This window comes from Dromaius novaehollandiae, chromosome 3 (assembly GCF_036370855.1).
Source record: "Dromaius novaehollandiae isolate bDroNov1 chromosome 3, bDroNov1.hap1, whole genome shotgun sequence".
Lineage (NCBI taxonomy): Eukaryota > Metazoa > Chordata > Aves > Casuariiformes > Dromaiidae > Dromaius > Dromaius novaehollandiae.
In genome coordinates this window covers 19368701-19512879 of record NC_088100.1, presented here as the reverse complement: position 1 = coordinate 19512879, position 144179 = coordinate 19368701, and positions in this window count along the sequence as shown.

The window sequence follows — 144179 nt, the reverse complement described above, 5'->3', positions numbered from 1 at the left end:
CAGTAACTGAGACATTACAATATCTCACTTATAGATAGTTAAAAAGTAATACATCCAGTAACTTCAGATTTGTTCAGAACTGGCACACAGACTCTTTTTGTGAGGTTATTAGTGCTCTGTAAACTTAACTATGCACAAACGAATATTTCATTTTGCAGGCTCCTATGCTTTCTGCAACCTTATGGTAACATTACGAATTTGCAATGGAAAAAATAATCATTTCCAGATTGGTTCTTTGAGTTCATTTTCATCATCTCACTGGTAGAAATAAAGGCTGAAGAAAGAAAGAAAGGTTGAAACATGATTCTCCCTTGAGATTGTTTGGAAAACCAGTGCTCTCTAAAATCTACAGGTGTGGGTGCATTTTAGTCAGGCACTCAGAAGAAATTGTAGTGTGTTTGTTTACTGTCTTTTTCTTTCTGAGTTCCATAGCCATTTTACTAATTCATGGCAAAATGAAGACGATAAACTTTTTTTTCCTGAAAATCATTCACTTTATATTGCCTCTTCCCCCCCCCCCCCCCGAGCAGTGGTTTAACGTTGCCTGAAGTGCTGCAAATGTATGTTTATTATCTTAAGTTCAATTACCTTCTTTGTAAAAGTTAATGCAGACAGAATCATAAAGTCATGGAACGATATTGTGCCATCGTCTTCCCAATGCAATGCCCCACTGTACTAATTTGGGAATTCTTTTTATGACTTTATGATAGGATTCAGAGACTCTAAAAGATTCATCTGTTCATTTAGCAAAATAACTGCCTGTGATGAATTCACTTCTAAACTCTATTTTCCAACTTTCTGTCCACTCTAATTGTAAAAATTTAAAGGCTTTAGAAGTCATAAAAACTAGGAATTTTGCTACTTCCTTGAAAAGATATTTGCTGCCTTACAGCTTTTCTTCATGATAGTCATGCAGGTTTTAGACCTTTTTCGTTTTCCCCATTCATTCAAGAGGAAATACATTCATAGTGTTCTCTGATGGTGTAGTAAGATGTATTAAAAAGCCTTCAAGCACAAGGCTAAGTCAGGAAACAGATGAGGACAGGCCTTTAAAACATAATGCAGGGCTTCTGCATATCTTCAGTAGCTGTGATGTATATCCTTGAACCATTTGAGAAGGTACATGAAAAACAAGAATTCAGCAAACACTTATGAAAGGATATTACCAATTGTTCATTTTTTGTTCAAAATCATTTTTAATTCATCATTTGATCCAAAACTTAAGGTGAATTTTGATATCCTCCATCACTGACACCTAAACACCATCCGTACTACATGTGGTTATCTTCATAAAGATTTTTGTAAGTAAATATCTTCTCCATTTTTAACTTTATGTTAGTAATGAGCATGACAGTTATTTCCTCTAACAGCAAGTAGTTTGTAGTAGAGAATAATTGTTATGTAAATAAACTAAAAATGGAGTACTTTCTCTTGGCTCTGGTTGAGGTGAACTTCCATATAAGCTGGAATTGGGTTGTCCTCATTCAGGTCAAGCAGAAACACTCTATTAATGATATAAAAGGCTAAAATTGCAGCAGTCAGATGATAGATGTGGGGGTCAACTCAAGCTCAGTGTTACACTGCAACTGAATTTTGCATGAGAGACCAGGCATTTAGGAATAAGAGTGTTTTGTGCATACTGCAGCCTGCAGTAGATTATAAATAGTAAGATACCCTTCATCCATTAAGAGTTCTCCAAATAGATCAGGATTTTAGTGCACAAAGATAAATACAGTGCATTTCATTTGCCATAATCAGATATAGACATTCAAATTCACTGTAAAAAAAATGGCATAAGTCATTAAATTACTTACTGCTATTAATAAACCCATCACTTCCTTAAGGGATGATTCCTGGTACAATTTAGTAATACAGAACCATTAAAAGTCTTATCTCCCTAAAGAACCAGTATCCTTCTGTATGTGTTGAACATTCGTGACGTTGATGATATTATATGTATGATCATCTTTGATACAAGAGGAAAAAGCTTTGTCTTTCACTAGACCAGCTGATACAGCTGCGAGAAAAAACATACTGTCCGGGGTAAGGTTTCTGTTGATGGACTTGTGTCTCTGATGAAGAGAAACTGATACAAGATTGTGATAGCATCAAACCTAAGGATATGTAAAATGTAGGACCTGTGACTTTCCAACTTTTCTTTTAACACTTGCAAAGTCCAAAAAGTGGGGGAAACATCTTTACTGAGTCCACCTTGAAAGCTAATATTCTCACACCACATCTAAATGGACTGCAAATATACACAGGTGTGTAACACATGAATAGGGTTGACTGAGTTAGTGAAGGGTGTGATGGGCGTATTGTATGCATGTTACTGTTAGCCTAAGCTAAGGAATGTCAACAATATACAAGATATTGCAGAGGCTGCAAGTTAATAAAGAGCTACAAGGTGGCCTTGTAAAAGAGCTGCCTTATCTTTTTTCCCTGCTGCAGACTGTGGTTATTCATTTGCATATCATCTGTATCACTTAACTACTAAATTATCGTTATCTGTTGATAGTGGAAACAATAACTTTAGTGTCAGAGAGAAGGGCTACTTCTCAAAGGTTTTTTTTGTTTTTTTTTTTGTTTTTTTTTGTTTTTGTTTTTGAGAATATTTTTAAATGAAAGAGCTGTTTTGCATCCCAGCCAGAAACATACACTGAACTGGATGGACAGTCTTTTAAAAACTGGCAATGTGACCCAGCCCAAAATAAGGATTAGCAGAATTAAACTCCAGTGTGATGCTATGCCACTATACACATGAAGAGTGCCAAATGGAATGGTTCTTACGCGTGGAGTTACTCACCTGCTTAAGTGCTGAAAGTATCTTTTCATTTTAAATCTGACTTTAACCTTTACATAGATCTCAACTTCTGTTCTTTCTGAAATTGCAGACATGATATAATTAGTGAAAGGAGAACTTCTTTGATATGCTTATAATTATTCAGAAGCACTGTTTCCAAAGTCTGGTGTTTTCCAGAGTAGTTTAAATAATATTTATCAAAATATGTGTTGCTGAATTTAACAATACTTTTCAAATAATTTATTCAAGTGTATTTCAGTATTTCACTAAACTACAGAGCAATGGTTATTATTTGGAGGTAAAGAAGGAGTCTCTTTGCATTTTAAAATAACTTATTTTCATCAGTAAGTCATTTTTGTTCAGATCATTTTGTTTTGAGTTGCATTATTGATAAGATGTGGGTCAAAGTCCATATAAAAAATGCAAATACTCTATCACTGCCCTTTAAAGGACTTGCATCTCTTCTACTGTATTTTGACCCGCTTGCCCTTCAAAATATAAGAGCTGATTATATGATTAGGATGCTTGACTGGAACCAAGAAGATTGCATTTCTCCTCCTTCTTTTCCCAGATTGCTTGTGTGACTATGGACATTTCCTTTATTCTCTGTGTATATCTGTTCTCCATCTGCAAAATCAGAATAGGATATTCTCTCCTACCTCCTTTTCTCTATCTTTTCTGCCTACCTGGGCTGTAAACACTTTTGGGAGTTTTGGAGGAAAAAAAAACAGTGGCTGGTCATAGTTCACACAGTTGAGTAGAGCAGTCCGTAGGAGGACAGAAAAACAGAAGTATAAAACAAAAAAAGTATAAGGCATGGTATACTCTGCATACCTCACTTACCAGCTGTAGTTATGGTTTTGACAGAGCAATCCAAATTCTAAAAATATTTTGAGGAGAATGCTCTCTTGTCCTATCATCCTCCAAAAACCAACATATGCACCAAAGGGAAAGTTTTGTTTATTTTTTCCCTGTATACAAGCAACAAAATCTTTAATATAAACAGGAAAGCCACCTGTTTTTGTTTAATTTACTTACTGAATGAATAAGAAGAAAGTTGAATAAGTCAATCAAACCTTTTCAACATAAACACTAAGCAACGTAACTGTTGATCAAGCCCTATTTCCAGTGTTGAATTCAGCTCGAAGAAATGTAGGGTTTTTTTAATTATCACAAAGCTCAAATAAATAGTAACAAGAAAAACATTTTGCCTTTGTGTTGTCCTAAGACTATACTCAATTGCAAGCACTATTAACAACGAGATATTAAGTTTTCTTTCTATTCTCCCACCCCCTTGGGAGCATTAACCAACCAGATACACAGCAGATCATATCTCAAGCTTAAATTTTAACTCTAGATCAGGACCTCAAGACACCATTATAATATAAATTATTGTAATTAACAATGCTTCTGGGTCTTCTTCTGCTTCATTTTTCCCCCTTCTTTCTCTTTTTTTGTGTTTAGTGAAAGTCCGGAAAGAGCTGTTTTGTAGTCTTTCATTTGTTACAGATTGTTCTAATTTCTTATGCCTTGATCCTGTTAGCTTTTGTTTACACTTAGCCTACCCAAACTTCCCCCTTCTATGAAAAGAAATGTCCTTTGTGCTGGATAGTTGAAAATGTTTTGTCTTTTGACTGTAAATCTCTGCTGGGCTGCTAGGATCTTGATAGAAGATGCCTCTTGTCCTGGCTTTTACAGAAAGACTAGTTTAAAGTCAGTATGAAAGTAATCCACTCCTTTCTTTGCTTTCTTCTTGCTTCTTCTTTTCCAAAGAATCCACTGATCTAGCTGACAAGGAGTCTATACGTTTCCTTCTTAGATTTATACCCACTACCAATCAACACGTTGTATTCATCATCAGACAGTCTCAGTTCACTTAATTTCCATGCTGTTCTGCAGTTGTGTTGTCAAATTGACTGCTGATGAAATAGGAGGACTTCCTCTGATGGGATCCCGTCATTCCTATTTGTGTATTCCCTACCATCTTCTTACAGAACATTAATATTACACCCTAGAGAACCACACTTTTGCTATTGACACTGATATAGCCAGCATGGTATGAACAAGACTCAAAAACACATTCGACCAGATTAACAATGTTGTACACCATGGTCAAAGGCTTAAATTGCTCGGGAAGTTTAATTTGGTGCAGAATGCTGTGAAGACGTGACCTGTGTTGAGTGGAATTGTGTTGTTTGGGCAGTTATTGTTCTTAGATAGAGTTTGAAGTGTTTCCTGAGGACCTGCAAGGGCAGGTTTAGGCTGATAGGGGCTGAACCTTGAGAAGAATGAAGAGCTGTTTGGCACACCAAGCCAGAAATGTAAGAAATGAAAGCTCTTTAGAGACCCTCTTGGGGACTTGCCTACATGAAACTGGTATGGGTGCTATGACTCGAGTCTTTAACTCTGAGTAAATATAATCTAGAGGTAATAGATGTGTTCAGATTCACCAGAGACAATAGATTCAGCCTTGGATTTATTTTAATGTGCTTTGTCCTCAACCAAAGCCTTTACATTTCTGCACAAAAGATTTCTGCAATTAAAAAGCTAACAACTGGGTTAAATTGGTTCAGTTATGAGTAAAGCATCTTCTAAGTTCCCTCAGAACAAAGATTTAATGTAAACTGTCTTCTCGGCTGAGCATCCTGCTAAAACATGTTTGAAGTAAGTAATAAATAAACAAAATCTTGACTTCAAAAAGCTGAAACTAAGGGTTAATAGAGAACAGATAAATGATGCCTTTGTAGATATGATACTTCCCCCTTATACATTGTGACTAATTGACAACTATGTGTTGATTTGGGGGGGCTTTTTTTTTTTTTTTTTTTTTTTTAAAGAGGGAAGAAAAAATTGGAGTTGGCTCTGATCCCATTACCACAACGTGGCTGGAGCTCAGCCATCTGTCACAGCTGCTGCTCGCTTTAACTGCCACTCTAATTGACAATGAACCCAGAGCCCTGTAATAATTGTGGCTGCTCTGCGACTTCAGCAGGTAATGCCTCCCTTTTAGCATCCATCAGGCCCCATCTGTGCTCCAGTGCTGCTTTTCTCTCAGGATGCGGGAGCCCCACGCGGCGCTGTGGCGGGCTTTCTAGGTGGGTAGGGATCACCTCATTAGGGAAGCGTTAGGAAGGCCTAAGGGAAGCTATGCCCACACTGAAATTGAAAACCTCCCCAAACTTGCTGGAAGATTTTAATCCTATTGCCAAGGCACACACACAACATCTGCCATTCAGACCTCGTTTTATATTAAAAGAAAGAAAGAAAATAAAAAGAACCTTCCAATGCTGAATAGTTCAGGGACTATTTTAATCAGGGTTTCTTTGTTAAATTACTTCTCAGCAATATTTTAAACTGAGTGCTCTGTCTTTTTCCCCCATCAGAGGCATTAGAGACACTAAAAGCGTCAGAGCACAGGGCACGTAATTCACTCCATTATGAGAAATCTTTGCAGTAAGAATTTTTATCAAGGTTTAGACATTTTGGGAGGCAAAGCCAGGCCTTCACTTTTCTTTTGTTTGCAAGGTGTAAGAGTGCTCAGCCCTTCCATCATGCCATATGTATAAACTCGGTCCTGGCATATTTCATGTAGGCATTTCCCTGTTCCCTACAGGCACTAGTTTGCACAGTATGAATGGCTGATTTTCAAGTTTTGTGTTATTTGATAGTGCTCTGGGAACTGCTGCCTTCTTGAGTGGAAGCAACTCAGGTTTCCACAGCAGGTGCATGCATGCTGTAAAATAAATGCCTACTCATATATTCAAATTTTTACAGTTCTTTGGGCCTCATGTAGGACATAACAAAGTAAATAGAAAGACTCCAGTTTACTCCAGAGAGATTCAATCTAAGATCTTGAGGTGGCTTAAGTTTTAAGGTAACATTTGGGGGCCACAACAAGATTATATTAAAATAAGTATGAATGTTAAGACTTGGCCCAGTGATTCTAATCTGCCTAGAAGGACTGGTGAGGTCCTTTATTTGATAGGAAGCAACTTTTTCTTCTAAGTTATGTTCTAAAATGTTCTATTAAAAATAAGAGTGAATTTTAATTCCAGCTAGGTGCTTTTAGACCAAGTCAGGCTAACTGACCAGCCTAGCATTCTGTCTCTGGTGGTAGCACAGCCATGTGCTTCATGGCAGCACTGATTATCCACACAGTTTCCTATTTTGTCATACCTTGCTTTAGCATGATTTGGATCCTAAAAAATTATTTACATTTTCTTTTTAATTCTTGCTATTTAAAAAACAGCATTCCAGTTTTATCTCACTTTTTACCCTTTTCTCCTAGAAACAGAAGCTCAGTGTGCTTTCAGTCCCCTGTGCAAAAATAACCTTTCTAGAGAATTTAACCCAGCTAATTCTTAATAATAGTGATAAGTTATTACCGGGGAAACTGTCTGAGCTAGTGCAAAGCTGATCTAAGAGCTCTTGCCTTCAGAAGTGCAATATCTTTCTCTAATTTTTGACATAGTGGTGTGGAGCAGTGTTGTACTAGCACTAAGTAAATTACTCCAAGGGAAACTCAGAGCATAGAAGTACAGTTTAATGGATTTCAACGTTTTCAATCCCTTAGCCACATATCAACAAAACTTCACCTGAAAAATTAATGAAAGTGTGAGATGAGTGGTGGGAATTGTTGAAATGAGAAACACATTACGCATGAGTTGTTAAGTAGCTGGAGATGCAGTTACTATATATTTGTCTCTTAAATACAAGAAAAGACATTTAAGACTTGGTATACAAGTAAAGGCAGCCAGTATTCTTAACAAAATAAGAAATTAGTCAAAATTCACATTGACAGAAAATGTTATTGACATGTGAATTTTTCCTATGAAAAAATAAACAGTCATGGAAAAAAAATGAATTGCACACACACACATGCACACACACTTGCACAAACAAAACTGGAAGGATGTCTCTGACCTTGACAAGAAGAACTTAAATCATTTCATTGAGTCTCCGTCAAGACAATTTTCTATGGCATTATTTTTAGACTTAGAGATAGCAGTGAATTTCTAAAACATAGATGTTTCTCAGAAAAATTTTTTGGAAAGCAGCAGATTCTGTAATAATTTAATTAAATTTACTGTAAGATATAAAATAATTTTGCAGGAAATTAAAACTCCAGAATGGTAATTTCTGATGGGTTGGTTTGCTTCATTTTAATCAAGGTTATTTTATTTACCTGGTTTATTTACCTGGTTCACCTGGTTTACAAATAATGTGACTGATGAAAAACTATGTCAGTGTCCTTTCTTTACAGAATGAATCAATGTGATGTAATGTAATGTGCAACTGCCTGCAGTGGCTTGCAAGGCAATCTAAAGCTCTAAATGCTTGTGAAAATAGGGTTGGGATACATTTTCTCAATTTTACCTAAGGAAGTATTTTAAAATGAGATAAACAGAGGACATATGAAAAGGGAAGAACAGAGGGATTCTCCAAGCAGTCTCACATACCAGATAGTCTGCAAGCTGCAGATCTTGTGTGGGCATGTTTGTTCTTCAGCTGTATGCATAGGATGCGCAGATAGATACATTTCCTGAAACTTAAGGGTTAGAGTTCAGATTTACATGGCACAGACTTTAATTGCCTAGCATTTCCCTAGGTTTAGTACTGTATTTTCTAATGCACCTCCTATCGGTTACTTATGAATAGAATCCTAACATTAGTGGCAGTTATTCAAAGTAAAAAGCTTGGCCACAATCCAGCATCTAAATAGAGAGAGATTGAGGTGGACACTCATCTCAGATTCCAAAGGTGTTACTCTGGATTTATATGGGTGTAACTGAAAGCAGAAGGAAGTTCATTGTCTATTATGTCAAAGGCACAAGATCTTAGAGACAATGGGCTATAGATACAGGGCAAAATGCACTCGGATGTTTCTTATCCTATTCATTGAATTTCTTCACGTGGAAAACTTCATAACTTTAACTGCAATGCTCACATATTGTGAAGGGAGCTTGGAATACCTAAAAAAGAAAGCTTTATATCAATTCTCACACAAAAGTCCATCCAGAGACTGAGATAAGCAATGGGTAGATACATACAGACCTTCAGCACTATTTGTAGATCAACTTTATGCATCTGGCCTCCTCATATGTATTTTCTATACACAAAATGAAATATATCTGTTTCTTCTAATTGGAATAACAGGTCCATGCACCTTAACAAGTCATCCCGTAACAAAAGATGAACACCTTTGTATTCATGGTAAGCAACTTTCCTGTTAGATTTGAGATAGATGACATTTTATAACTGACAATAAGCAATTTATGAGTGTAAAGCACAGCCTCTGCAAACCCTTTATCTTTTGATATGTTGTATCTCTTGAATATCAGCTTTTTCAGGATAGACTGTTGTGGTTTCATGTGCCTTCCATATTCTTTGCCTTTAGCATGCTTTTTCTTCTAGGAATTGAAGCTTCGGCTTTTAAAAAGTGTAAGAAAGGAAGGAAGCCCTAAGATGCTTGTGTTACTTTATCTTTCTATATTTGCTTACTGTTAAAGAAGCAACTTTTCAGCTCAGCTGAATTACAGTGGGACATCTTTACACATGGTCCATCTGAAGTTTCATTAACATAGTGTTGATTATTAAAGATATAAAATGTCACTATGTCTAACACAGAGCCTTGCCATATCCTCATAGTAAACCCCTCCTGGCTGATTACCAGACACCATTAGTTTTCTCTTTTATGTCATCTCAAGCTACTTGCTTCATTCTTGTGTAAATTATACAGGTTCACCTGGAACTGTCAGGAAAAACAAAAAGGAATCAAGTGACCAAAATGGATCAGATATTTGCCTTGCACAGACAGTCCTTAAGCCATGCCTGCCAAGGGTTTACACAGCTTTCAAGTTGTGCAGTGACTGAAGAAAGCCGTTACAAGCAGGAATGGACGACAACGTTGGGTTGGCCATAAGTGCCAGTCTCCAGAAGCAAGTTCCCTCAAGGATCACTAGGGTGAAATTTCCAAGAGCTACCCAGGGATTTAGCAATGCAAGTCCAGTTAAAAGTCTACAGAACCTATGTTCTTGAAAACTAAGGAACTCTGATGAAATTTTTGTCATTTGAATGCCAAATGGATTGGACTCTGTGACAATATTTTCCTCTGTGAGACACACTTTTTACTACTAATAATCCTCAAAATGTAAATTATGGCAATATTTTTCTTTATAAAGCAATTGTAAAGTTGACTTCCTCAGGAAGACTCATTCTGCTGTGGCCACTGAGCTTTAAAGCACTGTCTGCAAAGCATCTTTAAGGTAATCAGCTGCTCCGGCTGGCAAATCTGTTCCGCCTGAAGTAAAATATCATCTTGGTCTGGAAAATACAGGTGCTAAAAAGTGTAAAAGTTGCCCTCAAAACTAACCAAAGGCTTCTTACAGTTTTTCTGTCCAACAATAAAAGGGGCTAGGCTGCTCCTGATGTGAAAAGGGAAGGGGAATAAAGGGAAAGTATGGTACTAAGCCAGGCCCAAGGTAGATGTGATAAATCCTTCAGTCAGGTTTATTGTTCTGGTTGCCACTGAAGTGGTGATGGCAGTGTGTGGGGGAGACTTTCAAGTCTAGAATCTAACATTCTGGCTAACTACCTACTGCACTTTGATTTTTCCCTCAGAGAGAGTAGCAGAAGCCAGCCTAACCAAGAAAAATGAGGGGAAGCCCAATTCTGTGCTAGCTAAAAGGTAACTAAAAGGCATACCTGTTTTAAAGAGAAAAAGATGTCATTTTTAGCATGAAGCCCTAGATTTCTGGCTGGCACAAGATCCTTCTCTGGGGCTCCTGCTGCACACTGGGAGTGTGTTTTACAGGTCGCAGTGCTTTAAAGCACTGTACTTTAAAGGTCACAGTTTGACTCCTAATACTTAATAGTTTGGATGCTCATCCAAATGAACAAGAAAGCTGTTTGGGTAATGTCCACTTAGGGATTTTGCAAGGAGAGTTAGCTGCTACTTAGTAGGCACCTGTACCTAAGCTCTCTGTACAATTCATGAGACATATTAGGTTTCTAAAAGCAGAGCTAAACTAGCTCACCGAAAAAATATTGAGGAAAAAGTTGATGCCTGTGCCCCACTGCACTCCAAGTGATGACTAAGGGAAGTTAAGACAGTTAATTTAGGTTCTGAATTTCTAAAATTTGGACTCAGGGAGGTGTGAAAGTAATGGGTAGGTAGTTAAATCTCTTTGTTCTTCTAGCTCTTTTTTGTAGTCTTCAGACAGACCCCTGAAGTCTGTCTGCATTTTGTCATGTAAGTATTTGCACTGTAAAATAAATGGGGACTGTTTAACATTCCCTTCTAAAAATGTGTGTGTGCATGTTCTGCTCCATTAACAATAGGGGTGTATGCTGGGCAGGAGAGACCATGACCCCAGGAAATTATTGCCTAGCTGCTGTAATGGCAATTGCTTATCTCTTATTTAAATAATCAAGTTAAACACCAAACAAATCTTCCAAACTTTGTTTTTTGTTAAGCTCAAAGAAATCATAGGGAGACTGAAAGACAAATCCTACACAGGAATGATTACCAAAAAAAAAAAAAAAAAAAAAAAAAGGAAACAACTACCCAAACCTTCCTTCAATATCCTGCCTGAAATCTATACATTCCCTTCAGAAAGGTTAATATTTTAAAAACAGCAAACCAATTATAAACATGAGATGTCCCTGTCATCCAAAAGCCAACTGAAAGGCTAGATTCCTATCTATGTAAGATTAGCAGAAAATTTAAATTATTATTTATTGTGGGTTAGAAATTAGGTTAGGAAAAAAGCACTTCTTTTCTGAAACAGTAGGGTGAAATCTGAATTTGTCTCTTACGTAAGCCACCAGAGTTTCATAGCAAAGATTTTACTATTTTCTTTGTTTTGACCTTCTACTAACTAAACTGGTTTTATTTGCATTTGGGTGACAGCATTGTGTATCACAGTACTAATGTAACGCCAGATATACCTACCACTGTAATACTAATGTAACCAATGTAATACCAAGTACCAGTGTAACACCAGTGAATATAACACTTTCCATATTCTATAATATCTTAAGACCCTGCAAATGATATAATAAAAATATATCATATTATTGGCCTTATAGGACCAATAAAAATACTTAAGCAGCACTAAGTATCAATAAAGTCAGTTTTTAGTACAAGTTTCATTTTTATTAAAATAGTCATAGGATAAAATCAATATGTACAGTAAGCATTCAGTATCTCAAATGGCTATAAAGTTCTCACAGCAGGGTAATTAAGGCTTTAAATGTGATTTGAATAGTGCAAGTTGACACTAACTTACATTCTGATGGTCAAACAGATGTGATGGTATCTCCTTTACAAAGAATTAAGTAACACTCTGTGTTTATATGCTCCTATGAAAGAAACCTCATAAAGGGGAATAAACACTTCTAAATTCTTAACATTTTTGAGATTGTTTTTTTCACTCAATTAAATAAAGCTTTATTTCCCCCTCAGTATTGTTATTTTACAATAATATTGCTGGTATGATTTGAAAATGCAAAATCAATTTTGCAATCAAAACTCGATAAACAAAATTCATAAATGGAGGGCTTTTTAGTGGTTACCATACTATCCTTGGCCACAAAAATTCTAGGATTGTTTCCTGATCTGCTATAGGTTCCTTGTGGTGTAGAAGCAAAATGAGAAAGTTATTAGCTGCCTGACTGCTATTTGGCTGATGCTCAAGGGAATTGGCTGTAAGCAGAGGCCTCTGCCTTTGTGGATGCTGGTTTTAGTGTAACTGTGGCTAAGACACCCACCCACAAAACAGGAATGCCAATGTGATTTCTCCTAATGGTCAGGACCTAAGTCATACCATTACTGCAGAAGGCAGCTATTTAAGAAGAGGAAAAGCAAATAGAGACAAAGAAAGGTAAGGTGAATATTTAAACATAACAGTAGAAGTTTGGATAAAATGCACACATAGCTCGACCTCCTACGCCTAAATCTCCTTTATATTGGGACTGAAACACCTCAGCTAAGTCCCAGACAATAATCCGTGCAGTCTGGTGTCCACAACTACATAATACTGTGAAATCCTAAACTCGCTGTACACCTCATAGTGCTGCCTAAATTTTCCTAAGTGCCTATCTTTATGTATTCATGCACATGTGGCTACCCTGCAGAGACAGGCATCTGTCACTTGCTCAGAGTTTTGCTGTGGCCCAGATTTCACATTCTGGGATTTTGACTATGGCTAACATCACTGACTGCCTGGAGAAAAATTTTTTGCATCATAACCTATAGCACTGGTACAGAAAGTGGGCAACCTTGATTCTAAGGTCTCTCCAGCCTAGAAATGTTGAACTTGAGTTGAGACTTACATGAAAACAACCCTAACCATTAGGTTAAGTGATATTCCAAGTAGTAGTGCTTTCTATCTGTCCAGGATTGCAAGAGTCAAGGTGTCAAAATGAGAATAGATAGGTCAGAGGCTGAAACCATATCCTCCTGAAAGGAGGAGGAAGATTTGGAGTTCTCAGCATGACTTTGCATATATTGCAAGCAGGAAGACCTGGAATCCCTTCCATACAAATTAAACTCCTTGTCTCCTCTTCGTCTGGCTCCATGATTTATATTTCTGGTTGCATAGTGTCCCAGTTTCCAGAGGAAAAGACTGGCTATGTGTGATGCTCTAGAGCAGGTGTGGTCACCTAACTTTCCTCTAATGTGAATTGAAGGGTAAAGGAGGTGTGAACGCATACCTTCTACTTTGAAGGTAAGTGGTCTAATCATAGGATATTTTGCTAGAGGATGATACTTCTAACTCTACTTTTTTTTTCCCCTAGCCTACTTCATACTGCATATTTCATGCATATCCTCAGAATAGTTGAGGGTATTATCAAATATTTCCTTTTCTTTCTTAAACACTGAATGGACAGAATCAGATACCTAAACTCAGATTACCTCTGGATATCTAAGGGGGTATCACTGCATCTGATCTAAAGCTAATAAAGAATTATGGGAGGAAAGAACTGAGGAGAGGGGAAGAGACTATCACCGTTGTTGGAGAGGAAGAACTATTGCAGAAATGAAAAAGTGTGTTAAATGGGAAAGAAAGAAGTGATTTTTCGTACATTGTATTAATAGCAAGTATATGAATTTTGGGACAATCTGTGTGAATGGGACAGAGGGAAAGGGAGAAGTGAGAGGTATTCTAAATTTATAAACTCAATAGCAGAGAAAAATTTCCTGCCAAGAAAGCAGGAAAAGAGTCGGATGAATATGAAAATAAGATGTCCAGTTTTTCCGTGCATACTTTAAGCAGGATGTGAGACAGCTGTGAGAAAGTGCTAGGGAGATGGGAAGAATTAGTGGTTGCTAAACAAGATACAAAAATTGTTAGCATAAATGTGATGAGCAAGTCCTTGTTGTCTGGCAGGAAGCAATATAAACGAAAGGTAAGCCAGCAAATCCTGAGGAACACTGTGGAAGAAGAGAAGAGAGGGAAGAAGATTCAATAAATGTAACATAAAAGGGACAGACGTTAAGTAAGTAGGAAAAAAAAAAAAACAGAAAAGGTATTCAGTAGAAATCCATAAAGCGCTAGCCAAGAGGAGCTGAAGAGTGAACTTAGAAAAGAGACTGAAGATAATCATAACAGCAAAGACTTATTATCACAGGTGGATAATAAGAGCCTTTTTACTTTTATAAAGGCAATTTCAATAGGGTTCATAGATTATAATCAGAGCTAGAGAGGAATGAGGAAGGAATCAGAGAAGTTTATGTGGTATCCTTGAGCAGAGAGAGTCTGTTCACAAAGATGGCAGAGAAGGAGGGAGAGAAGACAACAAGGAGAGATGGGTGAAACTCAGCAATGGCAAAGGGCACAACAAGATGCAGATAGGCAAGAAAGAATGATCTAATAAAGTCACTGACAATGAATCATGGCTGAGGGGAAAACAAGAAGTTTGAACTGAGAAACAAGGAGATAGGCTTCAGATGACACCTTTGAGAATGGCACTGGAATAGAAATAGGTAAATGGGAAAGAAAATTGTTGGAATAAGTAAACGCAGAAATCGGCTGCACATGATACTGTCAGTTTTACTTTTTGAAATGTCAGCAAGATCTTAGGCTAAGGAAAGTAGAACTGAAAGTTGTAAAGAGCTTTTGAAAACAAGAGTTGGGAGGGAACATAATGAACCTACCCTAGAAAACAGAAAAGATGAAGTGATGAAAGTAGTATTCATAAAGAATGTTAGATTTAGAGAATCTTCTCCAGAGCATTCAGCAGATCAAGAGTGGGAGCACACAATGCCAGCAGGATGGGAGTTAAGAATAGGAACAGGACAACGAATAGCATGGTGGATAGAAAGACCCAAATAGTCAGGTCGAGACTAGAGAAGAGCTCTGGACAGTACCAGCACAGAAGCTGGAGTACTGGGTAGGCAGGAGTTAAGTTTAGAATACGTTAAAGTCAGAATGATTGACAGACTGAAAAACAAGTTTGGCGAGTGAATAGAAAGGCAGAGCCTTGAGAGCCCAGAGATTAGGACTTGGCAAGAAAATTCTATGACGGAAAAAACAAAGAAGAATGCATCAGAGACAAGGTTGTAATATGAGAACGATGTGGCATGGGAGAGCCAAGCTAGAAACACATGGCTTGCAAGGAGACAAATTTTGTAAAATATGGTTTAATTTTGAGAATTCTCTTTAAATCGAATAGTTCTGCAGGACACAAATTTACTCACCTGCCTTCATGCTTCTCAGACTTCGCAGAAATCTTGTCTTCTTTTCAGAAAGCTATGATGACTGCTTCCCTAGGTACCATTACTGGACATAATTCACAGTGTCTTTCATCTACCTTGACATAATGTACATTTGGAAACCTGTCACAAATAGGCCAGTTTGAAATGATGGTGTGGTGCACAAAAATTAGTTCCTCTGCCCTTTGGCTGCTGAACAAGAAGATTGATTTTTGTGCATTATAGAATGAATTTAAAGGTATATTTGAGACAGCTTTGTAAACATAGGACTTTGTATACAAAGAGACTGGAGGGACTCAAACATAACCAAAGGTGATAGAAACAATTCTGCCAACCCACATTTTTTACTGACTGTTGCCCATAATGCCGTTGAACCACTACGTAGACTTCTCCAATTTAGTTTTATTTGTTCATCAGAAACTCTGGTTCAGAATGTATCTGGCCACTGCTAGAACTCGCCATTCCTCATTATGGCTGTTAAAGGTGCTTCTGGTTACACTACTTAGGTCACATATATATATACTAAGTGCTTTTGAAAAGGAGAATTCCTGTGCTGTCATCCAAGCAATCAAAACAGTCTTTGTTTGCAGAGCGATGCTGGAGGATGGCGGAGAGGGGGAGAGCAGAGGGGGAGATATTTGAAGAACCAGCTGCTGCCGCTGCCTGGTGCTTCCACCGCCTTCCAGCCCCTTCCCTGCTGCCCCTGACGCTCAGTGTAAAAATCTAGTGTTCAAGGTAAGGCAACAAACTCAAAGAATGTGGACCCAGCCCCAGCTCTTAATCCGCTTCCTGCTAGGCACATCTCTGCCTCGCTCCGCTGCCCGCACAAAGCCTCCAAAGAGAGCTCGGAGGGTGTGGTGGGAGAGCAAGCACTAGTGCCACACCATCCAGGATGACAAATTAAACACTAATGTGTTTGCTAGAGGCTTAGTTGCTGGGCTAGGGTGGCAGATAGGGTAACCCCTCTGCTCTGTGACCTTTGCTTCTTTTACTGGGGACAGGGGCAGAAAGGTTAAAAACCAAAAACTCTGCTTTTGATCAGCAGTGTGACACTGTGCTCCAGCCCAGCCACCTGAGGGTGAAAGAAAACTGTTAGAGCTTTCTACACTCTCCATGGCAATATGCTGAATGCTTTCTGCAGCATAGGCATTATTTTTAAATGGGATTAAGATCCTCTGCCACCAGGAGCAGCTTCTTTACACTTCATGGTTTTAAGTCTCACACAGATCTGGTGATCTGAAGTCAGAGTAGATTTTCTTTTTTCTCTGACAATAAGTGAAAAATTATGTATTTATTAGAGAATTTTTCTGATTAAGATATTCTCCTACAACCACCAGCTTCTTTCTTAGTAACAAAATCAAATAAGCTATTAATCCTCTCTTTTTTTTTCCCCCTCAGGGTATGTGTATGAACAGCAGTTGTAAAAGCTCATCAAGCTGCTGTTTGCTCCAGACAAAACCAGAATCTGATGAATGTTTTATCATTATTTTCATCCAACTGGAAAAAAATGTCATTCCATGAGAGTTTACACTCCTTTAAATAATGCTCTCAGAACTCTCCTGTTGCACATATGTCTAGGTCAAAGCTCCTCTCTTCTGTAGTATAACCTCCCTGAGGTCCAGAATATGGCAGAGAAGGAAACCAAGGGATTGGCTCTGAGTCTAACGTCCCCACTTTAGACACTGTATTCGAGCACCACAGTGAAATATGCCAAAGGCTGCAGCTAGAACAACAAATAGTTTCCCACATAAAGACAGGTCTCCGTTACCCAGAACAGATCAATTGCTCTCAGTGTGACTGACGAAGCTGAGGTGAAAGTACAAAAACCAGAATGATACCAGCTCAATATTTTATTTTTGGTAATGAAAGTGATCTATTGCTGTTTAACTAGTAATTCCAAGAACATCAACACAGAAGACAGGGTAAAAAATGTTGGTTACAGCGTTGTTTTTGTAGCCAGATTTCCATATGAAACTAACTGCGTGTAGTGCGCAAAACATTGGCGTTTCATCATCTTTTATTTATGGAATTCATTAAAATGTGAGACGCTAATATACCATGCACTAAAAAGAAATCCTATAAACTATTCTCCTCCATATCATCAAACCAATCAACCATACGGTAGTAGATGGCCTAGAGGAACACCTCATATTCCAGTGATGAGCCCCCTCATCACTTACGGACGGTACATGTGCCTTGGCAATTGTTTGTCAGAGAACACCCATTTGTTTCAGTGGCACATCAGGACAAGCCAAGTAGAGCTGCAAGCAAGTGGTGGAGAGAGAATTCACCACCTGCATTTTGGCTGTTACATTTTAGATGTAGTATTTATTTTTATAAGCCTCTGGGGGAACAACTCTCCCAGATGCACACTATCTGCATAATCATCCAATTTTAGAGAGATTAAATATTCATATCAGGCTTCTTGAGTTGTGGTAATGTCCCTCTGGGGTTCTGAGGATCCAGGAACAGCTTTGCCATAGCGTACTGATTGGTGACTGTTGTTCAGACTGTCAGGGCTAGGCTTTCCCCCATCACAGGCTATTTAAAGGCTAGTTCTCTTTGCGAACTCTTGAGTACTCTTTTTTTTAATCACATATAATATGAGACAAGAAATTATGGATTCCATAACAGAAGATAGTTAGAGGATGACCAGACCTGAACAGAGACATGGGATACCTGTACAATGAGATTTCTTATCTGTTTGTTTAGTTAAGACCCATCTTTGTAGCAACATAGATAGCTCAGATGAGGCAGAGGTAAAGAACAGGTCAAGAGCATGGATATAATGAAATTAAACGGAAACATTTGCACGAAGAGTTGAAAGAATTTACTAAGAGGTATGGGCAAACTTAGTAAAATTCCAAATTCCTTCCAAAATTTCGTATAGGATTTTTTTAAATCTTCCTTTTTGTTATAATATCAGGATAATGAACATAATTTCTCTTTGGTAATTAAATTGGGGGTGAATATCTTCAGTTAAAAGAAGACAAATCACAGTCTATCCTAATATTAAGTCCTAAAAGTTCAATAGGTTATTAACTTCTTTATGTAATATATAGATATTAATATATTTAGGTATTTTAATTAGTTAAGGTATGTGTGTTTATATAGAATCCAGTTAATTTATTTGCATGCAATTTTCTCCTGACATCTACAGTTTTGTGTCAATGTCATTTAGATAAAATGCATCTTCACATTCTAGTATTCAATGTTCTTACATGGGTGCTCCACAATGTGAAATATAAAGTTAGATATTAAGCTGAAGGAGACAGATGGCTAAATGGCCATTTTTACATCTTGCTGGTTTTGATTTGCTCTGCTGCATACATTTAGCTTCTATAAAGCACTATAATGCAGCCAGCTTAGAGACGTTTCTTACCTGAGAATGGTAAACGCCTCTTTGGGTTAACAACTTGACATAATGAACTTTTTTAGGAATAACGTAAACACCTAAATTTCTTTAATGGTACTATCTTGTCCACAGAAAGAGAAGCATGGGTCCATCCATCGCCAATGGGTCACGGCAGAGATGTTGTGTTGCCAGTAGTGCAGTACTACTACATTGCCATGGAATTGCAGGAAATAAGCGTGAAAGGGATGTCTGACATTCTGCAGATGCTATCCAAAATGTCCTTAAGCCTTTAAGGACAGAGTGTCTAACCTCTCTTGACAGTATATTCCAAGGGCTGACTGTCCATACTGATAGAAAGTCTTGAATTGTTTTCTTTTCCTCATAAGTAAGCAAACTCTCCTTTGATTTAGCTTCATTCCTGTTTTCGCTGTTCTCAGTGAACTTTGAGAAGAGTTTATTTCGGTCTTCTTTCTGGCTACTTTCATTTTTGCCATTCTCCCTTCCCTTTTCTGTAGACTAAACAGCAGTTCCTTCAGTCTCTCTTGCAGGTATACCTTTAAAATATCTGAATATTGTACTTGCTCTGCTGTGGTTGACAGCTTTCTTTAAATAAAGTGCCCAGTATTACTTTGTGATTCTTATGTATGGTATTCTATTTACACATCCCATCATCCCATATGAGGTTTGGATGTTTCAGCTCAGGCACAGCTTGTGATCCACCATAACACTCAGGTGCTCTTCTCAGGTACTGCTAACTAGCCACTTATTTTCATCCTGTATTTATATGATTATTTATCTCTATTTGTAAGTATTCATTTGTCTGTATTAGAATTCATCCTACGTTTTTCAAAACATTTCCTTATTTCTGTCAAGATCATTTTGAATTCCAATTCCAGTTTGCCTATAGATCTGTCTCCTGACATGTCTTATGCAAATTGTAAACACTTTTTGCTACCTTTAAGTCATCGCCAAAAAATTAACTGATTTATTAGTGCCAAAACAGATACCTCTGGAAGCATCACTGTGATATGGATCTGTCAATTTTTCTCATTATAGTTTTCCAAACAATTGTGCACTCACCCAATGGGGATTTTATCTAAACCTATGTCTCTAAATTGTTATGAGAATGTTCTGTAGGGCAATTTCAAAACTCTTAAAGAACTCAAGATACACAGTATCTGTTGTTTCTCCTTAGTCCTATCCACTTACAGGAAATTAGATTGACTTGATATAATTTTAGTCTTGGCAAATTTGCGTTAGCTATTATTTGTCTCCTTGCTATCTCCTGGGTACTTAGAAATAATTTTATGTCATTTGAGGTTTTTTTCCAGGAACAGAAGTTAAACTGATTGTCTATAATTTTCCAGGTCCTGACACCCTCTTTGTAAAGGCAGATATAGTAAACTCTTTTCTAGCCATATGGACATCATTTCTCCTCCATGAATTTTCATAGGTAACTTTCCTTTGTAAGTCATTTCACTGGGCTCAGACAATTTGAGGACTCAGAGAATATAACTCGGAGAAATACTTGTGGTTTTTTTCTTTCTTTCTTTCTTATAGTTGGAGTTCTTTCCTTCATAAGACGGAGTTAGTTGTGATAACACCTGAAAAAGGTGTAAACAGTTTGACTGTTCAATATAAGCTTTCAATAGCTTCCCCTCTCCAGTGAATACTGGATCTTTTCTGTTATTTCATCGATATTGTTTAGAATCAAATTGAGGATAAAACAGACAGCTCCTCCTCTTCCCTCAAATAGTTTTCTTCATAAAAAAAAAAAAAAAAAAAAAAGCCAAAGACATTCAAGGAGCTTAGTAGGAAATCTATATGCTGCTAGATTCTTCTCTGAGCATAATTAAAATTTCTCTTTAGTACTAACTTCGGTGTTCTGGATCATTTCCATAGTTTCAATAAAATCTTATCCTCAGAATATTTCTGGTCTGATGCTCCAGCCATGATAACACCCTTATCCTTCTCACTGGAGATGCCACCAGTTAACGTGCTCCCCATTGAGTATCTAGTTTCTCATGAGTTGCTACATATCCATTTTCTGGCAAATAAGCTTGGTGTTCATCATAATGAAAGTTCTCCATAAATGTAAAATGTATTTTACATTTTACACTCAAAATGGATCATGAATAACTGCAGATAAAAAGTTAACATTTTTCCAACTCTCATTTGCTTTTTAACTCTTTTATATCAGATTGAAGAAACAGATTTTGTTTTTCTTTAGTTCATGCCATCAGGTGTCAGAGAACAGCAAGGACAGACTGCTCTGCAAGGGAAGGTGAGCCAAGAGCTCAGGGTGACAGCAAAGCTGGCAGAACAGTGACCTTGCCAACGGAGGTGCAGTCCCATGGTACCCGAACAAGGAGAGCAGGCAGGTCGGCTGACAGTAACCAGATTCAGACAGTCCAGTGGTGGCCAGGCAGGACCATGGTGATGAAGCAGGTCCAAAGTTAAGCTAGGAAGCCAAGACAGCAGGTCAAGTTGGGTGCAGACCAGTGAGGCACAGGGCCAGACATCGACATGGCTGCAGTGTAGCTCAGCAAGGACTAAGGGCAGGAGCCTGAGCTTAAATTTAACTTCTGAGTTCCCATCAAGGCTTCTCAAAAAACATCAAAGCTGGTGACTGCTCCAGGAAGGCTGGTCCTGAGCTCAAGTAGCCAAAGCCCTGGGCGGGGACTTCCTCCCGCTGAAGGGGGGGAAGTACTTAGGGCCCAGACATCAGGACGCTTTCATGAAACTGTGAAAGCAAAGCAGAAAAAGCTCCCCATGTTTCTTTGCAATTGTGACCATGACCCAGCCTCCTCAATTGTTTCCATTTACTGTGCTGGCGTCTCAAAATCAAAGCATTGTACAAGACATCCATGGTTGAGTTTTTTCATTTGCCATCATTATTAGTAACCTCAAAAGTTTTAACAAGCATCACCTTGATTGGATCCAAAGGATGGGATGTATCTCTCCAAATGTTTAAAAGGTAGATGTTTACATCAGAGCCAGGTGTCTAGAATCTCTCTACAATCAACAGAGAGGAGGTGGCATTATTCAGAAAAAATCATTTTACCTTTAAACAAGTATCTAAAACAGATTAGATAAATTCTTCTCTAAAAGAATTCCCCTATTACATGTGAAGGGAATGTAAGGTGACTATCACACATGTAGCCATCTGCATAATAAACACTCACAGTTAGGTCAAATGATTTGCACCTTAGATATTATAGTCTATTTCTCAAAAAATGTGCATGATTTGGAATCTGTTTTTATTCTTTTTGAAATAAATACAGAAAGGGAGGGGGAAGAGGCATTCCAAAGTGGCCAATTTACAGGGCAACTAATCTTGCTGTATATGAATAGGCATCATGCCCAATTGATATTCAGACATTCAAGTTTTATCTTGAAAGTCTCATCTAAAAGAGAACACCTCTATCACTCAAACGTCTACTTGCTGAGAATATTGCATAGTCTCAAAGAGGCGGATTCTTTTATCACTAAAGAATAAGTTTACAAACTTCAAAAAATAACATTGAAAATTGGCTGATCATACACATTGCAATGCAAAAGGAAATGATTCACATGGAATTGATTTAGGATAGTCAGCAAATTAAATAAATGAAATGGTATCTTTGCACATTTAGTAAAATACTTTTGGTAACAGACTAGAAAATGCTGCAGCGTCTCAGACCTGGATGCCTAATGGTAGTCAACTCTGTCATTCATACCTCAAATAAAAATAGGTTTTTTTTTAAACAAGCTGACTATACTCAAGTACTACAAAAGTTTTTAGGTGCATTTTTGAAAACAAAGTAGTTACTTAGATTCCTGTGTAGGGGCTTTTTCTATCAAAAATGGAGAAATTGTGAAAGACATCATGTTAACCTTTATGCAAACTTACATTCTGGGCATGAGATAGCATTTTAAAGTGTAATTTAATTGTCTTTGCATTTTGCTATATATATTAACTTCACAGTGTGGTGAAATACAGCAGGTTATAATTCGACATAGGAAATTGCTGTTTTCCTGTTAGTCTTTCGCCAGTTGTACATCATCAGATGCTGCCTGTCTTGCCAGTTCAACACAAAATGAAACCAGCAGATGGAAGCAATGAAAAGCAGAATCTTTTCTGCACTCTTTGGCAGCCCGTGCAATTCACTGACTTTCCAAATGTGTAATATACATTACCACATCTTCCACTCCTCCTGTGCTGATGGGTGTTGGATGGAGTGTCTTCCATTTCAGGACTTGGAGGAAAGAAGTAAAAAAATTGAGGTGGACAACAGAAAATAGGACACACTGATTCTATTTCTACCAATCAAAAGCAGATGTTTCAGCTCACATACTTTTACATGCAATTAAACTCAGTATAATTACAGACTACCAGGGTAGCTACTTTGCTTTGACTATTCAGAGGCTAAACCTCGTTTGGAAGGAACTAGCTTAATTCCAGTGAAGTGAAAGAAGTTGAGTTGAGAAATTGAGCTATCATGGCAGGCTCTTGTTGGCTGAACAGTTCTTACTGTTTGATCCTCATGTATTTATTAACAATGTTTATTAACATGAGCCAATAAGAGAGTCAAATGCAGTGTATAAGTCAATGAAAACAAGGATTTTGGTGAAATCCATTTTTCAAAAAAATCTACTTAAGAATTTCAGATCATCAGCTGATATATGTTAACATAGTTTCAATGATCACTGTGAAACTGTAGATTTTAATACATAGCAAATGAAGTAAAAAAGAGAGAAAAAAGAGAATCAGAAAGTTCACACTCAGATTTTTAAGGGCAGCAGGCTAGTGGAACAGAAGACACTCCATTTAAATATGATACTTTATTTCCAGTCTAAGTGTAATTAAAATCTTAAGTGACAGTGTTCAGTTGTGGCATCTATATTTTACTGGTAGCAAATAAAACTGTTCAGGAGGAGTTTAACAAATGTTTAAAATTTATTTGAAATTCATTACCACATTTCCACCAGCTGGGACAAAGCCATGTCTGCTTTCAGTCTCACACCAAAAACATGTTACATTGCTCTGGCTTTTATATGAGAAGCTGAACTTATAATAATTTGGAACATATCAGCGACTGGAAAGTATTCAAGCCACAGTGGCAGCTAGAGATTTGATGCACTGGTTGAATTTTAGAGGGGAATGGGAGTAATGGAGCAATGGGTTTATTATGCTCCGAATCTTTTCATTCTAACATGCTCTGGCGCATTTCCACAGAAGGCTTGTGATCACCCTCTCTAACCACTATGCTATCTTCCTTCACCCCTCCGACTAAAACAAGTTGCATATTACAGTTCTGTTTATTTTTAGAGAGAAAGACTCTGAGTCCTGTCTAATCTGGTTTTGGTTTTTGTTTTGTCTTTACTTTCATGCTCCACTAAACCTAACCCTCTTTCAACACACTAAGAAAATGTAACCTGTCCACACAAGAACCTAGTGCATTTTAATAATGTCTTCCTTTTCCTAGCTGTACTCATTTTTTCAAATGACTCATCTGTAGTTGGCTCTTGAGAACCATACACCAACTTCATCTTCTTAGTCTATACCAAATCCCACACATACAACAGAACCCAGAACAACATCAATGCCTCAAAAAAGGTGTAATTTCTGAAAATATATGTTAACATACAATATACTTTTTTAATATACAGAATATGTGAAGAGTTTTTCAAGAGTATTCTCAAGAGAAACACGTTTTGAAAGTCTTTTGAAGAAGTTTTTATCTTGAGAATTCCCTTAAGAGGTATGGGAAACCTATAAGAACCTTCTTGGGGAAAGAAAACAAAATAAAACTAAATTAAACTTTTCTTAAGTAGAGCACTTGTGTCTTCTCACTACCTCTCCGTGATCTCAGTTTATGCTACTCCTAGATATCTCTCACCAAGGTTGTTTGAATCCCCTGTATGCCTCTCTTTCCCAGTCCTATTTTCATCTTACTGCTTTTGTCGTGTTGGCCAAATGCTACAAGCTCTGTAAAACCCTCAGAGCTGCTTCCTCAGTACTTCCCAGTTTTGGAAATGAGGAAAAAGATTTTCTATCTATATTTTTACAATAACTTTCCCTCTTTCTCCCTCCTCCTCCAACAGCTCTCTAGGGAATGTTTTTACTGTCAAGTTGTACACTAAAGACCATTTCTCAGCAAGTTAATCAAACCATTGAGAATTTGGAGTTGCAAAGGGTGTTTTAAAAAAAAAAGTTCCCCAGAGTTTAATATCAAGGAATTTGCGAACCTTTCAATTTTGGACAAAATTTTCCCAGAAATTTGATTTGCAGTGATGCGTAATGAGAAAACATATAGAATTTATGGAGAATCTGTTTTATTCTAGGGTAGCTGGCATGTATGACAGGCATGAATAGAGGAAAATTAAGCTTCTAAGAGTTATTTCCAAATGCTTTCCCAGATATCCTCTATCACAACATCTTAGAAGGATGTTTTAACTTTCAAATGTGCATTTTGGGGGGCACATATAAAAGAAAATGGAAGAAAAAAGAACATACGGAAAAGCATCTTAAGCACAGACAAGAACATGGCGGCATGAGCACATGGTGTTTCCCAGAGGTAGCTGTCAGGAGAACCAAGACTGGCTTTACAGTCGTTGAGCCTATAACAAAACAATGCTAGTGGTTTGCTTTAATTATGGCTATGAATGCATTTCATTTATTCTTTCAGTGGCTTATGTACAGTATCTCGCATTGGTCACTGGTGCTGTAAGATGTGTGACATTTCAGGATGCTGGCTTACAGTATACACACTTCCTTCTCGCTTTTGAAGTTACTTGTACTGTATCTTATGTAAATTAGGATGGTTTTCCTATGGTTACATTACCAATAATTGTGGTGAGTGTATTTCAAAATATATCATGTTTTGTACTACTGTGCTTTTATTATTCCTTATGCACACAAGATAAAATTCTAAACCAAATGCTTTAATAGGAGCAATACATAATGAGTGTTCATCTATGTCATATAAGCTGATATGCTGCTTTACCTCTTGGCATCAATATGAACAAAAACATCCAGACCATTAGGGACCTAAGTCAGATGCTGCAACACGTGAAGAATAGCTCCTTAACCTCAGCAGGGTCGTTAAAATTGTCTAAATTTTATGACTAGATTCCAAACCCTCCAAACTTTATAGTGGTAATTGTAAAAGAAATCTGATCTGTTCTGAAGCAGTTACTAAAAGCCAGCTCCAGGGAAGTGTATTGTTATTCTTCTCTTGGGATCAAGTAATTCCCCACTGAAAAAGTGTTCCTCTAGAACCACTTGTCGCTGGTTTTACGGTATATCCCTGACATGGATTACACAGTATGATATTCTGCGATATGTTTCTGGTTAATAGTCTGTCGAATGTTTATACATTTTCCTTAAAGAAAAAACAGAAGCACTTAAATGAAACCAAGGCCTGACTTGTCCTTACTGAAGCCCTAACCACCAGGCTATAGTCCTGTGGTCCTCCTCGCTTGTGGGCACTTTGCTTCTGCTTCTAGCTGCGTGCTGTGGAGGTTGTGAGATGGTTCACAAGGGGCTATGAAGTGCTAGAGAGCAGCACTCAGTGGCAGCTTCATTCCTCCAGGTTAAGAAAGTGAAGTAACTGAACTTTTGTGAACTTAAACGGTAACATAAATGACCAGGGGAATGTTGCCTTCTCAAAAAGTTTAAGAAACACTGTATTAGACCATCATCCAAAAAGAGAACTGTTGTTAATGCTGATATCCTAAAACAATGAGTGGATAGTGGTGCTTAATGTCTAGACTCAAGCCTGCTTAAGAATATCTCTCTTCCTCACGCTTCTTGTTGGCTGGCTTGTGGGAGTGCTGCATCATCCCACAGAATTTCTCATAATTCCTAAATGGCCAAGGAAAAGTAGTAGATCCTTCATAATAGTGCTTCAGAAATACTTGGTTCCAGTTTTCATGTAAGCAACTTAAGCACTTTCTATAGCTGTTCTGAATCATTGCTGTTTCCTTGTTATGGCATTGTGGGCCTGTCCTGAAGCCCAAAAAGTGGATGGTCTAAATACTGGAAAAAGTATTTGTTGACACATGTAAGGATTTTGCTAAATATCTTTTTCTTTAGTTTTATGGAATAATTATTTTTGGATATATTGAATCTTTTTTTGTTGAAGGACTCCAGAGTCGTAAAAGGGTGATAAAGTCATGCATCAGAATGGCAGATCCATGAAAAAGCTAATAAATCTTAGTAGTCTGCTCAGTGCATCATGCTACAAACTCTGTACTGATTCAGATTCTGTGTGTCTGCTTCTGTATATTATCATTTTAATTGCTGTACATGAGACTATGTAATATATTCAGTAAGGCATGATGCAGGATAATGAAACTAAGTGTAATAAAGCCTTTCATTACAGAAGCATAAGCCTCTTCATTATATTGTCATAGGAATAGATTTGTTCTATTATAATTGTTTTATATTTACAAAAAAATCTCAAATATATTAAGCTTTAGTACACTAATTAGATTGTACTTTACAGTACCTGTATGTGTGATTTTATTTCTGTTAACAGCTGGCAGATGGCATGGAGCATATAGCTCTGCTATTAAGAGCTGAGGAATTTTAAAGAGGTGAGTACAACAGTATGTATCGCTCTTTGTTGCCTTTACATTGTCTGCAACATTGGCCTATTTTTCCTTTCTTTTTTTTCCTTTCTTTCTTTGCCTTCTTTTCTCTCTTTCCTCTCTGTCTTTTTCTTCTTGCCTTCTTTCACTTAGCTTGGCTTTACTTTTTTATTTAGCTTCCTTAGCCCTTTAGGTCCACCATACTGCTTCGAATAAGTCAGCATTAGCTTCCATGACTGTTGTGTTAAGTTTTACATGCTTGAATACACTGATTTTCCATCTGTATTTAATTTCATTAACTTCACTAGATTTTAAGCACAGATAGAGTTAACCATGCTTTTAAATGCTCTTTTGCATAAGTCTTTGGACATATAAACAAGTCACAGAGTAGACTAGATTATGAATTTATAGGTTGTCAGTTAGTTACTCAGTAGTAACTGCCCATGTACATATTTTCATCATATAATAAGCTCAACTCACAGTCTCTGTATTCAACTACTTAATACAGAGCAACTTATCCGCTGGTAATTTGTATTCTAGAATATCAAAAACTACATGTGAAAGATAATTCTTACACAAAAAGAGATGTTTTTGATGAGCCTTAGACTTTAATATAGTAAAGGGTATATGTAGAAAGATATGATCTTTTGTGTGAAAGAGATAATTGGCAGATAATTAGAGTATTCTGCTTTTCCAGAAAGGAAGATAAGTGAAATAATAATACAATAGAAAATATAAAATTAATTTTAGTAGTTTGAAGTTTAATAGTTACTCATTGCAAAGTGTGTATATTTTCTGGGAGTTAATTTTAACTTGAGAAATAAGTTAATCAAAATTATGATCTATCATTAATTATTACTGGTGAACATAGTACAAAATAAATACATTACCACTATTAACAGAAGTACATACATATGCAGTGTCTCATACTTTGACAAGCAGGGATAATAAAATGCAGATTTTCCATTTTTAGCTTGAAGAGTTTTGAATATGTCTTTATTATTTTACTACCATGAAAGATAACTCACTGAAGCCTATAGCTCTGCCTACTCATAGTCTTAATGAAGACAAGAATGAAGAACAACAACATGTATTTGTAGTCCTCTAATAAGTTCCTAAATTCTTTAGGAATAATCTAACTTCAAGATAAAGTACATAAGACTAGGGGATTTGAGGTCATATTTTTAAAGGTAAGAGCTTAACTTATACATCCCAATGAATAAGTAGTCTCAGCAAAGGAAGCTCAGGGCACTTATCTTGGGCATTCAGGTATGGAGTCAAAGTAGAGAAGATGATGCCTCCAAAAATGAGACAAAAGACCTTTATCTCATCTTTCTCAGTCAACTATATAGAGTCTAAGAGCCTCTGTGGCATGAGAACTGCAGCTGTAGTGGGTGAGCACTTTTGCTTTAGGTGCTCTAGAAATATTGAAGTTTAAAATGGAGACACCAACCTGATTCGGGCACCTTCCATTTTGGTTTATCATGGTCCTGGTTAGTAAGAATGAGTGACTCATCCACACAAGCATTCACTATAATGGGCACATTTGCTTCACATGAGATACTAAGTGATCTGATGCACAAGGACTACATGTGTAAAAGTTAGATCCAGCTAGCCACCTTCTCAGGAGTACAGGCAGAAGATCCCCTCTTATAGCCTACAGATTCCCTGAGATTTGCAAAAGACTGATCATTTGTGGGAAAATCCTTTGTCTTCAGCAGGTGCTGGAAATTTCATCAAGTTCCAGGAAAAATGATGCTATCAGCCATTTTAAGGGAGACTACTGAGAGGAGGAAGGATACACAGGAAAATATGTCTGTATTTTTTTCTGGAAAGGTTGGGTAGATGATGAATGTCCAGCCCCCTCTTCCCCATTTCCTTTTTCTCTTAATCAGCCATAAATTCCTACACTCAGAAGGAACTGTCAGCATAACCTATTACTGCAGTCCTTGCAATGCACTTAAAGGATCTCCAGCACTTGAAAGGACAGAAAAGAAATTAGTTCAGAGCCCTGTCCACTTAATTTCTCAGAATATTTTCTCAATAATTAACAAGAAGATAAAATGTGCAGTGTTGTCTGCCCTGCTGCTCTGTATCTTCCTCAGCTGCAATTTCTTAAGACCCTGTAATAAGCTTACTACTTTCCTAGGAAGAAGATGAAACCATTTTTTCCAGAAGTCCCCCAAAAGGATGCAGCATTTCCAGATAGCAGGAAATATAACAGAAATATAACAGAAAGAAAAAACAAAAGAAGATATAGAACAATTTTCACATAATACCAAAATCTCTTACCCTACGAGGTATGCTTTGCAATATGATATCAATGCATATAGAAGGCTTTTAAAGTTAATATAAACAGTCATATCCTAAATCATATAAAACATTGAAACATTCGGATTTTTTTTTATTCAAGAAGCATGATTTCCCTTCATATATTTAAAGAATCATGGTTCTGACTGAGACATGGTTTAGGAGAATCCTTGCAAAATTACTTTCAGGACTTTTGATTGAATTACAGGAAAGACATGTCAGAGCTCAAACTGTAGACCTCGACTTTGCCACAGAACAGCCTTTCCCCTCAAAGAGAGGAGATTAATCTAATCCTATTGCCAATATTTATCTACTCCAAACGGCTGTATAGGCAAGAATGAGGAAAGGAGGAAATTGCAATAATAAAAGTAATAGTAATGAAAAGTATCTTGCCGATCTGTTTTGAAACTTTTAGTTTTACACCTGTTTGATGTCCTAAAGTCATTTACTTGGGAAAGGGGTAAGGACTTTAAAAGTACGAGGATTTTTTACAATGAACAATGGCTTTTTAAAACCTATTGGCTATTATTACTACTATTATCTAGATAGTGCCTTTGTTCAAGCTGATGTATACTTGGTTAACTCAAAAGAGTGCAATTTTGTCAGGTTAGGGTCTAACTTTGCAGAATATTACAAAAATCTAGTTTCTAAATATACTGCTACTCAAAGTAGACATACATTTCCTGTAGCCTCACCCAGATTGCAAAGCAGTGTGCAAGTATACATTTAGCTAAATGAATTGAAAAGTTAAAGGCTGGGAGAGAGGGATTATATACACAAATAATTGCAATGTGAGAAGGGTATGGAAGTTTAATGCCTCAAGAAAACTGGAATTTGCCATTATTGAAGTCTGGAGGTGAATTGGTAACTGCAATCTGAAACCCTCTGCAGTATATGTGTAAATAGAGCTGATTCTATGGTATATTTAGAACTCCTGGGTGATTCAGTGCCAGTGGACACAGATAACTCAGTGTCTACTTTGCCTCAGTCTTCTCCAACAAGGTCTTCTGGGCCTCTGTGCTTAGTGGCAGGGTTTCAAGGAGGAGGAGAACGACTAGCAGTGGGTGAGGATTAAGACAGGGATGACTGGAGATAGCTCAACACACATAAGCTCATGGACCCAACAGGCTGCATCTGAGCATGCCAAAGAGCTGATTGATGTCCTTGTGAGGCTGCTGTCTATCATCTTAGAAAGGCAGTGGAGATCACGGAAAGTCCCGGATGACTGAAGAAAGGTAGATGTTGCACCTCTCTTCAAAAGAGGCCTAAAACATGACCAGGGGAACTACAGGCCCACCAGCCTCACTTAGGTTGAGAAAATCATGGAGTAAGTCCTCTTGTCAAATATTTCTGTCACATGAAGGAGAGGAAGGTGACTGGGAACAGTCAACATGGATTTACCAAGGATAAATCATGCCTGACCAGCCTGATGTTAGGGCCCTCAGGGTACTAACAGCCTTTATTGGCAACTGCAGCAAGCCCTGAGCAACCTGGTCTGATCTAATAGCTGACACTGCTTTGAGCAGGAGCTTGTGGACCTCCCGAGGTCCCTTCCAGCCTGAATTATTCTGAGATTTGGTGATTCTATCTAGATATGGAGATATAAATCCTCAAACCTGTGTGCAAGCAAATGCAACTTCAGAGGAATTTAGATGACAATATTGTCTAGAATTATTAAAATGAGACTGTTATATTACCTTTTAAGTGACTGGCTGGAAAAAGTGGTCTTATGTCAGGATTTTTCTACAATGCAGTAGAGTTCTCATAAAAGTGAAACAGTTCAGGAAGCATCTTCTGGGCTAAGCTTTTCGGGATCCACACAGCTCCCTGGTGCCTGTTCTGTTTTCTTTACCCACAGTTCAATACTGAATATTCCTCTTGAAAGCAAATGATGACCGCAGGAACTTAAATAAGTTAGTATTCAAGTCTCATTCCAGTAGCCACTCTGGAAAGTGAGTGAGAAAATGTGTAGGGACAACAACTGGAGGCTTTTTATTTGAAAAAAGACTACAAAAATCATGAAAGAAGTAAAAAGAACAGAATTAATCTTCTCCCTTCCTCACCATTTCCCAAAAGAATAAAGGAGAAAAACTAGAGACAGAAAAGCAGCAGAGAGTAAGTGGGAGAGAATAGACAAAAAAGGAAGCATCTGACAATGAGCTGGTATAAAGCCTAGTATGAAAGGAGACAACTGTAGTACGCAGGCTACTGTAAAATAGGACTTGATTAAAGTGTTCCACGTACATGGGAACACAGAACATATCTGTCTTTTCATAAATAAAATTAATGTTTGGAATTTCTTGTGAAGACACGAAGCAGCTTCCCAAAGTGGTAAACCCCTAAAATATTGCCCTTCCCTTACATACTGCGGTACAATACTTTTATTCCAAATTCCTGTCTGAATAGTTATTTACCACTATGATCTACACACAGTTAAGAGCTGCTTTGCAGAGTTAATAAGGAGACTTGGGTTATCTGCCAGTTTCTCTTCTCTGAAATAGGAAACCAGTGAATTCATTCTCATATTCTTTATGGGTAAAAATTATTCATTTCTGAAGCTGTCAGTCTTCAACCAAGAATGACAGAACAGGCCATGTGCACATCCGTGGTTGGTTTTGGCAGTGCCTCATCCCAGGAACGGTGGGGAATTCCGGTGAGATAACCACAGGGCTCATGAAAGTCGATGAGGAAGCACTTTCCCAGTGGATGGACTTTTCATTAACATGTCTTTTTGAAGGGCAAAATGACATCCTGGCTACAGTGTGCTGAGGTCTTGACCCTCCTCAAGAAACCATCTAATTACTATCCTCTGTCAAACCTCCCTTTTTGGAGAAGGTGATTAAGGAGGCAGTTGCTAAGCAACTTAAGGAGCACCTGGACAAAGTGGGATTTTTAGACATCTTCCAATCTTCAAGTAATAGTTTCCAGACAAGTTTTTATAACAGTGTTAGCTTCATATTTCATAATACTGCTCATGGGACGCTAATGAAATATTGCTTTAGATCAACTCTGTTAATGTCTTCCTCATAGATTTCAGTTATTGATGAGTCAAGTCATCTTATGCTGAGTAACAGAAGGATGATATTATTACCAGAGTTTTATAAAGAATGTATGAATATAATATCAAACATATTTTACTTGCATGTGAGAAGGAAAGTTCACCTTGAAGAACCAATAAGACTTAATCATTTTGTTCCTATTCTTTTCCATGTTCATCCCTAAATCCCCCATATCAAATATGCAAATCCCCTAGTTTCTGTGAAGAAAAAGAGAAACTGAAATTGCATCACCATTAGGACTTCAAATAATGAAAGCATGAATATAAAAAAGAACTGTGATAAATGTATTTCTAATAGCAACAGCAGGAATCAGATTATGAGGACATAAAGTAGAAGTTTCATGTACGAATGATTTGAAAAACTGTAATGTAAGTTTTCTTTATTACTTAAAATGAGGAATGATGTGGACCATGGCTATCAGAAGTTCATCTGTGGATTTGACAAACATCTTCATCTCATAGATCACGGGGTTCTAAATGTAACAGTGGCTAAGAAATCGTGGCTAAGAAACGAACTAATTGCCACACACAAAAGAAAACAAAAAAGAAAAAAAAACAGACAAACAAGCTTTCCCTCAATAATCCTGTCCAAGATGGAATACTTTGATGATAAAAAATATCCTGGTTTGTTTACATAAATAAATATAGTATTGATATACTGCCTGATCTGAGTGAGTTAGTTATTATTTATGGTAACATGCATCGAAGCAAAGATATTAGGGTTTTTTTGCTGTGAAGGAATGGCATTTATAGAAAATGAGTCTTGTTGACTCCAGCAAGACTGAAGGAAGAATGTTTAATCCTGATGTTCCAAAAGCAGCAAGAAAATCCTTTCCCTAAGATCAGCCACCTTACTTGTCCATGAGAAGCAACCGAGGTGAGCTACTAAAGGGTTAAAAAAAGGCAGTGCCAGTGTGTAATTTCAGCTCTATCACCCTGCAGTATTGACTTTCTCTGTTATCAAGTTACTATTACATAACCAGATTTATGCTGCAGTTTCAAGCATCAGAAGCATAAATCAATGAGTGGGAGCAGCCTACAGAGGCAGCTGGAGAAATTGTTTGTTAGTCCCATGGATGTTCAGTTCTGATTCTGAAACTCTAGGAATACTTGTGAACTTGTGACCGTGTAAAGTGGTGTCAGTGGGGGAGCTCAGCCCTTTTCCTGAAGCATGCCAAGCTTTTTACCATTTGAGCTGATGAGGAAGTCACAGCAAACACACAGGAGGATGAAGCAGAGCAGAGGGGAATCAGGAGGCAGCCAAGGCACAAAAAAAATGGGGAACAACTCTTACCTCTGTTTCAAGTATTACAGCTCGCAGTGTAGAAGTATTTGAATGTTTATGACTCCTTGAAGACCCTGGCAAATGAATTCTTTAACCTGTTTTCTGCCCTCTTTATCAATGACAAGGAAACTTCAGCTGCAGAAAAGCAAAATTTATTTTCTTCTGATCAGATGAAGAAAATAAGACTATTGAGATGGTTTCTTCAATACTAAGACTGAGATTTGTAGAACAGCTTATACTTTGAGTTCTTTCTGCTGGCCTGTCTATTTTTCTTCAGGTGAACTCTCTTCAGGGCAAGACATCTAAAAAACACTCAGTTTTTATGGGGAAAAAATAATACTGAGGAAGAGATGTTTTTGTGTGTTAGATGTGCATTTCCTATATGCCTGTTTGATTATTCCTGATACAGCATTACCCATCCCTGATTCTTGTTCCTTCAGGAACTTTCAGAATAACTCATAGCAAGACCAGTAAGGTGTTAGGCAGATTGATGATTCTTTCATGGTGAATAGCTGAAGGCCATGGTCTATTGCAGGGTGGAGCATTCGTGTCCACCCAGCAGGAGAAGGCCTCTCTCCAGCACATCCCACTTCCTTCCCCATCATGGAGTGAATGAGAAAGAGGGTCATACTAGCAGAAAGATATTTTCAGACTTTATTGAAGATAAAAGGCTTTGCTTGAATCTTTTCAGCTCTCTGACTTCTTAGGTGTTTTGAACTCTTCCTGGTGTTGTGCCTGACCCATTTCCTAACATGTTACATCTCTTAATCACACTTACTCATTATCATAAGGAAGCTTTCCACTCTCTCTAAGTTAATTCCCTTTTGACAAAACAAATTCCCACTCGGGAAGGAAACACTGCTTTGGGGATATTGTCACTTGCTATTTCTTTATGCAATTAGATCAATCAAATAAATAGAATTGAACCCACATTTCCTTCCTGGGCTGACATGCCTTCTGATAGCCCCCAGCTGCAATGTGGGTTGTTGTTTTTTTGTTTTTGTTATTTTCCAGTGAGGACCTGTGGTGTTTACTGCCATGCTACTGTAAGCAATTGCCTACTCTGTCTTTGTCTACAGCTAGCCCTAATGGTAGCTGATTAAACTAAGGCAAAGAGGAGAGGATACCTTCAGTTCCCCACTGCTGGTATTGTTAGAAAAAACAATTATCTCTAAAGAGAATTGCTCTGTTCAATACCTGTGTCAGCTGCCTTTTTGCCATGGAAATCTGGGCAGGAAGTATCTTTCAAGTTCAACCTCTTGCTATGTTCCTTTCCCATATCCCAGGTAGATATTCTAGCGGTTGCTATTGTATTGTATTCCAAGTGATAGGGCTGTCAAACTTGTCAAATTCCCAGAGAAAGCTTTCTTCAAATAATTGACATTTTTTCATTTGAGGAATATCTGCAAATAACACTTATTTCTTATGCCACTTTGATTTATTTAGGTAAGCAGTTTGGAGTCATTGTCTATGCTTCAGTTTTCTTCAACTAAAAAGCAGAAGTACAACTTGTTTTCTGGGACTACTGCAGGGTTTATTTGCCCTCAGAAGATAAAAAACTCTCTAAGTATTAAAAATATGGCCTTACATTTGTAATACCTGTTCCGGAATTGACATTTTCTTCTTATTGCCATCCAACATGAAGTTGAAAACAGTTCTTAAAAATTAATGGCCTATGTTAAATAGATACTGAAGGATCAGCATCTAATTTTAGCTAGATTATATTATAATAAGTAATTACTTTCTCTCATATCATGTTTATATAGCATGACCAAATTTAAATACCTGATTTAGTAAGGCCCTGAAATGAATAATGTTGCTTCTTTGTAGGATGAGTTTAAAAACCTTGTTTTACTCATTGGAAACATGCACAGAAGTTTCTTTCAATTTATTCATGCTCCATGGTGATAAACTGAAATCTGCTCTAATACACTAGGGAAGTATATAAAGAAAACTGTGTTTTTTTAACAACTTTTGGCATTAAAAAACAACAACAACAACAACAACAACAACAACAAAGCAGCCCTTTCCCTAGGATGTTTCTCTGGGTTTTCCATATGCCTATCAATGAGACAAGCAGGTTATAGTGTTTCCTAGTTTCCTGGTGGGGAAAGGGTGTATCTGATGATACTGAGAGTCCATCTGACCTGGGGCTGGATTCTGTTCCTCCTGTTAATGTTCAATAGAAGTGTACACTGCCAGCAGTGAGATCTCATTTCTAGCAGAAGAAATGAGACCAGCTGTAAAATCCAGTACTGTGTAATGGGAGCAAAGGTTCCAGTATCTGTCCCTCAGACTTTTTTAAAGGTCTCTTGGCATCAGATTCTCCTTTCTTCTGAAGACCTGATTCTTGAAGGCTGGTCTTGCTGTGGTTACTCTTAGATAAAACGCTAAAAAGCTGATGCATTGCTGTCAGAAACTGTATCAATAACCATTTGTTGTGAAGAAGTTTAGAGTATTCATAATGCCATATTTGATTTTGTTAGCTTCAAAATGCCTTGTAATGATAGTACTTTTATTTGTCTGTGTATAGGGATCTCACTACAGACCATAGCTCCAATATAAAATGCTCTGTCTAAATACACCCCAAGGAGATCACATCTCAGTATGAAAGGTAAGTGACATATAGACATAAATAGAGGTGAAAAGAAAATGTTGGTCAGCCTAGAAGGTTGTGCTCTCATAGCATTAGCAGCTAGACCAGCGTTTTTTTGTCATTTTTTTGTTTTGTTTTTTTTCTTTGTTTTAATGAATAAAGTACAGTGTTTACATGTGCTTTCTGCATATTTCCATGTGCAAATGACTCCATTTATAACAAATGCACAACTTGTATTATGTGTTTACACACTGACACGATTACATTTTTATATTTCACTTTGAGTCTTTAGTGGAAAAAAACAAATCATAAATGGTATCAGAACTGATGCAAAACTCAGTAAAGATAAACATATATGTGAGTACACATGTGTGTATGTGTGTGTGTATGTATATATATATATTCAAGACATGAAGTATTTTATACAAACTGACAGTGCATTCTTCTCTTCCTGCACAACTCCCACAAGCAGTTTCATTGGATTTCCACAATAGTACTAGCCAATCCCAGGTAAGTGACATTATCAGTCTTACAGTAATGTGAATGAGATTACATGTGATAATGTCAAACAGCAAATGTTGAGGTACCCAGTTCAATCTGGAATAACTTGCTTTTGAGAAAAATTAAACTTGAATTGAAATCCATCTCTAGACTTTTTACCCCAAAGTCTTTTGGGGGGTGGGGGGAGAAGTATTTTTTAGTTGTTTCAGAATAGATTAAATGTACAATAATGATAGTGTCTATCTGAAAACTAGATTTGATATTGTACAACATCAAGGACTACACTTAGATTTTAAAATTTTTGCCGATACAAGTGCATTGATTGCATAACCCTAGCATATGAATTCTGGTAAAATATTGCTATATTAGGTTCTTTTGATCAACTGGAAATTTGGGGATATAGCAAAAAATTGTTTGCACATAAATTGTGAAGCTCTAATGCTTTCAATAGCCAAAAATCTAAGATGTGGACAAAAATACAATTAGAGTGAAAGAATATGAAGAAAAAATTTGATTAAAAAGAAATGAAATTTCATTGCAACGTTTCAAGGGGAAAATTAGTTCCTGTTATCCTGATCAATATGAGAGAATGATTTGGAGCTATTCAGACAATTCTGATTGGCAAGAGCTTTTAGGGCTCACATAAAGAATAAGGTGCATTTTTCTCAGGCTCAACCACAGTGACCACTAATGTTGAATTCAAATATAGGCACATGATTTGTTTCAACCAATGATTCACAGAGAAAGACTTTCTATATTTGATACAACGTTCATCCCGAAAGAGGCCCCACAATTTTTTTTCCATTATGTTGGATTCTGGTGCAAGTGGAAAAAAACAATAAAGGCTGTGATTACTTGAAATGAGACCTACAACACTGAAGGGTTTCCACTGCTTTTTTTCCAGAAAAGAACAATAAGGACTTAAAATTATATCTAGACAGATATTGTAAAATGTAATCTGTAGAGGAAACTACATTACAGTCATTTACTGTTACCCTAAATCAAATACTATAAGACAAAAAAATGGGGTTAAACTTAACAAAAAGTTTAATTTCTGTTTTAGTACAAACTCCAACATAGATTTACCTGAAATTATTAATGGCACTTACATAAAGTAGTAGATAAATATGGAAGTGGTACTTCTATAAAATACTATTCTGCTGCTGTCATGCTTTGGTTGTTTGTAAGCTTTTATCCACAATCCTCTTTTGTTAATGTGAAGACATCCAACTTAGGTTGATCAATCTAAGCAGTTCTGGTAAGAAAGCACCAGAACTAAAAAAAAAAAAAAGAAAAAAAGACAAAACGCAAAACAAGAAAAGGAATATTCACTCCAGATTCTCCTCTGGATCTAGAATTTTGAAGTTCTTACAAAAAAAAAGAAGTGTCCATCAAAAATCTCTGTTCATTGCCAGCACTCCTTGAAGCTGTTAAATACCCCAAGTGAAAGGAAAAGTAGAACAAGGGCAGAACAGTCATAAGCCTTGAATAAAATGAGAATTGCTATTAGCAGTGTTTTCCCCTAGTTCCCAGAACAGTGCATATTTTTTAGTCATTTTGGAGGATGAACTCACGCAGTTCTAATGATGCTGATTCACAGACACTCTGAGGTAATGAGGTAAAGAAGGACATTGCATCATTTCAACAGGTCTCACAATGTAAATATTAAAGAGAATTTCACCATGGCATCAGCTTTTACTGTAATCAAAGACTTCAAGGTATGATTACAGTTAAACAGGTCACACAGTGAGATAGACTCACTGCAATAGTAAGATGTTCCTGATCTAAAGAACATAAGGCAGGAGACACAAGCCAATTCTTTTACTGTATAATAGCTCATAATGTTATATTATGCCTTAAAACAAATCAATTTATGTTATGCCGTAGCCAAATGTTTCTGGTTAAGGAAAAAAACCTAACACAAGGACTGCACATATTTATATCAAAGTTAAATACTGTGGAAGGAGACTGTAAAATGAGATTTTTTTCCTCACAGGACAGGATAAGTAGCAATTAATTGAAGTGTGCAAACAAAGTGTATTGTTTAAAGACCTGTTTTTTTCTGGGCAGCATTTCATATTTGGAAGGAAACAAGAAATCCCATGGTTCTGATGCTTATTTTTAAAAAATGAAATCAGGAAGAGAATATGGCATGTAAACAAGTGCCTCTTTCCTTGGGAGAGCAAAGATACCTCTTGGAGGTATTGTCTGCTTATGTTTTTTATAGATTCCTGAGCTGAACCTACCATAAGCTGCTTCCACAAGTGCATGTGGTTCCTTCCCTCTCCCAGAGGACAGCTGGGTGTGCAGTGAAGAGTTTTATTTAGGTAGGGTACAGAGCTGTTTTAAAATATAACTACGACTCCATTTAGAAGTTAGGAAAAGCAGCTTAAAGCTAAACTATCTTACCTAGAGAAAAAAGGTACTTCAGGATCCCTGCTGAAAGCCCACGAGCATGGAAGACTCATTCCAGGACCTCCCCTCTGCTAAGACACTTGTTCTAGACCCCAGACTTTGAGCTTGGCCTTCAGAGAGGCTAATGCTGCCAGCAGTGCAAGTGTCAGAAAGTTTTAGCATGTGAGGGAGGAAGTAGGAGACAATCTGAACCAGACTTTGCTCTTTCCTTGGGCTAGTTAAACTCTAGCTGCAGCTGTGCCTCTGTTCCTGTTGAGGAAGGAGATATGTACCCAGCATCTAGGCACAGGCCCCACTGGTAGGCCAGGTCAGAGGCCACTTGCTTGAAAAGGGTTAGCATGAAGTTTCTTAAAATTCTTTCTTTCTTTTTATGGGTTCCATATGTTAGCATGTATACTATTTTTAAAAATTGTAATGTTTAAACATTCACCTGATGCTTTTTCCCATAAATAAAACCGCATAAAAACAGACTGACTTACTGACTAGCGAAGCAAGATTATCGTTTGCTTGCCTTTCTTTTTTTTTTCCCCCGGGTGAGTCCCTGTTTTCTGCTCAAAGGTGTAGACTCAGTGAATTCTGAGGAATTACTCCATTCATCCAGGATTTCTTTGCAAGTCCCATTTATGCTGTGAAGTCCTAAAATTTCCAATGAATGCTCTATATGTGATGACTTACCATAGGCTCATTAAGCTCTGCTTTACAGACTGTAAGCCCACACATTCACAGTACTCATGCACTGTGGTTCTACAGCAGATCCAAGGGTTTTTCAGCAGTGTTAGACTTGCTTTCTAGGTTTACTTGATGCTAAGTTGCATTTCATAGCCCTGTTGAGGGGACTATATATTCTTGATGGCTGAGTACATTCCAAAAATAAGATATCCAAAAGGTTTAAAGAAGACATTCATCTAGATTCTAACTACTTCAAATACTTCTTAGATGCAGAGATATTCTGGAGAAACTTTAAGCACCTTATGCATCTGAAGGAGGGTCAAATCTGAGTCCAGATTCCTTGCTTGCTTCTTTGCCATTAATCCTATGTATGACACTATCGTTCTGCTGGGCCAGAAGCAGCCCATTTACTAGCTTGCAAATCAGGGATGAAGTATGCTCTCTCCTTTCTCTCTTCTGTTTTGTGAAGGGTTGAATCTTGTCCCTCCATTTCAAAGTATTGCAGGTACTCCATCCCAATACTACCAAGCATATTGGGTAAGAGTTTTGGCTACACCCTATTTAAGGAATCAGAAGCCCTTTCCCAGATTATCTAGAGCTCTGTTATGTAATGTAAGTAGCTGGAATATGAGAACAATTGACTCTTATTCTCTTATTCTCCCATCATCTGAAGGTAGAGGATTATTTACTGTGCAGCCTTGCATGGGCAGATCCTGCCTCTGTAAAGAGCTCAGCCACTTTCTGGACACTCTAACACAAGGAATTGTACACGCAGCTACAAAGGTTTGTCTCAAATAATTTTCTTAAAGGTTGAACTATGTACACGGGTCAAAGTTTGGTTTATTTCTTTTTGCCTGCTCCTAGAGGAAATCTATATCTAAGGAAAGAAAAAACACTTAAAAACATATTCTATCTGAAAGACATTTTGATTTACTTTACTCAGAAGGTGAAAAATCATCTTACAGAACTTCCAAGGAAAACGTCCATATTTTATTTCCCCAAGAAGAGCTGAGTGTATCTGTTTCCAAAATGTATCTTGATATCTGTCAATAAGAAAATATCTGTCCATAAGAAAAAACTGTGCTGCTTATTTAAGCTCAGTCATTGTATACGAAATGAAAGCTTTTATTGTATCGCATTACATATATGGTGAGGTAGGAGTGAGATTGTATAAAAGAAGTCCAGTATCTATGTTTATTCATTCATTGCATCATCATATTTAGTTGCCTATTCACATGAAACAATAATGCTCTTGTATAAATCTTATGTTTAAAATCTAGTCTACCATGTAATTCTTACTGTACAGGCTGCATTTTCATTTCCTTAATGCTTGCTATATACTTTGCAGAGATATGAAAGTATCTTACCATTTGACTCAACATCTGTTTGGGAGAGGCTTTGCCATGGAAGAGGGAATAATAATGTAGTGTGAAAAGAAATGTGTACGGGTGTCAACTCTGAGCTCCAGTAGAAGTGACTTGTTTAATGCCACTCGGCGTTATTTGTTATTAGTGTGCCAGGGGTGTCTTTTGTGCACACTGATTCTGAGTAATGTCATCGTATTTATCTAAGTGCACTTGTATGCCAGTGAATTATACAGCGGTATGTACTGGTACTAAGACTGACTAGACTTTATATCCGTGTCCAACTGACCTAACTCTTTGCAGGATTAAAACTATGGAAAAATTATAGCTATTAGTATTCATAAATGGTTTGTTGGGGCCATTTTCAAATCTGTGGGGTTACTGTTAGGCATCTGAACAAGTGGCTTGACTCTTGGTGGCACTGAGTGCAGCCACTCCAGGGTTTGTCTTCAGAAGCAATTTTGAAGGATTTTTCCTTATTTCATTGGAAAAAAGTTTATCTGAGAACAAAAGTTCTTACAACAGTTGAAATAGGCTTTTCCTATCAAATTACTCCAAAAATCAGTAGGGTTGCTAAATAAAAGAACAAGGTCTAATAAGTAAGTGTCTAATTTTCCTGATGTTAAATGAAGAAGTTAAAGGAAAAAGTAGTATCATTTAATCTGTTCTCCTGCCTTCACTATATATTTCTTTGTAAAGCATTTGACTCAAATTGTCCCCAGGCTTATTCTGCCTGGCTTCCTGTTACAGTTTTAAAGTAAAAGAATAACGCTTCCTCAGAGAGGGCTGCAGAGCCCGTGCAGCTAATCTCACAGCGACCATTCTCAGGGGAGACGTCTGCTCCAGTTTTTAAAGCTATTTCCAGATTAAATGACCATCTCAAGCTGCCCTTTTTCTGCAGCACCATTGAGGACTTCAGCCACCCCAATTAATGTTGCTAAATGTGTGGCAGCGTGTCTGGATATACTGGGTGTTCAGTGCATAGTCTGATACCCTATTGTGCTGTTTTAGCTGGCATGTATAACCTCTAGTATAAGCAAGTGTGTGTACCAGAGATTTACTCCAAAAGCATTACTTTATGTTACTCCAACTATCTCTACAGCCACAAGATTGTTTGTTTGTCTGTTTGTTTTCCAAAGAACAGCCTCTTGTCTGCTGCAGAACACCTAAGAAGTGTGTTGAACGCTCTAGCTCATGCCTGACACTCTTTTCCCTAACAGTCAGCTCTTGCCATGCTGGAGCAGAAGCTGAGCTGGTGTAAATCAGTGCAGGTCCCTGCAGCAGCGCGGAGGCAGCGGCCGGGTGAGGCTCCGGCGGCGTTAGCGAGGCACCCCCTCGTGGAGGCACAGGCGCTAACCCGCCACACAAACCCAGCGTGCAAGCAGGTACAGTTCAAAACAGGGTATTTCTCCTTTTATTTTTTTTCCCCTGTCCAATACATTTATTGGAGCATCTTATTGCACATGTAATTTGTGCCTTAAGTATATGTCTACCTTAAGAGAAGAAAACAACCCCAAATGTTTATATTTGTTTGAGCACTCACAGAGCAAGGGAGGTGTCCCAAAGAATGTGTGTATGTTAGTGAGATGTACACACATTGCATCCACGTGCGGGATGCTCTTATTGGAAAAATTATGTTTATGCATAGTTTCATGTGTCTAAATTCGCCATACGTCCAGCTAAGTGAAAAGTGAGTAAATATGTAATATTCAACTCTATGTGGGTATTCAGGGACTCGGTTAAGCTAAAAAAAACAAAAAGAGTTTTACTTTTCTGTTGCCACAGTGAATGTGGCACTGTGGAACAGAGGTCCCAAGGGTGACCCGGTGAGGGCACAGCCCTGGAGCCGTCCCGGGGAAGAGCCGGGGCTGCTAACGGGTCCATGGACAGCCCTGACATGGCCAGTGAGGAACCAGGTCTGGGGGCCAGGCAGGGGCTCCAGCTAGGAGCAAAAGGAGATGCTCCTGGGGCATCTGGACGCATCCTGATGCATCACGGGGCTGGAGCTGGGGCTGCAGCCAGGCACAGCTACAGCGTCGCGGGGCAGGGACTGACGGCCCAGGCTGGGCTGAAATGGGGGCCTGGGGCTGGGGCCCAGGGGAGGTGGGCAGGGACAGCGAGGCCTGGTGGTGCCACCAGGACCCTGACTCATATGTGTCTTTGAGCAAAATCCAAGCAAAATGCGGTAGGAGAAATTCTTAACTGCAGTTTGAATAGCACTAGTAAATACTTAGCTCTTAAATTGCCCTTCAAAAGAAGTGGTGTGTGGGGGGAGACCTTCAGGTGACCACCCTAAATGCCTTGCACATGTGCATGCAGAAAGGAACACAATTTTAATTATATTTCTGTGGTAGTCCTACTCTCAGAGTGAGCATAAATGCTGATGTTTCTGATCAGCTGAGCTCCAGGTAGGAATGAAACATCTCAGCGTGACAGCAAAAAGATTATCAGAGTACACCAGTCAGAGCCTGGAAGCGAACAAGCTGGTACAGTGGATTATAAAGATGTTCTCACTACACAGGCATTTGATTATTGTGATTAAATGCATTTTATAGTGAAGGAAAACATATCAGCTGACTCCACCAGTTGTAACAAAATGGGTGAATTTAAGAAAAATAGGAGGATGGGCTTACATCTTGAGACTGGGGGAGTGTAAGCAGACCCTTTGCCTTTCAGGCAGACCAGCTGCAATTACTAGAATATTGTCACAGCCAGAAAATGGTATTTTGTTCAAACCTTGAACTTGCAAAACCACCTGTACCCTGTATTATCATGCAAACACAACTCTGCAGCTCTAATCCTTTTGTTCCAAAATGGCCAGAATGCAGCTTTTCTGCCGTGCATCTTTGAACAGCCTAGACATTTTTAGAATATAATACCTTATATTTTGAGTTCCTAAAATGCTAATGAAGTGACTGTCACCACATTAAAAGGTACATATTTCTCTGGAGCTAAACAAATGCTGAGTGTGTGCTTTCGTCCACATCCTTATACTGAGTGAAGATCTGCAGTTAGACAGGGATTTAGGCAGTGCAGAGGTGAGCTGTGACCAACACGCTCCATGCACCAGCAAGATTTCCCAGCCTGTGGCCATGGGACTACTGGTGGTCCATAAAACAATGGGAAGTAGACTGTGAAATGATTGCAAAATTCCCCCAAATATATGTTTATATGGTCTATTTCACACCTTCAAGCATACTCATGCATCAAATGGGAAAAATAAAGCTAATAAGCTGAAATTCAGAGTTTGGTCTCATTTTAGCAAGTCGCAAGAGAAAAATCTCCCAATCTGCAATCCACAAAGCAGTCTTTTTTCCCAAGAAAATAGTCAATCTTTGGATTTTTGTATTTATTTATTTATTTTAGGTTGGGTGATCCTATGATTGAAAAAGGTTGAGAGACAGTACTTTAAATCTGATCAGGTTAATTTCCAAGGAAATTCTTACAAGCTTATCTCTAGCTATAGCTTTTGTCAGTAATGCCTGCAACAAGTTAACATAAAGTAACAGTAACCCAGAAGTCAAATTTCTCCTCTCCTCCTCCATTTTTTTTCTGGTAATGACAATGTTACCATGTTTCAGAAAACTTTAAATACTATTTGATATTCAGACTTTCTTCTAGGAGTATGAGTTATGCTAAGTAGTAACTTTTGATAATAATTTTACCAAGACCACTAGGAATACTTTGTTGAGAAGCCTCTATTTAGCCTAACGAAAGGTTGTAAAATTAGGCCCTAAAATTTGTTCCTCACCTTTAGTATTAGGAACAGTATGAAGCACATTTCTCCTTTAGTCCTTGAGAGATATATAATTTGATCATAAATCATTTACTGGGCCAAATATTTCTTCTTAGTCTAAAGTCATTTTCCTCAGGATCCTGTTTCACCGTTTTTGAAGTTAGCTTACTTATTAAAAAGTTGTTTCTAAAAATTCCTAATGAAAAATAATTCTACAATTTCTCCCTCCTTTCTTGTGGGAAATTTTTAATGAGAAAAAGACACTTACTTCTCTGTGTCTGTGTTAGTGCTTATTTTATTTTTTTGTTTTTCTCTATAGGTTTTAATGTGAAGCGCACACTATTATTTGTGTTGGCATCTGACTGTAACATCCTTCTCCAAAATGTCCACACAATAAATGCTACTCAACCATAAAAAAAAAAAAAAAAAAAAAAAAAAAAAAAAAAGAATTTACATAATGTAAAGTTGACATTAACATCATATTTAAGGGTTTGGCTTAAAATCTATAAACACAAGGAAACTTCAAGTACTGTAAATTAAAGCTGAAAAAGGTTCATTCATTCTTTCATTCAGAGAGATTTCGATGATATCAGTCTATTTGTTTAGCCCATGAGTCCCTAGCTCTGAATTATCTTTTGTATACTAAATCAGAAAATTAATGTTACCAAGGACATTTTTGTGTGAATGAATCTTTTTGGGGAAATAACATTTTTTTAAAAACTGTATTTAAACTCTAGGAATTCTATAAGTCTCCTAATGTACTTTAACAACCAAATAGTCAGTAACTGAAATCTGCTGCATGGTCAAGATTGAGGTGTGTTTAAAACACAGAATTATTGACATGAGAGGACCTTTACTTGGGAGGATGATCCCCCCAGTGAGTGCCTGAACTACTTCACTGGCTCAAACAGAACTTGCAGAATCAGGCCCAAAGCTGGCCTCAGCCTCCCAACTGGTGCAGTCGCTCATGTCCAGGCTTTCCTGGGATATTTTAGTTCACAAATCATTAGTGAATAGACTGCGAAGCTTTCTATGGAGCTATTGCAATCTAATGGGTCAATGCCTGGCAGCAGTGGCTCTTTTGGAAATGAAAAGCTGCACAGAAGGTGAGGGACTCTGTTTTTACTTACAAAGATAGATGGATAGATAGATGGATGGATAGATAGATAAATAAACAGAGAGATAAGAAGTGGCTACTCAAGGTTCCTGGATAACCTATATATCGATTTGTTTTAAAAGCCTACTGAAATATTCACTTCCTGCACATGCATTTAAAATTAAATCCTTTATAGTATATGCATACTATACACTTTACACATCAAAACACAAAAACAGACAGCTTGGCTGAAAGAAAAAATGGTGTTAATGAAGCAGTTAGACCTGAAATCAAGTATTTTCTTTGAAACATTATTTTCATATCAGGTTTTATTCTGAGAGAATATTGCAGGCTTTGAAATCACAGGTCTAGTGAATCTATAATGGTAAGGTTGACAGGCACGTAACACTCCCTATGCAGAAACCCTGATGATGGTCACATTGTAAACATGAGTAAGTAAATAAAATATATTCTAGTAATAACAAGTGGACTTCCAAAATCTAATGGTGACTTAGAATAATTGGATAATCAGGATTTTGGAAAAGTAGGATTTTTTAATAGATGTGTGATTCTGGGGAATCAGAACCTGTTTACATTTTTGAAAAAAATAGAGAGCTAGCTGGAACAAAAATAATGCTGTTAATAATAAAAAAATGGCCATAAAAACAAATCAGAAATACTATGTACATGAACTTCCTTCTGATGTAGGACAAAATCCTCAGATACTTACACTAAATAGATTTACGCTTTATATGTATTTATTGTGGCCCCATTCTTCTAGAAACTGCTACAGTTCTACTATTATTTTATTTAAAAAAAGAAGTTAATGAGCTCCCAGCTGTTTCTGTAGCTTCCTACAATATCTCAGACTAGAAAGAGAAATTTCAGTGATAAGGCAGAAAAGCAGCCTAACAGGATAGGAGTACATAATGGTTGCTGGGTTTTCATATCCATTTGATTTGGTTCATGTTCTGGCACTGACTCAGCTTCAGCTCTGACCTTAGCGAAGCTGGTGTTTTGTCTTAGAAAGCAAAGGACATACATAAACAAAATCCTGTGCGGAAACCTGAAACCTAGGTGTCTTTATTGATGTCTGAGCAGCGTAAGAAGAGAGTGCCATAGTGTGGCTCTGACTTCAAGACAGTGAAGGAGATGCAAACAAGATTAAATCCCCAGGAATGATTTACCGCAACAATTTTATCTGTCGCTCTCTGCCCTAGCAGAGTGGAGATGGGCATGGAAGCTGCTCCAGCGCTCCGCGCCAGCCCGCAGCGGCTCTCCCCCACTCGGCCCTGCCGTCCTTCTAGCCTTGCAGCCTCCTGATAAAAGAAGGATGCCACGCCGTGTAAATCCAGCCCGGTTGTCAGCAGATCCGGCCACATTCCCCGTCTCTGCTCAATGTTCCATGACAACAAGGTGAGACGGCAGAGGTTATCCGAACAGCTGCTTCCTAAGCTCGAAATTCCAGGCATTGAAAACCATCTGTCTATACATTCACAAATGTATATAAGGGCAATCTATCAGGCTGCAGCAGTGCAGCTGCCACTCCATCAGGCCTGCTTCCTTTCTCGGCGCTGAACAATGAGCGCTAGTTCTTCACTTTGTGTCACACAGAATGGCTGATTTGATTAAGTCCCCAACTCTCATTATGCTAGGTAGGGGTGTAGAATTTCAATGATAATCCATAATGCATGACCAGTTTGTCGCCATGGCAACATAAATTCAAGGTTACTAGCTCAGACGCATAATTGGGTGTGCATTGAGTGCTGAAGAAGGGCTGTTAAAATTCTTGTCATAGAAGAGTAGCATCCATCATACTGTCTGAAATTGCAAAGTACTCATAAGCAGAAAGAAAAATCCTTGGAGAAAAATGTTAATAAAATAACGATTACATCTAATATAATTGTTTAAGTTTAAAAAACCAAAGTGGTTAAAGTATTTTAGTTAATAAGAATGGAAAAGGCAACTCATTAAACACAGAAGACTTTGGCTGAATGCTCCCCACCCCCCATATTTGCATTGTAAGATGGACCCAAAGCATTTCAGCTCTGAATCTGCCTGATTAGCTCAGGATCTAATGCATATGATGCAGTAAAAGATGACGCTTCACACGCGGACAGCACAGTCTCATAGGCATCGTTTGTCCAGTTTGATGGGTAAACATATCTTCAAAATTAGCTGCACTAAGGCTAAAAAGGACTTTTTTTATGCTGATTTTTAATTTTTTAGATGTTGCCCTGAATTACTGCACTATTCAGCAGCCATTTTAACTACCCAAGATGAAATAGGTAAGGTCAAATTGAACAGATGGAAACAAGACATTTAAAATCAGACTGAGAAAAGCTCTAAAATGCATATTGTAGAGAGTGATCTTACTCCAGCAGATGGATGGAATAGGTGACCTAGAAAGGCTTTATTTTCCCTCTCATTTCTATGCATTTGTGACTGAATACCTGAATACCTGAAGCCAGGCGTTCAGTTTATTATTTTAGAGTGGGGAGGGGATTGCTTTTCGCTTTTTAAAAATATTCCAATGTACCTCTCCTCTGTCTTCCTCTAATATTAGCAAGATAGATGTTACATTTGCATTACTTATTCCCAAACAAGTCTTGTTTTGATGACCATCTTTGTAGCAAGGAAGAATAGGCAAACAAGATTATACATGAGCACTTCCAAGATGTCAGGGGCTTAAACCTAGCATGTCATTACATGAAGAAAGATCATTACTAAATGAATATTTTCTTCAGCTCCAACCCCATTTTCCTTGATACTGTCTGACTTGAATGTATCTGTTTTACAGCCTTGGAGAATTCTAGCTGAGATGCTCCAGCATATGGTTTTATTTATTATGATTTCTTGGAGAATTTGACATTATTTCAATTTATGTTTCTGTAACCATATTGGGGGGGTGGGGGTTCTTCAAAGGAATGAAACCTCAGTTTATGCCTTTTGAGTCAAATCTGCCCCTTCCTTCTGGGACTGAGCTTTTATCTAATTCTGTTGGAGATTCTTATGATTTGTTGACTGAATAGCTTAAAAATAACAATAAAGAATTTCCCATTATCTGGAAGTGAAAAGGCTCAGTAAAGAAAACATTATTCCAGCATGAATTTTCTGCAAAGATGAAACTAATCTGTTTGGGCTTTCCAGATTTGGGATTGTGCTTTCTTCTAATGTACCCTGCCTTCATATTTTGTGAAGCAGAAATTGTAGAAAAGCTAGTGTAAACAGAATCAAAACTGGAAGATTATAATGAATTTAAAACAATATTGCAAAGGGCATTTGATGTTGGCTATTTTTTATATTTTTTGTAAAGGTATTTCTTAGATCATTGTATTTCCAGAAATTACAATTTTTATTAACAGAATTGCACTATTTTCATCTGTTTAGAAAATACAGGTACTAACTTGTGATTTTTAAAACTTAATTTTTTCAGCAAACCATCCATCTCCTTTTCTGAACAAGGGAGTCTAAGTCATCTTATCTTGCCACCATTTTTCAAATAATTCAGGTCAGCAACTAATTTCCATTACAGAAAAATGTGCTGGATCATAAGGCTATATGTACCTTGTAGGCATTAGGATTTTTAACATGAGGGAGAACTGTCAAGATCAAGTTCTACAGTAATGGAGGCTGCAGATGTATTATGCTGAATTCATTTTTGTCTGTATGTAAAACCTGGTTTTGTACATAAAAACATATATTGCTGTTCAATATCAGGTCAGGTCTGTATGTTCAATGATGTGTTTTATTTCAACACAGTCTGGCTTAATATGAAGCTTGCAAATATTGCATCTGGAGGTGTATTTGCCTCTTGATGTGCACATGTAATTCCAATTAACATTAAGAATGTTAATGAGAATATGCCCCTCTAGGGGCTGGAGAGGGGGAGGTGAGGGAGCAGGTTTGTAGTTCTGATTTAAATAACAAGTGACTTTTGTGGAGAATACCAGCATGTGGTCTCATGCACTTATATTGTGGAAGTGCAGTGGCTCTGAATGAGAGTGTACGATTTATACATTGATGCTCAGTGATGCTTAGCCAAGTGAACCCGTTGTTGGGGGCAAATATTAAATCCCAACGTGCCTTCTCCAGGAAGGAGTGTTTTTAAAAATGTTTAGTTCTATGTATGTGCACAGGCATAAAAGACTCTACTGAGAGTGGGTTGTGGTTTTGTGATTTTCTTTTTTTTAAGACTAGTTTAGTTTGAAGGAGCAAACTGGTTACTTGTTTGTTTCTAAGTATGCAGAATGTACAGAATAGCTTTCAAGGCCTTAAGTGGTAATGTGGTCCTACGCTTTGATTAATTTATTTGGTGTTCTTTTGGTGTTCCAATGAGGAAGGACATTTAATATCAGATTTCAAAACAACAACAACAACATCCAGCTAAAAATGGCTATGAAATCATTGTCTTCTCTTTGATGGTGTGATGTCACTGGTGATATTTTGAGGAATCCTGTGTAAGCAGTGAATAAGAATAACTATAGCGCTTCCATTTCTCAAAAAAGAAGGTAACAGATTGTGAAGTGGTTTTAAAGCAAGAGAGTATGCAATATATATCTTATAAATGCAAGCAAACTTGCTTAATACATTAAATGAAACTACCATTTCATTTTAACGGATGAAAACAAAGCCAGTTTTACATGTGGATTATAATATATTTTTTTAACCAGAGAATAAAGCCATTATGCAGCAAAGAAGGATAACACACAAAATGGCTATGAATAAATAAGCCCTTGGGAAAAAAAATGTGTAGAAAAAAGAAAGACAAAATCCTTTATTGTCCTAAGAAATGATGTATCTTTTCTATTTTTTTTTTTTTTCTGATAATGGTTATTGCAAGATGTAAAAATGACCTGGCAATAAAAAGACTTATTACTGGTTGATGCCCCATCCAATTCTTTTGTTATCAATGACAGAAAAAGATACCAAAACCAATATAATTTATTATCTGCTTTGTCAATTATTTTCTGCATAAACTTTCTGCATGCCTTTTCAATTTACACATGGAGAAGTGCTGTTCATTTTGTTGATCTGACACGTCACATTTCATTGTGCTGATTTCAATGCAAGTGCTATCGCAGGATGTGCAGCACGCATTCAGCAGGATACATTAAAAATGTAAAGTGAAAATGTGTGTTTTCTACATGTCTTTTAGTGTGACACGTTTTAGGTCAAATAGCAGAAAAGCTGTTATTTGAACAGCTATCTTGTACATTTTATCTATTGGGTTTGGTATTTGTAAAATGTGCATCTTGTGCTCAGTGGTATATTTGAAATGATAAAATACTGTGTAGCCTAATGTTTTAGCTTATTCAGGGCCTGATCATGTAGCCTTGGTTACTTGGGTAACTTGTGGTTTTTAGTGATATTCCTATAGGCAATATGAAATGTCCATGTGTTTAGGAAATATAATCCAAGACTTAGATTTGTCTCTCTCCTACCTCCTAAAGTAGTTCTGTATGGAATTTGGGTTTTATTATGGAGAAAATGTACTTTGTACAGACTGTTGTCAATGTTCGCTCAGTCCTGCCTTTTAGCATGAAAAGCCTGTATGTGTACAAGATAAGAGGAGGTGGGGAATAGTAAGAAGGCATGATGGGAAAACCAGAACTCTTGTTAGCAGATGCAGATGAGTGAATCTGTCTAGCAAAAGCAAGGAAAGAGCAATTATTTAATCAGAGTTTTTCACCCCATACATCTATTTCTTCAAGTTTGGAGAGGAAAGTGTTCAGCTGCAATACCTCTGCGCATTTATTTCATAGCAGTTGTGGGCAAAGCTTTGAAGAAAAGACCAGTCATTAAATCAGATGAACAAAATAAGGAAAATAAAAGCAATTTACACAGATTATTGAGGAGAACAAAAAAAAAAAAAAAAACCTGTAAGTATAATAGTTGGTTAAATGTTAAAGCTTTGTCCACACCATATCGAGGGGGCACACACATGAGAAACAAGAACCAGGAAACAAGCAGGGAGGCTGCTCCCAATTCTCATAGTGCAAATTCAAGGAAATTTCATTAAATGTTACGGAGTCATTACAGAAAAGATCAGAATTTGTCTGTCTGGTTTTATCAGCCGTGTTAACTTGATTTCATATGCACAAAAATTATTAATTACATATCTCTAAAGAAAAACAGGAACAGAAGCCTCCTCAAAAAAGCAAAACTTGTGAAAAAGTATTTTTAGAAATTAAAATAAATGGGAAGCCTTTCAATTCCAGTGCCAATTGGTGATAACACACACACACACACACACACACACACGCGCACACACACACAAGCTAGTTTTCCACATTTCAGAGATTCAAAGAAAAGATGTAGTAAAATATGAGGGAAAAAATATGCAAACATACAGACAAAAAGATGATAGTATTTCCTCTTAATCAAGACAATGACCTTAAAGACATTTGAAAACCCAATTTTTGATCAAATCATCAGCAATTAGAACCTGCCAAAATAACAGGAGTAAGTTGTGGTGGTACCTTTGCAAACTACGTGGCCTTTTGGACTTAATGTAGGAAAACAAACCTGTAGATCTGGTGAGATTGTCACTTCTGCTGGCTTGTCTCAGATTGCCTGTTCATATATCACTTTTCAGAAACTATTTTATTGTTTCAGAACACTCTAATGAAGAAGAAACTGCTGAATGAGAAAAAGGCCTGACAAGGATGAAATTCTCTGACCTGTCGTCTGCAGAAGGTCATGTTGGCTGGTCATAATCTATTAAATCAGTAAATGTAATACACATTCTTTAGGTGTTTCAAGGATCAGTGGCAATGTGATTTCCAAAAATTTACAGCAGTACCTTGGGTGCTGAGAAATGATCACAGCTCTTCATAATATTGAACTTGTCTTGAGGTGACTGAAATGGGTCAGTAAATTAAATAGTATGTCCGCTGAAGCTCTGAAAAAATCAGAATATTTGTTTCAGTTCCTAAATGTAGGAGTAGTAGCCTATTTTCATTGTTTGGAGCATCAAGAAGGGAAGAATGTATCTTCTTCTCTATTTAAACATTTTTTTCATTGACTTCTAAGTTTAAAATCTGTGGTGTATTTACCAGCAGCACCAATAATATTACAATAGTCCCTTATTTGATCCCTTTCATGTTGCTTTGCTGGTGGTGGTGGTGGCATTCAGGGAACAAAAGCCTAGCCTAAAACAGATTTCCCATCACAACTGCTTTCCTATCAGTTCAGCGATTTCAGTTAAGCATGTGATTTATTTTTAAACATTATGCAGCCTGTTTGAACCTTTGGTATAGATAGAATCATGCTATTACATGTATGATTATACTAGTATAGCTTGTTCATTTCCCTTTCTGCACTGAAATCAACTATCCTGATATAATCACTTTATATCATTATGACTGGGTTTGCAGAGGGGAAGATGGGAGGTGACTTGCAGTTTTACTACTTTAAATGAACCTGCATATTTAAAGCAATACAAACTATGTTTAGACACGGCTTCAGGCATTGGAGAGTTATGAATATGAGTCATTTACTGTACTTTTTGCACAAATTGTTCCAAGAACAAACCCCAGCCCTTGCCCAGACCCTTAATTAATGAAAACCAGCTAACCCTGATTACCATGTAGGGCACTGCAAGTGTATAGAGAGATGGGTTTTGTTATCTTCTGCTCACATTTTAACGGATGCTGCTGAGAACCTATAACCTTGTTTTCCCCTTGCCAAGATCAAGCAAAGGTGTTTCATCATAATGGGAATTATTCCCAAGTCAATTTTCACAAGTTTTTGCTGTGTCCCCTTTCAATAAATATGATCACAGTGAGTTTTAACAATGAGGAAAAGAGAGACTTTGCTTTACTATGAGTATGTTTTATTATCTTCTGTTGTGGAAGTGACTGAAAATATTTTGCTCTGCCCTTATAAAAATCAAGTACTGATCTACAGAGAACAAACAGGGAGATGTTACACTGAAGAGATAGATGTTTTAAAAGTTTTGCATATGAGAGAATGCAATTAAAATGAAATAAAAATAATAACAACACAGCATTTGAATAATAATACATATCCCAAAGCACTTCACAAGTAGGTCAATATCATTAAGAGCATTTGATTGCTGCTTACTTTAGTGGGAATGGTTAAAGAATGAAAAATAGTTTAGCACAGTTTCCTTCTCTTTGGGGTGATTCCACAAAATTGACCGTTTCTATAGAGCTTCCTGGCTTCTGAATACCTAGACATTCAGAAAGCAACCAATGCTTAATCGCATCTCCAGCTGCACAGAAATATCAGTGTTATTTTCAGTGATTTTTTTTTTTTTTGTGATGTAAACATTGGAAACCAGAATAGAATGCAGATTTGTTAGCAGCATTCAACTTATTTTTATCATTAAATCCCTTCAAGATCTAAATGCAGTATTCAAGTCTACCTGAAGCTATGACGTGGGGGTGGGATGGGGGGGGGGGCTATACTGTGCAAGACTAAAGCAACAATGAACGTAATATAGGAAATCGTATAGGAAAAGGAAGCCAGTTTTTCATATCAGCATAAGTATTTCTACCCTACCAAGTGCTTTCATTATATGATATTTAGCTCAGATAATTACCTTTCTAGCTGACATTATCCATAGGAAATCACAATTTCATTATGCCAAAAAGAGAAGCTAAATGGCTAACTCTATTTCATTCCATATCCTTCAACTGATTTTTTAAATGATAATTAAAGGCAGAATATTCTTTCCTGGTTTTCATCTCAAGTTAGAATTTCAGTATGGATGGAGCCATTCCTTTGTTTTTACCTGAGCCTCCTGGAAGCAGATTAAAATTATATCCTTGAAAAAGCTATTTAACAGATACATGTTCCTCCTTTATGCATTCCCAGTGTCTCGGATTCATTAAATCCAGAGATCTCACATTTCCTTTTGGAATTACCCACCATGCTAGTTTCACTCATTCCTCTGAACAGAGAGGACCCCCTGGACCAAAGCTGCTGGCTCCCTGCTCCGGTGAAGGACCTTGGGGTGCAAGCGCAGGTGCAGGCGCGTGCCCTGGCACGTGGGTCTGGCGCAGTGCTGCCCACGGTCAGTCGGCAGGGTCAGGGTTCCCTCCCCACCACCTGCCGCCTTCCCCGCAACACCAGGTAACTCACTGTCCCTTCTTTCTCCACCCCTGGTTTGTTCCCCATTTGGCTACTGCTGTCTTCTCCTCCAGCCTCCCCAGTTCTGAGGTTCCCAAGCGAGAAAACTTCTCGGTTTTCCCAGGGAATGAATGTAAAGATGCTTTATCTATACAAAGATTTGGCTTCAGCACAACATGTGGCTGCTTTGTCACTTGTAAGCTCTTTGGGGCAGGAATGTGTGTTTTTGCCTTGCAGTTACCCAACAGGTAACCATTATCCATTTCACAACCTTAAACTGTTACCAAAACCAAGAAAATATTTGTGACATCATTTATTCTTTTGTGCTCCTGTGATCAAACTTAGAACACTTTGCCACTGGATTTGCAAATAATTATCCTACCACCTCTGGCATTTGCTATGCCAGAAAGATCATCACAAGAATTTAATGATTGTAATCAGGCTGATCCCATATACGGACCAAATTAAATGACTCTTTCTGCTTTTTTTTGGCTGCCACTATGGGGTTAGGACATGTTCAGGTTTTAGCATCTAAGAACTCTGTTTATATTTGAGTAGAAAATCTCCAAGGAAAAAGCTGGTCTGATACGTAATGAACATACATGGGTTAGTTTGATGTGTGTCTGATGTGCTTGTTACTAGAACAGGATTTACATTCACAGCAACTGGAATAATGTGGGGGTAGGAGCTTGAGGCATAAGCCTTCCTCAGTTTGTCTTTTTCCCTCTACATCATGAGTTGCCTATTTCAATTTTAAAAGGATTGTGTTCAACAGACTTAATACAGTATAAAACATAAAACCTGATTTTTATTCTGCATTTACTCATCAAAACACACAGGGTATTTTTGAAACAATAAAAGCAATGAAAATGTGTTCCAACAAAATTGAGACTGGACAATCACATATATTTGATTAAATGGTACTTTTAATTGTAAGTAAATTTTATTCTTTTTCTGTCTACTACTATGGAATATTTCTCACATGCAGCCCTTTCCTGTACATTTGCACGACTAAAAGTATTATACAATACTGGGCATTTTTAACCTTCCCTTTTCATCGTGGCACTCCTCTTTTTGAATTTCTTCAGTGAATACTCCTTGTTCATGGCATCAGACATACAGGATCCTGAATTCATTGTGCATTTTCTGCTGCATCCCTAACAAATCTTGAAGCTCGTTCATATCGAGGGTTCACTCTGCTGGGCCCCTGATATCAGCTTTACCTCTTGTTATACTTTGAAGGGAACCTGCCTTGTGCTTTTCCAGTTGTTCCCCTTCATGTTTGAGGTTCGTAACTGTAAACTTCATTTCTTGTTCTCCTTTCTCCTCATGTCCTAAAAAAAATAAAACAATCTTGGACAATTGCCAGATTTCTGGTATGCTGAGACTCCTGCTATTTTTTTTTTTTCATTTTTCCTTATAATTCCTCCATGCACTTGTATCATTTATTGTGAACGTACTAGGACAGGAATCTTCACTAAGTTTGTATCAGTACAGTGACTAGGACAGTGAGGTACTGATTCAAGTCTGTGGCTTTGCAGATCTGTAATACTAATAGTGGTGGGAAAAAAGCAGCACTGCAGCTGTATGCTACTCAAAAAAAAAAAAAAAAAAAAAAAGTGGTGGGAAAAGTCCAAGTTTTGCTAGACTGTGCACAGGTTTCTGACTGAAAGTATATGTGCTCCCTGCACGTTCATGAGTCCTCTAGGACCTCTGCAAACTGGAACTGCACCATCTCCCTTTCTCTTTGCCTTAAAAAATGAATTGTTTCTCTCTATCATTTCTATTCCAGGCCAGTTTTTTTCTACCAGTAGTAACGGTCAGACTGGAATCCAGCCACTTCTTCTACACATAAGTAGCTTTGTGCCTTCTTCCTAGCTCTCCCTTTCCTATCCCTTCATTCCTAGATTTACAAATTGTTCTTAGCAACTGGCTTCCTTAAAAACAGACCTGTACCCTGACAGTCTGAACAGAATTAACCAACACATCGGTGGGAAAGGGAAGGGACAGGGAAGGTTCACTAGTCCTGCTGGTAACTATGTCCCCTTAGTGCCCATCTTCGGCACTTTTTGGCAAAACCTGTGGGGAGTTCAGTGCAGTATTAGAAGATCAGTTTGTCAGCTCCTCATGTCTCAGTGCTGAGCACGAAAATAACCTCTGCTCTTTTGTTGAATTTAGAGTCTAGATCTGTTCAGAGGTATCATTTCACAAGCACTTCTGTGCTCAGGAACATCTCATACCGCTTAGGCTTCCAATCATTTTTCTGCTACGTAGCATTCATATAGGCAGTTAAATTGGGCCACTTAGATGGTTAAGGGACTGTAACATATGATATATGAGGAGAGGTTGAGGGAACCAGGCTTACTTTGCCTGGAAGAGGGCAGGAGAAGAGGGGATTTAATTGCTGTCTTTAAGTAAAAGGGTATAGAGAATATAGAACCAGATTGCTCAGAGCAATCCACAACAAAAGGACAAGAAGCAACAGTCACAAGCAAAAGACAGTCAAACTGGACATAAGGATGAAAATGTTCATGATGAAGGTGGCTAAGCACAGGAGCAGGATGTCCAGAGAAGTTATAGAATCTCCATCCCTGAAGATTCACAAAATTTGAGAAGACAAGGCCTGAGCGACCTCTTCTAACTTTGACTTTGGCCCTGCTGTGAACAGGGGGTTGGACCAGATGACCTCCACAGGCCCCTTCTTTCACCTGCTCAACAGCTCTTACAGTTCGTCCTTGGGAAAAATTTCAGGATTTTTTAATGGAGAGTGATTTCCTAATAGAATTACCTGTCTTGCAAAAATGAACACCCCTTGATGAGTTATATTTTCCCAATGATAGCTTTTTATCTTCAAGTCGACTGCATCTTCCCCCAAAATTTGAATGAAACAACTGTAAAATCAGACATTGGTATTGAGATGTAAAAGATACATTATACCAAAGCATAAAACCTAACATCAAAAATGACAACCCATACTGTTTTGTGATAATCTCTTTCAGTGACAAAACTGGAGGAATAAGAAAAAAGAAACTTGTTAGTAACAAGATCCAAATCCTTTCTATATATATTAAAAAAAATAGAAACAATATTTTGAATTACAAGTCAACTCTTCATTGCTGACAGAACTCTCCCTGCCAAGCACTTACTTGCATTTATTTTATGCTTTTACAAATGCCAAACAAATCATTCAAGATCATATTGGGATGTAGTGCAAAAAGTTATAATTAATAACAGGGAATTAACAATGTGATAAAATGTCACAAAACTGCTGAAACCAACCTGTGACCTGGTTGTGCTCTGGGTTCAATGGGAAACATTCAGTTCTTTGCATGGTGAGGCTCTTAATAGCCACGTGCCATTAACAGCAAGAAACCTGTTTGTGAAGAGACTGGTTGATAGGGAGGCTTATTCAACAGTAAAATGTAGGGAAATAATCACTGAAGCCTTCTATGTACCCTGGATAACTTTGACTCAGGTAATAACTATTTGTTCTATATTTGGAATATAAAATTTTATAAAATCTGGTCTGCTATCTACTCTCTTCTCCAAGTAATTGTCCTATCCAAAATGCACTCAGGACCTTTGGTTTCATTAATGTAAGGCATTTTAATTTCATTTTTTCCCCTCTCAAGCAGCACCTGAAAAGTCTTTAAACAAATAAAAAGATAAAATGCTTAGCTGTATTTCTTTCAAAGAGAAGTGCATAAATCTCAGCTAGGGTTTTGGTTTGAATTAAGGAATATAACAGGCAGCTAGCATGTCTTCCCCAAAGCTGAAGTTCACTATAAAACTCTTTTACCCATACTAATCAGTCAATAGTTTTGCAGAAACGGTATGTTGATTTTCCCCCTTTTTAATTTAGTCATTTCTGTTAGCTGCCAAAATTAATTAAATAAAGCACAGCTCTGAGAGCTGACATATTAATCAAAAATAGCAGGTGCTTTCTCTCAAACTGCTGTCAGGAGCCCAGCCTCGGGGCCCCCCAGGGTCTGGGAAAGCAAAAGTGCGACTCTCTCTTTCCAGAGAAGTTGCATCTTGCTCAGGAAATACCTGTGTTGCCTGGAAAGCTGGACAACCTCAGGAGAATTGAGTGAAGAAGTCCTCACTAGATCTAGGGGGTTGCACCAGGCCTTTTCACCCTGCTGGGCACCCACAGATCAAGGGGCCCCACGGAGGAGCCAGTGGATATTTAACTCCCCACCACGAAGCGACGTTTTTCAAGATGAAGCTCATTAATATTTGCATTCTTCTTTTTTTCTAAGACTTTTGTTGAAACTCTCAATATTTGCGGGAAAAAAATGGGGGGGGCCATTCTTAATACTGAGAAATTAACTTAAAATGAAAAGTTGTCTGCTCTAGTACTGACTTTTGGTCTCCTCATAATACTCAAATTATCTCAAAACTTGCTGTTCTTTGGTTTTATTCTGTTTTTGTCAGAATCTACAGATCTATCTGTGATGCATATAATTTCATAATGATCAGTGAAGACGTTTTAGAGCTGTAATTTAAAGGTTGACATGTTAAACTGGCAAGTTCATTTAATTCTCCCTTAATGATGCCAATATAAAGAGGAAGAAAGTGAAATTAACTTGTACAACTCTTTGTGGTATTTATATATATTTTTAAGGTAGAGTAAACACCTTTCTTGCTGTAGAAAATTCTTTATAAATAAAAGTAAAGGGTCACTTAACAGATTGAAAAAAAAAGAAACAGGTCAAATAATATGAAAGAAATAGCTATCAGGTCCAGCAATATTGTGTATTTTACATGAGAGAAAGCTTCAAGATAGTACACATAGCATTTTTCACCTCACCAGCAAAAAGAAAAAAAACATTTTTTTAAAGGTGCCTGATGTACAAATGCCAATGGTATAAGCTGACTTCTATGAAAGTTGCCTTCAGTAGTAATCCTGCCTCACAGCAGATGTGCCTGGGAGGGAAAAAACAAAAACTGGAATTCCAAAAGTGCCCACTAACCCTGAAGGCTGCTAATCCCGTTAAGCTCTTCACACGCCTTGCACAGAGGAGCACCAATTATTGGCCAGATTTGGTTCTCATCCTTTGCCAGAAATATCTTTAACCATCACAGTAACAAAAGAGGTAAAATTTTAGCCCCATAAAATCAATGACAAAGTTCCTGCTGTTTCAGTAAAATGAGGGTTTTACCACTTACTTTTTTCTTCTTGTTCAAGTATAAATTTACATTTCTGGATTGGAAAACAATTCAGAGCAGTAACTAAATTTCACAATACTTTTGTGATACAGGTAGATACTGTTTTGGTCTCATTATTTAGGTCTCTCAGAGCTTGTGATCACCGTAGAACCAGAAACAGACACCTCTGGACTCCAAGATTTGTTCAATAAAATGGAATACAAATGTACACGCAATGGAATACATACATGTTAACACTATTGTCCTTTGACTTCTTAAGGCCTAGCTGTCTTTTTTTGTTGTTTGTTTGTTTGTTTGTTTGTTTTTAACATGGAAACTGTGAAGCCAGTTTTGCAGAGCTTTTCCCTACCAGGTATCACTTTGTGGTAAGCTGGAGTTGATTAGAGTAACAATCATCTCTGATTTCAGTTATTTCTGAGAAGGAAAAGTAATCTTCAAGCCAAAAATACAAGTGTGCATCGTTACCTGAATTAGAGGCATATGTGAATATGCTTAGAAATGTGACCTATTTGGAAAGGCAGTTTCACTGAGTACAGTCGAGTAGTATTTATGTGTTAGAGTGAAAAACACAGTAAAGATATGAGAAAGGAAGATTCAGGCACAACCTGGACCAAGCTTAGATTATGGCTGAAAGAAAACAGGAGGGGAAGAGGAGAGAGTTTCTTTATCAGATAGTAAAGGAATACTCTGCGCTGTGCAGTAAACTCTTGTTTTCCCAGGGAGACAAGACTCTGCAATCTTAGTGAGCAGAAAATACTAGGCTCTGACTCTATCATCAATTTTTCTTCTTAATTGGAGCAGCATAAAGGGCCCTGGATTTTGGCTAGCAGCACAACGTGACTCTGGTAGATTTAAAGCATATGACAGCCCTCAGAATCCAGACTGAAGTTCCCACACACAGAAATAAATAAAAAATCACATTTAACATCAGCCTTTTCAATGGGAATGTTTGAAGCTAGCTACTAGCATTCAAGTATGCTATATTTACAATCAGTCTGTGCAAGCTCCAGTGAAAAACTTTCTAGAAAGTCAATAAATTTTTGTTTTGTTTTGTTTTTTCTTAAGATGACATCACTGATGTATTCAAAATATCTTTAAAATATTCATTTTAACCATGAGACCATTTAATAAAAAGAGCTTTACTAAAGATGAAGAACAGCCTCCTAAGTCTAAACTGGTATCTAAAGATGAAGAACAGCCTCCTAAGTCTAAACTGGTATTTATATAGTTCCTGCAGTTGAGTTTCAAAATTGCATTTTTTCACATTTATCCACTGGAGCCTCCGATTGTGCTTCAAATCAGCAATAATTGCCACAGCACTTGCAGTAGCTAGTGGAGACAAGAGGATTCTTTGTATGTCACTTTTATTACATTGTCAATATATTAATACAAGTTATATGAACAAACCTAAAGAGACAAACAGCTATTTGTTATATTATTATCCAGGGGTGAAAGCACAAATCTTAGGAAAAAACAAATCCAGTAGGGACTGTAGCTGAACAAAAGGTCTAAGCAAGGCAGGCTTCGACACCTGATTAAATGCGAACCCAGCAGTGTAACCATGCAGGATCCCCTTCTTCTGTTTGCAGACAAGGATGAGAAGTGAATGAGAAGTGGTGAGATAGCAAGAGAGTGTGTAAGCTTAATGATATGCCTATTTTTTCTATCAGTTGCTAATCTGTAGCTCTGGTGATGATTACTATTTCATCTCCAGAGAGATGCTATTCAGAGACATCAAAATGACACACAACTGAATGCCTTGTGTTTCTTTAAGTATAGGGCCAGACTGTCAATGCTGTCAGCCATGTAAGGGAGCAAGTCTTCCCATTTTATTCTGCTCTATGCCCCTCCCCGGGTGACGCCAGCCAGCAAGTGGTGAGAGGATGCAGATCCAGCCTGCTCACCCAGTGCTCTGTAAGAGGAGAGCGTTGGTAGGAGCCAGGGCTCTCACACTCTGCTTCAGCAGCTGCATGCATGAAAAGTAAATTGGTGCATGAAAAGAGTAAAGGTGATTCAGTTCTAAAGGGCAGAAAGAGGATAGAAAAAACTGCAAGTCAGGCCTTGCCTCATTTTCTGGTTTGCTCTCAGTTGAAAGTAATACAGAGATGCCATCCACCATCCAATTGCAGAAATCGCATTTCAGTCTACAAGTCTGTGGTGCCACTTCCTACCCACACTTACTGCAAGCTGGACTCTCTCAGTACTGAAATCAATTCACCTGCTACTGTGCTAAGATGCTACTGCCTATATGAACTGCAGAATACACTTATAAACACAGATTTATTGACATAACTGCAACAATTTTAAATTAGCAACTTCAAGAACTGGTTGCAGTTTAGACTAGTCTCCAGCCTACTAAATATTTAATCAGTGTCCTAGATGGGCATGAAGCTTTTTCTCCCATCACTACTCTATGACTGGTCCTGGCTAGTTTAAATCCAGCTTGGAATATTTTCATGAGCAGCAATCCCACGTCTGGCCTGCAAGGCAAACCCGCAGAGTCCCTTCCAGTTGTCACCGCAGGCACTCCAGCTACAGAAGCTCAAATCTCTGACTCTAGTGTCAATTACAAGAATTGCCCGAACTTCCACAGAGAAAGTTCCCTAAATGTTTAAACACCAGCTTTGAGGAAACACTACAACCACTTAACTCTGGAGTGGAACAATTTATAGATATGGTCCAATAAGACCTACAAACGAGATTTTTGGCTAAAGCAGTGAGCTCTGCAAGTGTAAAATCCCCTTCCTCAGGCAGGAGAGAGAACTGAACCCTGTTCTGCATATTGTGAGAGGTCCCCGACTGGAAGCCATGGATTATTCCGTCCGATAAACAAAGGCCTATGCCTGAGACCCTTTGGAAATCAAGGCTGCAGCCTCTCAGTCAATCAGTTCCTCCTTTGTGAAAGACTTAATACTTTGGGCAAGTTAATGCTTCATTTCTTTTGTCTAGACGACACTTCTTTGGGGCAGGAATTCTCTCTCACTAGTTCTGAAGAGCAACTATCACATTCCCTATATAGGTGTAACTTCATGTAAAGTATCCTAAGTGCTTTCCAGTACTCATTCATTGCCTGCCTCAGAGTAAACAGTCACAGACAGGGTCAGTCCAAAAGGTTCGCACCCTCACAAGGACATTTTGCACAATTACCACACGTGTAGGCAGCATGTGCTAACAGCAGTGAAGCTGAAACAGCCTATGCCTCTTAATATAGAAAAAAAGTCATCGTGAGGTTCAGAAATCACAACTAATCTTTCTGGGCTGAAGCTTGGTAACCTGCATGAAGGCCTTATGCCTCAGTCCGGGGCTGGACATTTGTTGAGGGTGCAGTGGTCTGTATCACTCCTGCTGAGCAAACCAGAAGTCCTTCAGAGCTGAGCAGGGAATTGAATTGTGCTTTGGTCACCTGCCAATCCAAAATCAGAACTGAGTGTGATTTCTGTGTGAACTGCACATGATACATTGATCCCATTTGTATGTAAATAACTGTGCGGCCTTTTTTCTTACTTATTCACGGTGCTTTGTCCAGACGTAAGCAGGTGAAATGACCCACGTTCACCTCTCTAACTTATCACACATTGCATTGCCCAGGCGCAGCACAAAGTGCGCAATCATATTTTTGTTTCCCACTGCGTACAAACACAAACACACACACAACCTTAATCACAGAGACTGGTGAAGGAGCACCCTCCCCTCCTCCTGGACCGTCAAACAGATGGCAGAACAGCAGCACAGTTTCACAGCTCCAGGACCAAGGTAACTTCAGAACAGATGCTGGATTACTGCACACTTTCTAGAGCTTTAATCTTAGAAGAAATTCAGGATCTTACCTGGCTTCCCTTTTACTCATGTCATTCACAGAGAAGGCAGAAGCCTCAGAAAACAAGACTATGCAGGCCCTTAGCACAGCCTGGAGCCACCTTGTCAGCAGGAATAAAGAAGGTGAGAAGAAGGCATGACTAATGGGTGAAATCTGTGTAAGGGTGCAGTCCTTCAGAATGAGGATTCTGAGGCTAATTGAAGGGGGTGGAAAATTGAGTTGAGAGAGATTTTACCAGGGAAAAGATTTTAGCTCCTTAAAAAGTTACCTTGAAAAATGTGCCAGCATGAGTTGGTGATATCTTATGTGCAAACTGAAAACAGTAATGGAGAGTTGTTTGAAGGATTATTAAATAACTGTAGAAAAGGAAGCATGCTAAAACCAAATGATTTGCTCTTCACCTTCTACCTCCTTATAGAGGATTGCCATTTTTTGAGCTATTTTACCATTAGACTAAATGATTGTGGACAAGGAATATCTTTTAACAAGCATCAGATCCTGAAAATATTTCCGGTAGGCAGACATGCAGCTCAGCATCTACATTCAAATCCACATCTGAGCCATGCTCCATTTTGGTTGTAACTCAAAAGGGCTAGGTTGTCATGAGTGGTGTAACCACAGCATTACATTATCATTGGAATTTACATTATCAATGGACTTTAATAATCATCAGGGGCCTTGATATCATTTGTTGTGGAGCAAATTTGTTGTACCTCCATGGAATTTGAATGCGATATTCCAGCATTGCATATTTGCAAATACATTCAAGGTCATGACCCAGTTTTAAGCTGGAATGTTTTAACCCAGGACAGATTAAATAGATAGGAAGGAAATCATTCCTTTGGAAGTGGATAGTGTTTTCCTCAGTGAAGTCCACACTGGACCTGGTTGCATAAATATTTCTAATATTAATTATCCAAGCTCTGCAAAAAGATAGTACTCTACTCTATTTGATTTATATGTCTATTCCATTCTTCTCCTACATACATTTTATTTTAAATGACAATGTGAAACTTTCCATTTTGTTACAAATGACACATTATCATTGAGTTATAGTTTAATTGAGCTATTCAAAGTATATTACCTAAGATTTCATCCTAGTATTGAGAGACTGTTTGTTTCTGAAATGTACAAGAATACTCAAAACCCATTGCTTTTGATGATTTTAGTCCTACAGATTATTTCTGCAGTGCCTGAACTTCTGAAAACACATCCTTTTCTTGTCTCTTTACAACTAGCAATAGAGACATGAACACCAAGAACTTGCAAAAGCAGCCAAAACACATACACTATGGGTCCATTTACTTAAATGAGCTTAAATGATGGTTTCACCCTTGCACTAAGAGACACATTTAACCACTCTCTCTAAGAAAACACTTTTACCGTTTTAGAAGCTCTAAGAGTGCTGCAGATAGATTCTGTGTCTGTCCCTGTTTCCCTGAATAGGAGTAGGCTGCTAACAGGAAAATTTCATTTCCTTTTTGTTACACAGCTGCCAGCTGTCTGAGATTGCTGATACAGTAGAGATCCGGACAGGGATGTCTTAGTGAGTCCTGGGGAAAGTGCTAACAGGATTTATAAATCATGAGAAGACCACTAAAGTTCAAGAACAAGTTAAAGGAGAGACATTTACAAGTTTTCCAATATTGGTGTTACCATTAGCAGTAAATACAGTTAATCAGGTCTGTGGTTAGTTTTATTGTTATTTCATCTAGCTTTCTTTCTTTTCTTCTTCTTTTTTTTTTTTTTTTCACAAAAAGGAACACATAAGCATGATTAGACCTAGCTGAAAAAATGGAGATTCCTTGATGAAAATAACAATCTTCAACTTCTTTTAGGATGTTCTAATTCTGATGTGTATTTGCCCTCTTCCGGAAGGTTAAACATCTTATTGTCATCTTCATTAAAAATGTTCTGTAGCTCAACTTTGTTTTTAATCTGTAGAAGGTGGCTATGAACTATATTTAAAGAGTCGCCTATATTTGGCACTCGTTGAAAGGTTAACTGGAGATATTTCGCATTAAGATGCCTCACTCCCAAAACAATGTCTGTTGTGATTCGTCTGGCATCTGAATCGTCTTTGGAATGAGGTTTCTGAGGTGCCGAATGTGTTTACTCGCAGCGTAACCGATACATACAGATATGAATCCCCACCCCGAAGGAGCGAGTATGCATCTGTCAAGTCCTCCGGCTGACACCTTACGCTCCTTTGCTAGATAACTGGGTTGTCTGTCCGTCTGCCTGTGTTCCTCCTACTGTTTCAGGGTCATCCTGACCGGATGTAGCAGCCTCATTTAAATGCTGGCACAGAGCCATGCGCTGTCCTTTGTGGCTCCAGCTCACATGAAGTTCGTGCATCCCATCATACTCCCGCTTGTTGATTGATCACTCATGCATTGTGCATCAGCATGGTCTCATGCTGAGGTCCTTGACATCACGGCCTGCTGGGAAGAGAAGCGTTTACAGGCGCAGCTGAATTCTAGCCAGCAGACAGCATATGCATGTCTATCAGGCTAAATGAAGGAGTGGAGGGAAAAACGGAGAGAAGGAAGTCCCTTTCTAAAGGAGAGGACCAGTGGCTGAACAATAAGGGGATATTTTTGAGATCTACTGCATGCTTCTGAGAGATCCCACTATGGTGCTTAATGCATACCATGGCGCAGCCTCCACCAGCGATATTCAGGACAACGGCAATATCGAGCTATGTGATCTCTTTGTCCTAGGAGACTCAGCGGAAGACAAGCCTCAGGCTGAATCAAAGGCAGATGACCCAACTTTATGCTAATCTGCATTTATTAAAAATAAATAAAACAAAAGATAGGATTCTCATTTTGTGCAAAGTTTACAGAACAATGCGCTTTTTTCACATGATTGATATTGCCCATGGTTCCTTTTCTCTGTTAGAAGGACACTGGCCCTGCACATTAGCATTTTAGTTTTCCTAATGCATCTTTTTAGCAGAATTCTTCCACATTTATTTTTCCAAAGGAAAAATAAAGCAGTCTATAGAAACATAAATCTGGAGGGGATAACTTAAATCATTGATCCAGCTTCTTGCAGACACAGACAGCAATACAATAAATGTTTAATATAAAAAGCACAGTTTACTCACAACATCCACAGAACACTTCCCGACACTCTAGAAACAGATTAAGGACTATATAAGTTTCAAAATTAGAGGCAGTGTTCAAATATCAGCCCGCAACTTCTGCCCCTCACTTTATCCCATATAGTAAATGTCAGTTCTATCACAAGCCTGCTGAAGCAAACATTAGGTGAGTATCTGCTATTTCACCTTTCATTTACAAGGTCTTTCACAAAATTAAATCATTGCCTTTCGCTGGCATCTTTGGAACAAGGATATATATAGAGAGGAGTAATATAAAATTGTCTTAGTTCCAAACTCGCCGAGAGGTCACTTGGAACTACAGACGTTCGCCTGACACTAACACTTTTTGAAATACTGGTTGCCATTCCTTTGCAGCGTCCAAGTGGATGGGTGCTTTCATTAAGGGAATGTATAACGGATCGCCACAGGAATAAGAAGAGCTAAGAAGTTTTTATTTTCAAATGACTTATCCAGAGAGAAAAAAGGAAATATAAACATGAGGAAGGATGAGATTTAGACAGAAAGAAGTCAGAAAGGGACAAATATGCTAAGTCCAATAGCCTGACAGCCAGCATATTGGCGACAGCTACGTGTCATAGTAATTACATTAATATGTGTACAACTAGTTTGACACAAGTGTCTCTAGTTGACTACGAACCCAGAATTCTGGCTAGAGCAGCAGAGGAGCACGACACTATGGGATATCTGACCTGAACACACAGAACTTTTTTCCAAACATGTGGAAATACTTTGTGAGCTGCCAAGCTGTGAGGCAAAAATATTTTGATCACGGAAGGACAATGCAGCGAGCATGTACTCCTCATGCAACAGCTGTAAATCATTTACTGTGACACCCAAAGCCCATACAATATAGAGCAGCACTACAAGTCTTCCAGCTATAGTTACCTGTGAGCTACGTTTAGGTCCTTACCTTCAGTATATTGTAAAATAGCATTGTGAGTATTCCTTGGAGTACAAAGCTGTTTCTCAAAACAAGTTTCAGCCTCAAAACTACCTACCACCTTGCTGAAGAATTACAACTGTTCCAATTTAATTGACTCTGTAAATAACACACTTCCTTTTCCTGAAAATATGACATTGTTGACCGAGAAGGGGAGAACCCAAGAGAGTTGATTTACTTTTTATGCTTTTTTTCCCCCTTAAACGTGCTGAGAACTACAATGCTTGAGTCCTCAGCAATAAGTTACCAATCTGCAGTTATTTAATAATGGCTGGATTCAGAGGGTGTGTGCACAGAGAGAAATTAGCACTCAGTAGTGTGGAGAGTGATCTGCATTAACTTCTGGATAAACATTCCTCGTGTGCAGCAGGAAGGAGGTAGTGTGCTCCACTTTGAAAGCAGCTTGCATGGCTTAAAAAATGGAATTAGTCATCCTGCCTCTGCTGTGTAACACAAGCTCACCTAGAAGTCAGCATCCAGTTGCTTGGGTGCTGTAAACTCACACATGTGTTTAGGCTGCTCTTTTGGGACACTGTGGCTTTTTCTAGTCCCAGCCACTGGCCACTTATTGCTGACTCCAAACTGCAGTTTACCACAGTCCCCCCTTCCCCCTCTGCTGACATAACTTATGAACTGTCACTCATATGTAAACCAAATAAATAAAGTGATCCAATTCAAAAATGACTCTTTGAAAAGAAAGGAACAATGCTTTCCTGAGTGGGCTTTGCTGAAAAAGCTAATTTTTCTGGAACAGCGGAGTAATCCCTAGTAGGTCTGTTTATAAGAGAAAAGTTACAATTTAGCATAAGACATGGTAACACTGTGACCTTAATATGTCATATTTATTAATAAATAAACCCACTGAAAGTATCATGAAAATCAGTTCTAATCCTAAGTAAATAAAATGCTTGGCCACTCTGAACTGTCTTCAGTATATCCTGACTTTCTTACTTTGTTCTTTGCTTTCAGTTACCTGGAACCCCACTACAATTTCCTAGAAACCGTAGGTGCTGTGAGGAGACTGGCCAGATATCCATAGTAAAGATCAGGTTAGTCAAACATCTTTCAAGAATGATTTAGAAATATTGATTCTCCTTTGGGACCAGGGAATGAAAGAGAAGCCCTTTCAAGCTCTCTTTCTCTTATTGTCTTGATTACTCTGTTATCTTGTAGTCAGTTCAGATGTAGCCCAGAAGAAAACACTTTTACTTTTTACTCTTTTTTACATTTTACTTCTCCTTTTTTAGTCTCTTGACTTACTCTCATATAAAAGCAACCTGGACCAGAATACTGGGATGTTACTCTGCAAGAGATATTCTTTCAGGGCAAGCAGTGATCAGATGATTCTTATGGTGGAGTACTCATTTTTTGGGTTCACACCCCGCAACTCACGGTTTTAGCCTACTGACTGGCCAAAATACTGGATGCCTCACTACGAGAGACTGGTGTCTTCTGTCTGCAGCTGGGCTCATGCAGGCATAGCTGAGTGCGAGCCTTGGTAGGGGAATTTCTCTTCTTCCTGCCCAATGACTTGTTCCAGCTCTGTTAAGAGAGGAAGGTGCTGTGTTATGTTGTGTCCGATGATGAGTCCAGCAGATGTCCTCGAGGAGAAGAAGAGATTGTCAGAGATATAAAGAGGATATCAGATGTTTTGAAGGAGAGAGTGATCTCACTCAGAGGGCTGCTGGGTGAGAGAAACAGCTAAATGATGTGGATGAATTAGAGATAGGGGTGAATGCTGATGAATATGATTTATTTTCTTGCTCTAAAAATGGCTAAGGAGAAGAACAGCATGAGGAGGGAAGACAGTGCCAAGAGAGACAGGTTGGAAATCATTCCATTGTTGAAGAAATCTGGAGGGCTCAAGTGGGAGGGTTGTGCTGGATGCTCTGGAAGAAAAGATAAAAGTAGTAGCAATGTCCTTTCTGGGAGGCTTTACACTGCTTTACACCGTTTTTCACTGGTGTTGTGCTCATTACTAACATATTGCTCATGGAAGTGAACATGAACGAGTTTTCAGCCTGCCCTCCTGGGGGCAGATATGGCAGTGGAAAAAAGAGAAAAGTTCAAAAGAAGTCTGTCAGTTTGCCGAGAAGCTGAAACCCCCAAACTGCTTGCTGCTGCCATGGTAACCACATTTATAGCAGAATGAAAATATGAGGTACAGATAACGTTTCCTCTGCTTTCGACATATTTGCTTTTCCTATAGCACTTCTCATCTCATCAAGGTCAGACTTTCCTATGAGCACCTCAGCGCAGGTGCCTTGCACTCTCTGCAGAGTGTCTGCACTTTCTGCAGGGCCTGCCCTCCACCCCAGATATCTCCTGAGGGTATTTTGTCAGCCATCCTGAAGCATTTCCACTTATGTACCTTTAATTCTGCTGCAATGAAATCAGCATGCTGTGACGTGCCCCTTCTTGGCACAGCTGTTTCCTGGTTATGCTTCTGTCAACACTGTCCTTTCCTTTAGAACAGCCTGGGTCTGGGGTTTTCAAAGAGCTGGAAGGAGGAAGGGAGGGGATTTTGACGAGACACCAAGAAAATTTCACTTTTGCTTAAGGACATTGACTTGAGGTACCTCTGTATCATCAGGCCTGAAATGCTTCTGCCTATGTTAAGTTCAGAAAAAGGAGGTTTTAACTGAGGGCCAGCTAGGCAGAGAGAAACTACAACACTGTGCAGAGGTGAAGATAAGCATATGTTAGTGTAGCCTCCTCTTTCCACCTGAAAAATCGAGACCACTCTGCCACATGATCTGCTCTTGATGGGAAACGGGGAGCTGTTGTATGACCCAGCGTGGGGATGTAATCCAAAGTGAGGGAAGGAGTGGGGGAGGAAACAGCATCACTCTTAACGCTAGGGCTGCATTGACTCTATGCCAACCACAGCAGCCCCCAGCATCCTGAGAGCATGAATGTATCCCAGGGCCTGCAAAGACGGCTAGCGGTGAAGAACTGCGGTCTGAACCCTCCTGTCTCCGAGCTCTGCCAGCCTCGGTGCCTCGAGGAACTCCCAGGTTATTCTCAAGTGCCCCTGCCCTGTGTGCGCTGTTCACCAAGCTGCTAGGCCAGGTATAACTAATCTTCCTTTACGCACTATTGTGATGTTGCCGTTGATCTTGCAGGCTACAGAAGGCTCAGACAAGTGTTCTGCAATGAAAAGACCGTAGAAAATCAGCTTGATTACTGACTATGGGTTGGCCTCCTGTCTCATTCACACTTCACCTTTTAAGTCATTGTCTTGCAAGGTGTTTTCTTCTTCAGCCTTTTTTTTTGCATTTTTTATAATCTATATGTGGATCTCCGCTTCCATTTTCCAGTTGCTGAATGGGCTTGTTTGGACATAACTGGCAAATTAGCCCCATTTACTAAATCCAAGTCTTTTCCAAGTCAGTCTTATAATTGTACCAGATCAAATAAAGGTAGCTAGTTAATTTGCATATGATCTTTTTTTCCCCAGAATATGAAGGTCTCAGAACACATTGGCTCACAATTTACCTACCATACATTCTTCATGTTATTCTTCATGTCATAACAAGAGATGAACTATACAGACACCTTTAGTAAATCAAGCGTTTGTTGAAACTGGAGTAAAATAAATTTAAAGTATTATTTTAAATGAAAGAAATTAAGAGTCACTCTTGAAAAGTTGAAAATTAATTTTTTATATACATTTTTTTTTAATGTTTCACTTTTTTAGCCTGCCTGATTTTTTCTTTTTTTGGAAGAGAAATTAATACAAGCATGAATAATTTCCAATCAAGCTGACATGTTTTCTCTTGTTTTTGCTTTAGCCTTCGAGAGTAAAAATTAATTTTTCATCTAGATGCAAGTAAAAGCTGAAAGAAAGGACGAAGTTCTCAGACAAAGGCTTAAACTGTCAGTATTGTCAGAGAAGTCAAATACTTGCAGATGCAAAATATCAAGCTGAAAATTTAAAGTGCGTGCACGTGTGCATGCGTTCATACTCTCAACAGTAATGTACTATTTTACTGCTATTTTACAAAGATAGTATAAACATGTGGGGTTGTGAATTCTGGGGCACAGTGGGGCACAGATAAGTATGGAAAAATATGTAGCATGAGTGCAACAGCAGGAACTTACCTCCTAATTCTGCTTGGAGATGTGCTACTGTGTTAGCATCTGTTCCTGCAGTGCTATTAAAGAGGTTGTTTGGAAGCTCTTGGAGTGATATCAGGTGCTACGTTGCTATATATCTGCAAATACAAACTGTTTCTTTGGTTTTTAGGAAGCAGAACACTCTTTGACCTGGAACGGCCTGATGCCAGTCCATTCAGGTGTCTGTGCTCTCCTCCTCCCGCGCCGGGTGGCGGGTGGCTGCTTTTGCAGGGGCTGGCTGGGGCACCCACGTGCCGGGCCGGTACCTGCCTGCATCACTGCAGGACCTGAGCAAGGCTCCGTTGTTCCTGACTTGGGCTTGGATTGCTTCTCCTATGAGCACCACATTTGTGGTGTCTCTGACTCCTTCAAATGCCGAGACTCTTTTACTGACTGATTTTTTGCCCAAGAGAAGTGGCTTTCTTAAAAACGTTATTGGCATCTCTCGGGAACACACAAATGTTTCCCTGAAATCCCATGCCTTATCAAGCCTTGTTGTTCGGTGTGCACGACCCAAATGTCTTTCCTCTATCTCACGGCTCACCTGTGTTTTTTCCACTGCCACTTCTGCTTCTCACTGATTTTGTACTCTGTTGCCAGGTTTCTTAACTTTGTGTTATTAGCAGCAAAGTTTAGCCTTTTTCCATTCTGTGGGAATAAGCTATTCCCATACAACTATTTTTATATGAGGATATTTTCCTCCACACTAGGGCAGCAGGTGCAAGACTGAGTTAAAGGGGCTTTGCTGCCTATGAAACACACTGCAGTGACTTTGTATGTGCTCTTAGCCTGGCCAAATGAGCATTAATGCAATTTTGCCTCTTTCTCTGCAATTTAGATTGTCACATTACATCACTATAAAACTGTCCAAAACTGATATAGACATTTATGAGCAGTTATGGTTATCAACCAATGGCTGACAACTTGTTTTACCTCCTTAACTCAATTCTGTGCCCAAACTCTAGAGGAGAAAGGAGTGTAACATTTTACTTGTAGCATTACAGATAGTTGAATACAATTTCTGTCAGTGGATTAGCTCTGACAGTCTATTTAGTTCACTTCAGTTAAGAATATACAAATTGTCAGGGGGTCCAGAACCTTCTGATATAAGTCACTTGCAGTTAAACATACTTTTTCCTGTTGAAGTGACTCTCTGGCTTCGCTGCTATTTGTGTAGCTCTCTGGTTTTGGAAGATGTTCCATTCATTTTGTTGACTTTGGCAAATGTTAATCTAATTGCTTGTCCATACTCTGAAGCATTTCCATGAAGTAGTCTTTCTTTTTTTAACTTCGAACTGGCCCCTCTCGTTAAGAGATACGGGATTTTAAAATGTTTCCTAAATATTGATTATGGATTCATATAACTCATTCTATTCAATTTTGTCATTGAGGTCTTTTTTATTGTTGAAAAGAAGGCAGTCTAACAGTAAAAATGTAGAACTACCTTACCACCAGTAGAATAATTCATTAATTATTCTTGCTTTCATTCCATAAGATGTTTAGGTTAATATTTAAATGTTTTCCAGTCATTAAACTCTATGCTCCCGCCCAATTATACCAATATAAGATGGAACAGGAGGATCAGGCATTAGGTAACTTGGCAACCTGTTTCTTTTTGCCTTGTTTTTAAAGTCTCTTTTACAGACACATGCTGCTGAATACAGGTCTTAAACCTCATCACTTCAGCCACTTTACCTCTCCTTCACTTCAGGAGTGCCTTTTTGAAGAAAACCACTTGCACTTACTGTGCTGTGGCTCATGTCTCGGGGCACAAAACCTGCTCCTCTTTCAGAAAAAATAAATATGGAAGATATGGTACAGGAGCACACCTCATGTGCTCCAACAGCCTGGGAGTATTCATTCACTGCAACCAGATTAGAGCTAGTCCAAAGCAAACCCCCCAAAATTTGCACATGACAGATGCTGGACCCTTAGCACCAGCTGTTTTGCTCTGCAAATACTCTCCTGCTGCACTTTGATAGTTGGTAGTAACTGCAGAAGCCAACAGTTGATGTGCTTAGGTGTCCGACTTTCAACATCAAAATTGGATATTCAAATAAAATATCAGCCTGGCACTGCAAATGTGACTGATAGAGGCATGAAAAAGACAAAGTATGGAAAACATGCTTTGCCCACACACGAGTGACTAAGTTTAATAAAGGGAATTTTATGGGAAAAAATATTATAGCCTCTAATGTATAGGAAATCAGACTATATAATCTTGCAATCCCTCTGGTCTTAAAAGCTAGGAATTTATTTAAGATATTGCTTCTCATTATATTATTCTTGATAATACACACACCTGGGGTTCCACATGTTGGCTGAAAATATTCTAGGGTGAATAATAACCTTTTCCAGAGAACAGTCACAACTGCCCTGTCATCAACAGAAATGTATTGGCGGGAGGTACTTGCAGCATTGCTTCCTGCTGGGTGTTTAGAAAGAATTATCATCTGCCTTATTGCTGGGCATGATGTTACTTATAGGGAGACACAAATACCATAGTCAAGGCCTTGTTATGGCATACGTCCACAAATGCATGGTCCCTGCTCCAAAGAACTTCCAATTCAAGAATGAGAATGTGGTAAGTATGGCCAAGGTAGATCTTCAAGCAGCTGTCCAAAATGCCACATGTCTTTGAAGAAAGAGCTTCCAGGATTGCTTGAAGTCTTTGCTTCATGCCTTCTTTGTAACCTGCTAATCCTTCATTTTTGAAGGATTTGAGAGGGGTTGTGAGTTTTAAGAAGGAAATCAAAATTCATTGCATTTATTTGCATGTTGGTATCTTTAATTATGTAGCATTTGATATTCATCCTTCCTTACTATCTTGCTAAAACACATCTAGTTATCCAGTCAAAACCCAGAAGCAAGGTCATGAAGTTTAGGGACTTAAGGACACAAGAAGATTAACAAATACAAACAAATTCTGATATACTGCTCACTAAAGTAGTAGTATTTTAGCCCAAAAGTAATCTCTTTGATAAATAATGCTTTTTGTCATGAATAATGAGCCAATATGAAGTGAATAGTCTCAGAACTAAGGACCCCAGTCTTTACCAGTGAGGCTATTAATAGAATAGATATTACTCATCAAGACTAACGGCAACAGAATGAATCTTAGAGTGAATACTTGAAATCGTGACTCTATTACCAGAAAATTACTCCCCAAAGACTAGAGAGAACAAAACATACTGTTTATTTTTATTTTATGTTTTTATAATGTGTATTTTAGCCATTTCTTCTCTGCCAGGTGAATCTTAGAGTCTTTCCTCTGTCTTCTTCCTGTGAAAGCTACGATATCGTATACATAGTAGTTGCTACTTTTCACAAGATCCCAGCTGTTTCATTGTGAGAACAAAAGAGTATGGGGTACCTGGCAATAAAATAAATGGAATTACCATTTTCATTTATTGCTATAGCCAGTTTGACTTTTATTCATAATGCAATTTGTTAATGCGGATAAAATTACAGTGCTGGCAAGCAGGAGTAGCTGTTTTTATGACCAGAATATGTGTGTTAAAATATTCAGTCTTTCCAGCAGGTTCGCAGCTGTTCTCGTTTTGAAATGCAAGTTTTGAATGATCAGCAATGTGCTGGTGGCTCCTACCTGTCCAAAGACACAAAATCTCCTACCTTTCTGCTCATCTTCTGGCCCTTGGTACATAATGCTCAATAAGAGGGAAGACTCCATGGACATACTTTTCAATCTACTACTTCCTATTCCTGCTTTCCCATTAACAAAATTATAAACCCACTAAGCAGTGTGAAAATGCACTACTACTGGAGTGCTCTTTCTCAACACCAGAGTACTTTACAGCTGAGCCACATCTTCCTTTAGTGTACATGAGGAAGGCTTACAGAAAGCTGGTATAATCTACTACAGCATTTTTTTAAATTAATACTTTCAGTAGAGAATAAAATACATTGTAATCTCTGTTATCTACTGAAATTCTACCATAAGAAGAAAGAAATATTAAAAATAGTGTTTACTTCATTGCATTTAGTATCAAAATGTGACTGTTTCACAGGTACCATACGTATCTTATTACCAAGCTGGGCAACTCCGCTCATGGAGACTGCAGCTGGGACGTGGGTTTGCAGCAGAGCATGGCTTTGGAGTGGAAGGCAAGGAAATCTGAGAAGGGGCCAGGTGGCTCACATCACCCCTGCACGGGGAAGTGCCTCCGGAGCAGGCGGCCATGCAGAGAGGCATGTGGGCTCTTGGGAGGTGTTTCAGTGGTGATCCGGGCCGGGCAGACCAGCCAGGCTGCTGCGAGGGCTGAGGAGCAGCAACAGGCTCACCTGACCCAGCCTCGGGCTTTGCGCGGGGCAGCACGAAACAGGGCTCAGTCCATGTTTCATGTCCAGTGCATGAACCTTGACAGATATTTTTAATGCTGGGGACAGCTATAAAGAATGATTTGGGCATTGTTGTTCCTTTAGACAGCAGAAGATTAAAACATATATTCTGGATTTTCCGCAGGAAAGAGGGAGAGTGCAGAACCTTCCGAAAACAGAAACCCTTTTAACAGAGCATCCGCAAACCAAGTCACCCAATATCACCTAATACTTTTGAACATATATTTGCCATAGAGATAGGCAAATGTGACGAGAAACAGAGAGTGAGAGAGAGAGAGAGGATACTGCTGTCTGAACATCCTCCTGCACGCGCTGACGCCTGCATGGCGAGTGAGTGCTCATGTCGCCGCTGTTTCAGCTACAGTCCGGAGTGCAGTACTTGATACACCAAGCCGTTCTCATGAAGAAGTGACCAAAATGAGTTAAGCTAAAATGAACTCTACTTGAACTGACTATTTAAAGTTGGAATTAGACTTTCCCCAAGGGGCTGCAGTGTGCGTCTGAACAATAGTAAGAGCAACAGCAAAGGCTTAAAATGCTGAGCCACAACCAGAAAACACAGTTTCTCATTAATTAGAAACATATCCCTTCAGCAAAATTACAGATAGCGGAGGGAAGCAAATAAAAAAAAGTAAAATAAACTATAAAGCAAAGAAGAAAGCATTAATTTAATATACTTTAATTCATATTGTTCTATCTGCAATGCCCTGAAATGTTTACACAGCTTCATTGCCCTAATATCCAAGTATTCCTGCAAGCATGTTTCCTCAGAACACTTCATGTCAGATAGAGAAAAGATGGTTATCCCTGTTTCACAGGTAGAAAGCTGAGACAAGAGAAGCCCAAGAGCACAGAGGACTGAATCCCCTGGTAAGGACTGAAAAAAAAGTCCCTAAGAAGTGCCCTAGCTGCTGATGGGCTTTCGTGTCCTTCATGACTGACACTGACAGAGATTAAATCAATCCTACATAATTACTGAATTAGCTTAAGGATTCAGAATTTGAGTGATCTTTTTAAATAATAAATAATGGATCTTCACCTGCCCTCTCACTTTTTTAAGATGCATTCACTTTCCATTTCCAATGTTTCCTATGCAATTATGAGAACTAGAAGGATATATATATTAGACATATCAGATATATATGTATTTAATGCAAGATTTTCTTAAGCAGTACCATGATTCAGTCAGCTGGAGAGTAAAAAAAGTGAATTGTATGCTTATATATAGATAGTGTAAACAGAAAATTTTTTTTATATGTCTATTATATGTGTGTATGTTTGTGTATGTGTATATGCATATTCTGGACTTGTGAAACAGGTCATTTATGAAAGTTGGCAACAGTATTTTGGATAAAGTTGAATTAAGTGATATTTGAAGTGATTACAGAAATAAGTGCCAACTAATCAGCTGCTCATTGCAAAAATAAGTTCAAGTTAATGTAAAAAAAAAAAAAAATACAGGTTTCAGCTTGATCGTATTTCCCCTTCTCTTTCTATCTCTCCTCCTCTCACTGCGAATGTCCCATCCCTACCCCTCCTGCCAGGCCTGTAGGGAAAGGTCCCCTGGCCGGAGGCACCGTGCTGGCTCTCCTGCCTTGCTCGCCACCCAAGGCAGCTCCTTCTCCGCCCCATGTCAGCCCCTTTCCCAGGGCCTTTAGGTGCTGTGGAAGTTGCCTTTTGCTGACTGAGGGAGGCAGGAGGCACCAGGAGGAGCAGAAGAGGTTTCGGCTCTGCTTCTCTTTGCTGCTGCCAGACCCTCTGGCCAATCCTTCTACGAGAGACCCTTACTTCAAACAGATTTACATCGCTGCATTCCAGGCGTCTCCCAGCTGGCTAGTAACCCAATATCCTAAGGGTTCATGTACCTATTTTTCTTAAATTTCCTCAACTTCCCTTTCCTTTGCATCAACATCTGGCATTTACTGAACCACAAGTTTGAATACCTCTTCAACTGTGTTCAGGCTTATTTTTCATTAGCAGTCAGATTGTTTTTTGAAATCATGGTCATTGTAAGCATATTTTCATAGCACTCAAATCTCGTAGCCCTTGCTGAAGGCAGGATTTTATTACTCTTTCTGCATGATTAAGATTGCTTATGTCACTCACTCATCACAAAAACCCAAACTGTGCTTCTCCACAGACTTCAATGGACTTAAACTGGGATAAACACAGTCTGTTATTCCACAACATTTCAGAGAAATGTACTAATTACAGAGAACTGCAAGCAGAGAATGGATTAGGAACAAATTACATCAGGAAGCAGTAATCCAGCTGCAGTTTCTTTTGTTCCTTTTCAGCATAACTTCGACACCACACTCTTCTTTAGCTAATGCAATTATTTCTGATAGTAGATTATAGCAAAATATGCTAGTAAATACTTAATTTAATTTTTTAAGAAGAACTTTGACAAATTGCAGACTATGGACAGTTGTTTCAACAACAATAGATAGAAGGCTGGGGGAATGCACACAGCTTCTTTGGGAGGAGAACACAAAGAGGAAAATGACTGTAGTAGGTCTTGGCAACAATTCTGAATTCAATTTTGAAGTTGCAAGCCTTATAGTAGGAGCTAGGGCAAAGCCCTATTTATTTCTTCCTCAGTTTACTGAGAGGTTGTACATATTTGTGCTTCTGAGGGAAGTTAAAACATATTCACTTATGGGTAGAAGTGCACAGAGACTTTGCTGATGACTGTCATACAATTACATATAAATACATTAACATAGACACAGCATGATATCATTAGTGTAACTTTGTAAAACAAACGCTTTCAACAAGATTTTTAGAAGTGATTAATAGTTCTGGATGATTCCACTTCTGAGTGCTTTGCTTTAAATCTCTTCAAAGGGACAGATTTTCTAAAAGCGAGAGCTCCGTGTAAAAGTAATTGTCCTTTAACATATCTGAACTTGAGCGCTATGGTTGAGCTGTTACCCAAAACCACTACTTTTGAAAATGTTGATTTATTCTTAGTTGTTCCTGAAAAGTATTACATGAATATTTGCTATTATTACTTTAGTTACACAGTTACAAGAAGTAACTCAAGTTTTCCAATTTTGTTTGAAGATGTTAGAAGCAATTAATAGGAGGTTATAATCAATAAAATCCAGTCGTGCTTTCAAGCTATATTTTAGGGCTGCTGATCTTACTTTTCAAAGTCAGGTGTATATTTCTTTCCTATAAATTGAAGAGCCTGTTTCTGCTCTTCTTTGAAGTCAATGAGGGGTTTTATCACTGTTTTCAAGGGCAGATGAATTAGAGCCCAAATTTGCATCCAGAACTATGTACAGTAGGGTGTTGAAGTGGCATACAGCTTGTCACCACAATTATAGTAATTTTAATCAACCTCATTTGCTATTTGCCTCTCTGAGATTTCCAGGAGAATTTTCTCAACTGCACTTCAGTGTTAATATCTTTCTACCCTTTCTGTTTCACAAGTCATGCTTTTATTCTGTCATTCCTGCTGCAGCTGAACTGGAGCATTTTAATAAACCTCTTGTTACCCACATCTTCTATCCATATGTCAATGACTTAAGCAGAGCAGTTTGTCAGGTTAATATTTTATACATTTTCAATTTAGACTATTACTTAGCTGATCCATAATAGGGGATTATAGTCAGAGTTAGGAATATTGAGTGGCTTTTTTTTCCCACGTGCCTGTCTCCAAGACAACTAGATGACTGTATTTACAAGAGTACAAAGACCAGAAGGAGTAGCTCATCCAAGTCTTTTAGCAAGTGAATGCTCTGTGGTTTTGCATTTTCAGGCAGGCCTTTCACTCTATCCCCCCCCCCTCCCCCGACATCTTTTACCTCAGGCTCCGATGGGTGGGAACTCCAACTGGTAGGCCAGCTGATAATTGCAGCTATTAAGCTGCTGCTAAAGTAACTCAAGTTTCCTTTTGTTTCTGGTTTTATCTAGTCTAGCTGGAGAATTTCACTATTGATAGTCATATTTAAAAGCCACAATTATATTCTTCCTTATTTTCCCTTTCAGTCAGGCCTGGTGATTAATAGGTACATCCTGTCTTCAGTAAATTCATTTGGGCCTGCTTGCAGTGAATTTGAAAAGCACACCCCAGCTTGCACTTTCCTCGTGGATTTTACAAAAAAATAAAATAAGAATAAATAAATAACATATGGTAATAGCAAAAGATCCCTGGCAACCATAAATTAGCAATAGAAAATGCCCCGCAGCCCCTGCAGGCATTCCTCATGCTGTAGCGTTAGACAGACCACAGCCAGCTAAGCAGGAGTTGTAGCTCGTTTTTAACTAACCACGATCCAGCATTAATCTGAATCAGCTTCTTAAATTCAGTTCAGTGCTCACTGCATTTCCTCTCCCTCCTTGGCTCCGTCAGGAATAACACTATGCAATGGAAATGCAACGTTTCAGTGGTCAAGCTTCATTTCTCCCACACATTTTTTTTTGGCCTGATGATTACATTAGGGATGTAAAATACGTATGTACGGTTCCTGTGAGAATTTGGCTCTCAGCAGAATGCTATCACATGTCGTAGGGGTTTCTAAGTGTGTCCAATATAAAACCCCAAATCTGTCCAAACAACATATTTACATAGGCAATTGTAAGAAAGATTGTGCTGTTCGTCTTTAGGTGAAGGGTGCTGCAGCTCTTCTGCAGATAACTGGTTGTGATGAGTGTGCAGTGCCAATTTTTATTAAGACTGTCTCATTCCTTTGAACATGAGAGGCACAAACTTTTATGATTCAGATAACCTTTCAGGGGTTTCATATTCCAGAAGGATAATATCTTTGCATGAATTCAAAAAACCCAGCAAGCCATTTCCATCCTCTTCCTAAAATGATTTATCTTGTTTCATTTCAAACAACTCTTTCTATACTTAACCTTGTTTGTGAGCTCTGTATTACAGAATTCCTCAAAGGGAAGAGCAGAGTACTCCAGTCAAAATTCAAACAAGATTTCATGTGCTGGCACTTCTGAAATTTCATAACCACTTCATATCAGTTAATCTAGCTGTGAAAGTAAACAGCTTTTGGATCCACATAGCAGACATCTTCTCAGTATGAATCTTGACTGTAAATATTCCCGTTAAAGGAATTATTGTGTCTTACATGTGATTTGTAGGGAAAGTTAAGTACTGGCAATCCTTAATCCAGAATTTTGGTGCTGCTAAGCGAGAGCCTTAGTCTTTTATAAGACACACTTACTGCATACAACTGATACCCTTAAGAAAATTTTAGAAAGCTAAAATGCATTAATTAAATAGCAAATATGATGAATTAATAAATTAATAAACACATGAAAAATGTCATGAAAAAAATCGGTGGAGTGAGTAAAATAAAGGAGATGAATTGAAATAATAGGGAACTCTTCAGTCAAGCTGTCTCCATGCCCTCCTGTGGAAGCGAAGCACAGGGCTGACCAAAGCAATTCAGTATTAGGCTGGGGGCAGGACATGAGCTTCTCCTCAGAGGGTCACGAGTCCTTCGTGATGGCCTTGGACACAGGCAGAAATCAATAACCTCAAGGTGCAGCCTGCTGCCCAAATTGACCAGCCTACAGGAACGAGTGAAGTGAATGAGGAGACCAGCTATGGAGACTCTTCTAAGCACCAGTAGAGTTCATATTTGTCCCTAATGATCCCCCTAAGGAGCTGCCTGAAATTTCCATGGATCATAGGGATTGCAGGCATGACAGATTTCCAAATGGGTCTTGCAATAAAGGAGGTCTTCTGTGAACTGCTCATTATTCCTCCAAATTTTAAGGGTCTGTTGTGATGTGGCCTTCATTATCTACTAGTGAGTGCACTCTTGAAGCCCTTTACTTCTTTCAGATATGAACGTGGAGTTCTGAACATTTATCTTGTGAAATCTTGGCCCAGTGTAAGTCATTGACCAAAAATCCGTTGATTTCGGAACAATTAGGATTATAATATAAAATGATATATACGTATGCATACATTATTTTTCTTCCAGGTTAGCATTAATGAAATATTTGTGATGTCTAGCACCAACATTTTTATAACCTCTTCCTCCTTTTCTTCTATTTACAAAGAAGTGGAAGGATTATTTTGTTTGTTACAAAGATTTACAGCAGGAATCAATCTGCAGAAGAAAAAAATCAGACTGAATTCTAAGTAAAACTTCCTGAAAGTAGAAGCTACTAGGCTAGGCAATAATATCCCAAGAGAAATGGTACAGCTCCATCAGTTATGACATTTAAAGGAGACTGGACAATGCACTAACAAACATTCTGCGCAAAGAATTCTGCATTATCATAGGAATGGATGAGGTGATCTTACAAGATCTCCACATCTAATTTCTGTGATTCTGTGAAGCAGAAAAATGTCATGCGGTTGGAGAAAGTGAGAACTAGAGCAGCACTAAAAAAACCCACATCAGTTTAGGCTAGGATGAGTCTTCACTGATGTAAACTGCTTTGTAATTCTCAGGCCCTGATCTCCTAATTCACTGTGGACAAAAATAAATATTTTACTTTCACAAACTTTCACCACTCATGCAGTCAATTCAGGCCAAAAAGGTCTTTATTGACATTTATGCTGCTCCCTTTATTATTGTTATTGTTGCTATCTGCTCACACTGCTCAATGGAACTTAACTTTTACTATTAGTACACAGTTGTTATATTTTAAATTAATTCATGTTCTTGTGCTTAGATTTTTCCTATTGTGATATTAATTAATTAATCATTGTGGGGAGGGGCACATTAAAAAGCATGTGTTAAAATATATTCAGATTCCCTTAAATAAGGTCATCCTCATTGTCTGCTCTTGAGATATTATGTTTAATTGCTTTTGTTTAACTTAGCTTGAAGAAACTGTTGTGCTCTGGGACCGCTTTATGCAGAAGCCCCTACAACTGCAATAGTTGTAAGTCTGCGTAGGATGTGACCAATACATTGCCTTCCTTTGAGCTACTACTCCTATTTGTCAGCAGATTTGTTCTACCGTAGTGACCTGCTAGTCAAAATGGTACTGAAGTGAATCACTCTGAATGGCAAATGAGGAGAAACAGCAAAGCTAAAGATGTAGTCCCTGGGTACATGCAAAGAAAAGCCATTCAGTTGTCCTTACATCTGCTAGTCAACTTTTCTGGAGAGTATTTGAAGAAATGTGATTGTGAGTTTGTTTCAATGATCAAAACTAAGTAGCATCTTGAAATGGGGATGAAGTTTCCTCTAGCATGATAAATTATTCAAAATTAACTGCAATTTTTGCGTTCTGTGTGTTCACATATACTAAAAACATGAATGGAAAGAAATGCCTGTATTTCTAAAGAAAATGAATATCTATATTGTTGTTAAAAGATCCATGGAAATGGAAAAGACCCCAGAAGTTTCTCTGTAAATGAGTTGCTGTCTTAAACCCCCAATTTTAAGATTCTCAAGCAGGCTTGTGTTAGTAATTCATTAATACAGACAAGTATTTTATGTCAATTCATTTTTAGGTGTAATAGATCTAAACTTTAAGGAAGAGAGACTGAGAAAGTAATTGATTCGGCTGTATTTATCAAAACAGTCATCTGGTACTACAAGCACTTAAAGAAACATAACCAACATAGCCATATTGGATCTGCATAGGCCAAAGCCTAGGGACATCACTATTCCCATTCCTTCCAAAGTTATGAATGTTACTCTGGAGAACTGGGTTCTTGCTAAGCCTATGGGTAGGGATGTGTTTCTTCTGTACCTTGGAACCGAACACTCATCAGTTTTAAGAAGTGCCCCAAAATATAGGATGGCATTAAGAGCTTGACAGAAGAACATCTTTCATTTTTGAGACATTTTGCAGGTGCTTATGAGAGACTCACCTGAACTTTTAATGTGCTAAATTGCGTGTTAACTGAAACCTGGGCAGTTCAGAACAAACTCAGACTTCTGGAAAGTCAAGTTCTACAACAGCAGGCTCAAATATCTATAAAGCACATGACCCCATCATTACGAAAGCTTCGCTTCTTCCTTTCTTCACTAAGACTATCCAACATTCTTCGTTTTCCCAGAATAAAATATTTGAAAGCCTTATCACCCCAAAAGTGCTCTTTTGGAATGCAGGAAAAGTGCATCTCAGACTTTAGGACCTTGATTGAAGAATACTTCTCATTTAAACTGGGGGAGGTAAACTTAGATATATCAGTTGACTACAGTAGCACTTCAAGTATCACATGGAAATAAATTAGTCTTTCAGACAGTCAGGACTACACACATCAGACTAAAACCGTCATCTCAAATTCTGTTCAAAAAATCATCTTGATGGCAGTGTGTATCATGGACCAGAGATAAAAGATATTGTCTCTATCCAATATCATATTATAGGAAAGGAGTTCTATTCAACAAGAAATGCCATTTGCAAATGTTCCTGCAGTAAGTGCCAGGACAGTATATTATATTGAGGCAACAAAATCATGTCAGTGATTCCATATCTTATTGAAAAAGCTCCAGTTTTCCTGAAATAACACATAATTGAAAGAAACAAACTTGTCAACATTTACCACCTGAATATCTACCAAGCTGACAAAGGAGTTGGAAAGACTGTAGTTTTCCTTCAAGGACACTTAACTGTTGATGCACTTTTACATATGTGGAAAAATATGTCACTACATAGTTCGGTTCAGCTATTCAGTGTAACTGGTGGAAGTAACAGTAAGGTAGTAACTGAATAATAATAATGCACAGGAAAAAAGAAAGAAATCTTAACCAGAAGCAGGGGGAGAGACAGTTGGAAAGCTTTTTCAAAAGAGTATGCAAGTAATTATCCAATAATTTTTCTCACTATTTTACAGTACAAGTAGCTTTAAAGGTTTATATAACTGTACCATCAATGCTAATAGGCCTGTAAACTTGAGAACTGTAAAACATGGGTTTGAATTCATTAAATTCTACTTACATGTTTCACAGGATGCTAAAATCTAGCTGTACCACATCCTGACATGAATTCACACATTACTGTTGGTCAGAAAACCCTGAAACTAACCTTCACTGCTAATTGTAATGGGTACAGGTTATTTTAATAATAAAATGTTCACACATGTTATATTTCAGGAAACAGTCTACGGAAAACAATTCAAAATCTAAAAATATGGTAACAAATGGATACATTTGCATTAGGAAAATGTAACATTGCTGAAGATTCAAGGAAACCATTTCAGTAGCATTTGAAGGAAATTATGTATGTAACTCTCACAATTGTAAATGTGAACTGAATTATAAATGATCAAAGATTTCAGTGCTGTATGCTATGCACAGCTACACTGAACTATTCACCCAATAGCTGATTGACAGCAAACATTTTTTGGAGTCAGATGGGCTTCCCAAAGCTTTCAAGCCAAAAGCTGCATAGAGCCAAAGGCTTGCCTGAAAGCTACAGTATCCAGTTCATCTTTCAAGGTTCCTTTCCCAAAGAGGGAAGTGAAGAAGAGAATGCTGTTTTAGCCCTCTTTGCAACATCCAAAAGTTAGGAGATCAGCACTTAAAAATAAAACCACAGTCTTCAGTTCTTATGATAAAATCATCCTGCAAAATGTTATCTACTAATGCACGTGTGAAGGAGGATTTTCATTCTATAGGACTTTTAAATGTAAATGCTGCTGCACTGATGCTGTCACTTACTTTTCTGGTGATTATACTTTGGACCATTGCTAGTGCAAAAGATATCAGCACTAGATAAAGAAAATAGAAAAATTATTGACTTCAGTGGGCTTATGGCAAGGAGTCAAAGAAAGATACAATCACAGTAAGTGGTTCTGCAGGGATTCCTGAGAAATCACCTAGCCACTTTGCCTGTCCCAAGGCAGGATGTCTTTCTTGTGTCATTCCTAACATATGCTTGTCTAACGTGGTTTTAGAAACCTTTTGCTGGGTGGGTATTCTTGATTCTCTCCAGCCTATCTCTTTTAATGCTCTGTTGCTTTTCAAAAGTTTTTGCAAATGTTTAACCTTATAACTGCTCTACTGTGTTTAAAGTCTTTCTCATCTTTGAGCCATGGAGACAGAAGAGACAGATTTTTCTCTTTCCTTCTACAGTAGTCTATGGCATATATGAAAATTGTTATCAGGTCTTCTCTTCCTGAGGTTGAACCATCCCAGTTCTTTCAAGGCATGCTGGTATATCATGCAGTGCAGTCGTAATGCTTATCATTCCTGCTGCTCCCACTTGAGTGCTCTGTGATGGGTGCATCACTTTTTTGTGGACCTGAGGCCAAAACTGAATAGCTGCATGGTTGATGTCTTAGCAGTTCTGCAGAGAGTACCAAGGAGATTTCATCTTATAGACCAGGTTTCTGTTTCCACATCCTAGGATAAGATTTGTTTTGTTTACAGCATCATGATCCTAAAAGCTTCCTGGCTAATCCTTCTCTTCTCTCCCTGGGATATAATAGATTTGTTTCTCAGTGTTTTAATTCAGATAAGAAAGATGTATTGTATTTTCCATGGCCTTTTGCTGGAGAGCTCTTCAAGTCACCACAGAGTGAATCAAGTTACTAACATGTTAGCTGATCCCATCCATGTTATATTTCTTTGTACTTTTCCCTCCATTGCAATACCATGGCAATTGTATCTGCTTACTGACTGCTTTTATGATAAATTGAGCTGGCTACAGTAGTTATTACAATAATATTATTTACTAGCACAGATCATTTCTCAGTTATGTGAATAACTCATTCCTGAGTTCTGAATCTTTTCCAAAATATTTGCTATTCAGAAATACTTAGTGATGACTTTGAGCAAATGAATTTCAAATTATCAGTTACCTTCAGTTTCTTTTTTCACTCATTCGCAGCTCAAATAAGGGGCTCATTTGCTTACCAGTTGTCTCAAGGAAGCACTTAAAATTGTTATTCTCAGATCCCTGTAGTCTGAGAATCACTCGCTTGGCCTGACCCACTGCACAGGCTTTGGGGAACAGCTGTCTGGGGAAGTCCCACTCTGCCCCTATTCCCACCACCTCCCTCAGATACTGGAGAGCCCTTTGGTGGCCTTGGAATCATCTGGGAGATGTGGACACACAGAACATCTCACCACACCAGGCCCCACAGTGGAGAAAAGGGCTACAGCTGTGCCATGAAGACTTGCTGAGGGCAGCGGCAGGCACCTCCTGCCATGAGCATGGGACCTGGGGGCGGCACTACATTTCCTGGCAGGCAGTCCCAGGATGTGCAGGGCTCAGCTGTTGCTACCCCTGGTACTGACACTTCTTTGCCTCTTCTTCATATATTTAATTTAATCCTTTGAAGGTGTACAGCCTTGAGTTTGAGTCATGTGGGTTTTTTAGACCTCTTAAATGGATGATGAAGCATTTAAAATAGGGCAATCATAAATAGAGAGTAACAAACACAGTGCACAAACAATATGCTTCCCAAGAAGCTAACTAACAAAAACCCTTTTCATCAATATAGTTCCTTATATTATTGCAAATCAGTCATTTCACAAAGGGATTTTCACACTGAACATTTTCTACTAAGACATGTGTCCCTTTACCCAAGATGATAGGTGAGCAGTTTAATATAAATTGAAATTAAAAACTGAAGCCAAAAGTTTTCTAACTGCAGTTACATAGAACCTGGATCTGATTTATCTCAGTGGATAACACTATCACTAGGCGAATGACCCTTTTTATTCATCTGACATGCAGAAAAAAATAAATGACAGTATGGGTTATAAAAATCGCATTAATATTTTTTCCAAGATGTGAAGTCTCTGCTATACTTTATGAAGGAGCTTTGAAAGACTGATGGATTATGACTGATCAGATTTGCCAAACTGGAGATTTTCAGTGCAGGGTAAATTTTGATACTCTAGGGTTTTATCTATATTTATATGTAATTCAACACAATAAGAGCAGATCAGTGGATCAAAGCCCTCACTGCTGAGGCCCCTACCCCTGCACCACATGTGGTCCAGAGGCTTTACTTTGGACTAAATTTGGTCTGGTCCTCTAGACTGAATATTGCCACTACATGTATGGTTTGGAGCTGCCCGAAGGCCCAGTCACTGGTTTGGACCCTTGTGACCCCATCAGGGGTAGGAGTGCCTTTGGGGCATACCTGCAGCAGGGTAGCTGTGTAGTTTCCTCCTAAAGCAATTTCAATCGTATGCAATCAAATCGTTTTGGAAACAGAACCAATGTGCAGTACATGGATGTGACTAGGGGGGTTACTGCAAAACCTGAGTGCCCCAGATCATCTTGTTCCTGGAGATGCAGCCCAGTCAGTCTAATCTGCAACTAGGCAATTTTAATGTGTTTGTTTATTTCCAGCAATCTGGACAATCAAACAACAAAAACTTAATTTCCTATTTGCATGCTCCTGAAACCTTACTACAAATATCATTTCTAATTTCATTGCTGCTAAAGGAAAGGCCAGAGGATCTGCCGGTCTGAGGGTCTGAAAGCCACATGATACCTGCTGATGGGGAATATTCCTGCCAGATTCATCCTGGAAGTGTAATCTTTGGGAAGACCTACCCAAGATTTCCAGGCTTGAGATTCTTGTGAAGGAGTCTGAAAAACATTAAAAAAAAAAATTAATAGTTTATAAGCTCCTGACTATGCCTGTGAGACTATAAACTCCCAGCAGCCCTAATTCAGGCCTTGGGTTGTTCCTGGATGCCTGACCTTCTTGCTAGTAATCAAAGTGATGAAGTCCAGTCAGATCTGTGACTCCTAAATTCTCATGTTTCTGTCTGATGCCACCTGGAACTCCTGGGTGCAGCAAGGACTCAGCAGGGACGAGCTGCAGGTCCATGCCACAGCTGGATCTCAGAGCAAAGGGTCCTCTGTGAGAAGGAAATCTCGACAAGCACTTGGCGCGGTTGGCGACACAACCTTCCTTGGACTCAGATACATTATGCTGAACATGGGGTTTATCAATGAAGAGTGTTGGGTTGCCTTTCTCTAGCAAACATGCCTCTCTGATTTTCTTTTTTCTCTGTACTTCTAGAAGTATGGCAATAGTGAAAAGCTAATTAAAAAAAATCATAAGCCCGTTCTGTGTTTAAAACCATTACTCTGGAATATTTGTAAAAGGACCTGAATTGTATATTCATACCATCTCTTTGCTACTTTAACTCCCCACCCACATACAGTATGCCAAGCTGTTCTTATGTAGGGATGTGTGTCTGCATGTGTGCTGTATGTGTATATAAATACACACACATATATATATGAAATGGATATGACAGTTGCAGTTAAGGAGAGGAAGTTTTGTACCTCCACAAAGCTGTGTTGGGAGGGATTGCAGGGAAATAGCCCAGAAGCTTCCATATGACAGCTAGGTACAGGAATTGAAATTAGTAAACTGTCATTTATGTAGCAGCAAAATGAATTATTCAATCTGCTGTGTGGACTGAAAGTCTAATTTTAAAAGTTTCATTTGCCTAAGAAGCCCCATGCAAAATGTTTGTTAAATTTTGTGCAGTACAAAGTGTTACTGCATTGCTGGATGTCTTGGAGAGGTTGTAACAGTATATAATGTTAACAGAGAATAATGTTTTACAGTGGCTAATCTGTCCCATAAATTAGGGGTAACAGCTGAATAAGAATCATTTTTCCTGCTTTATAAATATTTGTGAAACGTTGGGGGGGCTTCTCCCTATTTTACACCCAGAGAGCTTTTGCACAGGCTCCGAAGTGCCCCTCAGCATCCCTTGTCACCAAAACTTCTGTCTGGCTCAGTATTTCCCTGTGAGCGATTCCCATTTCAGTGCATCAGCATTTTTCTGAACACAAAAATGTTTCTCAAAAAAATTTCTGACTGGTCTGTTCCTGACACGAGCCTCAGTAATGAACCTTTCAAAGTTGTCTGTGATTATCTCTGTGCATATCAGCTAGAGAAAGGGGTGATTTGTACATTGCATACTCTGTTCAGGTACTTTGTGATCTCTTTGAAAAGATGAAATCAGATTCTACGCTGTAAGAAAGACGTGAAAGCAGGGAATAAAGTACCATGCGGTATTTTCTATTTGGGGCTTCTATTTTTAATACATATAGTATCGATCTAAAGTAACTAAAAATACTGTATGTATGTCCATAAACTGTAGTATGTCCATAAAATGCATATTTATAAAGTTATTCAGTCAGTCAGTCATTTTGTACATACATATATATATGTATGGATATATATCTATTCAGCTGAGTAGCAGGCTTTAAATTCTTGAAGAATTTTGAAAAGCTTATCTAAGATAAATCTACTGCAGTAAAAGCTTGGTAGCTGTGAGGTGCCTCAGTGAGATCAGGCCCAACCGTCCTTAGTCCATTTGCTCATGAATAGGCAAGGAAGGAGATTTAAATCTTCGTTGTTACTTCAGTAGGGTCTAATTAATTTTCTTGCTTCCTCAGAGGAAAACCACCACCCCCCAGATAAGCACACATGGATAACATCACCCAATATCCTGAAGAGCTGTTGGGATTTTCAATGATTTCAAAAGTGGGGTTGTTTCTCTTCCTCTGCTCTCATCCCACATCTTAAACAAACATCTGAGGGGCAAACAAGCAGCGTTGCATTCAGAGATGTTTGCACGGCTTGAGACCGCAAGGCGCTGAAGATAACCGTCAGAGATACCCAGATACTGCAATGTGTCGTGCATCGTATTACAATTCTCTGCTCCTAAAGGTGAATAGTTTTGTTCCCTGATGTGCTGCTGGCTTTGCTAACGAATTCCTGATGTTGCTCCTGGCTATCACTTACTGTCTTGTGCCAGTATCTGCAGTACGACTGCAAGTGCACCTCCATTTGAAGTGAACCAAAATGAAAGTACTTGCCCAAAAGCGCAGTTTGGCACGCTTAACTGTGCAGCTCTGCACGCAGGCCACGCTCTTCCAATCTGTTTTCTTTCAAACCGACTTTTGTGCCAGCAAGTATTCACCTGGAAGTCAGTGGTACATGAAAACGTTCAAATCCGATTGCTGCAAAGGATTTATAGAATGAATTTACTGTAGGGCAACTCACCAGTGAACTTGACTTTAGACACTGCCATAGCGATTTCTCTTTTTTTGTTTTCCACTGCTCCTTGTGCCCCAGCAGGATAAGCAATTTTTGAGTTTTCTCTCAGGGAAGGCTCACATGCAGCCTTATGATTCACAGCTATTAAGATCTTTGGCTGTTATAGAGGGAACAAAACTATATTAATAAGCCTAATTTTTAAAATATCATCAGTTTCATATCCCAAACCTAAAAAATAAAAATCCTGCTTATGATGTTGGCTTAAACTTTGTCATGGTAACAGCTCTACAAGGAGAAAATAACTGAGAAAGCAAAGAGTTTGTTTTGCGATGCTTATTTAGTATGGAGTGGTGGGTTGGCCACAGATCTTTTATAAACAGTGATGCTGTGGTTCATGAAATGAAATACTTAGCCAGCTACAGAGATGAATGTTTGTTTTCTAAAAAGTCCCAGTTAAATAATTTGAATCTAATATTCTACCCTTTTCAGTTCCAGTGTAGTTTGACTATCCAACTGATGCATCATTGTTCCTGCACTTCACAATGCACAGTCGTTATTTAAAAAAAAAAAAAAATCAAAATTCTGCTTTCCTGCTTTACCTCTGACCCCTCAACTCTCTCATTCCTAACCAGGAGGAAATCTAGTTTCAGAAAAGCCTCACTTCAGCAAACTGATCAGGCACTTGTGCCTGGTGGGCTGGGCATTCTCCAGAATATATCTCTAAAATCCCCTTGGGCTAGACAAGGCCGAAAAGCCACACATGTCCTGTTCCTGACTGCAAGATCCATCCTCAAGTCTATTGCACAAAAAGTGGTCCTCACGACCTGCATTTCCAAATGACCATGATACTGTCAGCCTGAATTAGGCATGCTCAGAGCACAGCTAATGGGCTGCCTGCCTCAGAGACTTTCTGGTGCAATTCCCTCCCATGGCAAAGCTTGTTCATGACATTTGCATCTCTCCTGCTGTCTCATCCCTGCTTTAGCATCACACATTCCTGCCTCCTCAGTTTTTCTGATGTAATTGCTTATGGAGCAAAGCTGTAAGCCAGACTGCAGGTGTGACTGGTATTGAAACACAGGTATTTTCTAGAGTCTTTTGCAAAAAAGGATCATTTCAAAAATCTGATTTCCAGCAAAGCCCCACAGAAAGCTGCAAGAGTACCACTGAGGAGAAAGCAAATTGTGATGTGGGGGTGGGAATGAACAGATGGAAGGAGGAATCTCATCAGCCAGCTGCACCATCAAATTAAACAAAAAGTATACGAAACTTACCCCTAGGCACTTCTCCACCTGAACTTTTCATCGCAGTGGCCCTAAAGCAGGAGTCAGTGCCAACTCCCAAACCAGGTGCTCCTTACAACATGTAGGAACATAAGCCTAGGCACCCTGGGAATTTTCAAGCCTATCAGGAAGGTCCCAATAACTCTTAGGCATCTGCAGGGTTAGGTGATACTGGAGAAAAGCTTTTGACTTTCTGTGTCTAACTGGAAATAGGTGTCTGAATTACTTCAGTGGAATGGAGGAGGGTTGGAACTTGCTTTTATACCAAACAGCTACAGAAATCAGTATCAAACCTTTTATTGATTTCAATGGAGCAGGATTACATCCTCCTTTTTATAGAAGGCCACATACCAGGTGTCATGTAACACAGATTTTGATATTTCAAGTAGTCTTGATTTTTTTTTAAGATTCTAGCTAAAACTCCTAAAATTTCCTGGCAGCATGGTCTATTTTTTCTTTTCATTTTAGGTCTTTCATTTTTGCATTTTCTTCTTTTTTTCCCCCTGAGAGAGGCCATTCTATACTTTTCTAGCAGAAAGAGAAGTTTTTGGTGTTGCTGACTGATACATTTTCTTAAAAAATCATTATCATAGGGGACTCTTGGTTAGTTCTCTTTTTCTTCTGGGGGATCTAAGTGCAGGTATTTGATTTCAGATATTTTCTAATAAAACCCCTTTTGGGAGGGCTTATTTCTGTTGAAGGAGATATAATGTGAAGTATCACTGAGAGTACTGACATTCTACCTCCCTACTGAAATCAACAGAAATTTTGCCAATGGCTTTAACAGAAACCACTGGTTTCTGCTTCTGACCCTGCCAGTGACTAGCTCTTTTCTGTAACTTAGTTTTTCATCTGTAACAACAAAGCCCAATGTGGCTTTGCTATATTTGAAGAGTTTGGAGAATGCCTCTGAAGTGCTGCTCCCATCTATTCCACAAAACCCTGCCACCCAACCATGCCAGATTGCTCCGCACTGCCTAGGGAAGCATTTGTGATTGTGCACTTCATACTGGCCTGTTTTCTGCATTTCTGTCGTTTGGTGGGGGTGGTCTCACTGTATAACTTTCCCCCTTCCCCACTTTCAAACAAGCATTAGTTCGCATTAGTGGTATTTCGTCTACATTTTGAATTCCTGACTTTCTAGTCCTTACCCTTGCTGGAGTCCAAGCACAGACATGTCTATAAAGATAAGAATTCCAAAACATGATTTAGGCAAAGAGAACCTTTTAAAAAATCTAATTCTTCTATTTCATGGATAAACGAGCTCTGAACTCTTTTGAGGACCTGGGTGATTATGTTGGTGAATAAATGCTAAGCCCCTTAAAAAACTTGAAGTGAGGTTGGCATAGAAGAAACAAGAATTTCTGCATGAACAAAGGTCTACTAGCTGATTCTGGTCTCTACTTAGTGGTGGGACAAAAAAAGATATAAACAACTGGAAAAGCAAAGGGAAGACAATCAGAAAATCATCAACCAGTTAATGAATGTGAATCTCACGCAACAGTTTGAGTCATACTGTTCTTGATATCCTTAATTTCTAAATGAGCATACCTTTATGAAGGAATATCTTTGATAAGTGAACATGTAATGAAAGTCAGAGGTAATTAATCATATCATCATTGTGTTCCATGTCTAATGACTGATGCATTATTTATTCAGGAAAAGATAGATTTTTAAGGCCAGAGGTGTGACTATAATTATCTAGTTTGACCTCCTGCCTGACTCAGTCAATACAATCTCACCCAGTCCCACCTTTCTTTAGCACCAATGCCTGCTTGAACTGTGGTCTATCTTTTACAAAAAGATCCAGACTAAATGTAAATACTTTAGGTGGTGAGAAGTCTACCTGACCCCAGCAAAATCTGTTCCAGTTTCAGAGGGTGGAAAACAGTTTTTAGCACAAATCAAAAGGAATTTCTTGTTAAGAAATACAATTGCAATCATTAGTTTTAAACTATGCTGAATAATACAACATTACCTCAAAAATTTTCATATATTTCTTAAGCTTCCTGTTTCAAAATATTTGTATAGCAAATGTCAGTATCAAGACAAAATATTTTAGTTTTAACTGAATGAGACTTTGTTAATCAATCCTAAATTATTTCCTAAATATCATTTAGAAAAAAAAACTTTTTGTCAGAAATTTTGTGATAATTTTTTTCTCTCAAATTATTTTTTCCTCACAGGATAGAAAATAATTTTTGAAAACTCTAGTTCTAGTGATTCCTAATAGAAGTGTAACACTGTAAAGTGATTTAGATTGGAAGGGACCTTGGGATGTCATTTGATACGACCCACTGCTTGAATACCTATCAGCAGACAAAACCCTTGCTCCCCTAGAATACAATCATGTTTCATGTCTGAAGAAGTATTTGGTTACCTAATTGTGTGGCAGTTTGCCTCCAAATCCAGAAGGTTAGAGGTTTTGTTGGATGATCTATGCTGGAAATTTAAGTTTGGAATCATTGCATTAAAATTTTGGCACTTAAACGCAGTAGACTAAAATGGAAAATGGTCATCTTGGTCTCTCTCTCTTATTCTTGAAGAAACAGGCTCTTCTAGAAGGTTATTCAGATCTCAGCTGAGATAGGGCTTCAAGGGAAGCAAGTCTGACTGTTGTCCTAACACATGTGCCTCAGCCTTTGACATAAATTCTGACGGGATGAACCTAGATCTCCGCCTCCTCCAAGATGCTGCTAGCACCTTGCCCTCTTGTTTTGGAAATGGAAGTTTTGTACACCAACCCAACAGAGCCATGAGGAATTTTCCCAGGAGAAAATCCTGGTGTGGAATTCCTCTTTTTGAATTTTATTCAAATTTCTCACCAATCATCAGATAAAACGCCTGCTTGAACTGTAGTCTATCTTTTACAAAAAGATCCAGACTAAATGTAAATACTTTAGGTGATGAGGAGTCTATTTGACCCCAACAAAATCTGTTGCAGTTTCAGAGAGTGGAAAACAGTTTTTAGCACAAATCAAAAGGAACTTCTTGTTAAGAAATGCAAACCAGCTTAGATTTGAACAATCAGTTTGAAGACAAGAGCTTCCCAATATGCAGAATATTTAAATTGTTATACAAATCATTTGTGTTTTTCACATGTGCGATACAAGAAAGCTTTTTGTAGGACATTTATTGTCAGTTCAGTAAACTATTGCAATGCATGATATTCATATGTCTTTTTGACTGCACGGTGGGTAGCTACTTTTGATTGGCAATGACTATTAAAATGTTGCCTTGGTTATTAAAAACAGAGCTAAATCTATACTCACAGACTTGTATATATCTATAATACCTTCTATCCAAGTATTCCATAAAATTAAATGGTCAAGCTTTGTGTTTTTCTTGAAGATAGATTAAGTATCCCTATTTCAGCAGAAGATAAGTGAAACATGTTAGGGTTAACCGCAAAAGGTTAGCAGTGTCTCAAGAAGACACAGAGGAGGGATTCATCTGGCCAGACATCAGAGTTATGGTCACCTCTAGGTTGTGAGTCATCTGAATTAAATGAATCACAACCAGAAAGTATTTATTTTTCTCCATTGCCAAGATAATAAACTCAGATGCTTCTAGTGTAGAGGGAATGTTCAGTCAGAAGAACCCTACAAAAAAGATACAATATAAGTTTTCTGATTCTTTGTAAAATGTACTAGCTGTTTGGTCATTCTACATTTTACAGTCAGACATTTCCTGACAGTTACTTACATGCTTTTAAATACTCAACCAGATTTTTTCCAATTCCCCTGCCACACCTCCCCTCAGCACTTCCTATGCATACTATGCAAGCAACTAGGATTTTCATCTGCTTTTTACATTTCAGCCAACACTGCTTGAAATACTGTGTTTGCATTTTTTTTTCTTTCATATTGCTTTAACGTGCTGTCTTCAAGTATGAGATAGATGAGGAGCTCAGAGGCAGCATGCTTGCTCCCCTCTGCAGCTGCTCTTTGTGCCACTCCACAATGAGATGCCAGTCATGTGCAAGAGTGCCGCAAACCCCAATTTTCTACCCTCTTGCCGAAGCTTCTGGTCCCACTGCTAAGGTGACTCCAGAAACAGAAATGTCTAGCAATAGCCTAAACCACCAATATATGCATGTGCATTAGTACAGAGAAACAATTTCCCTAGAATTCTGCTTACACATTTCAAAAGTGATTTTATTTACTGCTGCTTCTCTTCATCCTGTGGTTTCTGATATACTGAATTTAATGATAAGATTGAATCCTGCCTTTCAGAAACAGTGTGTATATGTTATTTGCTGCATCTGAAAAGCAGGTGTTCTCAAGCCAATCTGAATATTTTGAGCAAATCCCTGCTTTGAAATGCAAATGATTTTGCAATGTCTGCATAGTTTAAGATAAAGCAGTTAACAATGAATTAATCCTTGTTTTATGCAGTTCATTATCAAGAGACTATGACCAGACCAACAATGTATTTGGAACATAATAGGGTCTTGCCAAGCAGGTAGGCACTCTTTATTTAAACTGAGCACTTAGAGTTACAGCGAGCCTGTTTTTGAGGACTGCATAAGGAAGCATAAAGAGTTAGATATAATTTTTTTTGTGTACCCCCAAAGACCTGGGGTGTAGCTATGGTCAAGCTTTATACCAGAGGTCAGAAAAATGATTGTCATGTGGAGAGTTTCTAGTAAACTTTGTTTTAAATGATTAAAGGCTGTGGGATGCCCTTTTTGGGGATAGTTGAAGATTTACGGGTGACATTTTTTAATAAAAGTCAAGTGCCAAACTCATACTTTTTTCATGAAAAATTCTCTTTCTCGGAAAATTTGGGTTGTTGACAATAAATGCATAAGAAGAATTCTCTAACTCTGCTAAGGTTTGCACCTTTCAGTCCACCAACCAATGCATCTGGATCCAGTTTGCTCTTCTGAACTTAATGGGTCCATGCTGATGTAGTAACTGCATTCAAGTTCCCACAGCAGTGGTATGGATGATGGAGGAAATAGGCCTGGAGTGCAAAATTAGTGCTTCAGCAGTATAACAATCCTGTGCAATCCTTCACCTAAATAAAATTTGTAACTAATGATCTTCTACCATGTTGCACTTTGTTCTTGTTGCTATGTGTCCCCCAGGACTCTGTAGGACGGGCGATGATCATGTCCTGGACGTGCTGGGGACCCTTAGCCTCAGGCAACGTCCCTGCACACAGAGGACACTTGGCACCTCCGTGGGGTGAAGCCTTTTTCTGCAAACATGGGCATGAGCTCAGGACTATGGGATGAGCTGTGACGCAGAAGAGAAGGAGATGTGTGCTCACAGAAAACTGATTGCAGGCTACCCCTGTCCTTGGCAGCCCCTTTGCAGCCAGCTTCAGCTGGGGCTCCAGGCTTAGTCCTTCCTAACCCTAAGCTGAAACCAAAGCTGAAGCCTACCTCAGGGCTGGGCTGAGCCTTTGCTAGGGATCCCCACCCTCAGCCCAGCTGAAAAATTTCTCAGGGAGAAAACTGATTGTGGGCTACACCTTCCCTTGGCTGAAACTTAAATAAAAAATGCACCTGTTCTCCCATCTGGATATATCACAGGTCAATTAACAGAGAACAATGTCTAGATAACCAGGTGAGGGGAAAACATTCTGAGTAGTTTGCAGGAAATGACACATTTATTTTATTTTTTTGAGCAATGGATTGCTGTTATATCTCCCCCTAAACACTTTCAGCCTACTATGGAATGCATAACTCTGTACAGCACTGTCATAACGGAGGGATTTGTTACTATATTCTGTTTTACATTCTGGAGCTGTTCAGTCTTAGCTGCTCTGAGTGTTGAGATGCTATACAATTATTTACTTGAACATAGCAGTTTTCTTCCTATTAATGCAGTTCTTTGCTCTGTATGTTTTGATGACTTATATTCATGATTTCTAGACTGCTAAAAAGGAGGACTTCAGTTTTGCCTGTCTGTAATCACTGTAGTACATAATAACAGATGGCAGTATTCCTAAAATGCCTTTTTCAACAAATGGTATGTGATCAGACATCTCAATGATTTCATTATCTCTATTAATAATTATTATTATCAGGAACTAAGAATGAATCTTCCATTCTATATGATATAAACATCTTGACCTACATTTTCAGGATTCCTAGCAATTCTGGTTGCCTCCATTTTTGTATATTCAGAGAAAAGACTATCAAGATTCTTGATTTTCAGAGCAAACTTAGCAACGCATATTTGAAGATCAGACTGCTTAAAAGGGTATATATGTCAGGCTAGTAAAATTACTAGTTGCTTTTTAAAATTTAGACCCTCATCACTTTAACTTGGGTTTTATTCAGTTCAGGTATTGGGGTTATTTTTCCATTATAGTTGCTAGAGAAGAAATATAAAATGAAAAAAACAGTAACTCTCATAATGCTTCACAAGAGTAAACTGTTGCTATTTCATGCTTTTATCATGGGATATCTGAGGTAGTTATGACTAAAATGGAGGGGCTCATTTCCCCATGGTCTCAAACCACAACCAGTTCACAAGCAGAGAGCAGCGCTGAGAGAAAGAGAGGGAACACTTACTCTCTGCGCTGGCTCTCATTCTACTCCTGAAATATACTATATTGCTGACCTGAAGGGACTTTGAGGGTCCAAAGGTTATTGGACTGCAATCAATAGTGGATTTGAGGTCTTCTTTTCAGCTAAGAAACCAAGATTCAATAAAAGTTGAGCTGAGACCAGATCTCTACCATGGCCTCTTGGGCTGGCAGACCAATTATTCTAGTTTAAATTGCAAAGCAGTCTCCTATTCTAATATTGATGCCTCCGTGAAAGACAGAGTTTGCACATTTTCTTTATTCAGAATAACCTTTAAAATATGAAACAAAGGAATTTACTTTAAAAAGATTCCCATTCATGAACCACTTCTCAAATCATTATCTTGCTTCCTGACAGCACTAACGAGACCTAACATTCAATTTTTTTCAAGGTCTTGAAGACAATGTCCTCATGTATCCCAGAAGGAAATAATCTCTTGTTTAAAAATTAATAAAGAAAAATTAACTTTACTTTTACAGGTGCTGTGTCAATGTCCGTATCTAGCTTTTAAGAATTTCAAAGTCGATCTTTTTAAATTTTATTTTAATGTCTTTTCATCATTGATGGCAATAGGAAAATAATTATGTAGGAGAAAAGAGTGCCCAGCAATGCTTCAGAGACATTTAAAACTATGTTGCTATCAATGTTTCTTGAAGATGTTGCTTAAGTACTTAGCAGACAGAGACAAATAAGAGGAAGTGACAGGATGGCATTAAGGACACATAATGTGTCCATGATTCACAAAACTTCAAGTCCATTGGCCACTCTGAGTGTGAAGATGGCTGTATGGTGCTGGAAAGGCCTCAGCCATAATTCACTTCCTGAAGACTTATTATTAAGGCAGTCTACCAAACTAGAGTAAGTCATAGTGCTGCCATGTATGCCATGCCGTATTGCACACTAGGAATCGTTGATGTTGGCTTTATTTTATATATATAAATAAAAGGAACAGGAGTCCTAAGCCATTAAATTTCAGATGAGTCATGCATGAGTAGTTTCAAATACTGCAGGTTTTGAGTGGTTCCTTTCTCATTTGAAGAAGGCTCCAGTTATGATCTCTTCACTCCATGAGTAAAAGAGCCATGGCACTCCCTGTCGAAGAGTCCCGTGGATGCAAGAAGCTTACAGGATTCCAGGGGAGACTGAACAAGTACTTGGAAGAAAGATCCATTGAGGTTTACTAAACAGGCAAACTACAGTGAGCTCAAGATACTCCCTAAGTTTAAGAACAGTCAGTAGCTAGGAGAATAGTAACGGTCAGATTTACATATGCTCATTCTTTTCTTACTCTTCCTTAGGCATCTGTTTGTAGCCATTACTATTTCATTATAATTCTTTTAGTTCATGAGCTGTGTCACTGTCACCATGCTGCTCACAAGCAATAGATGTGCAATGCATGGGCATTTGTAAGTGAAGCCTACATTTTTCGGAGCTCTAGATTATCATGATGGGTTCCTGTGCGGCCCATCTCCAGTCTGGGGTAGGGAAGTCAGTATGAATGCACAGTGCCAAGAGTAGAAACCATTCTGCTTTCCAAGCAGCCATGCCCTGAGGCACTTTGAGACATGGTACCAGCCTGGCACCACAGAGGCTTCATTTGCTGGGTGGCGCTGGGGATAACACCTACTGACTGCAGCACTGCCATCATGAGGACAGTCCCAGTGGCCACGTGATCACTGAGCCCATAACTGTTCCCATGCGTTCTGCACAGTGCTGTTGACCGGCACTTTGCTGCACTCATTTAACAGTCTTTTCAAGCAGGGACCTAGGTCAAGTGCTACATCCTCACTTTCATTTACCCTGCATATTTCTGTGGCCAGGCTTTCAAGGCACTGCTGAAGCTCCACTTGTCTGCTCATGGAGCTCCACTTCCACACTGAGAGCTGCAGGAACCAGAGCAGTGCCCCAAGAAAGAGGTCATGTTCCCAGACATGGGAGTAACTGCAGTCAAGGTCCTGGATGATGTTGTCACCATCATCTGACAGCACATACGTCCTCATCATCTGAGACTTGAACAGGGCATGGGGCTAAGTGAGCCCTTGGTCTGTTGCCAGTGTCACTATCCTAATATTTTTGTGATCTCACCTTTTGGTAGACTTTGGCAAAGCTTGACTCTGTCTTACCTTTCTTCTAAAGCAGATACTATTTAAGACCATCAGTTGGGAATCATGACACTACCAGTTCTCCATATTTGCATTTTTTTCTCACAGAGTGGAGGCATTTGTTTCCTTGGCTCTTTAAAAGTCTCATACACTCTACTCCACCCTACTATCAGCATGTGCAGGCCTAGGAATTTAGGAGGGAAACCCTGGAGAAAATTTTATGCAGTATTTGTGCCATTATGGTCCTATCTAAGCTGTTAGGGCCCTTATGACTATTAGGCCAGAAATGAGAATCACATTTTTCAGTGTTTTATGAATACTGAGGTTTTTTTTTTTTAATAACAGAAGCTGTAATAGAGAATAAACATGTAGGCAATAGATCTCCACATCTTAATTGCCAGAGATCTTATGAAACTGAGAAACAACCAGTAGGATACATTTTAAAGGTATACGATATTGTGCAATGCAGTCAACCTTTGAAAAATCCTGCAGGTTAGCTGCTAACCCAGCTACAAGAATTTGACTTCTTTCTGCTCAAAATGCTTGTTTTAGCATCTACCACAACAACTGATTTCTAATGAAACAGTAGAAAATGGAGCTTTCTAATTTGAAGCTCTCTAGAACAATGGAGTGGTGATCCTAAGTAGTCTTAAAGCTAAGTGAATAGTTTGCAGAAAATAATACTGCCAGTGGTGTGTCCTCCTATGCTTTGCAAAAGGCTACAGGCAGCTCCACAGGTTAACTTATTACTATGTCATGTTTCGTTTGAATATTTTTACTAGATCCCTTTGTGGATCTTGACATTCCCTGAGATTTCAATGACTGGAACTTATATCATGCTTAGGTTTATGTAATTATTCTACTATTATTGCAATGAGAGGAAATGCTTAACGTATGTAAAGTTGAGCTCATGCATAAATATTTGTAAATTCAAGATATTCTGGAGTCTAACAGATCAGATTAGTTGCGTATCATTTTGCTTAACTGATGTTCTGATCCAAAGGTCATTAATTTCTGTTGATGGCTGTGGCTCTCAGTAAAGGAGCTCAGAGGCTCTCGCCAGTAAAATTCACCTGCTTGAGCATGCAGAGGGAAACAATATAAGTCCTGTCTAGGACTGTGAAGGAATGCCTGTACACAGTTTTAGGTTATGTTTCCATTCTTTGGTTAGCAGATCTGACTAGAGAGGTTTCTTTCCATCCATCCCAGCTGTTCATTCCCTTCTCCAAGGATGGTCACTTTTGTCCATGGAGAAAGTTGCTTAGGGAGGGAAAAATATGAACCCCTTAAACTGATCTGCCATCTACACAGTGGAGTTTCAGAGTACATCTGGAATTTTTTAGACAGATACAATTTTAGGTATGATTGATCAACCTTCTGAGACTTACTGCGTTTATGGAAACAGTATATCATTTTTTCTGATTTCTTATACATTACAAGCTACTGTGGTTCACCTACTTACTTCTACACTTAATGCAGTAAGAGGTGCATAACATATTTCTGTTGGCAATTTGTTTCAATATTAATCAATCTGACTTTTGAAAGCCTCTGTATAATGTCAAATTTGAATTTGCTTGACTATAAATGTTTTATTACTGGGTTTTTTTACCCTCATTTCCTAAATTAAATTGTCCTTTATTATTTATCATTTTCTTCCTGTGAAGACTGGTATACATACACCTTAAGTCTTCCTTTTGATAAGGTAATCAGACCCATTCTGTTTGAATGGGTCCAGCTGACCAACAAAGCAGATTACTCTGAATACCAAGTTCTCATTGGTTTTCATTATTCTAGTAATTTTCTTTGTGGAAAACTTTATCATCAGTGACTGTATATTTATGATCACTGGCGAAGATGTTGTAAAGAGCCAGACTTAATACTAATCCTGGCAGAATTCTACCAATAAGGTCTCTCTTTAATGGTGGTTTGCCAGTTGCTTCTTCAAACAGTAGTCAATTAGTAATTCATTTACTATGTGCTTTATTCACATAATTCAACGTTATATTTCTTTTACCTCAGGTAGTTAAAAATACTGACATAAAAGTAAGCACATTATGCCTATACAGTTTCTTTGTCAACCAAACTTGTAATCCCATCAAAGAATGAATTCCAGTTTCTGTGACAAGACCTGTTTTCCAATAGAACATGTGGACTTGTTGGCTGGCATTAAATGTATTCCAAACCTTCACTTTATTAACTGAATTCCATACAATCCTTTGCATTATTCTGCTCTCGCTGGTGTCAGGGAAAAGACTAGTAGTTGCTTGGGCTATCCTGCTTGCTTTCTTCGATAAAATACTGACTGTTTTTTATAATTTTTAAGAAAAACATTCTGATTTTTCTTCACTGAGACTCTTGCCAATTTTTGCTTCAATTTCAAGCTACTTAAACTCACTTTCTGTCTCCTAAACCCTTGACTGAAATCTGTTCAGCAAAGCAAAGCAAAATGTAGTAAAAAACACGTTATATCTCACATTGCATAAAAGCCACAAAAAATTGCAAACATTACTTGACTTGTGAGGCAAAACGCAAGGTGGCAAGGTTCACCTGAAATGTCAGCAAACGCTAGGAAAGCTCTCAGCCACACTGGCCTATTTTTTGGCTTCATAATGAAACCCCCATAGAGGTCAATTTCATACTGTCTGGCTTCATTGCAAACGTTTCACGCAACTCTATTGCTAATTCTCTACACGTCATTTCCACACAACAAAGGAATTTTCAGGTTCTGGACAGTGCCATCTGCAAAACATCTGATCCTAAAGGTAGGTAGTCCATGTAGGTTTTGTCTGCATGAAGAAACAGGCCGTCATAGTGATGTATTCCAGAATAATTATTATCTTCTCAGTGCAGAGTAGTATTCTAGAATAAAAATGATTTTTAATTCAGAAAACAGTGCTGTCAGGGAGCAGCAAGAGCAAGGCTACCCTGCAAGGGCAGGGTGCCAGGAGCCCAGGCCAGCAGCGAGGCTGGCCAGGCAGGGGCCTCACCAACCTTTCTCTGTCCCACAGCCATCAACGAGGCAGGCAGAGCAGGCTGGTGATGGGAACCAGGATCAGCTGAGAGCCCGATGGTCATGGTGATGAAGCAGGTCTGAGGTTCAGCCAGGAAGTCAAGTCAGGTCAGGTTTAGGATCAGCAAGGCACAACATACCTACGTCATTGCTCAGGCAAGGACCAGGGGTGTGGGCTGAGCTTGAAGGCAGCTGCTGAGGCCAGGTGAGGAGGCCTCAGACGTGGCTCCTCACAGCCCTTTCTCATGCGTAGCTTTTTTCCACAGTAGTCTGCTCCAGCATTACATAGCCACACCATATCAGAGCTGATTGCACCAGAGGGGATGAGGATGCAGGGCCTGGCAGTGCGCTCGGGATGCTGACAAGTGCTCAGTCAGGGAGCCCTTCTGCAAGAGCAGCCTTGGAATATCTTGTTCTGTGATGGACAGTTTCAGTAACAAGGCTGTCCTACACAGTAGCTGGCTGACATTCTTGTAATATCTTACTTTTGCAACACTTTCAATGAAGGTGTTTCTGTGGAGAATGAGATTTTTCAGGTCAATGCTTGTAGGTGTCTAGCGTAAGAAGAATTTAATGTGATATGCCTAACTCGCTTTTGTAAAGCACGTGGCTGTGTCACTGGATTTTGCCTGAAGCAAGGATCCTGCATCAGAATCCTGAGCATTTCATCTAATAGTTCGGCATAACATATATTGCTAAGCATAGTTTTGATTGGGATTCTGAAATTTCACTAAATTTGCTAAATCTGTTTTCTTAAGGCTTCTCAGCGACCTCATTCCAATGTTAAAAAGAAATGGCAGTACATAAAATGCTTCCATCAACAAGTTAAAAATCCTCCTTTCTTTCTCATTGGAAGAAGATGACAGCTTCAGGAAGTCAATTCTCTACTTAAAAAGATAGACTTCTAAATATAATTTTCTAGCATGGAAGGATTTGTTAGAGATGTATCTGGGATATGTTCAAGCCATGGTGAGTGATCCAGTTGTCAGAACTTAGCAAGTTACCACTTGTCATCTGAGTTACAATAATGGCTCATCTGCATGTTCCTTGTCCTTGCAAAAACAAAGTAAAACCAAAAAGGAAGTTTATGCTAATAGATTTTATTTCACAAAGTGTGTCAGGCTAGCAGCTCACACAGAGCTATATACTGTGGATGTCTGATAAGCAACAATTTGCCAGCTTGTGGTAACTGAATTACTTATGATTGTACGAACATATACTATTATGTACATTTGATTTTATCTGTGCATTGGAGTATTATAGCTATTCCAGATTCTGTAAGAAGACTTTGAGCCAACCTAATTATTCAAAAGCTTCTGAACATAAGAGTTCAAAAGTGCTTTGACATATTGGTCCTTCTAGATTCACATTTTCCTGTGGTTAAAGTTCCTGTAGCAATTTAAGATTCGCGGATATGTTATAAAGCTTACTGATCTCAAACTCTGGTGTTTTTTCTCTACTCATTAAACTGCTTGAACATGCAGTGTTCTCATCTATTAATAGTAAATATTTTTAAACAGAAGATTAGTTTTAATTCCATCAACTTTGGAACATATGATTTTCTGGCAAGGACTTTTTAAATGCTTTTAGAAAAAAACCACACAAATTGAGACAGGTTCTAAATGTATATGAATTGCTCATTTGCCTTTCCTCGTTGCTTAAATGGACTAGATAAAAGCTTGTTTGTTTACCTAGACAGACATGTGCTGAAATCTTGAAATTTGACTCTATCAAGGTGACAGCTTCTAAACACTAAAGAATCAACATTCTTGTACGCTACTTTCACAGTTCATGTATCTCCAAGTAAAGAGGAGCAGAGCACTTTAAAAGTAGGCTATTCAGTGAGAACCAGAAATAGTTCTTGAAAAACAAATATCTTACAGATGTTGGTACTGGGATACTGAAGAGTCAATACCTTTGCCTCGTTATTCCGTTCAGAATTCAGATTCAGTTTGTCATATTTAAGAATAGTAATGTAAGATGTCATTCCTAAACAGTACTCACTTGCATCTGCCTTTCTTCCTTTTTTTCTTTCCTACTTGGAAATTCTAGAGCTAATATAATACAACAATAATGTTCCTAATGATATTCTTCCTGGCCGTAATAGATAAATGGTGATCTAACCACTTTAAAACAGCTGGGTTGTATCACTGACAGTGTCAGATCCAGTTCTAACGGCTTAAATATACCTGTCTCTTTCTTGCTGTCTATATGCATGTACATATATATATATATATACTCACAAACATATGCGACAACATATATCAACTGAGATACCATTCTCTGTCTCTTAACATCTATATCTAAATATACATACACATGCACACACACAAATTAAAAGGCATGTGTGAACACATACATTCCCTCCACAGACACCTTTATTAATATTGAGATAATGCTGATAAGATCATATATCATCACCAATACAAACTCACAAATAAGTAGTTAATTAAAACGTTCAACACCTCATCAGTTTCCTGCTTTACCTATTTTTTCTCTTTTCCCTTCTACTGCCAATAGCTCACATATCTATTTGAAGCTTGACCCACAACTTCAAAGTTCTGCCTTCACAACTGTAGAGTCAGTAAGTGTGACTATTTTTTTAATAACATAGACCATAGACAGTTACCCATTTTTCAAAGATCTGTACTTGTTTCTCCGTGGATAAAGCTGGGCAGGAGCTAAACAGTTTGACCTTGCCTGATGTGAATTAGGACACTCACACAATCCTTCCCTACACCAGGGAGAGGCTATAAACAGTACTATCTTCAGCTATGCAACGAGGTCTAAAAGAAGATGTCTGCCTGTAGCCACAGCTACGCCAGCAAAAACCCTAACAGAGATGCAAGTTTAACTGCTTAAGTCACATCACACCATTTTTCTTGTTTGTTTGTTTTTTGCTGAACCGCATAAGGACTTTTGTGTTCTTGTGTGTTAGGTACACAGGTAACTTTTTACAAATATGTCTATGTCAAAAGAATAAAGCAAAAATAAGTGTCAGCAAGGCATTAAGACTTCATACAGCTGCTTAATATATTGTTCACATAATGCCAATTGTAGTATCAAAATCTCTGGCTCTTTTCTTTGGGTGAGGAATGCTAAATTTACAAGAATATAGATTTTAGGCTTGTTTGTGAGGCTTCATGGCGAATTGGTGGAGTCCTATAACACAGTCCTGAAAGCATCCTGGTATCAGAAGACCTTGGGTTCCATGGTAAGGAAATAATGCAGTTTCTCTCCCTTACTCAGTCGCCAGCACATAGCACTAATTTTGTCCATAAACATACAGCACTGATGCTCAGACTTTGATGAATCTCATTTCTATAACTTTTTCATAAAACAGAATGTCATTTTTAAATCACTAACTTAGATCGTGTAGTCATGTTTTTTTGCTATACCACGTAAGTGCACCCATTCAGAATGGTGTGCACTACTACAAGCAGTAATCTGTGGCAGCAACTCCAGCCCTATATTACTCATCAAATCTTGTGATTTCTAATCATTATCCATATGCAGAAACTAAGCATGCCTTTTGGGAGGAAAGCATAATGTAAGTTGGTGTCTGTGCAAAAGAAGGTTGAAGGGGCTAAGCAGCAGAGCCTGGGTGTGCAATATTAAGTGGGGTCTGGGATAAGCAAACAGGCCTGCTCATTTCCTTGCTGTTTACATTTTGCTGTGATGCACAGAAACTGAGAGTTAGCTGAGTTTCCTTGTAAGTACTATATTAAGTGACACATGCGCATATAGAAGCTAATGGAAAGCAGACTAGAACTACTGACTTCAAGAAAGAGGAAGCAGTTATATCAACCAACAGTTTTTGTATATGAAACATTAAATACATACAGACATTGTAGGCTGACTCAGAATTTGAGTGAAACATCCACTGGAGAGTCTGTCATATACCACACTGAGGGCATAAAGACTTTAAACAGTGATGTAAAACTTTTTTTTGATATTTTTAGAAGCAAAACATTTCCTAAGCAAGTGACTTCTTGAGTTAATACTTTACCATAAATATCCTATCTGTCTCTGAAATCTCCATTTTCCTCTTGGCATCAGCTTCCTCCCTGCAACAGAGTCAACAGCACAGGCTACAGTATATATCCCACTGAACTTCTGCACTTCCTTTTAATAAGAACAGATATGCAGGGAACCAGAAACTGGGTAATCAGTTTACCCAGCTAGAGACAGGCGCTCTTCTCTTCTGAGAAAAGCATGCTATTTTCTGAGGTAGAGATGGTATCTCATCGTTACTAACATTATTTTGAACACCAAATTTTTACTTTTCTAGCATTTCCTTGGAATTGCTTTGTATTTTTTTACTGATGTTTATTTTACATAGCAAAGCCTCACAGTTACAACAGTAAGTATTACACCCTACCTTGGAATGCTCCTAACACATTACGGATATTGATTTTGAAAAATGAGGGAATCTGACTTTAGTGTAAAGATCACCAACAGTAAGTCACCTTGACTTCGAAGCAGCATTTTTAACCACTTTCTGAGCCCCAAAATGGGATATATAAGAAATATATAAGAAAATGTATAAAAATATACGAATTTTTCATCTGCTCCAATGAGATTCTTATAATTTATAAAAATATAATTTACAAATATATTTTAATAAAATATATTTATATTAAAATAATAAATGTAATAATAAATTAAAATAATACATTAAAATTGAACAATAAATTAAAATAAAATTAAATAATATTAAAAGTAATATCAAACATTAATATCACTTAATAATACAATAAATTATTTATATTTTAACATTAATATTAAATTGATTAAAATTAAATAATAACTTGAAATAATAAATTTAATAAAAATATAATTTATTAAAATATAGGTTTTTGACTGTACTTGGTTGTTTGTTTGTTTCTTTAATACTGAAGGAAAAAATATGGAGTGTAGAACTACATCTTTATGCAGAGAGTCAGGTTCCAGGCATTCCTCAGAGACTTTTTCTGGTATTTTGAGAAGACAGCACAGAAGGGTGTATCCGCGGCAGCAATTTGAAATTTGCACCCTCTGGCAGATCTCTTTCCATCCACCCACACTGGAATCATCATTTCCCAAAGTAGACATGCCATCGCAGAAAGTATGATAAAGACACAGCAGCAAGAGCTGCAGCGGGGGAACCACACAACATCCTCTGCCGTCAGAAATGTTGTCTGGGAAATGAATGGCTCAAATACCTCAAATGTTCATTGCTTGGTATTTAGGTGTGGCCGGAGCTATTCCTTATAAAAAGAATAGCAGCAGAGTCTGCTATCAGACAAGCATATGCATATTCCTTAGTGGGAGCAAAGCTGGGCCTGATTTTTTTCTAGTTTATATTGGGAAAGGCCATGCTACAGAAGCAGGAAATTACACATCAGGGTGCTATGTTTCTGTTTCCACATTCTGCCAAGGACTGTAAAGCCAAACTTTGTCTGAGTTTCTGGACCTTAGCTTACCACTCCTTGCAATGATGACATGAATATCTGTCTACATCAAAAGACGGGTAAAGTTGGAGATGCAAATGGAGGATCCGAGAGAACTGAGAAGTTACTTCACAAAATTCCGGTTTCAACTCACCTCTATAAAAACAAAAAGGCTAGCATTTTCCAACCTGCAAGTCGTATCTCATTCCATCTTGATTTCCATTTACCTCCCTTTATTCACACTTTTAAGTTTGGTCAAATATTGTCTCCAGGAACTTATTTTCTGTACGTGGTCAAAAAACATCAGTTTTCCCCCATGAGCTAAAAAACTAATTTATGCTGCTAAAAACATATCCTCCAGGAGCTCGGATTGAGTTATTGAACTTGATTACAGAAGAGTGAAACAGAGGTTATTTGAAAAACTGTGAGGACATGATATCCTCACACACAAATGTCTGTCTGTGGCAATTTCACCACAGCAATCACTGCTCTGTGCAGAGGGAACATCACTGTCCTGTTGGGCGGTCTGGATGCTGGCTTGCCCTGGTATGAAGAGCAGAGCCTGCACTCCTGTAACTGATTTTAAACCCGCAGAGTCCATGAAGATTTTTGTATTGATTCCTAGGTGTGGAAATAGAGCAAGACTGGAAGTCTTTTGCTTTTGTGGAAATTTGAAAAATAAAAGCCTGAAATGACTGCCACGCTAAATCCTCATTATCTACATCGACTTCCACTTGTTTCATTTAACACGATATATTCACTTTATGTGTATGAGAAAAAAACTTGCTCCCTTAGATATGCCTATCTGATTATTCATAACCAAGGGCCAACTTTCTTTGACAGTTTTACAGAAATCTGCATTGTTGCATCTATTCACCTGCTGAGACGAGTCGGAACTTTACACGACGTACTTAAACAGAAGCATGCAAATAAGCCCGTTAAAAATGCCTGATAACTCATTACTGCGACCGTCCCTGCACATAACTTTAGGGAATGAAATAATGGTGCGTCACGGGCACAGAGGCCACATTTCTTTTCGAGGGGCTGCTGGCGACAGCAACTTTCAACTACTGCTGCAAATATAGTACGCTAATTTAAGCCGCCTGTGCGCTCCCGCGCTGCCCCTCGCTCTGAGACGGCCTATTAATATGCTTTCCGGCGTTCCCAGCGGGCCGGCGGGCGGCAGCGGGTGGCAGCGGGCGGGCCGGGCAGGGCGCACGGGAATGCAGCCTCCGCCGCCGGGCGCCGCCGGGGGGCCACGCGGCAGCGCTCCCACCCGCTCCGGCTCCCCCCGCCCCGCTGCTGACCAGCGCCGTCCCCTTCTTGAGGCGCCTCGGAGATGTTTTGCTGATGAATGAGTGAGACCAGAAGCTACAGCGTAACATTTGCGATACAGCTGGAAAAGTTTGCTTCCGCAAACTGACCTCTGCTGTCTCAGAGAAAGGTGGTTGCATGGATCAAACCCAGATCAAGCTGGATCGAAGAATTAAAATGTGCCTCTGGGGAGCTAGGGAGCTGAATGTCTTTAAGGTTTGAGTGCTTAATAGGACAGCATAGCAGAACGTTCACATTTTAAGCTAAAGATGTCTTTCTATCTCTCCAAAATGAGGTTTCTAAAAATAAAGAAAAAAGAAGCAGTGAAGCAGTGTCATGTTGCCTGTTACCCTAGCCAGCTTCCCAAGCTTTGATATTTAAAAGTAATGTTTTCATAATACCTTGAGTTAGTGTGTTACCATGCCAAAGCAGAGGAGTTCGGGGTGGCTGACAGCACTTCTAATTCCAGCTCTTGCTTTGGCTCAGCATAGCTGTGAAGACTAAATCTCACTTTTTCAGAGAGCTCTCGCCCATTACAGCACTTTGAGAGTACCTGCCAGTTGCTAACCTTGGCTATGGGCATATGTTACAAATGTGCTCTTATATGACTTACTTAAAGCAGGAGTTTTCGGTTATGAGAGGATCACTGGAAACCTCTCTCTGTTAGACTGATCCTTCTCTTAGCGTTACCCCTTTCCAAGATTTTACTAATCCAGGAGGGAAATGGATAAGGAGGCCCTGATCTGACATCTAGAGCCTTCCTCCATACTCTTACTCAATAAATACGGTATATGTTTTATACAACAGAATCAATTATTTACATTAAAAGCCAAACAAAAGATATTACTACATTGCCAGAGACTGAGAGGCAAGAGAGGGTTTTCATAAGAACAAATATCATCACTTATTTCCCTTTATATATGTCATCAGTGTCATCTGCTGTGAACTAATGGTCAGGATATCTTTCCTGAAGCCTCTAATGGTTGCTTTTTTTTCGGTATGAAAACTAGCTGATGCAAACTATGAAATTTCCTCTTTGGCTACTTTTGGTGGCTGGCAGGTATCATAACCATGACTATATTCAAACTCAGGGGCTTGCACTGGAGGTGCTGGGGGACGCATAGCTTTTGGAGTAGTAGTGAGAGCCCCAGCCGATCCGCTGTGCCGCCAGCTGGCCTGCTTGTGTGATCTTGGGAAAGGCACTTCACAACTGTTTTCTTCCCCATTTCCTTTGCTTATCTAAGCACCAGTCTTGCTGTGTGTAAGAAGGGACATCCCATTTGGCCTCCAGTTGTTACAACCAAACAAACTCCAGCTTCCTCTCTCCAACCCTTGGCGTTGATTTTTGCCTAATTGTTTTTGTGTTTTGGAAACTGAGCCCCCCATACCCCCGTGCTTAACAGTACTGGTCAACGATGCATGCTTCTGGCTGGGCACTAATGTGATGCCTAATGGTGGGTAGCGTAAAGAAGAATGGTAGCTCTTCTAATTACATGCTTAGAAGCTTTTCTGCAAAAGGGCATTGGAGTCTTAGGGATACTTTGTGTGTTAAACCATGTTCCTGTGCTTGTGCATTTTTGTCAATGTATGCTTTAATTTTTGCACATATGCTCTTTTCTTGGTGATAGAAATGTAATAATGTTAGTAATAATAATGCGAATAGTAGCTTCCTGAAGAAAATATGCTGCAAAAGAAAATGATTTAACTTCTTAATGTGTACAAGAATGAAATAGCTTCTATATTGATGATATTGTAGTAAGATTCTCTGAAATAATATTATCATAAGAAGATATGCTATAAACAGAAGATATTTTCTTTCACAAAGTATCACACTGATGACTGAAACTTCAATGACAGCATTAGAGCAACATCTAATTACAAATCCAGCACAATAAACAGCCAGATAGTTTGGGAGTAGCACTTTGTTAGAGAGGAGTGGTATGTCTTTAGAAAATAAGCTACAGTGAATTTTTTCCAGAAGTTGCAACAGCATTGAGAAAAATTCCTTGGTGTATTATTCTTACATTGAAATAGATATGCATGTTATTCATTTTGGTTCCTTAACATTGTTGGATAGCTGTTCAAAGCAGCTGCCTAGTACTTCCTATCATGCCTATTACTACTCTAAATCTTTTAATCGGCAGTGGTGTTATTGGCATTATACATGGTGCTAATGGTGAAAGGGACAGGCTTCTAGACAGCAAAGAAGCAATGAAAAATCTTACACTTAACGCATTTTTAATAATGTGGGTGGAGAAACTAGCTGACTGACTTAGTCGAGTGTGTGTGGAGTGTTCAGGAATCACCCTGGGCCCATTGTGCTCAGAAGAAATTGGTTCAGTCGTGCAGTGCCAGTTGCTTTTGTTTAATGGAACATGCCCTTTTCACGGGGGTGAGACTCATTTCCCCGCTCCTTCAGGCATCTGCCCTGCAGCCATCTACACTGACCTGGCCATGCTAGGCTCCCTGTGCAATCAAAGGAGAGAAGCAAGCACTTTCAGGGCATTTATCTAAACCATTTCTTTAGATAGCTACTATAGGATGAGATGAATGGTGCCCTGAAACTGCCTATTTCTCACCATTTAAGAGAAAGTCAGCTTAGATGAATAGCTCAGAGGCTGATGCCCCTGTCTTGATTCAGCTGAAAGCCTCCTACCTGCTAATTCTGGGAGCCTAGCGTTGTCTCTGGTACAATTCCTCATCCACAGTCTATATGCCTCTCAGAAGAAGTGAATTAAAATGAAGAGTGAGGATCCTGCTCCTGAAGACATTCTCCTAGATACAGACCTGGGGAGAGCAAGTGAGGATGAATCCATACTCCACAGAGAAGCTCCGAGTAAGCGTACCAGCACTGTTGATGTGCTGCTTTCGGCTATAAGAGCCTCCTGACAGCGACCCATGGGTAGGCTTGTTCTGCACCCCCGAATGCAATGCTATATGTTAAAACCGTTTGTACTCAGCAGCTCCAGCAGCCTGGCCCACCAGACGAGTGCGGTGTGCTGCTCGTGCAAAGGATCCGGCATAAAGGATTTCCTCCAAAAGCTGTCGCAAATTTTTCACAGCTTTTGGTCATTGCACAGAGCTTCAGTCCAGAGGGATGCACTCCATCCTCAGTACTCTGAAGCCGCTGAATTTCATTCGCTTATCCCTGTCTGCTCAAGCCTGAGAATCTGAGCAAGAGGAAAGCATTTCAGAGCAACAGGGCAGACTAAAGTTTCCATTAATGCCTTGTATCCTTGCAATAACAAGGAATCCATTAGCCAGCCTGTGGCAAATACACATGCCAGTCCTTTCCCCTCAGCATTTCATGCAGACTGTACAATTTCTCTCAGAAGCTGGATTAATGCACCCCTGTTTTAGAACAGTATTCAAATTAATGGTGAATGCACAATCTTCATCTGAAGCAACAGCATGTTCTCATCTTTAATTACGTTCTCTCCTAATAAATTGCTTATTTCAGGATTGAATGTATTTAACTTCAGCTTCTAACTACCGGAAAGCTTCTGGCTTACAATAGGAACAACTTTGATACACTGGCTGAAAGTTGAATTTAGATAAATATACATTTGTCAGTAAGACTGAAATCTCCCTGCTTAATTATTTTCAATTTCCAATCATAAGTATTGTATGCACTGTGATCAAGTTATGTTTCATCCTTCTCTCCATTTAGCCGAACAGGTTAAGCTTATTTACCACCTTATTTTCCAGTCTCTAGTTCATTTACTCATCTGTTGCTGATATCTTTATAGCATGTCCACTGGACATCACTGGATGTGGTAGCAATAACACTAAGTGTAATGTCTTATTTACACAAAATAAATGACACATTATTATAACTGCTGATACCTGGACAACCTGAACTTTTAAGTCAGTGATCAGCTTTTAAATGTTTGTAAATGGTTAAATATTGTTAAACATTTTCCCTATGTCTTATCTGCTGCTTCCCTGTTCTCTCAGCAAGAGACAGGACTGAGTTTGGAGGAAAACTTTTAGCTCCTGTCCTTGAAAGTCTTCTACAGAACAAGATTGTTATTGTTATTTTACTTTCTGTTAAAAAAAAAAAAAAAAAAAAAAAGAACATGCACTGTTTGTACAGAGACTGATTTTATGACTGGAAAATGAAGAAACTTATTACTGAAGTGAATGTGTGCCCCATAGTTTGGAAAATAAAGTGGCCTTTTCATGGATAGGGTGATCATATACCCTAAAGCTCAGATAAACTGCTGAAAATGGCTACTTTACACAGTACACTTATGAACACCTTAAATTCCATATTCTTTTCTTAATGGATGATTAAGTCATTTTCAGGTAGACATCATTAAAAGATCTTTAGAAGTGACAATAAATACACAGTGATGCATAGTTTGTGTACCAGTTTTTGCTTTTTAAAGTTTTTGGTTCCCTTTCCAATTCATAGTGGAAATGCTGTAAATCCAAAAGGTATTATACATGCTAAAATTTGAACATAAGAGATTATTTTGGCAAAGCTCATGGAATGATCTCAACAAACATTGTGTGTTTACTGCCTACCTACAGCTTATTCTAATTATTTAGTACATACAACAGTTCTGCTAAAACAATATAAAAGAAGCAAAACCAGTCACTCTAAAGAAAAAGAAACAATCCAGGTGGCCTTTGTTACCTTAATTCCACACCCTTTTTATGTCACATATTGCAGTATATTTAATTATGTGATCGTACCCCCAGAAGATTTCAAACCCTTTAGGTGCAGTGAACTAAAAGCAGAGCTGCATCCTAGTTCAGGGCTCTACTTGCAGAACTAGGCTACTTCTGTTAACTCCACAGTAATTTACTGTTTGTTAGTTGCATAATTTTTCATAAAGAAAAGGCCCTATTCTGGCCAGCACAGACCAAATGGAAAGGAAATTAGGCAGAAGACTTAATTTATGTTATTTACTGAGAATTCTCACTGAATTCTTTGTTGAGGTGCAATTTCTCCTGTTTAATGTGAGTGACAGCAAATTCAGTCTTTTGAGTTGGATTCACTGCACCTACCTTTAACTACCTAAAAATTAGTCACCCAGTCCAAGTTTGATGTCTAAGCGTCTTGTGTAAACAAAGAGACAGGCACATAGAAAATTTCAGCCCATCCAAAAATTGATGTCTAAGATTCAATCTTTGGTAGAGTCTACCTCTATTTACTGTAGTAGAAACCTAGATGATTAGTTTAGATGAGACAACATAATTGTTAGGTGGTAAAAATTAGGTTTAAGCTAAGTGAGCTAGTGCCCACCAGCCAGCAACACAATCTTTTGGAATTGAGGTATATCTTCAAGGGAGTCTTTTATCTTCACGTGCTCTCTGTTACTGAGGGCAGCTCTCAGAGACCATTGCACCCCTGCATAAAAACTCCTATGAGATAGAAAATGGGAAACACAGAAATCTATTCAGAGATAACAAAGGAAAAATGCAGTAGCAGGGAAGCAGTCTTGTAAGGCAAGCACATAATGGTTTTGCACAGCACAAAACATCAAGCTTCTGATGCAATGTGAGCATGTCTGTGTACAGCAAACTCTGCATCTGCTCTGTAGACAATTTGCAATAGTATTTGCTGCATGAAATGAAGATGAATCATGGCAGCAAGTGAGTTTATGTATGTTACTGCTTAAAGGAGAGGGTACCTTGAATTTGTTGCTATGTTCAAACTTAATCCATCAAGTAGTTAAATCATTTCTCCCCTTATTTAGTGCCTCTTACACACAAGAGAGCTCTTGCTCCTTCACCTTATCCCCATACAGAACTTATTATGCACACATAGGCCCCTCATTCACTCCATATGCTCCATAGTGCTTTCCAAGAGGATTATAATAATGTGGTTCTAACTGTCATGCCAGTATAATTAACCCCTGGTCTTTTTACTGTATTTTGATACACTTGAAATATTACCAAAACTTTAAAATCTCTGCACATGAAACAAGCCTTTCCTACAAGCATTTTTCCTTTCACTTTCTCCAGTTCATTTCAAAATAATCATCAACTTATCAATATGCTCAAATTGCAGAGTTAATGGAATCTCCAAAGACTCTTGAGGATCATCCCTTTCATTATTTTTCATCAAATAAATAAATCAAGAAGAGACATCAGAATGTCCCAGCACCTGCCCAGCGTGCCCCTGCTGGGGAAGAGGGAGGGAACGTGCTTCTCCTCACACAGCTCAGCGGTTCACGAGGCTCCTCCCTGGGTTTCTGGACACCGCTGCTCATCCATCTCCTCAAGCTGGTTTTCCTGCTGCTGCTTGCAGCCTGCTCTGAAAATGCCTGTCTGGAGTGCCCTGGTCCCTGCTCCATTCCCAGGTGGATCTGGGCATTCCTGGGCCCTTCGCACCTTTCATTGCTGAGCCCTTTAGCAATGCAAAGGTGAGCACTGATTTCTGCGGGTCTGCTCAGCTTTCGCTTCCATTTTCACCTCATGCACTGCATACTTTGGCAAATGTGCAGCTGCTGGAAGGGGAGTCAATGGTGCGTATCATTGGCACCTTTCCAGGTGGCAGCTTGATGCCCACTGCCAAGCACTGGTAAGAAAAACGACAGCTCTTTTAATTGTGCTGCATAAGGGAGCACTGCTAAGTGCAGATTTGCTGTATTAGAACCTGCTTTTTTGTTGTTTTTTCAGCTAGGCTTCTGGGCTGATAAAATACTGTGCAACACAGGGGTTCCCATACAGTCAGTGTGATTAATAGAAATAGAAAAAAGAATTAAAAAAAAAAAATATATTTCACTGAAGAAAAGATAAGAAAAACACAGTTTTCTAACTGTATCCAATAATAAAAGTAATAAATATTTCATTCCTTTAAGTGAACAAAAATTATGCTACTATGCTCTTTATTACAGTTGAGACAGCATTTAAAAGCACCAATGAGAATTAGGACTTTAATAAACTGATGTACAAGCAACACTTCCTGCCCTCAGTTTTTCCTTTTAATTTGAAACATTATGCAGTCAGTGGGTGTATGTGAAAAACAGTGAGAGGGGAAAGAGGAAATACATGCAAGTTATTGAGCGAGTTACAACTTGATGGCTCTAAGCCATTAAATAATTTTCGCTGGAATAAATGGCATTGATTATTGACTTAGGGTAATTCAGAGTAATTATGAAATACAGATGGAAAAGAGAGCAAATGTTTTTGTGTTGCTTTTCTAAGATTGGGTCTTGGATACGATCTCATTGCTTTTAGACCCCATCAAGGAAAATTAAAGTATCCGTGTCCTTAGAGCTCTGAAAGAAGAATGAGGTTGCTCTTTTGCTCTAACGATGCTCTTAAAGAAGATGAAAGGATCCCCAATATCAGACATTATTTTGTTTTGTAAGGTTAGTTTGTTGGCTGCTTTGTAATAACACATTGAAAACAACCTTTTTAATATAGAATCTTTTATTGAAAAGTTTTTTTTTTTAAGGCATAACTGGAAAACAAAATGTTTTGTGTTTTAGGGTTTTCATTTTATAAGTTGCTTGCATTTCCCCTTTTATGTTGTGCCATTTGTCTTCTATCTTTTATTTTTGAGGTCAAATGGAAAAGATAAAAAGGTAGAAAAAGAATGAAACAGAAAACAGAGAAAATGAAAAATTTGAGAGCCAATTAAATAGAAGAGTGTATATATTTACTACATGGAAAGTCTTTCCTATTAAAATATACAGAACGAAAAAAAATCTTTATGTTTTCCATGATTACTCCCTTTTTAAAACTGTTTTCATACTGAATTTATATGTAAGATCATCATGTGTGACAGCAAGGGGCTTGGTGCTTCTGTGTTGACACCCATTTCTATGGCTCCCTTTTCATGCAGTCCTTTAATCTGCTCTAAGATTTTCTAGGCCCTATTTCCTTGATCTTTAGAGATAAATCCACAAAAGGCATGGATATGTGCTCAGAATTGTAACTAGATCCTCAGTCCTAAGTAAGGTGCTAGTTTTCCTGCAATGCATAGAAGAGTTGGCTATTGGCAAACAGGAGTCACAATAATCATGTGCTGGGGGTGGAGGGGGATGTACCTAACCTAGATGATAACAAACTGTGCCAAAACGGATTGTCTTAAACACAGTGGGACTGATCTACCCAGCCTTTAACTATCCAAACATTGATAACATCTGCTCTGAGCTGGCCATCTATACTCCCTTTCTATACTCAAAGGAGGGCAATCATCATATGTAGATGACAATTCATACTAGGTATTTTAAGACAGAGTCATGTTTTTACTCCCTCCACTAGCTACTGAGAGAGCCTGCATGATGAGCTTAGAGTTGATATCTAACTTTTAGACAGCAAAAGTAAGGTCAGAGGAATCCCAACCACACATCAGTGAATTCCAGTAGGGCTTAAATATGCAATAGGCTGCTTAGTTGAGATGGACAGTCTTTGAAGACATGTCCAAAATCAGAAATGTTGGGGTGTGAGCTTCCATTTGTGAGGAACGCAGAAGCTACTGATATAGACGGGCAAAGAAAGTACCTGAGGGTACCCTGGCTTTCTCCGAGTTCTGATGTTCAAGGCACAGGGACAGTCAAATTCTGGGTTGTTTCTCCATCTACGCCCAGCCCAGAGATTTTTCTATCAAAATTGCTCTCTGTCTCCACTGCATATGCCTTGGGCAGCTCTGCGTTTCATTACCCACAACACAGTTTGCTCAAGTCTACGCTGATGGATGCCCGAACTTCATCTATCACAAAATGCAGCTGTATACCCATGAAACAGATTTCCTTAAAGTCACTTCATGATATGGCTCCCTGCTTTTCTGGTCAATCTTTAGGTGCAGTCAAAAATGTTGGCTTTTAGTTTGTACATCCTTATAAGGTTTGGTTCCTAATTTTTTGTCCCTTCAGCAGTAAAAATGAGAGCAAGTAAGGGACCATCGCCAAAAAGACTGTAATGCAATTGGATACAGTGTTTAGCAAATGAGCTAATTGCCTCAAGTCTAGGCTTGGTTTTGGAATCTGACAAGGGTTCCTATGAACAAGAAATCTTACTAAGTTCCTACAATTTGGTGGCGTAAATAGGCCCTTAGAAACTGCAGACCAACTTCTCAGCTGGCAACATCAGCAAAGCCTGGCTGAGTTCTCCTTTCAAAGTAGATGAGATCTTCTACTAATGTCTCCCAAATTTTAATTTTTTTTCCTCCCTTGAAATTTCTGTCATGACTCCAATAGCAACACATTCTCTGAAATTTATGATTCTCCAGCATCTGATACCAGCTGTCAGCCTATGTTTCATCAGACTGAACTCTTTGTCCAAGTGCTACCAGCTGGCGTTGCCTCAGCCATCTGGGATCACAGTGCTCTAACCTACGGACTAACGCCGCTCCAGCAGAGCCGGGGCTCCCTGTCCTTTCCACCAACAGAATTTATTAGGAAGGTGAAGCTAAGCAAGAGCTGCTGCTCCTAATCAAAGCTTAAATCTGTTTAGTGCTCACAATCTCCAAATGTCCATTCCTATCAGAGGGAGTTCAGTGTTTTGCCGTTCCCAGGTTTTGGCTTCTAACTGTTGGCATCATTTTAATTCCCAGACTCTGCTGCTGGGAAACACACCACATAAAGTACTCCATGAGGATAGTGCAGCAAGGTTTCTCTTTCTCCTGCCTCCCTGCTTGTGGCTTCTTATGCAATTCAGTGTCATCCATCACTTCCCAATCTGCACACCTCCACCCTGCAAACTTTCACAAACTTTCTACTACTTCCTCCCACTCCTCCCTCACTTCCATTAATTATATGTCACACTTCTTCCCAAGCTTTATTTTATGCAGCCATTGATCTCTCTAAAATTATGTTAGAAAGGCTCTGAAAGTAGAGGCTCTGGAAAGCTGTAGTTAAAATTACTATGGGAAAAAAAAAAAGAAAAAAAAACTCCTTTGATTCAATAACTTGTGGACATCTGTCAATACAGTGACGTTCCCTTCCTCACCAAATTTTGATTCTTTATTTGATCTCATTAGTTAAATTCCTCTCAGTAATCTTATTATTGTTTTTGACTGCCAGTAATATAATTGGCACTGTAGAAGAGCCTGGGAATTGCCATACTGGATCAAACCAGTGATCCATCTCTCCTAGTATCCTATCTCCGAGAGTGGTCAGTACCAGCTGCTTCAGACAAAGAAACACTACAGCTGGCAGTTTGGAGATAATCTGCCTGGAAGCTAAGTTTCCCTTGTTTAGAATTACAGACTGGCTTACGCCCTGAAGCCTGGAGATTTATGTCCCTTCCAGAATATGTGCTTATTGAGTCAGGTACTGTCCTTGCCTCATAAGCTTATGGGCTGGAATAAAAACTAAAAAGGAAAGAAAGGAATATGAACATTCAAGTCAATGAGGCAATAACTAAGTAATCATTGTCCCCTGTGCTGCAGACTTTCCCAAGGCTGCACAGTGAACTCGTAGCAGAGGCTGGAATAAAACTCAGGAGTTCCTGGCTCCTGGCCCCTAGCTCATCTTAGTAGATGATGTTACATCTCAAACCATTTCAGATGTGGTAACTTAATTTTACAAGACTGACTGCTCACCCAACCTTTTTTCTTTCCAGAGTACTTTGCAGAGGTTAGTACGTTCCTAAATAAGTACTTATGCTTTCATCCAAGAACACTAAACTTCCCCAAAATCATAGAAGACATCAATTTTGGTAGCAATACTTCTAAATTGTAAGATTTTTCAGTTAAAATTCATGTCAGCATTGGGCTAGGACAGTCTTGAGATCAGCTTTGCTAACAGAAATTGCTTTGCATGTATAGGGAAACACTTGATTCCCACACAGCTATCGTTATTGAGAATAGACCTCTTATACATCTTGCACACCCAAGAAAAGATTTTCATTACATGCTTTTAAACTTAAAAATTAAAACAAGACTTTTTTCTCTATAATTAAATGTAATGGCTTTCAGAGTTCTGGAAGGAATATGAAAAAAATCTGTTAAAACAGAGTTAGCTAAATTATCTTTCTCCAGCTAATAAAATGAAAATACCTGTATTTGAACTTCACCAGATCAATTTGAAACCTAGTGATCTTATCATCCAAACAATTTCCAATGTCATTTGTGTCTGATCATGGGAACAAAACGGTCCTGTTCTTCTTCAGCTTATATTTAGAGCATGTACATATTCTATATATTTACCCCATATTAGATTCCATTTATTTTGCAGAATTAAATGCTATTGCATTTATCTCTCTATTACATACATTAATGGCATATATATTGTCTTCTGCTAAATAACACATATTAAATAACCATCCATTGCTAATATATAGAAGACCTCATCATTGTTATGGTATGTGCAATACAGCATACATTTGTTGCCTTTTTCAGCCTTTTCTCTTCCACCCCAGCATGTCCTGTAAATTAAGGGCATGTTCAATTAAAAACATTTTATAGCTTTCATGAAGTGGAAGATGCAGAAATCAATTCCATATCAAGATTGCTGATTCAGCAAGAAATCAGCCAGCTTGCAAAAGTCCCTTTTAAAATGTTTTCCTCTCTAGTAAGGTAGAAAACTAGAGAGAGGTACAAAACAGGCAGGGAGGTAGGGAGAGTTTATGTAGATTAGTTGCCCTGCTCCTGCAGACTGCAACCCTTGATTTGACACAATTTTTATCCTGCATCCATGGCTGCCCAGTTAATTTGTCCTTAACACAGTCTGTGTGTTCAGTACTATTCATATGTAGCAGCAAGGCCTTTAAATTTTCTATGTTTCACAATGGAAAGTGTATTCAATTTTATTCAGCCCTTTTCAGCTTACAGTTCCCTTTGCATAAGGCTTCAGCCTCTGTAGGTCATTCACCACTTTGAAAAATAGGCACTGCTAATTTTTAAGAACTGATAGAAAACAAATTGTGGATGTGAGAATACATAAAAATTATTCTTGGAGATCAGTCTAACAGTTCAAGAATATAGTGCATTTTCTCTGTTCCTCTCTTCACCCTCCATACCTACTATGTCCAGGAAGCAAGAATTACTATAAACAATAAAAATTCTGTAATATTGAAATGGGTAGACAGAAGGAGAATAAATAGGGGAGAATACCATTCAACTCATGACAAGTGGAGGGTTTTATTTAGTGCAGTCTTGTTTACACCAATGTTTTACTAGTTAAAATGAACTATTTATTCATTTTATGCAATATTTGTTTCCTTACTCAGTAAGGTGAGCTCCTAGCATCCTTTTTCTTAGCCTGCTTTTCATTAGAGTCTTTTCTTCTTATTTTATTTAATGTAAAAATCCCACAACAGTTAAACATATAAGATAGAATTTAGCTGACTTTGTTTTTTCCTTTTGATTTAGTGAAGCAGGGGTGTCTGTACTACATCTAACATTGCCATTAAAATTTAACAGAGCCTCAAATGAAAGAGATCCATTTTCTGGCTTTTGATTCATTTCTCATTTGCCTAAAAAGTTACAAGCCTTCATAGAAGCTGTAAATCTGGCTAGAAGTGGTACTATGGGTTTTTTTTTTTTCTTTTTGTCCATGCAATAGCTGTGTCTCCTTTCACTTAAGTGTATGCCTCAGCCATTGTGCTTTCCTGAATTTGGAACCATTTGGTACAGTGCTAATTTATTTTACTGACTGAGCACATGAATCCCCGCTTCAGAGGAGCAGGGAGGGTGCTTTGGCTCAGAGGGGAGCTTGCATAGCAAGTGGAAAAGGGGTATCGCTCTGAATGATTAATTGTAGTCCTCAGAAGGGTCTCAGAACATGATCATTCTTTATAGAAAATTGGATTAAAATTTGACACTTCTACAATTTTTTTTCTTTGTAGTGAAATTTTCATTTTTCATCCGTTGGCCAAATAATTCCATGTGCAGTCATCCCTAAATTAATCTTGAATTAATTTTTAAATCCACTGTCCTCTAATATATAATTCACCATAAGAAAACCCAGAGCAGTCAATCTTTCATTAGACATGGGGTGAGAAAGGGTCAGCAGACACTCCTACAGTACTAAAAATAAAGGCACCACATCTGGTACGGAATGATGTCTGGAATCGTAATGCATATGCATCCACTTACTTGTTCTGCTTAAAACACAAACTACAGAGTGGCTGCATGTTGAAACATGAACCAGTGTAATAGGAGCTTAAACCCTGGAACAGACTGTTTGTATATGTAGTCAGTTTATTAGCAAATGTGCAGGCCTGGAGAGTACAAGAACCATCATTTCAAGCCGATCTGTCACACATTTAACAAGCTGTTTGTAATACAGTCCATTTCATGTAGACGAGAAAAATCTTTCCCACAGGTATAAGAAATATATGATACTTTTAGCATATGGTGAATGCTGGTTTTGCAGTTATCGTACATGAGAAGCTGCTGTAACATGCTGGGTTAATTTTTTGTTTGTTTCTGAATTCCCGCTTTCCTTTGTCGAACGCCTCGCAATAAAGCATGTTATAGAGGATGTTAAAAACGAGATTCTGCACAAGATGTGTTTCCAACGCCGGGCATAACCATGCTCACCGAGAATACATCTAGCCCTGGTGCAAACGGCTCCTGCTAAGCCTACTTTATACACCGCAGCAGGGCTGAACGGGTAGGAATCACTAGCAGAGGGGCCTCTGCTGCACCGGAGTCCCTCCCTGTGGCTCTCTGTGCCTTGCCGTCACGTGGCAAGATGCTGGGTGCCTCCCCGCGACGGTGCCCGCTGACCACGGCGTTGCCTCCATCCCCCGGTGGGGCTGCGGCAGCAGCAGACCCTGCCCCAGCTTCAGGCAGGGCTGGGAAATCCCACGCGGGATGCGGGGATTTTGCTTAAAGCTCCCAATGTGCCAGCGATTTCTGGACGTGCCGCCCTGGCACCCATGCCTGGGATTTCGGGTGCTGCCCTGTGGAAGGGAGGGTGGGAAGGAAACCCTGGGGGCTGGTGCAGCCAAGTTTCCAGCTGGCTGCTGCCTCGCCTGCCAGTTCCTTGGGAGGAGGTGGCAGCCGGGCTCTACGCTGTTATTACGCCAGCATTTTCCTAGGTGCCTGCCTGGCTTGCTGCGATATAGCGACTTTATTTTAGCCTTTTTAGCTGCCACGGAGAAACACCTAGCAGAGAAAAGCGCAGTACACACACTGTACCTGAGCTGGATTATAATTCAAACCAGATTTCACCTCCAAGTTGGAAATTAAATCTAGCCTATGGCAGGTGCTAGTGATTACGGCTGTTTCCCCCACCCCGTGCCAGCGGCTCGGCGACGCTGGAGGGGACCCCGGGGGAGTTTGCTGCCCCAGGAGCAAAGGGAAACTCCTTGTGCAAAACCAGCCGGGCCCAGAGCTGCTTCCAGCACTGGCTGTGCCCCCTGCCCTGCCTCTCCCCAGTGAAACCAGTGATGTGATTTCAGCCTTAACCGCAGAGCCCACAGTAACTACTGGCCCTTGTCGACAGCCTTGGAGAAGCAGCCAAAGGCGGCTCCACGTGCTTATGCTGTGGGGAATATCTCCACGCGGTTGAACGGGTATTGTCTCAGACCGGGAACGAACACGACTGTTCTGCTCCAAGCCTGTCTGCGTCAGGACAGTGGGAGCGTAGGAAACCTCTCACTCCCAACACTGCGGAGCTGCTCCAGTTCTCCGGAGTAATCCAGTTTGCTGACAGATGGCCTTCTCCAGGTCCAGCCATGCAAGTGAAAGGCATTTCTTCCGCTGGTACCTCCCAATCACTTTTCACTTTCTGCCTGCCAAAGCTGTTGCCTCCATAGTTTTCCTGGTGGAGCAGCCAGTATTAGTGTTCCTTAATCCGTTTCAGACAAAATCGATTGGTTTAGCTCCCACACCGGAGATCTGAGCGAGCCCAGCTGATGTTACCTCACACAAACAGTAATTTCTACCACTTGTATGGCTGGATCCGGAAGAGGATGTCTGCTCCTGGCTGCGGACTCCAGATGATGCAAGCTTTGCTCCTTTGCTACAGTAATTCCAACCAGGTGAAAATAGGCAGGTACTGAAGCAAAAATTGCCAATCAGTGGAAATATTTAGAAAAATATGTTCGCACGATATCACGCTGAGTAATATCAACACAGATCGTGTGAATTGACCCAGTAATCTGTTGCCATCTGTGTGTCACAGAGCTTGAAGGCTTCATACAGCCTTGAGTACAAAAATGTGCATTTTCTCTCATCCTGGTGATTGAATGCAGAGGGAATGGTTTTGTCTTTAGTTTTGTTTATTTTTCTTTTTCAAGCGTAATGGGGTTTTGAACAGTAAAATTGCTTTCTGTTTTTTCATAACTTTGGCTATTTGAAAAAGACACACTAGACAGTGTGGCACTGCTAAAGGGAGAGGTATAAACACAGTTAAATAGTAAAAAGCAAGTTTAATGAGCATGTTTTAATATTTAAGGAAAAATGTGTTTTCACTTAAACTACCTGAAAATCCACAATGAATCCATTCAAGTCAGCGGTATTATTTACCATATGTTAAAGGGGGAGAACCTACTCCTGAGATGTCATTCTAACTTTGTGCTTTAAAAATAAGTAAATAACACCACTGTACTATTCCTCCCTCAATTTTTCAATATATCTTTCATTGCTTGAGGATGCTCAGCTATAAAAATTACACTTTCCCCTCATATTGAAATCACAGTATGAGTAACATAGATCTGAGAACTCCTCAGAGCAATTTTTGTGCTGATCGACTTTTTTTTTTGTTTTTGTTTTGCTTTGGATACACAACCTCAACAAATTGAATTGAATTAATTATGAAAGGAAAGCAGCTAAGGCAGAGGACACTATAAATATAGCTTTTTTTTTTTTTTTTTTTTTTTTTGGGAGGAGAGTTGCCAAGGCATGAGGAGGAGTCTGTATTCCTCAATTTGTTTATTTGTATTAATAGCCACAGTTTGACACTTAGGGATTTTTCTGTGCAAGTTGGCAGCTATGACAATAATGGACTATCATTCGTGGGGGTCTCACTGGTGGCAAAGTAAAACCATCCATATGTTTTGGAGACCCAATTACAGAAAAGTAAAAAAAGTACCGGTGTGAACAACTAAAAGGGTCAACTCATGGATTCAGAGGTCCTGATCTTGAATTAAGAGCTCAGTAAACTCCAAGGGCCCATGCAAATGAATAGGGAGAAGGCTGGAGCCATAGCAAAAAAACTTAAGTTTTTCATAGTGTCATCAGAAGGTCTCTCCTTTTTTATTCACGTAAGTAAACATTTTTTTTCTTTAATTTCAGCGCTGCTTGGGGATGATGAAGAGGAACACTCCAACAGAGCAATTTGTCTTATCTGTCTGTATGTTTAACTTGCCCATGCCATCTTTCATTTCAGTTCGAAGTGTCAGGCAACCATTAAGCAGAAGTCATAAAAAGGTCCTAGAAAGCATAACAGTGCCTATTGCTAGGCCTGCTTTTATTGTTTGCACCAAAAATGTTTAAAATTGCATTATTTTCCAAAAAATGCCTGAGAGTTCTGGCTTTTAGAACAACTGTGATTTCCATGGCATAGACCCTTTTCAGCAAGGGTGCCATTTGCTATGTGACTTTCTCCAAAACTGCTATGACAAAACTGAATCCCTCTATATCACAGTCAAGTCAATCAGGGATTTGAGAGTGAGGGAAAATAAAGCAGCAGCCAAATAACATGTTGCTTCTTGCTTTTGCTGTGCTGACCAGAAAGCTAGAAGAGGCAGTGGGGGATAAGCCTAAAGACTCTAGGTCTGGCTGAAACAATGATCTTCTTGTTTTGCTTTGCCATGGCCCCATAACTGCATGGCAAATAAACAACAATGTAAGTACAGCCAATTCATTTGCTGTCTAGTTTTGATTTATGAAGGCAATAACTGACTGAACAAGTGGATCCAAACCTTTTTGCTGTTTTTTAATTTTAGTTCCTTTCAGTTCTATTTTAAGTTTAATTTGAAATTGTTTGGAAGGAAAAAAGAGGGGAAAACTCTCTTACATCTTCATAAGGACTATAATACCTAGCCTTTACCTTTTGACCTGCTTGAGGAAATATTTTTGCTTCTCCCTATTATTTGATTAATACATTCACCTAAATATTACATTAGTACTCTAGTTTGGATCTTTATTTTTTAGTCATTCAAAATACAAAATTTGAGGGACTGACTTTGCATAGTATGAACCCATGGCTCCAATTATAGTTGATGGGAGCTATCTGTTCTCAGTGCTTGTGTAAATCAGCCTTACAACTGATCTGTGAAAATAATTGCAGCTCTAAAAATCAAAACTACTTTGCCATTTTTCAAAGGAGCTTTGGTAAACCCTAAATTCCTCAAGGAACTGCTTACGCTATTTTACTCTTAATGAAAAGGTTTGAAAAAAAAAGAAAGAAAAAGTATTAATATTGTCCAGTCAAACTAATATCTGTGAACATAACAGGCATGTGTTGAAAGACTACAGGCTGGATTTGCCATTGCCCTCCATCTTGTGTGCTCATTTGTATTACTGTAGAATTTAAAATGCTGTTGAAGCATTCCTCATCCACTCTGCATTGGTGTAAGTAAGCACACAAGATGTAAAGCAACAGAAAATCTGGCTCCGTACATGTACCTGCAGTGCTCTGGTATGAAGCCAGTCTCAGCAAGGAGCAGGCTACCAAGGAGCTCGGAGGGAATGAGGAGGGAGGCAGAGCTGCCCTCCCAGAAAAAAAAGCTGATATCTGTAGCTGGTACAAGACTTGGGTAAAATTCCAGTTTTATGTCAAATTGAGCTATTGCAATTCAGTGTTTGCTGCCTCACAGAGATGCAAAATGTCCCCATGGGCTGAGTAACAGTGTCTTACAACCGGCAGCAGCAACCAGAGGAGCTGGGTGCCCTCTGAGTGCCATAGCTGGGCTTTTGAAGGAACCTTCAACAACTGGGAGGCAAATGCTGTGACAGATGGAGGTTGTTGGACTGCCTGAGCTAAATGGGAGCCAGGGACCTTGCCCCTGGGTGCTGCCCCACAGGACACAGTGTCTCAGGTCCTGCTGAAGCCCAGCTAAGGCAAGAGCTATGGTCCAGGAGCCCTGACATTTATAGAAGGAAAAATGCAATCAGTCAGTAGTGTGCTGCAGCTCTGAGAAGCCGCGGGGCTAAGGCAGGCCGGCTTGCTCCGGAGAACTACAGAAATTCGGCAGTGATTGTTCCTAGCATTCCCACTGCACTGGGGTGGTAGCGTGCCCGCCTTGTCAGAAAGCATGCCCCATCTCTTTGTGCTCTGTCCTGATATTGGATCCTGCTGAACTGACTAAACCAGGCAGTTTGCAAACAAGCTTATAGCAAATAATTTCAATAGTTTTAAAACTATTTTTCTCAAATCGCAGCTATGGAACAGGAAAGAATATGCTTGAGAAAGATTTGTTTTTTCGTGAAATATGAAATATGTCATGAAATATGGCAATATTATTTTATGTACAAGATATATATATATATATATATGAATGTACTTAAATTAACTTATTTATGGCTATGAACAAATGCAACACAATCAGTTTTGTGCATGACCACAGGAGCCAGGTTTTCCTGAGGCCGCTGCTGATGCCCCATCAAGTCAGGCTGCACAGATGATTTCTGAAAAGTGTCTCATTTAGGCACAATCATTTAGATTGTGACTTAGCACAGACTCCCTCCTAAACCTTTTCAGGGGCACAGTTCCTTGCTCAACACAGATCATTAATTTACAATCTAGCCTATCATTGCTATTAAAGTCAACATCTATCAACAGTTATTACCTGTATCACCCCATCACAGTAACAGTTATTTCCTGTTCTCAGCTTAATGAAATATCAGGAGACCTGAAATACCTTAGTGTGAATGATTAAATGGAGATTGCTGTATCAATCAGTGAATTTAAATTTTCATGAAAATGAGACTCCTAGACTAAGACCCAGATCAAACCAGGATCTAAAGAGCCATGACACTCAGTTTATACATAGCCAGCTCTGACAGCAGGATCATTAGTCCTGGGTGAAAGCCTTGGCTCCCTATGCATGCCTTTTCTTTCAAACAGAGTATGGGGTTCATATTTTTCTTTCAGCAAGGATCTCCCATTTTATATACTAGTTAACATATGCTCTCAAAAGGTAGGCAATCTCCATTCAATCCCCTCCTCTGCCTGAGGAGATTCGGATCTCCCATTTTATATACTAGTTAACATATGCTCTCAAAAGGTAGGCAATCTCCATTCAATCCCCTCCTCTGCCTGAGGAGATTCGAACACGTACCTTCCAAAGTAGTGCCCAAACCATCAGAATCTGAGATCTTCTGGTGGAGATAAAAGCTCATCCCAAAACTGTTGACTTTGAACAGTGGTTTTAAAGATTAATATAGTCAGAGAAAATGTGCACACAAGGGAGAGCATGAGTACCTATTACCATCATACCCATGTGGAAGTAGAGAGGGTGCAGGTTCGAGTCCTTGCTTACAAAGCCATTTATGCACTTCAACTGACAAATAAGACCCTGATCATACGGAGCCTCTGAGGGAGCTGGGGAAAAGGGTACCTACCTTCCGCATCGCAGTGTAGCTTTGGCTTGGCAGAGGTGTCAAACCATTCAGCCCAGTCAAAAATGAGGTGCTTTTGAGGATGCTCAGAAAAAGACCTAGAGGTCAGTGGAACTGTAGTACCAAAAGCCTAAAAGCCACTTTTACAGGGATCTACTTGATTGCTTCCAAAGAGTACCCTGGTCATATCCACAGTGTGTGTGTGGCACAGGGCTCCTGTGAGAATAACAGGTAGCCTGCAATCCCTTGAGTAACACAGCAAGGCCCTGCCTGTACCTGCCTGTGATCAACCACATCTCTCAGATTCGATCCTAATTTCACTGCAGCAGTTCTGCCAGATCAGTCTTAGTGGTCTGGAAAAAGTTAGATAGCAGTGACTAGCTCCATAGGATACAGGAAAAGGGAGAGGTATATCCACTGTGCTAGAGAGCATCATGACATTGTTCTCTACGAGGCCAGCTGACCACCCCATATTCCTGGTTCAGCCACATGGTTGGTATCATCACCAGCCACCTCCAAGCTTCTCTCTGAGAACGTAAATGAGCCCCTACAGGCCATTTCTATTCACCCTATTCTGTTTTAGCACGTTTTAAGTACCCATTGGTGAGCTCAAATTGTCATTAACAGTGGGTTGTTGATTTTAGGATACAAGAGATGGCATTGATAGACTTGCGATGGACTCTGGTGTTGGTTCTCACTGGCAGCATACACATCTTTGGGAATTCATTGCAGTCCATGGGCAGGTAGTCCCCCACCTCTGGTAGATTTCCAGGCTAGACAGCTACTGATCTTTTGGACTGCAACTGAATCATTGCAGAGACGGGGGGAAGCCATTCACTGCCTGCTTTCACCTCAGCTCCCTGTAGTGTTCCCTATAATCACATCATCACATCTAAAGGAAGAGGATGTCCAGCTTGGCCATGATCTCCCTGATCTCCCTGGGTGTTTTGGGAATGCCAGCACTGGCTCCATCGTGCATTGCATGATGTCTGTAGGTCTGGGAATTTCAGTGTGTTCATTCTGAGACAATCCACACAGTCCACCTGCCCGCATTGCTGTCAGTGATGTGAGAGTATGCATGTACATTGTCCGTAATGGTCTTTGCTTTCTGCTGCCCTAGTACGTGTGGCCTAATGTGGCTATGGTGCCTCCACAGAGAGTTCAGCCACATCATCAGCTATAATCCAATGCCTGCCAAGAGTACTTTCGGTAATTTCAGGGCCCATTGGTGCTGTCTGTAAGATCAGCTCAACGCGACATTAGAAATGTAGTCAAGGGCACTCTACTGTGATCTGTCATGTGTTTTTCTGCTTATGAGAGAAGTCGTCTGTCTAGTCTGATTGCCTGGGCACCCTGAGGATCCTTGGCCAGCATGAGGCCAAGGGATAAAGCCCTGATCATCGCAGCTCCCACAAAGACCATGCCATGCCCAATACTATCTCAGTGAAGCCTGAGTAAATTCTGAGGAAAAAAAACTCTTTCAACTGTAAGGGCTACTTTGACCTACTGGCTTTCTATTCCATTTGCTCTATGTACTATCTGAACCCCAATTATGATTCCTTCTCATTTCCATCAGAAATATTTCTATGTTTGGGGGAAAAAATATATATTCTCATTAGCAAACAGGAGGCTGTCCTCTCCCACTCCATATTCTGCATTACTTCCATATTACAGTTTTAGTTGTCATATCTAAATATGGTAATTATTTGAGTATTTTGATGTAAATCACCGGAGAGATTTCTTGTACTTCAGCAGCCAAACATAGGGAGCTAGTACTAATCTGGCAGAGCTCATTATGTGCAACATCATATTAATAAAATCTAAGACAGATCTGAAAGCTGAATATCCTTTTCTAATTTGCAGTTACAGCTACCATAGAACTAAAAGTATCAAATTATAAATGCCAGAGCTTCATTTTTCAAAGTGGGAATCCGTGTCCAGAATAACCAAATCATGTTGCAAGAGCGTGTTTTAAATTTTAGAGAAAATTTTCAATGCTATTTACACTGAGTCAATGGTTCAAGGTTAAATATGACTCTGGAATCATATATTTATTCAGGCTGCCTAAAATAGACCCCTAGCTTACACCTAAGGTTTAAGTGTTGAGTGAAGCAGTCCTGCTGAAGTAATTACTTTAGTCTCTTCTATTCTCTTCTATTGTCAGTAGAAAGAGGTGGAGGCCTTGGAAGGCCTCCAGGGAAAAAAAATCATATTATTTGTCTCACATTGCTTAAACTTTGGCAGATTAGAAATCTTCAAAGGCATGCAACAAACCCCATTAACTATACAACAATAATAGGTTTTAATTTAAAAGGATTACTTTAATAGGTGCTTACATTTAGGTGCCAGTTAGGTGTCTCCAACATTATGATGTAAATAAAGTAATCTTTCCTTGGTTACACAGTGTAAGATTGTTCATAATGTTATAGTCAGACCTAGGCAGTCGTATTTTAAGTCACATTAGAAGATGCTAGGGGACGTAACAACTTCTGCTAAGATACATGACAGAAGAACTGACTGCACCTGTGTTTAATGACAGCTGAAAAACGGAAAACTACTTTCCACAGACTAAATCCGGGCGAAAACAGACAGTGCTACCCAAGCGGTCTGAATGGACACTGAATGGGCCAATGGTGGGAATGGGTCGGGTTCAGCTGTGTATCTGTGCAGCAGAACTGCCAGAGGAAGCGAAAGCAGGACAGTCAGCATTGAGGAGACACCTGTGGCATGGTGCTGAAGAGCAGCTAGGTTGGGATTTAGGGGCAAGCTGCCAGTTAGAAGAAGTTTAGAAATTTGATTACAGGAAAGGCCTTCTGCTGTCTGATTCATACTGTGTCTGGGGACAAAGAATCTTTCTTGACATTATACATAAATAAAGAAGGAGGTCTTTTAAGCAAAATAAATGAGGAACTATTGAACTCCATCATAAGCTTCTCATCTTGGATACAAACAAATCAAAACAGAATATTATCAGGGACAGAAAAAGGACGTGTTTTCGCTAAACATAACGACTGAAAAGGCTTCAAGATGGCTTCCTCTTTTAGATGTCTTAGTTTTTTAGAAATGATTTGGATTTTTTTTGTCTTTAAGAATTTTCTCCCATGTAACCAAGATATCTTCTTTTTCTCACACATCCAGAATATGTGGTCAGTTTTCACTTAACTTGCACTTTCCTTTGTCAAAATGAATGTGCTACAAAAACACATGAAATCACTAACTGGTGAATGGCATTCATTTGCCTTAGTCTCTCCATTCCAGATTGTCTGAACATCTTTCTTTTTTAGTTGCAGGAGCTGTAATAAAAAGTATAAGAAGGGCCAAGAAGAGAATACTAATCTATCTCTTTTCCATGTTCACAGTAACCTCTTCTTATTGTTAGTCCGATATAAGCTTTTAGTGTTAGCTCATTCTTGCTCATAGAGAGAAGCTGAGCAGCTAAGGCAGAGAAGGGTACATTAACATGAGTCTGGTACATAAATACTACAATAGAAATAATAATGTATTACACTTCTGCTGTGTTTTTCATTCAAGGATCAAATGGGGAAAAAAAGGGAAGTTGGGCAGTGTATTATGTCTATGAAGACTAAATTTCTATGTCACAGATTCAGGAGATACTTGCTAAATAACATGGGCTAATGCGGGTCTGCACCATATTCTGTACTGATTCTGCTCCAATCCCAGCTCCGTGTCAGGGTCACGAACTTTCTGTGCTGTGTGAATAAATGATTTTTCACTTTGACTGTTAAATCAAAAAAAAGTTCATGTCAAACAAATTATTGTTTTCTTCATGACCCCACCCCCTATAAACTTACATTCAAGACAAATGTTCCAGATTACCTTAAACAGAAACGATCAAGTTTTGTTTAAGAAAAGCAAAAGAAATAAAATCTGGAATCACAAAACTAAAAGGCAAAACAGAGAAGGACTTCCTTCCCCACATAAACTTCAGGATACTGAAGACTGAGGTTAAACTTATCCATTGGCTCCTAAAGAAATTTGAGTACACATCTTGCACTCTGAGACTGTACTCTATTCCCTGGGCTAGAGAGGGCTGTGCAGTGGTAGGATCTTCTCATAGTCTTTGCCTGATGCTGTTACACTCAGGATAAATTCATTGACTCATAGACTGGAGTCCAAGTATTCCAAGCAGAGATGAATGACTTTCAATTCTTACGGTTGGTACATTCTCATGGTGTTTTTAATTTGCCTTACAGATCATTTCAGTGTTTTATAAGAAGCAGACAATTACCAGGGGAAAAAACTGCTGCTGTAGTACGCAGTGCTTTGGAAGATGTTCCAGGGCACAGCCAGGGAAGGAGCTGAACTTCACTTTCCACATTCCTGATAAGCTGACACTTCCACTTTTGCAAATTAACCCACTGAGCTTTGGACAGCTGCAATCAATCTGCAAATAGGACTCACATTCTTAGAGGACAATCAAAACTGCAATTTTTGGCCGAATTTTCTACTTTCTAAAAATGTCACACAGTTCTATTAATATGCCAAAACCATACTTGTTTTGTTCACCTCACAGACTAGTTCTTGCTTCATGTTCCCCCATGAGACGTCTGGCTGCCGCAAACTGAAAGCCATGTGGTTTAGGAGGAGAATGACATAGTGGGAAAACTTCGAAAGAGTCCACTACTTTTAATGTAGATATTAAATCCACAACAGTTCAGCTTATTAGCTTTTTGGCGAAAACCTCTCCCTTTTCTAAATCTTTATTCAGTTTTGAAATACACATGATAACTTTCATTCAGTGATACTGATTAAACTAAATTAACTGCTGGTGTAACTAATATAACCAGAGTATTTACTCAAGTGATAAATTTAGTTTGTTAAGAATGGACATACCTATAGATTTCACATAAGAATCATATTTAACAATAAATATCTTCAAAGCTGCTTTGCCAATATTGAGGAAAACTCCAATATGATGGATATGCCACTGAATCCTGAAAGAATTGAATTGAATTTCATCAGCTTGATCCCATTTGCATGCAGTCTGAATCTGATTCCTTAATACCTATAATGTATTGATGTTCAGAATACGTGAATGCAATCTTCTGTATTATACAAATATGTATGAACAAAGAAGAGAAACAACCTGGTCATAATTCCAGAGAAAGTCATCACAAGAAAAAAAAAAAACAGAACTCAGGAATTAGTGACTCCTGAGGCTGTATTCCAATGACTAAACTGTATCTTGGTTCAATTTCTCAACAGGAAAGCAGAGATTTTCTAAACCACTTTGTAGCCGAACATGAAAAAAATCATTTGTTAATGATATTCCAATTTTTTTATACTATTTTTTTCTTCCCATTAAAAATATTATGCTGTTATTAGTTCATATCTGATATTAACATAAAACTGAGAAGAAAAATGTTTTAAGACATATATTTTCTTGATATGAATAGAAATTATGATACAGTTATTATTAAGAGTAAGATGTGTGCAGTTTTCTGTGTGTGCCGTGCATTAGCCTCGAGCCCTTAGCTTTGCAGCCATTATGCTGACAAAACTCCCCTCACCTATAACAACAGGAGTTCCACCTTCCACATATGTGCTTAGTATGTGCACATCTGTGTCCAGTGTGAATGAGTCAATGCTTTTTGGGATTCATCTTATAAGTAGTAAATTAGCCCGAAATAAGAAGCTATCAAAAAAAAAAAAAATGCAATGTAAGTTCATAAATTCACAATATGGAATGGCAGCTTTTCTTCTCACTGCTAGGCTTATCTTCTGTCTGCGACTAGTTACAGTAAGGCATGAACAGTCATTCACATGAGATGTCTGAATCCATACATCTTAAATTCTCCCCTTGCTTCCACTCTTGCCTCCATTGTGCTGGCTATGCTAATGAAAAGCAGGTTTTTGGTTTCATATGTATGTGTGTGTGTGCAAAAGAAGGAGGGGTTTTGTCATATAGGCACTCACACTGCTCAGTACCGAGATAGAAGCCCACTGAAGTAGAAAAGGTATAATATATGCAATAAATCTGGAGAAAATTGCTAGGATGTAGATGCTTTTTCTGGCCTCACAACTATTTTTACAAACACATAGAAACCAATATATCATTGCAAATAAAGCAGTGCATTGTGTTATATTTCATGGTGTTTAGAGAGAAAAGCCAGCTTTTGAACCACCTGGCAAGTATTTCAGGAAAAAGACTTGAAAAAACAAGGACAAGCATTAAAAAGAGAGGGGGAGGGGAAGCTGGGGACATCTCATTTGCACATGTAAAAATGCAAATTTGATCCATGTCTTTCTTATCTAGTGGTAGCAGACTTGTCTCATGGAGCGTAATAGCACCTACAGTTCTATGGCCAAAAATAATGAAGTTTAAAAAGAATTGATTGGATTATGGAAACATTTCTAAAACACCATGTGTTCATTAGCAGATGCCTCTCACCAACCTAGGAGTCAATGATATGAAAAGTCTGAAATTCGGATGTACCCACCCCAGTTCTGGGGCACAGACACATTTAGGGCAATGGGACTTCTTGTTGTGTAACTGCTATCTAATGCAGAAAAGAATGGAGACTTTGACAGTAACTACCATTTTCCTGCTTCTCCTCCTATTATCATGTATGTCTGAAGTCTCCTTTAAAGAAAAGCTTACTCCTTTGGCCTGTTCCGGACTAGGTTAGCTCTATGATAGCCAGGACCTAAATAATGCTGACATAGCTGCAGAGCTGTACCTGGTAGATGCATTTTCCCTGAAGGACCATAAAAGTGCTATATTAACAAATCACATCAAGTTTCGTTGAACTACCTGAAGCAGTTTTCTTTCTGAGTTGGAAGGGAATTTTCCTTGCATAAGTATTTTGAGAATTGGACCATAGCAATTGAGAGCTGCTGAATTAGAGGTGCTGGTACATGGTTTTTCCAGCATGGATTCATCTGTCAAAACTTTGTCATTGCACAGAAAAAATAGATCTTTTATAAAACTGGGAAAATGTGTTTTTTTTTCTGGTCTCATAAATAAGTGTGCTGAGGAAAGCGAGGGCTGGAAGTGAGTATAAAATCGGAGTTGGGGGTGGCGATGACAGTGAGGAATATACGCAGCTGTAGTTTTCTACCAAAAAAGCAAGCTCTCTGTTTTTATAGGGATAAATCTTCAGCTGGGTAGCAGAGCTAGGCAAAAAAAAAAAAAAAAAAAAAAAAAAAGCATTTGCACAGACTACGAACCACTTGCAAGTGATTTGCTGTCCCTCTATCCCTCCATATGAAATGAAATCAGATACAAGCCAATTACCACAAAGGCAAACATTAGCGGAGCGCGCTGCAGCAGCAAGCTGCCACGCGTAGCCTGAGGCCTTGCCAGATGGGCACAGTGTGACTTCGGACTGCAAAGAGGGGCAAGGAAGCTGGCCGGGCAGGGGGAGGCGGTTTGCAAAGCATACAGCATATGCCACCTGATCTTCAGAGGGGTATGTACGGATCTGTTGCAGCTTACCTGTCATTTTTGTTGGGCTTCCTACCACATGGCCCTATAATCCCATGTTGTGGCGATTCAGCAATCTACTGCCTGCCTCAATCAGCAATCTACTGCCTGCCTCAAAACTTTTGTGCGTCACATGCTTGCACATAATTATCCTCCCATGTGCTCTTTTTTATACCCATTCAAGGAAACCACTCATTAGTAAAATGCAGGCTGCTCCTCTGCCTGTGGCCAGCCAGCTCAATGAAGGAAGTTGTGACTGTGGCTTCACTTCTTCCCACTGTGCAGCTCCTGCATTTCCTTCCCCCTGTGCCCTGGGGCTCTCAGAGGCAGCAGTCTCTGCACGCTCAGCGGCAGAGGGATCACGATCAGTTTTTGCCCGCACGCAGAAGTGAGGATTCCTGCACTCGCTATGCCCTGAATCATGATGAAAGGTACTTTCGACCTCACAACTGCCAAAAACATGAGACAAAGGTCAACTCGCTGCTCCACGGATGAGAGCAACCCCCCCCCCCCCCCCGATGTTAGCAGAATCGCTCTTTGGGGGATCACGTTAGAAGTAAGTAGTGGGGCCCAGTATGCAGTTAACAATGGGGCAACAGGAGGTGATTTTGTTCTCTGATTATAGTTTTGCCTTTAAAAGATAAATGATAAACCATAGCTTTTAATGTACACTCTTTTTTTTTTCTCTCTCCTTTGGACATTTTGGACTAAAACGTATTTATTGCTAATCCCATTTTTAAAAAGGAGCTTTCCTTGTTCCCCCAACCAATCATGCTTTGACAAATCAACGCTCCTACATACTTGAAGATGTCTGAGGTATTTCGGTGCTGTGTTCACTTCTGAATTCATAGAACCAGACTGAAAGCTTAGTGTAATGGAAAAGACTGCTGAAAACTTTACTAAACAGATGATCACATTCCTGAGTTTGTTTTACTTAGTTAGCATTTTTGCCTGCTGTGAGGTGTTTTCCTTGGATGGTTACCTACAAATACAGCACTGACCTCAGTGTGCATGAAGCAGGCCAGCACAGACAAACAGAGCCAATTGGACATGCTCTATAAATCATCACCCACATCCTTCCAGCAGCAAAAATAAAAAGGAAAGGAGGAGGGGGCAGAACAACTGGTGAGTGTTCCACATGAGGAAATGGAGGCTATTTGGTGTCACCAGCTGGAAATACTCAGAATGCTAAAGAGAAAGGTACCAGCGTGAGCTAGCTCGGTGCTGGATAAAGCACTAATGTTATAAATAAAAGTTATCATCTTACAAATGACTTAGATGGACAAAATAATATGCCTAAAAATGCTCTCTGCTTAAAAAAGCACCCATCTCAAGCAACAAGCACAGCAAGGCAGAACTCTGACTTATAAAACAGGACCTAAATCCAATGTAAAAGGCTCTTTCTTAGCATGCTTCACCTTAGTTCTTCAGCTCTTCATCTGAACAGTAGGAGCCAGAAGCTCTTCCCAGCTCCTCAGTGCAAAGGTGTGTCTGAGGCGATTTCTAATTCGGTATTGAACCGAACCCCAGACACATGCCTAAGGCATCTCCTTCTTACCCCGTTGCTACTGCCTTGGTGTCCTTGGCAGAAAACTCATCATGGGATGACACAGATGGAGGAGTCCAGCTGCCTTTCTACCACATCTTCAGTCTGCATAAGCAGCAACCCGGCATCTCAGGGCACTCCACACTAGTCTGTTCCCATTTAGGCTGAGACAGTTTGCATTACCTGCTTTAGGTAGGACAGATTATTTTCTCTTCCCTCCCCTCCCCCCCAAAAAAGGCAGAGGAAAACCAGGATTTTTCCACTGTGACGATTCCCTTGACCCTTTGCATCAGTGCATTTGGGGAGGAACTTAAGCTTGACTTGGCTGTGTATCTAGGGATTTTTCTAACCACCAGGTTACAGCATCAGACTTGCCCTGACTCTAGTCCAGTCCAGACTGCTGTATTCTGTATAAATAAGTATTAATTAAGGACAGAGAAACTAATCTGAATTCTCAACTTTATTCCTGGTTCATCTACTATTTGCAGTCTAGTCGTTGCCTGAAAGTAGTCAGCAATAACCCTTTGTAGGAAAAGAATTATCCTAAGGGGCCTGTGTCAGAAAAAGGGTTCACAGCTGAAAGTCCCAAGTGGAGACATGTATCTACGTATTTTTGGAGATTTGGTCCAAGTCTTGCGCTGCTCTTTAGCGTGTCCTGCCATATAGCTCTACAAGCTCTTTGATCATTTTCTTTTGCTAAAACTCCTTTTGCTTTGAATAGAGGGCCTTGCTGTTTTCCACTTGCTGATAGAGCAGTTATAATTAAGGGCTGCAACACTTAAGTCCTCTTGGCTACATTTGCCTTAGTAAATACAATAGGCCAGTGACCATTCTCCAGCCCTGAGGCCAGATGGCATGTCATAGCTCATATCCACGCAGTTAAACTGACTTGTCCATTCGTTCCTCCCCACACACCTCCATCCAAAATGGGGTCACTGTATTCGAATTGCCTATTGAAAACAGTCCCTAGCTTGCGCCAGCTCCTGAGCTGTGCCCAGGCATTGTCTGGGAGGCTGCTAGCCGGCCACAGCCAAAACCACACCAGGAACAACGCTAACAGTCTAGCAGTACAGACAACCGAGTGCCAGGCCATGGGCCCAAATCCTGGCTCGGGTTATTTCACTAATATAGACATGACCTTTGTGGATTTAGCCTTCACAAGCAGTCTCACTGTTCAGCTTCCATGACTTCAGGCTCTCTGAAGCTTCATGTGTGATCGCTCTAGGCTCCCCATGCAGTCTATGAGAAAGACATTTCTGGAGGAGAATTCAGATTTTAGGCAGCACTATTAAGTGCCCTACAAAGACTACAACCAGCAAGCACTGATGCTTAAAGTTGGGTGAAATTAATGTGAATCTTCCTTTACATAGAAAAAGAATGCAATTATAATGAAGTTTATACAATGTTCTTTGTTTTTCTGCATGAGAACTTGCTAGCCCCTTCCCAGCCAGGCTTCTCAGATTTAAAGTATGAGAATGCTCCTGTACTATCAAGCTCATATTTGGTTTTGGTGTTCCATACACACTGCAAACGCAGGCCACGGACTAGATGTCATGATCTGGCCCTTTCATATAATCCATCAACCCAAAAGACACCAAAGCACTTTATAAATACACTGTATAACCCTGCTGAAATGCAGACACTTCCAAAATGTCATAATGTAAACAAAAACGGCAGAAAAATAAGGCAGAGTAATGAAATTCTGTATGGGAAAGACGATACTGGCCAAAGGCACTGAGATAAATTCCTGCTTTTATGAAAAGTATTATGCCATACTTAGAAGCCACAAGGGCATACAAGAATTTAGGGATTTCTTTCCCCCTCCCCCCTTTTTTTTTTAATTTCATACAGCTCTCCCTCAGTTTTTTCACACGCAAAATGATCTACTTATATGCACAGTACACCCACTCACACACACAAATACAAATAAGCAAACAAAACCAAGCTAGGCAAAAAATGTGTGAAGTAATCATGGGAAGAGGCAATAAAAACACCAAGAGACACAAAGAATCTACCACACAAATTGACTGTTTCTGCTTCAAAAAGATGAAGGATACGACTGATCCTCTTGGCTTTTTGTAGCACTGAAACGCCTTCAGTGGGTAGACATTTCTGACTCTACTGGGCAGATCATCACATCACGGTTGCCAGGTGACTCTAGCTCTTAGACCAAAGATTAAAGGCTCGTTTTCTCCATAAATCTGTAGGTATAACATTCCAATGCAGTCACCTCATCAGCTGGTACAAGCTGAATGTAAAGCTGTCCAAAGAATTTCAGTGCAGATCATCGGCAAGCTCCTCCTAGTTACACAAGATACATAGATGACTGGGGGGAGGGAAATGTACTTGTAAACATGGAGAAAAATTCTTGTCCACCAGCAAATTGGCTGATGTCCAGAAAAGAGCAATTTTTGCCTGTGCCTGGTTTGCGAATCATTGTCTTTGATTTCACAAATCCATGGCTACAGTCATATTGTAATAGTTCCTAGAGTTGGAAGCCTACCTTGAGCCTGCTGGCAGGCTTACAGAGAAGTGCTGCTGCCAGAAGTGCCCAGATTGGGGCTTCTGTTGGGTGCAGCCTAACAAGAACGAGGCTAGAGAGGGACTGCTTAGGCCAACAATTGTACATTAACTTATTTCATAATAGAAATTGTATCTTAACTCAAATCAAAATGTTTATAAAACTTTCATTTGCTTTTAATACTGATTTCCAGGTTTGGGAGGAATGAGATTGCTTTGTCTTTCTTGTTTTTTTTCTCTCAAGAGAATAAATAACAAGAAGGGAACCAAACCTAAAAAGAGTCTGTGAGCAAACTATATGTTTGCTGCTTTCCTTCTATCTTCTCATCCAAATTATAATTTTTACTACTTCTAGGTTAGGCATATTCTGAGTAACATACTAAAATCATTTCCATTCATTATTTTGTTAATGCAAATGCAACTTCAAAACCAAACCTTTCCTTAAAACCTAACATTTGCTACTTATTGAGATATTTCATTATTTGGCTTTTCCACATGAATTTCTCATGTTAATTTCTGCTTCTCTCTTTCTTGAAGCATCATTTATATGTTGTTTACGTATCATACTTGCATCAAATATTGATACTGTGTATTCAGTTAATAATTGTACTGATTTTTCCACGTAACTCCCTAAACAAATAAAGCAGAAAAGTAGTCACTTTCAATAACCTAGGTGACAATGAGAAGTTAAAATTGTTAGATTTATTGTCACTGAAAAATACAAAAGCCTGGCCAACTAGAAATTTTATCAAGCTTACATATGTATAAGTTTATATACTTATACATATATTTTAATATATATACTAATATATAAACATGGGTAAAGCTGATGTATAGTTACAGAACTGATTAGGCGTTAAACAAAAATGACAAATGATCTCAGATAAAGAGGAAACTAAGAAGTCAAGCAGAACTATTTCATGTAAAGGATAATAAACAGATAGAATAAGTCAGCAGGAAAGACAATTGCAGCAAAGCATATAAATGAGTTGCAGAGACACCTTTGCTGAATTTTTCCTCTCCCCCCTGTTTTTTTCTCCCTCTCTTATTTTCCTGGGGGAGGAAAGGATTAAGAAGCATGGTGAAAAAGCAGGGAAGTAGGCTTAAGATTTACTAAAATAAAGCATGCATGCAAGACCAGATGGCTTTTTCCTGTTCCTTAAAACATCTTATGTTCTGACACGGGCCTTGCTTTTAAACTGAACTACAAGCCAGCAAAAAATATTTTTTTTGCTGGAAATCATGCATGTCCCACTTGTAGACACAATGCCTTGTCCAGCAGAGTCCCTGTGTTCAAATAAGGTAAAACCTGCCCAGCAGTCTGGCTCATGCTCTGCCTTTCTGTTTCCCAACACCTCCGGTGGATCCCAAAGTCCTCGCCTGGCTGACAGCCTGCACCTGAAAAGTAGAACTAAGTCACACGTGGAAATGCCTCAAAGAGCTTGCGATATGAGTCCTTGTGTGGGCGCTGCACTGGTTCCCTAAACTCACCCACCCAACCGCT